Raw genomic sequence first — 125,043 nt, 5'->3', positions numbered from 1 at the left:
GCTAGCCAGCAAAAATGTTTAATAATTTAATTCACCCTCATCATGCTCAACATTACTCAATACTCCTGCCAGTGCCAGCCAGACTCGGAGCCATATATTTAGCTTGCTGATGTTAGCTAGCTTAACAGGCTAGCTAACTTAATTCCTACCTTGCTTGCCATGGCAATGGCTATTAGCTAACCAAGCAAACCAGACGACAGGTTTGATATGATGTAGTCAGCTAGCTAGCTAGCTTTCAATATAACCTGGCCAGCTAAAATTCCTGCTAGCTCACGTTTCAACTCTGATTTGCTAGCTAACGTTAGGTAGCTAGCATTTGAGGGATGACTGTTCTCATAAAAGTGTAGTGCAAAAATGATTGAAGGATCCAGCTATGGTGGTCATTTGTGTCATGTTTGACTACTGCAGTGCTTCTTGTCCATGTGCTAGCTAACAGCAACAAGCCCAGACGAGCTAGTTAAACATTGTGTCAGAATCAAGCAGTGACCAGTTTGGTGGTTGCATAGTAACGGCATCACCAGCCTGAATTCTAATGGAGCTGGCAGTGAAACTGGGCTGCGCTGGCCCATGTTTCCCTCAATCCAGCTCGAATTTGAGAATTCCATTCCAGCCAGCTCGAATTTTAAGTGCCAGTGGAAATGGGGCTTTAGTGGAAAAATATCAGAATCGGACTGCCTGTATACAAGCAGCCAACTGTGTATTAGCAGCGATCTAATGCGACCATTACATTTAGAACATGCTCGTTAACTCACTCGTACAGCAATAACATCAAACGTACATTTGTGAACTTGTACACATTGTAAATAGAATGGGATTTCAGAACGTGACCTACCGCTTGCATATCCATACCAGACTTGGGAAGAATTGACATTGCATCTGAAAGCATAGCCATTACACCTCATTGGCATCTTAATTGAACCAACCAATCGGAATACATAAACATTGAACACATATTTCTGCAGTGGAATGTGGAAACATAACCAACCCTGTCAGCACATCCTACATCTTTCTCTCTCCATTAATACAAAGTAATGGTGGGCCTTATATTATGATTGATGAGACACTGATACACGTGGTGGGGCTGATGGCTGAGGTTTGGAGTTTGCCTTTTCTTCCTACTTCTATATCAATAGCCCAACATGTATCCTATAAAATTACTATATTACATAGATTCTATACAGTATGTCATATTATTAGCACTCAAAAGGCATACATCTACTGTCTATGTATCATGTAAACCCTGAACTCAGTGTACCAACTGTCAAACACTGTATCGATGGGTCAGTAGAGTCACATAAACCTCATGAGGTAATTCATTAATAATTACACACCAGGCTGTGACTCATCAAGGATCATTGATTTGATCTCCAAAACCAGGCAGCATCCACACGATCCGCTGAGGTACTGTATAACATGTTTGAGAAATGAGTACCGTCACGATCAGCTTTGCTGTAAATAAGCCATACTAAGTGTGTTTATCCTAGCCTACGGGATCGGTGTGTGTGTGTGTGTGTGTGTGTGTGTGTGTGTGTGTGTCCCATGAGGACCCAGGACATAGACATATCTGATATGGGCAGAAAGCTGAAATTCTTGTTAATCTAACTGCACTATCCAAATTACATTGAAAGAATACCATGCTATTGTTTGAGGAGACTGCACAATTATGAACTTGAAAATGTATTAATAAACCAATTAGGCATATTTGGGCAGTCTTGATACAACATTTTGAACAGATATGCAATGGTTCATTGGATCAGTCTTAAACTTTGCACATACACTGCTGCCACATAGTGGCCAAAATCTAAATTGCGCTTGGGCTGGAATAATCATTATGGCCTTTCTCTTGCATTTCAAAGATGGTATAAAAAAAGCATGTTTTTTTATTTGTATTATCTTTAACCAGATCTAATGTGTTATATTCTCCTACATTGATTTCACATTTCCACAAACTTCAAAGTGTTTCCTTTCAAATGGTATCAAGAATATGCATATCCTTGCTTCAGGTCCTGAGCTACAGGCAGTTAGATTTGGGTATGTCATTCTAGGCGAAATTTAAAAAAAAGGGTTGGATCTTTAAGAGGTTTTATAACTGACATACTTTAAAAAGTGTGAGCTCTCTCCAGGAGCAGTCAGAATTTTCTCAAAGTTGTTCACAACCTCCTCTGAATATACAGTGTTGTGACCCGCCTCAGGCAATGAGATTGTTCAAAGGCAGCAGGCAAACTCTGAGCCCCCTAGTGCTATGGGGAGGGCTGTGACACAGCGTGTTGGAGTGCTAAACCGAAAGATAGACAAATCACAATATACAGGATCAAGGATTTTGTGTTTTCTTGAGAAAATAAAACTGCCTGTCTGTCTTCCTGTGTTTGTTTGTACCTATACCTGTGGAAATCTGTATATTTGTAAATGTGCATGTGAGTGGGTGTTTTTGTATGCATATGTGTTTGTGCAAGTGCAGTGATTATTTTCCTATCCAACTGTGAGTGATGTGAATAGCCATAGTTGATGGAAAGCCATATTAGCTGGCTCAAGGGAATATGTTTATCTGTTGTCAGTGTTGCAGCAAACATAGATCATTGTCATTTAAATGAACAGCAACAACAATCAAAGATGAAAAAAAAAAAACGGAATTACATTTTACCTTTGAGAGAGATAGACTTGATTTGGTTAGCCGGGGAACATCAGAGGGAATCAGAGCGCCTGCTCAGGACTCTATGATGAAGCTCTAGTCTAATGTGTGCTGACAGCTGAATGGCTTGTGAACAGAGGACAGGGCCCACGCTCTGTGGACTGATACATATCCAGGCCACTGAAAAATCAACAAAACATACCTAAACCAGGTCAACGTGGGCCACTTATTTTTCGCATAGATCAGCACTGTGATTAATATATCTCAACACAATTCCCAGTACTGGGTTGCAATGCCTACCAGTGAAAACCTCTCACTAGTACCATAGAAGGTACTGCTCTTGCACTGACAACATCTAACTGGTCGGCTCATTTGCTCAGGGCTACAGTGTATGAGCAGCCATGTATGGTGTAATCAGCAGAATAATGGTTCGCTGGGTTCCTGCGTAGGGTGTGTGTGTGTACGTATATGCATGCGTGTGTGTGCACGTGTGTTATCTAAACAGTGCCTGTTTGGGCTATAGGCTCCACACTAAAGCAATGTAAAGCAAGTTATGTTTGTAAATTCTCCACCACAGCAGCACTCATGTCACACTTAACTACTGTATCTCAGCGGTGCTATATGTCTTCCCCTAACTGGCTAACTGGCCACTAGGGTTAAATGCAGCAAACAGCCACCCACACGTCCCACCAATTGTTCACATGATGTTTCGGGCATTGGTCTCCTTATCTCGTAGAATGAGAACAGCCCTTGGTGCTGGCCAAACAGCGCTGTCACAGGGTTTGGATCCAGGTCTTTCCCTCACAGCCTTCAACTCACTGCAGTCCCCAGGCCATTTTCTTTTTGGCCTTTTACAACTCCCAGCATGGCCATTTCACTCTGGCCTCCAAATGCAAGGGCCTGGTTTTCCACACTGGGCTCCTTCTTTCTCCCATGAAGTGTTGTCCTATCTCCTTTAGGCATCTGAATGGATGGAAAAGTTTGCCTTAATCAGATGGAGTGAGTTGAATTCCTATGCAATGAGGGATATGAATAGTCATTGTGGGTGAAAACATGCAGACCATGCACGCCACGGTTGCGGAGAGGACTTCTCTATTGTGGAGGAGAAATCAGAAGTCTATCTGAGGTCTCGCTCTCTCTCCGGGGCTAATAGTGCACCACCTACATCTTAACCTAGCTGTACTTGGAGAGAGACGCCTTTAGGTGTAGTGATTGTGAGAAGAAAAACAATTCTGTGTCCTATCCATTTCATCATCGTGATTAACCTAATTCTATTTCTCTGGCTGCCATGTCCCAAAGGGCTAGTGATTATCACAAATCCATACATAAGGGAGACAACATCTGTGTATTCCTCTCTTTTACACTTTTCATACACTCTTATCACAGTAGTGAGTGTGTACATTTTCATACTTGTTTTTTTATACTGGTGCCACCGTGGGAATCAAACCCACAATCCCAGTATTGCAAGTGCCATGCGCTACCAACTGAGCTACACAGGACACCCTTCATTGGTCGTTGTGAGCTGGGGGTAGAGCTGCTTCCTCCTGTAGGTTGACTCGATTACTACACAAAAAAATGCCCCCAGAGTTATCACTCACGAGTAAATCAAATCAAATCAAATATATTTATATTAGCCCTTCTTACATCAGCTGATATCTCAGAAACCCAGCCTAAAACCCCAAACAGCAAGCAATGCAGGTGTCGAAGCACGATTACCAATCTCTCATACCACACACTCTTCCTCAGCTCCCTCCCTCCCCCCATCTGATGCTGTGATGTCTGGGATGCTGATAGCATCTCTGGCTCATGTTTAGACTGCCTGCTCCTGTTGTTTTTGTCTCCGATGGTGCTGAGTGTGTGTGTGTGGGCAATACAATGAAAAGCATGCTGCTGCCATATCAATTACAATGAACACCATCACATTAAATATCATGTCATTTTTACATGGTCAAATCTGTACTCTCTTAATGTGAAAATGTCAGAAGGTATACACAGTTCGGCCATTTTCCACATCAATCCTCTGTTTTAGTAGATACGTTTAATTTAGCTGGGAATGGTAATGGTGACACATGATGCAGAGGAGTACCATAAATTTGCCTGAGAGAAAATTGTACTGTTTGGCATTCCTCCCTAGCTTATCAAGTCATAAGCCTTTCTTATTTTGACATCCTTTACAAAAAACAAACACAAATTTGCAGTTTCACATGTGAAATTACATGTTCACAGGACTGCAGTAGAAAGAGACAGCCATTTTAAGTTCCACGGAGTCCACATCGCAGAGGACTTGTCATGGACCAAGAGCACCACCACTCATCAAGAGAGCACAACATCGTCTCTACTTCCTATGGTGGCTGAAGACGTTTGGCATGCCACCCAGGTCCTCTCCAAATACTACCACTACACAATCAAGAGTGTCCTGACCGGTTGCATCGCGGCCTGGTATGGGAATTGATTCATCCACAACCTCAAGGCCCTCCAGCAGGTGGTGAAGATGGATCTGTACATCATCGGGACTGTATTTCCGCACATCCAGGATATCTACTCGAAACGGTCCATGAGGAAGGCCCACAGCATCATCAAGGATCCCACACAACCCAGCCAAGAACTGTTCACTTCCTTACCGTTGGCCAGACGGTATCGGAGCATGAGGTCTGATAACAACAGTCTCAGAGACAGTTTCTATCCACAAGCCATCAGACTGCTGAACACTTAAACTGGACTGACCACCTGCTCTGATTCTCCATACCTTAGCACACATGCACTCACTCACGCACACACCCACACAGACACACACACACACACACACACACACACACACACACACACACACACACACACACACACACACACACACACACACACACACACACACACACACACACACACACACACACACACACACACACAGCTACCAAACTCTTATTCTAATTGATAAATACTGCATAATTTAAACACTTGCCCCCCCCAATACCCCGTTCCCCAAAACATGTATAAATATTGGACGATAAATTGTTTTTACTGTGTTATACTTCCTTGCCTTCAGAAAGCATTTATATCCCTTGATTTATTCCACATTTAGTTGAGTTACAGTTTGAATTCAAAATGGATTAAATCTTTTTTTCCCCCCCACCCATCTACACACAATACCACATAATGACAGTGAAAACATGTTTCGATTTTTTTGCAAATTTATTGAAAATTATAAGCAGAAATATGTCATTTAAACAAGTATTTGCTCCCCTCAGTCAATACTTTGTAGAAGCACCTTTGACGGCAATTACAGCTTTGAGTCCTCTTGGGTCTGCATCAGCTTTGCACATCTGGATTTGAGGATTTTCTTCCATTCTTCTTTGCAGATTATCTCAAGCTCTGTTAATTTAGATGTTTCCATAGATTTTCAATGTGATTCATGTCTGGGTTTTGGCTGGGCCTTTCAAGAACTTTCCCATTCTTGTTCTGAAGCCATTCCAGCTTTGTTTGGGGTTATTGTCTTGTTGGTACATAAATCTTTGCCCCAGTCTAAGGTGGTTTGCACTCTGAAGCAGGTTCTTATCAAGGATTTGCCTGTAATTGGCTGCAGTCATTGTTCCCTCTGTCCTTACCAGTCTCCAAGTCCCTGCCTCTGAAAAGCAACCCCATGGCATGATGCTGCCACCACCATGCTTCACGGTACGCATGGTGTTAGATGGCTGTGCCTGGTTTTCTCCAGATATAGTAGTTTGCATTCAGGCCAAACAGTTACATTTCTGTCTCATTAGAACACTGGATCTTTTGCCTTATGCTCTCAGCGTCTTTCACGTGCCTTTTTGCAAACTTCAGGCGTACTGTTGTGTACCTTTTTCTCAGGAGTGGCTTTTGTCTTGCCTCTCTGCCATAAATCCCAGATTGGTGAAGTGCTGTAGAGACTGTTAATCCTTCTGGCAGGATCTCCCATCTCAGCCAAGGAGCTCTGTAGTTCAGTCAGTGGTTAATGGGTTCTTGGTCACCTCCCTGACCAATGTACTTCATGCCTGGTTGCTTTGTTTGGTCGGACTGGCAGCTCTAGGCAGAGTCTGGGTAGTTCCATATTTTTTCCATTTCCCAATGATGGAGTCCACTGGGCTCTTGGAAACTTTCAACACTCTAGAAGTTGCATTACACCCTTACCCAGATACAGTACATTCAGAAAGTATTCAGACCCATTGACTTTTTCCACATTTTGTTACGTTACAGCCTTGTTCTAAAATTGATTAAATAAAAAGATTATCATCAATCTACGCACAATACCCAATAATGACAAAGTGAAAACAGGTTTTTAGAATTTTTTGCGAATGTATAAAAAAAAAAAAACAGAAATACCTTATTTACATAAGTATTCAGACCCTTTGCTATGAGGCTCGAAATGGAGCTCAGGTGCATCCTGTTTCCACTGATCATCCATGATGTTTCTACAACTGGATTGAAGTCCACCTGTCATAAATTCAATTGATTGGACATTTATTATTTTATTTAACTAGGCAACTCAATTAAGAACAAATTCTTATTTCCAATGACGGCCTATCCCGGCCAAACCCTAACAATGCTGGGCCAATTGTGCACCGCTCTATGGGACTCGTAATCATGGCCAGTTGTAATGCAGCCTGGAATCGAACCAGGGTCTGTAGTTATGCCTATAGCACTGAGATCGGGGGGGGGAAGGGACTTGATCAGGGAGGTGACCAAGAACCCAATGGTCACTGTGACAGAGCTCCAGAGTTCCTCTGTGGAGATGGGAGAATTTCCAGAAGGACAACCATCTCTGCAGCACTCCACCAAATCAGGTCTTTATGGTAGAGTGGCCAGACGGAAGCCACTCCTCAGTAAAAGGCACGACAGGCCGGTTTGAGTTTGGAACGTAAAGACTCTCAGACCATGAGAAACAAGATTCTGTGGTCTGATGAAACCAAGACTGAACTCTTTGCCCTGAATGTCAAGCATCTGAATGTCAAGCATCACGTCTGGAGGAAACCTGGCACCCTCTCTACGGTGAAGCATAGTGGTGGCAGCATCATGCTGTGGGGATGTTTTTCAGCGGTAGGTACTGGGAGACTAGTCTGGGACACTAGATGAATGGAGCAAGGTACAGAGAGATCCTTGATGAAAACCTGCTCCAGAGCGCTCAGGACCTCAGACTGGGGTGAAGGTTCACCTTCTAACAAGACAATGACTCTAAGCACACAGCCAAGACAACACAGGAGTGGTTTTGGGACAAGTCTCAATGTCCTTGAGGGGCCCAGCCAGAGCCGAGACTTGAACCCAATCAATCATCTTTGGAGAGACCTGAAAATAGCTATGCAGCGACGCTCCCCATCCAACCAGACAGAGCTTGAGAGGATCTGTAGAGAAGAATGGCAGAAACTCCCCAAATACAGGCATGCCAAGCTTGTAGTGACATCTCAGGGATGATCAAAATAAATTGGATGCACCTTAAAGGCGTGTGAACACTTACAGTACCAGTCAAAAGTTTGGACACACTTACTCATTCAGGGGTTTCCTTTACTTTTACAATTTATTTTCTACATTGTAGAATAAGTGTAGACATCTGAACTATGAAATAACACATATGGAATCACGTAACAACCAAAAAATTGTTACATCTAAAGATATTTTATATTTGAGACTCTTCAAAGTAGCCACCCTTTGTCTTGATAACAGCTTTGTACACTCTTGGCCTTCTCCCAACCAGCTTCACCTGGAATGCTTTAAAAACAGTCTTGAAGGAGTTCCCACATATCCTGAGCACTTGTTGGCTGCTTTTCCTTCACTCTGTGGTCCAACTCATCCCAAACCATCTCAATTGGGTTGAGGTCGGGTGATTGTGGAGGCCAGGTCATCTGATGCAGCACTCCATCACTCTCCATCTTGGTCAAATAGCCCTTGCACAGCCTTCAAGGTGTGTTTTGGGTCATTGTCCTTTTATTTATTTATTTATTTATTTATTTATATTTATTTACTAAATATGGTTCCCAATCAGAGACAACGATCATTGTCCTGTTGAAACACAAATGATAGTTCCAGTAAGTGCAAACCAGATGGGATGGCGTATTGCTGCAGAATGATGTGGTAGCCATGCTGGTTAAGTGTGCCTTGAATTCTAAATAAATCACAGACTGTGTCACCACATAATCGCACCTCCTCCTTCCTGCTCCACGGTGGGAACCACACGGAGATCATCTCACAAAGACACGGCAGTTGGAACCAAAAATCTCAAATTTGGACTCAGCAGACCAAAGGGCAGATTTCCACCAGACTAATGTCCATTGCTCGTGTTTTTTGGCTCAAGCAAGTCTCTTCTTCTTATTGGTGGGCTTTAGTATTGGTTTCTTCGCAGGAATTCAACCATGAAGGCCTGATTCACGCAGACACCTCTGAACAGTTGATGTTGAAATGTGTCTCTTACTTGAACTCTGTGAAGCATTTATTTGGGCTGCAATTTCTGAGGCTGGTAACTTATTGTCACGTTCGTCGTATTGATGAGACCACGTTGTAAGTGTACATAACTTATTTAATGAAACTGAACAAAACTATACAAAACAACAAAACGAACCGTGAAGCTGTATGACTAGTGGAAACAGGCAACTAAACATAGAATAACAGCCCACAAAATAACCAAGGAATATAGCGACCTAAATATGGTTCCCAATCAGAGACAACGATAAACAGATGCCTCTGATTAAAAACCAATCTAGGCAACCATAGACATATAAACCCCTAGACTAGAAAAACCCCTAGACAATCCAAAAACTTAACAAACCACCCCATGTCACACCCTGACCTAACCAAATAATAAAGAAAACAAAGATAACTAAGGTCAGAGCGTGACACTTATTCTCTGCAGCAGAGTTTCCTCATAGCGCTTGATAGTTTTGCGACTGCACTTGAAGAAACTTTCAAAGTTCTTGAAATTTTCCTGGTTGACTGACCTTCATGTCTTAAAGTAATGATGGACTGTCGTTTCTCTTTGCTTATTTGAGCTGCTATAATATAGACTTGGTCTTTTACCAAATTGGGCTATCTTCTGTATACCAACCCTACATTGACACAACACAACTGATTGGCTCAAACGCATTAAGAAGGAAAGAAATTCAAACAAATGAACTTTTAACAAGGCACACCTGTTAATTGAGAGAAGAGAAGCTGGTTGAGAGAATACCAAGAGTGTGTAAAGCTGTCATCAAGGCAAAGGGTGGCTACTTTGAAGAATCTCAAATTTAAAATATATTTTGATTTGTTTTCACACGTTGTTTACACTCCACTCTATGTAAATGTGATTTGTGATATTTCTGTATATTATTTTCAATACATTTGTACAAATTTCTAAAAACACGTTTTCACTTTGTTATTATGGGGTATTAGGTGTTTATTGCGTGAGACAAAACATATATTTGATCAATTTTTATTTCAAGCTTTAACACAACAAAATGTGCAATAAGTCAAGGGGTATGAATACTTTCTGAAGGCACTGTAAGCTAAAATGTTTATTCTATTCTACTGAGCCATTTACTTTATGTTCGTATTATTATCTTTTCTTACTGTTGTTGCATTGTCTAGAATGAACCTGCATTTAACATTTAAGCATGTTAATCCTTGCAAGGCTGCCAGCCCAGACGACATCCCTAGCCGCGTCCTCAGAGCATGTGCAGACTAGCTGGCTGGAGTGTTTACGGACATATTCAGGTAACTGAACTAAATGAACTAAATGACTATCGCCCCGTAGCACTCACTTCTGTCATCATGAAGTGCTTTGAGAGGCTAGTTAAGGATCACATCACCTCTACCTTACCTGACACCCTAGACCCACTTCAATTTGCTCACTGACCCAATAGATCCACAGATGATGCAATCACCGACACAACAGTAGTAGGCCTGAATGGCGAAACAGCCTACAGGGATGAGGTAAGGGCCCTGGAAGAGTGGTGCTGGGAAAATAATCTCTCACTCAACGTAAACAAAATGAGCTATTTGTGGACTTCAGGAAACAGCAAAGGGAGCACATCGATGGGACCGCAGTGGAGAAGGTGGTAAGCTTCAAGTTCCTCGGCCTACCCATCACTGACGATCTGAAATGGTCCACCCACACAGACAGTGTGGTGAAAAAGGCGCAACAGCGCCTCTTCAACCTCAGCATATTAAAGAAATTTGGCTTGTCCCTTAAAACCCACAAAAATTTACAGATGCACAATTGAGAGCATCCTGTATCACCACCTGGTACGGAAACTGCACCGCCCGCAACCAAAGGGCTCTACAGAGGGTGGTGCGGTCTGCCCAACACATTACCAGGGGCAAACTACCTGCCCTCCAGGACACCTACAGCACCCGATGTCACAAGAAGGTCAAAAAGATCATCAAGGACATCAACCACTTGAGCCACGACGTGTTCACCTAACTATCAACCAGAAGGTGAGGTCAGTACAGGTACATCAAAGCTGGGACTGAGAAACTTAAACTTTTTTTATTTTAAGGCCATCAGACTCTTAAAATAACCATCACTAGCCGACTTCCACCCGGTTACGCAAACCTGCACCTTAGAGGCTGCTGCCCTATATACAAAGACTTGGACTCACTGGGCACTTTAATAATGGAACACTAGTCACTTTAATCATGTTTAAATAATGTTTACATACACCTTTACTCATCTCATATGTATGTACTGTATTCAATTCTACTGTATTTTAGTCAATGCCACTCGAACATTGCTCAATCTAATATATATATATTTCTTAATTCCATTCTTTTAATTTTAGATTTGTGTGTATTGTTTTTAGATACTACTGCACTGTTAGATACTACAGCACTTTTGGAGGTAGGAACACAAGTATTTCGCTACACCCGCAATAACATCTGCTAAATATGTGTATGTGACCAATAACATTTGATTTGATTGGGAATCATGTGTCTGACTTGTGAAGTGTCTCATTTTATCAGGGAGTCATACTGAGACCAGTGTCTCTTTTACAGATGAGCCTTGAATTACAGAAATTACACACAACACATCAACATAAATACAAAATTCAAGCAGGGAAAAAAACACGGTCATAAACAACAAACACATTCATCAACCAGCTTTCTGAATTGCCCTGAAGGCACCAAAACATCAAATGTAAGAACATTTTGAAGATTGTTCCACAAATAAGATGCATGAAAACTTAAACCTGATTTACCTAACTCAGTAGAGACCAAAGGAATATCTAGAGTTAACAATCCCTGAGACTGGGTGTGGGTAACTCGTATGTCTAAAGTTTAGTTAAGATAGGCTCAGTGGGACTTTTTGTAAAAGGGCTTTATAAATGAAAACATAGCAATGTATCAGCCAACATGACATCAAAGAGGGCCAACCAACTATCTGGTAGAGAATGCAGTGATGAGTACTAAAAATGTTGACCGTAAAAAAGCGCAGTGCGCTATGATCAACTGCATCTAATGGCTTTATTGAAGTGGCGTTCATATAGGTGATGTCGCCATAGTCTAGGACCGATGGAAATGTCGACCTTTTTCTATAGAAGAAACTCATTTTTATTCTCAGCTTCGTGACTATCGCAATATACTTTTAAAAAGACGGCTTTTCATCTATCCAGAAGCCCAGATATTGCAATCAGGGATATGATCAATATGTACACCTTCCAAAGTACATATACTTAAATCATCAGAGTTATTTTTACGTTCTCCAGAGAACAACATATACTTAGTTTTACCTGCATTCAATACTAATTTCAGGTCAATAAAGTTTTCCTGTAATACAATGAAGGCAGCCTGTCGTTCAGATAGAGCCTTGTCAACCTTGGGGGCAATAGCATGCAGTATCATCGGCATACAAGTGCAGGTTGCAATTTTTGTTAATATAAACAGTAAAAAGTACAGGACCCAGAATCGACCCATATCCACGAAACCTGATTTAACACCATCAGTAGAGCAAATAAAATAAAAATGTATTTGTCACATACACATGGTTAGCAGATGTTAATGCGAGTGTAGCGAAATGCTTGTGCTTCTAGTTCCGACAATGCAGTAATAACCAACAAGTAATCTAACTAACAATTCCCCCCAAAAATACTGTCTTATACACAGTGTAAGGGGATAAAGAATATGTACATAAAGATATATGAATGAGCGATGGTACAGAGCAGCATAGGCAAGATACAGTAGATGGTATCGAGTACAGTATATACATATGAGATGAGTATGTAAACAAAGTGGCATAATTAAAGTGGCTAGTGATACATGTATTACATAAGGATGCAGTAGATGATATAGAGTACAGTATATACGTATACATATGAGATGAATAATGTAGGGTATGTAAACATTATATTAGGTAGCATTGTTTAAAGTGGCTAGTGATATATTTTACATCATTTCCCATCAATTCCCATTATAAAATAAAGTGGCTGGAGTTGAGTCAGTGTGTTGGCAGCAGCCACTCAATGTTAGTGGTGGCTGTTTAACAGTCTGATGGCCTTGAGATAGAAGCTGTTTTTCAGTCTCTCGGTCCCAGCTTTGATGCACCTGTAAAGACCTCGCCTTCTGGATGATAACAGGGTGAACAGGCAGTGGCTCGGGTGGTTGTTGCCCTTGATGATCTTTATGGCCTTCCTGTAACATCGGGTGGTGTAGGTGTCCTGGAGGGCAGGTAGTTTGCCCCCGGTGATGCGTTGTGCAGACCTCACTACCCTCTGGAGAGCCTTACGGTTGTTGGCGGAGCAGTTGCCGTACCAGGCGGTGATACAGCCCGCCAGGATGCTCTCGATTGTGCATCTGTAGAAGTTTGTGAGTGCTTTTGGTGACAAGCCGAATTTCTTCAGCCTCCTGAGGTTGAAGAGGTGCTGCTGCGCCTTCTTCACGATGCTGTCTGTGTGAGTGGACCAATTCAGTTTGTCTGTGATGTGTATGCCGAGGAACTTAAAACTTACTACCCTCTCCACTACTGTTCCATCGATGTGGATAGGGGGTGTTCCCTCTGCTGTTTCCTGAAGTCCACAATCATCTCCTTAGTTTTGTTGACGTTGAGTGTGAGGTTATTTTCCTGACACCACACTCAGAGGGCCCTCACCTCCTCCCTGTAGGCTGTCTCGTTGTTGTTGGTAATCAAGCCTACCACTGTTGTGTCGTCCGCAAACTTGATGATTGAGTTGGAGGCGTGCGTGGCCACGCAGTCGTGGGTGAACAGGGAGTACAGGAGAGGACTCAGAGCGCACCCTTGTGGGGCCCCAGTGTTGAGGATCAGCGGGGTGGAGATGTTGTTGCCTACCCTCACCACCTGGGGGCGGCCCATCAGGAAGTCCAGTACCCAGTTGCACAGGGCGGGGTCGAGACCCAGGGTCTCGAGCTTGATGACGAGCTTGGAGGGTACTATGGTGTTGAATGCCGAGCTGTAGTCGATGAACAGCATTCTCACATAGGTATTCCTCTTGTCCAGATGGGTTAGGGCAGTGTGCAGTGTGGTTGAGATCGCATCGTCTGTGGACCTATTTGGGCGGTAAGCAAATTGCAGTGGGTCTAGGGTGTAGATACACAATGAGTTCTGTCTGTCAAATCATTTGTAAACCAGCTACATGTAGCCTGGTCTAGGCCAATTGAGGAAAGCCTCTGAATTAGCTATGAGTAAGCAAGAGAATCAAAAGCCTTTGACAGGTCAATGAGGGGATAGTACCAGGTATAATCATCAGGTTAAAAATATGGGTTAATGATTCAGCAATCAGGGATTTAGAGAGCTGCACAAAAAAGGATCAAGCAGATCAACCCCAGTGGATTTTTTTAACATCAATTTTAAGCAAGGCATCTAGCACATTACAGAAAGTTACATGTTAAAATGTTAACAGATTCACTAGAAGTTGACTGGTTAACCTTCGAGTCAGCTAGAGGCTGGCAGAGGGAAGAGCAGTCAATTGACCGACCAGGGTCAATTAAACCACAGTTTCTCTCAAATAAAAAGCCTGCCGAGATAAAATGATGAGTAAAAGCATCACTTATCCCATTCTTCTCAGTTATGATGCCAGAGTAAGACCGAACTTGCTTAGGCAGGGAAGAAGAGGAATGTGTACCAAATACTGTATGTGTATATATATATATATTTTTTTTTCATTTGACCTTTATTTAACTAGGCAAGTCAGTTAAGAACAAATTCTTATTTTCAATGACGGCCTTGGAACAGTGTGTTAACTGTGTTGTTCAGGGGAAGAACGACATATTTTCACCTTGTCAGCTCAGGGACTCAATCTGGCAACCTTTCGGTTACTAGTCCTACGCTCTAACCACTAGGCTACCTGCCGGCCCGTATACAGACATATACAGTACCAGTTAAAAGTTTGGACACACCTACCCATTCAAGGGTTTTTCTTTATTTTACTATTTTCTACATTGTAGAATAATAGTGAAGACATCAAAAATATGAAATAACACACATGGAATCATGTAGTAGCAAAAAAAAGTGTTAAACAAATCAAAATATATTGTCTATTTGATATTCTTCAAAGTAGCCACCCTTTGCCTTGATGACAGCTTTGCACACTCTTGACATTCTCTCAACCAGCTTCATGAGGTAGTCACCTGGAATGCATTTCAATTAACAGCTGTGCATTGTTAAACGTTCATTTATGGAATTTCTTTCCTTCTTAATGAGTTTGAGCCAATCAGTTGTGCTGTGACAAGGTCGTGGTGGTATACAGAAGATAGCCCTATTTGCTAAAATAACAAGTCCATATTATGGCAAGAACAGCTCAAATAAGCAAAGAGAAATGACAGTCCATCATTACTTTAAGACATGAAGGTCAGTCAATATGGAACATTTCAAGAACTTTGAAGGTTTCTTCAAGTGCAAAAACCATCAAGCTATATGATGAAACTGGCTCTCATGAGGACCGCCACAGGAAAGGAAGACCCAGAGTTACCTCTGCTGCAGAGGATCAGTTCATTAGTGTTACCAGCCTCAGAAATTGCAGCTCAAATAAATGCTTCACAGAGTTCAAGAAACAGACATATCTCAACATCAACAGTTCAGAGGAGACTGTGTGAATCCGCTCTTCATGGTTGAATTGCTGCAAAGAAACCACTACTAAAGGACACCAATAAGAAAATACTTTCTTGGGCCAAGAAACACGAGCAATGGACATTAGACTGGTGGAAATCTGTCCTTTGGTCTGATGCGTCCAAATGTGAGATTTTTTGGTTCCAACTGCCTGTCTTTGTTAGACGCAGAGAAGGCAAACAGATGATCTCTGCATGTGTAGTTCCCACCGTGAAGCATGGAGGAGGTGGTGTGGGGGTGTTTTGCTGGTGACACTGTCAGTGATTTATTTAGAAATCAATGCACACTTAACCAGCATGGCTACTACAGCATTCTGCAGTGGTACGCCATCCCATCTGGATTGTGCTTAGTGGGACTATAATTTGTATTTCAACAGCACAATGATACAACACACATCCAGGCTGTGTAAGGGCTATTTGAGAAGATAGTGATGGAGTGCTGCATCAGAGGACCTGGCCTCCACAATCACCTGCCTGGTTTGGGATGAGTTGGACCACAGAGTGAAGGAAAAGCAGCCAACAAGTTCTCAGCATATGTGGGAACTCCTTCAAGACTGTTGGGAACGCATTCCAGGTGAAGCTGGTTGAGAGAATGCCAAGAGTGTGCAAAGCTGGCATCAAGGCAAAGTGTGGCTACTTTGAAGAATCTAACATATTTTGATTTGTTTCACACTTTTTAGGTTACTACATGATTACATATGTCTTCTTTCATAGTTGTGATGTCTTCACTATTATTCTACAATGTAGAAAATAGTAATAATAAAGAAAAACACTTGAAGGATTGGGATGTGTCCAAACGTTTGACTGGTACTGTATATATATATATATATATATACAGTGCCTTGCGAAAGTATTCGGCCCCCTTGAACTTTGCGACCTTTTGCCACATTTCAGGCTTCAAACATAAAGATATAAAACTGTATTTTTTTGTGAAGAATCAACAACAAGTGGGACACAATCATGAAGTGGAACGACATTTATTGGATATTTCAAACTTTTTTAACAAATCAAAAACTGAAAAATTGGGCGTGCAAAATTATTCAGCCCCTTCACTTTCAGTGCAGCAAACTCTCTCCAGAAGTTCAGTGAGGATCTCTGAATGATCCAATGTTGACCTAAATGACTAATGATGATAAATACAATCCACCTGTGTGTAATCAAGTCTCCGTATAAATGCACCTGCACTGTGATAGTCTCAGAGGTCCGTTAAAAGCGCAGAGAGCATCATGAAGAACAAGGAACACACCAGGCAGGTCCGAGATACTGTTGTGAAGAAGTTTAAAGCTGGATTTGGATACAAAAGATTTCCCAAGCTTTAAACATCCCAAGGAGCACTGTGCAAGCGATAATATTGAAATGGAAGGAGTATCAGACCACTGCAAATCTACCAAGACCTGGCCGTCCCTCTAAACTTTCAGCTCATACAAGGAGAAGACTGATCAGAGATGCATCCAAGAGGCCCATGATCACTCTGGATGAACTGCAGAGATCTACAGCTGAGGTGGGAGACTCTGTCCATAGGACAACAATCAGTCATATATTGCACAAATCTGGCCTTTATGGAAGAGTGGCAAGAAGAAAGCCATTTCTTAAAGATATCCATAAAAAGTGTTGTTTAAAGTTTGCCACAAGCCACCTGGGAGACACACCAAACATGTGGAAGAAGGTGCTCTGGTCAGATTAAACCAAAATTGAACTTTTTGGCAACAATGCAAAACGTTATGTTTGGCGTAAAAGCAACACAGCTCATCACCCTGAACACACCATCCCCACTGTCAAACATGGTGGTGGCAGCATCATGGTTTGGCCTTCAGCAGGGACAGGGAAGATGGTTAAAATTGATGGGAAGATGGATGGAGCCAAATACAGGACCATTCTGGAAGAAAACCTGATGGAGTCTGCAAAAGACCTGAGACTGGGACGGAGATTTGTCTTCCAACAAGACAATGATCCAAAACATAAAGCAAAATCTACAATGGAATGGTTCAAAAATAAACATATCCAGGTGTTAGAATGGCCAAGTCAAAGTCCAGACCTGAATCCAATCGAGAATCTGTGGAAAGAACTGAAAACTGCTGTTCACAAATGCTCTCCATCCAACCTCACTGAGCTCGAGCTGTTTTGCAAGGAGGAATGGGAAAAAATTTCAGTCTCTCGATGTGCAAAACTGATAGAGATATACCCCAAGCGACTTACAGCTGTAATCGCAGCAAAAGGTGGCGCTACAAAGTATTAACTTAAGGGGGCTGAATAATTTTGCACGCCCAATTTTTCAGTTTATGATTTGTTAAAAAAGTTTGAAATATCCAATAAATGTCGTTCCACTTCATGATTGTGTCCCACTTGTTGTTGATTCTTCACAAAAAATACAGTTTTATATCTTTATGTTTGAAGCCTGAAATGTGGCAAAAGGTCGCAAAGTTCAAGGGGGCCGAATACTTTCGCAAGGCACTGTATATACACAAAATGTTTTGTTCATATGTTTTCACACGTCTCTGAAAACCATGTGTTTTTTTCACGTTCTTTTGATGTGTTTTTTTGTTGTTGTAAGGGATAGACAACAAATCCTCACTTGCTATCTGGTGAGCCGTTTCAAAATCTCACCTCACCAATGATACCGCTGTGGATCTTTACACTTTCATCTCACTGAAAAGGTTCCCTATTTAACGAGGATACAAACACAAATTCAACACATTCAAAAACATTTAGTGTCAATTTCACATGCGGCGGAATGTATGAAACAGCTGTCTGTAGCCCTTTTATGTAAATTAGACATTTGACAATAGTAATCTCCATCATGATAGTCATCTGCATCATGCAGACGATACACAACTTTACATTTCTGTGTTACCAGAGGATTTTAGCTCCGCGCATCAATCATTAAACTGTATTAGTGATTTAAATAATTGGATGGCTCACATCTTCCTCCGGTGAGGCTATTTCTCTCTCAGACTGATACAGAGAGACTCAACTATGCTTTTACTACAAGCAGGTTTGACTACTGTAATGCTCTCCTGTCTGGAAAAGCCATTAGTCAACTGCAAAACATACAGAATGCTGCACCATGGGTATTGACCAAGATCAGATGCAGAACACATATTACACCGTTACATTTAAAAATAATAATTTTATGATTCATCTATTGGTTTTTAAATCAATTGTGCAAGTTATATACCCAGTAGGTTCCTCAGGACCTTTGGCACTGGCCTTATAACTATGCCAAAGCCTAGGACCAAGAGGCATGCAGTGGCAGCCTTTGATTATTATGCCCCCAGCCTCTGGAATAGCCAGAGAACCTGATGAGGGCCGATACTGTGGACATATTTAAAAGAGATTTTAAAACATACATTTTTAGCTTTGCTTTTCCTTAGGGTGCTTTTTAGTCATTCGGTATTATTATTTCGTTTTTTTTATCCTCTTATATTTGTTGTGTAGTAAATATTTCATAGTTTTTTGTGTGTGAAGCACATTGCGTTGCATTCCATGTCTTAAATGCGTTGTGTAAATAAAGCTTGATTTGATGCTTAATGTCCACAGAAGATACTGCAACCTTATAGTATTGTGACATCTCTTATGGAATGTCGCTCCATTTGGTTGTGCCACAACTGCCTGGAGTCGATGACGTAGGTCTTCATAATCATCATCGTCATTCCTATCAGTGTAGCGTCATCCACCTAGGATGGTCTGACTGATCTAGGATCAGATCCTAACCATCTCTCTGGACCAAACACAAAGGTTACAGATCAAACATGCCCGGTGTTGATTGGGGAATGTGTGATCACTTGTGCAAACAAGGGAGAGAGCAGTTTTACTCTGCAGCCTTCACAATATCTCACCATATCTTATCTACATGGCGCTGAGACTACGTACTGAGGAATAATGTGAAGTGAGTGCCTTTTTAACCGATCTCAGTCCAGGTATGTTGTAGAGACGAGTGAGAGATCTCCTGTTAGGACAATAGCCTACTGTGACTACTGGCAGCCATTCACAGCATCTCCCTACCACCTTCACCAAAACCATCTCTGGATCTGTGGCTGTGAGTCTTCTTTGGGACAAACGAGGTCCATCAACTGGAGGAAGCAGCTTGCGCATCACAAAAACAACTTCATTAAAAATAGAGTTTCCTTTCTCTTCTTGTGCTGGACCTTTTCAAAGAGGAGCCCACTGAGGAGCCAGCGGCTGACCGACACTGACCCTAAGTAAGCACAAAGCCTGTGAGAGCAAGGGGGTTCCGGGGGGTCACAGCTTCCATTATTGTCCCTTGTATAGCTATTGACAGTTGTATTACTGAAACACACACACACACACACACACACACACACACACACACACACACACACACACACACACACACACACACACACACACACACACACACACACACACACACACACACACGCACCTCTAAGTTTGATGGGAACCCTAAGGAATGCCAAGCTTAAAGCACATCCCTTGTTTATAAAGGGCTGCCGCTATTCCTTTTCCAGCACTATGACTACAGCCATTCCTGTAACTATTACTGTTAATACTAGCTATGAGTACTATTTTCAGCTGCCGATAGTGTTTTGTTTTTCCAGCTTCAAGTAGACACTATTTGCCTATTATCTTGTGGGGGGGATTGTAGTGTCATCATCATCATAGTGAAGTGTTTCCGATGTGTTGTGTGTGGGTTGATGTGAGTGTACCAACACTGGATCAATGTTTTCTCTGAAGCGTTTGCTTTTGTCTTCACTTATCGTTATTTTGGAGGGGGCTTAGTGTTGCTCACTCAAGCTGCTGCTTAAAATGTTCATCCTATTGGTATCTGAAATGAGAGTCGCAAGGAGAAAAGAAACCAAGAGGCAGACAGCTCATCTCATTGGTCCCTTCCAACGTGTTCCACCGTCATACAGTAGCCCACCACAACCCACACAATAAAAAAACGAAAAAGGAAGACTTCGAGAAAATGTTACACACTGCCTTGTTTCCTCAGATTTGGAAGCAGGGTGTTATGGAAATTTCTCAGTGGACTGGCATGATTTGTAACTGCGGACAGATTTGACCCTCCAGACCTCTTTCTAAGAATGAACATGTGGATTTGCACGGTAGCTGCCTCCAGCCTCCTGCCTAGTGCTCTCATGTTCTCCCGAGGAAATTACTGTGGCTTGTATTGACTCTCTGTCAGAGGAAGCAGGGTGATTTGGACTTCTGAAGGATACGAGGTAACCTGACCCCTTGTCAGAAGCAGGCATTACACAGGAGAGCGGTCACAAGGGCGAAAGAAATCACATGACTTCAAGGTGCTGCACACCACACACACACACACACTGACAGAACAGGTTGTGTGCTTCGGTGTCATGATCTGCTTCTCATATATCTGTGACACACTGTTGAGATAATCTATGGACATTCCTTCAATGTCACCGCTATACCCTTGCCTCATTAATGCTGGGGAGGGATTTAATGGGTATTGTGCTACATAAAACCAACATGAATCAGTGTCTGTCACTTCTCCAGGCTCCTGAGGTTGGTCTGGATCCAATAAAGCTGTCATGGTTATCGGCAAAGCACTGACTGGACTTGCACTACCGGTGAACCAGCCATCTCTAGTCAATAATTCTAGCTTTTTTTTGGCAAGTGCCAAAGCCTACCAGCTCTCTCCTCAAGACAAGGGTGCCCCTCACTACCTACACCCCCACGAAAGCTTTGTACTGCAGCTAGCCAAAATGCTGCAAAGGGGTTTCACTCCTGAGCACCGATTTGATTGAGTCTACTTTCTCTTTAGCCCCGGTTCATTTGAATATGAATCTCCATGGTAACCAACAGTAAAACAGAGGGAGACCCATCAACCACCACCCGCCCCTCTCGTCCCAGCATCTCTGCCCCATGCTCAAGGCTCGGCTTCCTAAAACAAGGCCTGCTTAATAAAGGCAATATCTTATTCTTTCCCCCTTGAATTACACAGAGAGGACTGGGGCCATTTGCAGGGCTGCCAAGGACAGAGGACAAAGACCTGAAGCACGGAGAGGGAGAGCACAGCCCCCCACTCCACTTCACAGTGCACAAGGGCCTGGGACTGAGGACACATCCAGGGGCCAGGGACAAAGCTTTCCTCATTTCTCAGATCATCACTCTATCACTTGCTCGGAGTCCTCAGGAATGACTTCTTTTCAGCAATGACTCCATTTCTGATTCATCTGGAACCTACTACTCATAGAGTCAAAACAAATTTTATATGGATTAAATTGCCCCTTCCCTCTTCAACCTCCATAACAATATTGTAGAAGCCCCTAGGGCAGTAAATTGATCCAGCATGGTGAAGTTGGAGTGCTTCAACCACAGGCATCCCACTCATTAATAATTATGTGCAGAAATGATTAGGATGTCTTGACAAACATTAATGAAGAACCCCGGGACTCCTTATTTCAATAATTAATAGCATAAAGCAATGATTGCTGTGAATACCTTAATGCTATTACACTTGCAAATGAGATTTTCTTGCATTGAATGGGAAGGAGAAGAACAACTTTGGCAAAATGTATTTTGAAAGTAAATTATGGTGGATTGTCTTAAATGGTTATTGCATAATTCATAAAATTATGGAAGGGCCCACTGGGAAAACAAAGATTATGTACGCGAGAGAGGGGATCTGGTGTTGTGCATACTAAACTGAACTATGTTTATGAAACTAGATCACACCACCAATATATAGTATAATACTCTGTGGATTTATCATAAAACTTCAGCAATATAATCAATGAAACATCACACTGGGCACAGAGTGGTTGAATCAACCAGTCTTTTCAACGTTTCTGTGCTCAGTGGGATTCTACAAATGTATAATTCTTTCAGGCCAAAACTTCCCCATGAACAAAGCCTTTTCCATGACTTCATCCCAGAGATCTGCAGGAGAAAATATAAACAGGCATTAATCACAGTATTTAGGATTTCCCCCACATTCTTCTCTCCCTTCATCTGCCTCTCTACCTCTCTCTGTGCCCTCTCACCTACCCTTTCTCCACACGTGTACTCTCCCTGACCCCTGAAGCACCATACTTAGTGCGCCACCTGCTGGTGACAGGGTTTCTGACCCCACATTTTGGTAGGGCAGTGGGATTGAGGGTGCTGAAGAGCACTATACTAAAAGTAACACATGTGAAAGCTACAATATTGAGTGTTATTGTACATTGCTGAATGAGAGGGAGAAACTAGTGTTATTGTTATGAAACTATGGGTAAAAGGTCCACGGCGCACTTGTTAGAGCTATTTTCTATAGAAAAAGAAAATGTGTTAAAGTTATTTCTGTTGATTTATTATTGCTAGAGAAATGTATTTAAACCGTTTATGTGTATGGAAATCCGTATTATTGTTGCTATTTTAAACTGGCATTTAATGGGTTAATTTACGATTGCACCTCAGTTGAACTGGGCGACAGGTAGCCTGGTGGTTAGACTGTTGGGCCAGTAACCAAAGGTTTGCTGGATTGAATCCCTGAGGTGACAAGATAAAGATCTGTCAATTCTGCCCATGAACAAGGCAGTTAACCCACTAGGTAGGTAGGCTCCCAGGTAGGTCGTCATTGTAAATAAGAATTTGTTCTTAACTGACTTGCCTAGTTAAATAAAAGTTGTTTGCAGTAACTTCTTTGTTATTGTAATATCCAGTGGCGTCATGCACCCCGAACATCTGAGGGGGCACAGAGTGCCCAATGGGAAGAAGCCATTTCAGGCTATCAATCAAGCTATAGTAGCTAGCTTGTCTATTTTACAGTAGCTGGCACGCCTGATTGCCTGAAGTTGGTAGACTTTAGAAAAGCAAGCAATAACTAAATGTACTATATAAGACTCACATTCCTTTCAATCTTTTACCCAGATTTTAGCAGAGAAGCATATTTAGTTTACATAGAATTAAGGATAATGATTATGGCTCTAGATAGCAGGAAAAAGCTGTTTCAGGTTTTTGAAAAATTCAAAATTCTCCAACTAGAAGTCCAACTAGAAATGAGAAACTAGAAGTTGGAGAATCTAACATTTTTCAAACACCTGTCAACTAACGTGAACTCAACATGAAATCAACAAACAATTTCAGCTTTTAATTGGATTTAGGTTAAGAGTTTGTTGGAAAAAAAGACAAAATTCCCTTATGTTGATTACTTTTTCCAATCCAGTCAGTTTTCCACATCATCACATAGAATTTGTTGTTGTTGAAATTATGTGGAAACAATGTTGATTCAACCAGTTTTTCCCAGTAGGTTGGTAGCTAGTTATGAGGTTGGAAGATTGAGAACCTATCTGGGCTATTTAAAGCCAGCTTCATCAAACTGCTAGGTGGCTAGTAGTATTAAAGAAAATATATATATATATATATAATATATAATAATAATAATAATATATGTATATATATAATATATAATAATAATAATATATATATATATATATATATATATATATATATATATATTATTTTAAACAACAAACCTGAGGTGGCACGTGCCCCTTACGGACATAGAACGCCTCTAGTAATATCCCAAACGGATAGTAGCAGTTTCAACATTCAGGATTCCAGCTTTAAGATACAGTTTTCACTATTTCATTGGTGGATTTATCACCTAATTTCACCCTTTATCATTCAACATCAAATGAATTGTGTGACATACCTGGACTTTATGTGAAAATAAAATACACGTTTTTTTTTGTTTAAATCAAGAAATTATATCTTAAGCCTTTTCTTGGAAACATTGGAATCACATAGAAACCCTCTCTTTATGGTGTCAGGAATTGGCCTATATCAGAATGCTGGGACATTGTTGGAAGCCACTACAGGATTATCCAAGAACACGTCACAATGAGTAAGCAGCAGTGAAAATATGGCTGGTGGTCACACCAATTCAGTGGCCTTGTGGTTAAAGTGACTAACCTGAGACTGAAAGGTTGGGAGTTTGAACCTTGTCTGAATCTTACCAAAGACTATAAAAATGTGTCTCTGCTTGGCACTCAAATTGGGGGTAAGGCCCTGTGATAGACTAGTGCCTCATGCTACAGGAGATAGGCTGCTGTTATGGGTTGTGCACGGCTACTTACTTCACCATCACACATTTCATGAGTTATTATATTTAATTGTTTCTTTAAAAAACAGCATTGACCAGCCTAAATTTCAAGCTGGTGCTGGTGACCTGCTGGTGCAGCATGTTCTTGCTCAGGGGTATTCAACTCTTACGCTGTGAGGTCTAGAGCTTGCTGGTTTTCTATTCTACTTGATAATGAAAAGCACCCACCTGGTGTGCCAGGTCTAAGGAGTTATTTGGTTAGAGGGGAACAATGAAAACAAGCAGTGGAACTTGCTTCAAGGTCCAGAGTTGAGTTTGAGGGGTCTAGCTGGCAAAACCACGGCCATCATTATCATATTTCCCAGCATGCTCTATTGCAGTTCGATTTGTTAGTTTTTGTTTTTGTTTCAATATCTGTGTTTTTGAATGTACACTGATAGATTATGTAATCTTATGCTACACAAAGATAAATAACAAACATTTTTCTTAACTAATCCAATCTGTTACTTGGACTCACATGATTGTTTCAGTTCAGGTGGTTTAGGGTAGTCTTATTTATTTATTTGTCTAACATGCAGTTATTCTGAATGCAGATTGTGTGTGAATAAAAATTCAAAGGGTTGGGTATTCCCACTGGCTGGATTCCAATAGGAATTAAACATCCCTTTGCAGCAAGGATTCCAATAGGAATTAAACATCCCTTTGCAGCAAGTATTCTGTGACTTGCATACCTGATGTGGCTACTTTATTCATTAAAAAAAAGAGTCTCTCAAAGTGAGGCCTTGTGATAAATGTAATGTATTATCTTAAATAATTAAAAAGCACTTTGGTGCTGGTTTTTCATTTGAGCAGCATAATGTTGGTACGCTGGTGAACTGGAGGTTTGAGTGACGTGTGGTATTATGCGTCTTTCTCAGAGACCTGGTTGCTTGTTGCGTCACAACAACAAAGGAGAATTAAGGGGAGAATTCACGTGGTGGTTAGGAGAACTAACGTCAAAGGTTAGGATGATGTACGTCAAAGGTTAGGAGAACTAAAAAGACAAAGGTTAGGAGAATTCTCATAAAAGGTTAGATGAATTGGGTTAACGTTATAATAAATGTTCGGGGAAGGGTTAGCGAAAATGCTCCAGTTGTCCCTGATGCGCATCAAACATGCAACCTTTAGATTGCAAGACGGTCACGATGTATGCTCGCCCATCCTCCCTGACCAGCCTCCCTCCCATCGTTTCTGTCTTAAGTAACCTTCTGTCATTAGTAACCATACCAAATGTAACATATCATACTTATTGGAGGTGCAACGATTCACATAAAGTACAAAATGTCTGTCCAGTGAGTCCATTCAAGGGATCAGCGTGGTGGATTTGTTGAAAATATGCCATAGTCTGCTGTAAAACTTTGCAAGACCCTCAAGAAACCCTCAAGAGAGACCTTTTTGCTATGCCAAGTAGACAATCAAATTCAATCAATCGTATGCATTTATAAAGCCCCTTTTAAACAGAGCGGCTCTCCAGTTGGGCTGACACCTTTCCTGGTCGGAGGAATAAGGCAACCTCATAGAGAGTCAGACATAATGTGGAACTTTATTTCCAGAGGACAAAATGAGATGGATGTGGTTCTGTACAAAGAGAGATGAGTGAATATACTGTACATAATAAACTTAGCATGACAATGAATGGGTCATCAGATATAATAGCACAAGAGCAGTAATAATATGGTCTGTATAAATTGATATATCAGTGGCATAAGCAAAGGACTGTATAGCACATAGCACAGCTACTATGAACAACTAACAATAGACAGATTGTAACTGCAAACAGTAGACACACAAGTTACAATAGTAACATCAACTCACTTCTGTCCACGCACTAAATCAGACATGTCCACTTGGAGTGGGGTGGCTGTGACCTGAGCAGGCAAGAGGACTGTCAGGTGTCCGCCCGCTAGCAACCACCTGACCCTAGCAACCTATCAGTGGCCTGGTCACAGAGGTTGCTGGGAATTTGGGGACCCAGTTTGGGGAAACCCCTAGTTTCTCTGGCACCGTCGGGGGATGGATGGAGTGAGCTGCGTGAAGTGATGAGACTCACAGGCAGGGGAATCGGTAACACATTTACATCAGCAGTTGTCACAAAGTGCTTTTAAAGTAAACCCATGTAATATCGTATTGAACATCGAATTATAGGATCTCTATTAAGTTAAGAGATCCTAAAATTCTATGTTCAATATGTTATTCTATGGGTTTACTTTAATAGTATTAACTCTGCCTTCCTTAACCCGAAAGAGCAAGCAAAAGCGAACCAGAGGCACATTGGCTATCACAAATCCCTAGAAGGACGAGACCTAGAGAGGAACTCGGCTCTCTTCTGGCTGTACCTGCTACATAGCCTATTCAGTGCTAGCGAATTTCATATTGTGTATCTTCCTGTCTCTATCTGATACAGTGCTGTCTCCATCTCAGAACCTAGCCAGTAAACATCTCACTGTAAGGGGTCTGTCTGTTCCCTATATCTTTCACAGGAGGGGCTGCATTATTTCCTCTCCTTCTTATTATTTCACCTTTCCCTGACATTCAGGGATTATTGATGATGTCTCCTGTCTCGCTGTGCGGCCGCCCTTTGACCGGTGGACACGTCTTGTTTCTCGGCAGATAAATGAAAACATCAGAAACCCATATTGATTTCATAGCCAGGGACCAAGACTAGACACGCTGTCAGGGGCATTTTGATTGTTTTCTCTCTTTTTTGAAACCACCTACTCTCCTCAACTGGCGAGAGTACTGGCTGCTGCACAGACAGAGAGAAAGAAAAACAAAATAAGTCATTAAATTATTAATTGGGCCAAGGAGGAGGGGTCAAATGAGTCGATGCCTGGTTTAATAGCACTCTGTGGCATTTTAGAAGCAAGGATGAATTTTGGAGACAGCTCAGGTTATCTTTACTATCAGAAGTTCACATCACATCCTGGAGCTGAATGGAATGCAGCTTTATTGAATTTGTATCGAGACAGAATAAAAAGGCCACAATAAACAGGATAGGGGTTATCATGCTGTCAGTGGGTGGAATGGGGTTCAGGACAAATGCCCACGAGGGGATGTTAAGTCCCCACCCAGTGTTGTTGTCTGGGAATAAAGACATGAGTTGCTTTACAGGTAATCTCGGATGAAGGAATGGTTAGGAACATGGCTAGGGAGGGACTGCAGTACTGGATCAGGGTTAGGGATTTAGGATGGAGATATTCAATTAATTCATTGAAAAGTTCTCATGAAAAGTATAAATTGGCTATTTTCAATTAATGGACGCAATTTTAACTTGAATTGAGCTCAGGGGCTCCTGAGGATCAAAAGCTGTGTTCACACAGCAGATTTGATTGGTCAAAATACCAATTAGTGAAAAAAAGATCAGAATTGGGCTGTTTGTACATTGGTCTGTTTATACACAGCCAAAGAGCCTGAGAGTAATGCATCTGAAAATGGTCACATGGCTACTTCAGTGGATATTTCAATTCATCAATGGCAAGTGGCTAATTGTAATTACTGCCTATGATCCTCTTTTTGTGTCATTTTATTTCAGGAGTAATGTCCTATTTGATGTGGTGCATCTGCCCAAAACTAAGGCTGCGCTTAGACAGGCAGCCCAATTACATTTATTTAACTAATTAAGTCTTTTGACCAATCAGATGAGCTCTGAAAAATATCTGATGTGATTGGTAAAAATGAATGGGAAAAAATATCAGAATTGGACTGCCTGTGTGAACGCGGCCTAAGTAGCTTTTAAGCGAGTGGTTAATGCATAATTACCTAACCTTTCCACAGATGACTAGAGAGACAACATATGAAGGACAATGACAAACTGCAGTCCTTTAATGCACCATATTCAATGGTCAGACATGACCGGATATAAAATAACAAACTTGACCGTTCCTCATTACCATCGGTTACATCTTCTCCAATATGTAATATCTGCATCAAGCCACATCTCCTGTCCTAGTCTCTTCATGTGGGCCCTGTGGACATAGTGGACTTGGGGAGAGTCACACACTGTTTAAGTCCGTTAAGATGTATTCATTCATGCCGTCATCCTCCCGGAGGCTCAGAGTACCTGGGGTCCATTAGGCATGATGCTTATCTCAGGGGGAAGAAGAGGGATGGAGGAAGAGGTTAAGGAGGGGACCACGGGGTGGTAATGGAGCTTTTGGAGTTAGCTTAATGCCTAGGATCAGAGAAATCAATGGAGAAATATCATTTGGACCCCCCTCCACCCCCCCCTCCTCGGTCTAAGTGGGTAGAGGTCAACGACAGTGAGGCGTCTGTCTGGTGAGACATGACTGAAGCCTCCGTTCCTCCACTGGTTGATCACACATGGGTCAGCAGTCCTGGATCTATGCATCTCTATCAGTCAGGGAGAATACCCCGGGGGCTGTTCCCGTGTGGTTTGCTAATGGTTGGCTGGTGACAGAGGGTGGATATAACCATCAATGCTAGATCTTTTGTACCTTTTTCCACTGGTCTTGAATCCTTCCTCTATCATTAGGCTGTCTTTTGAGTAATTTTGCCATTCTCTTCCACAGTATCTCTAGCTGAAGACAATGTTAAAGCCAATGTGAAAAAATTCATAGGCAAGATATTTGGCAGGCACATGCACTGATACACTGACATAGTTAATGTGATAAAAAAAAACTAGAACAAAAATGTTGATTGAATAAACTTGGCGTTTGGGCAGGAACAGTCCTTCATAGATAACTGGGGTTGGCTCTCCTGGATCGGAACCGGATCTCAGACAGCTTGGAGTTGATGCCGGTGCCAATTTGCCCCTTCCTGGCCAATGGGAAGCGGGCCAGCGTGGCATCTGCGGAGGGAGAGAGTGACAGCACAACAACAATTGGAGGAGGGAGGACAACGCAGGAGTGAGGAACAGCCATGTTTTACTTTAACTGTACCAGTTATGTATCTTTCTAATGATCGAGAAAGTGAGTGTGTTGTTTTCACTTATCAATGAATGATCAAGTGCACTTGGGAGAAAAATACAATGACAGGTGGTTGAAGGTTGTTGGTAAGGCTGTTGATCAGGGAATGTGTCAATAATACACGTACTATAGATGGCGTTTAGCTTGTGTGGGTCCAGGGCGGTGCGGTGGTTGGGGAACGTTGGTCTGCGGCTCCTCCCCCCTCGCAGGTTGCTGTTAAGCAGGGTGTCCATGTCGAACACGCCCAGCAACAGGGTGCGCGCCATCGCCGTGGGAGACTGCGTCTGATTGGCTGCATGCCAGGACCGCATTTCACAGAAGACACCGGAACCCGGGTATACCTCCACCTGGTTAACCTGCACAACCAATAGGGAGAGAGAGCAAATGTGGTCAGAATTAAAAACACATTTAGACCTTCATAACCTTTGGAGGAAGGTCTTTATCTGGAATGAACAGCATTTTTCCTTACATGGCCAGTCCCATTAACACAGTGTGTCTCTGAGCATGTCCTCATCACAGGTAGGTTGGATGCTGAGCCACACAGAGAGCTGTGGAGGTCGTCGTTCTCTGTGATGTCACTCAGCTCCAAGTCTCCGTCCACACTGTGCTCACTGATGGCCATCTCGGGTCCAAAGTTGGACATGCTTTCATTCATGTCCTGTGTCATAGCTGAGCGGTTGGACATGGGCTGATGATGGAGTGGAGAACTGAACCCTTGGCCAAAGTGTCCTGACACGGAGTGGTGGTGTGTGTACGTGTAGCTCTCGCCCCTCCCTGTTGCCGTAGAGACCGCATGTGGGGACACTGCAGGGTGGGGGGGCTGGTTGGCTTGGCCCAAGGTCTGCCACATGGTGGACAGCAGGCCAGGGATCTCTGGGGGATGACACCACAAAGAAAGAAGAAACTTTCATGAGGGAATGTGATCAGTCCAGAGCAGTTGAACTATACAATTACAGATGAAGTCGGAAGATTACATACACCTTAGCCAAATACATTTCAACTCAGTTTTTCACAATTCCTAACAATTAATCCAAATAAAAATTCCCTATCTTAGGTCAGTTAGGATCACCACTTTATTTTAAGAATGTGAAATGTCAAAATAATAGTAGAGAGAATGATTTATTTCAGCTTTTCTTTCTTTCATCGCATTCCCAGTGGGTCAGAAGTTTACATATACTCAATTAGTATTTGGTAGCATTGCCTTTAAATTGTTTAACTTGAGTCAAATGTTTCAGGTAGCCTTCCACAAGCTTCCCATTTTGGCCCATTCCTCCTGACAGAGCTGGTGTAACTGAGTCAGGTTTGTAGGCCTCCTTGCTCGCACACGCCTTTTCAGTTCTGCCCACATATTTTCTATAGGATTGAGGTCAGGGCTTTGTGATGGCCACTCCAGGACTTAGTTGTCCTTAAGCCATTTTGCCATAACTTTGGAAGTATGCTTGGGGTCATTTTCCATTTGGAAGACCCATTTGCGACCAAGCTTTTGTAACGGATGTGAAACGGCTAGCTTAGTTAGCGGTGCGCGCTAAATAGCGTTTCAATCGGTGACGTCACTTGCTCTGAGACCTTGAAGTAGTAGTTCCCCTTGCTCTGCAAGGGCCGCGGCTTTTGTGGAGCGATGGGTAACGATGCTTCGTGGGTGAATGTTGTTGATGTGTGCAGAGGGTCCCTGGTTCGCGCCCGGGTATGGGCGAGGGGACGGTCTAAAGTTATACACTTTAACTTCCTGACTGATGTCTTGAGATGTTGCTTCAATATATCCACATCATTTTCCGACCTCATGATGCCATCTATTTTGTGAAGTGCGCCAGTCTCTCCTGTAGCAAAGCACCCACACAACAAGATGCTGCCACCGTGCTTCACGGTTGGGATGGTGTTCTTCGGCTTGCAAGCCTCCCCCCTTTTCTTCCAAACATAACGACGGTTCTATTTTTGTTTCATCAGACCAGAGGACATTTCTCCAAAAAGTACGATCTTTGTCCCCATGTGCAGTTGCAAACCGTAGTCTAGCTGTTTTTATGGCGGTTTTGGAGCAGTGGCTTCTTCCTTGCTGAGCGGCCTTTCAGGTTATGTCGATATAGGACACATTTTACTGTGGATATAGATACTTTTGTACCAGTTTCCTCAAGCATCTTCACAAAGTCCTTTACTGTGGTTCTGGGATTGATTTGCACTTTTCGCACCAAAGTACGTTAATCTCTAGGAGACAGAACGCGTCTCCTTCCTGAGCAGTATGATGGCTGATTGGTCCCATGGTGTTTATACTTGCGTACTATTGTTTGTACAGATGAATGTGGTACCGTCAGGCGTTTGGAAATTGCTCCCAAGGATGAACCAGACTTGTAGAGGTCTACAATTTTTTTCTGAGGTCTTGGCTGATTTCTTTTGATTTTCCCATGATGTCAAGAGTTTGAAGGTAGGCCTGGAAATACATCTGCAGATACACCGCCAATTGACTCAAATGATGTCAATTAGCCTATCAGAAGCTTCTAAAGCCATGACATAATTTTCTTGAATTTTCCAAGCTGTTTAAAGGCCCAGTCAACTTAGTGTTGACTGTTGAATTGTGATACACTGGAATTGTGATACAGTGAATTATAAGTGAAATAATCTGTCTGTAAACAATTGTTGGAAAAATTACATGTACAAAGTAGATGTCCTAACTGACTTGCCAAAACTATAGTTTGTTAACAAGAAATTTGTGGAGTGGTTGAAAAACAAGTTTTAATGACTTCAACCTAAGTGTATGTTAACTTCTGACTTCAACTGTATATTGATTTTACTCATCCTCACCCTTCACTAGCATGTTATGTAGCCGTTGGTTTTCAGCTGCCATTTCGACCTTCTCTTTCTCCAGTTCCCGAACACGCGACCTGAGGAACTGGAGCTCTGTAGTGTGGGAAGGGTTAAATATGTCCATCTCCATCTTCATTGTCTGTGAAGGAAAGAGAAACGCAGATGGCTGATGAGTGAATGGTTTTGAAAGACACTTTCCATCTACTGTATTGTGTTGCCAAGATCTCTTATTTTTAAGTGATCTAGGTTGTGGCGTCAAACAGTCTTTAAATGGCTACAACAGAACAAAGAGGTTTATGTACTCAGTGCAACAAACACTTATAACACCTCCCATCTATGGATCTGTCACCTTCTTTTGTGACCACACAAATCTAGGGCTGTGAAGGTAATGGAATTTTGGATGACGGTTATTGGTCAGACAAATTACCACAGTTACCATTATAAGGGACAGTTAGAAAATGACTGGTAGTGTAATAAAAAAATCCCCCCCACCAACGTAACAAATATGATCACATTACCCTCCCTGTAGTGCTGTAAAATAAATTGCACACCTTCCGACCCTCATTGAATTAATTCATGATTATGACCACAAATAATAACTGTAGTGACCCTGTGTTTATAAACGTGGATATCGACTTTGTCACTTCAGTATGCTTTTGTGGCACAGTGATGTCACGCAGGGTTACGGGCCAGAAGGTTGAGGATTCACCGACCACCACAGAGGAGCTAACTCTCCCTGCCTGTTTCATTACACTACGATCCGAGCCGGCTGCAGACAATGATCAGCTAGGGGGAAATCAGGTGTTCAATATGTTGATGCTATATTTATAAAATATATGTAACACATTTTCCACCAACAGGTTTCTGTGCCAATGCACCATACAACCAATAAGCAAAACATAACTGCATACCGATTACCAACTTTGGGCTCTTCAACATCATGGTTTGCGTTTTCAACTAGACTAGGCCTATGTCAATCTGGACAAACAGAAAATACATCCCTCCCTACATGGTACCCAGTACCGAAGGCTTGGCTTGACAATCTTTAAATGTCATTAAACTTTTAGTGATTTGTAACAGATGTCTCTTTCCATTCATTGAATGGCCTGTGCACAGTTTGGATGCTGGAATTATATTGGACTGGACGAATGTGCGCAGGTAGCCTACAGAAGACTTTTGAAGAACCAAAATCCGATTAAAACATTGTGAGTGATTGTGTTTATGCCACACATAAAAAGGATAACACATTTTAAAAGTTAAATTACAAATATTTAGGCTATAATGAAGCGTTCGGTTCTATGTGCGTGAGGAATAGGCACTCGGATTGGAGAGGAGGCAGAGCGTGCCTTAAGCTTTCCTGAATAACTGGGCTCGGAGCATATGTGGCCACATTATTAAAGAAAGACTTGAGAATGATAATCTGCAACAGTCAGCGCATTTTAGTATCAGAAGTATGAATACAGCCAGACTGGCCTGCTACTGTGCCTTTCTAGACATTATAAACTGTCGAGAGTAGCCCCACAACTGATCCAAATGGAATGAAACATTCAAATCACAGCGTTTTTGAGCTGTTAATCAAATGACACGTTCACTGCAGTTTAAAGGCCTGGAGTACAATTTTGTGCTCACTTGAAAACAATAATGCAATTTTTCATTGCATTGTGGTGTTGTAGGCTAGTCTAGGTAGGATAATTGTATTGTCCCTAAACAAGATCAATAGGGGAGCATTTTGAGCTGTGTGTCTCATGTCTTCACGGTCCTTTCATGCGTAATGATGCACCTTCCTCTCCACTGCGCTGAGCTCCTCCCCTTTGTTCTTGTGGATTTATATAGAACATTGGTGAAGCTTCAATGATTTTATGTGTGCCAGTCTGACATTTAAAAAAGCAATAATTTCCTTAAAGGTTCTGTATATCATAAAGCTACCTCTACGTTTAAATGTGTCACCTTCGACAGACAATGGTGACAGACATTCACAGAAAGCTATGACAAACACGTACGAGGAAAGGACTATAAATAGCAGCATTTCAAAAACGCTGACATTAGCAATGTTCCAAAAAAAGCTAGGCAAAACAAATCATTTTATATAATTAATTATATAGAAAAACTTAGAATTCCCCTCACACAGAAACTAAAATGTCACTACGAAGGCTTTTATGAAGATTTGATTAAAATTAAGTTTCATTGTTCTTAAAGTTATCTATTTGTTTTTTTCTCTCACTATTTCAGGAAAATAAAATGCTGGAGATTATAGACGTTCCCCGAAGGGAAACCCCCCCCCCCAAATATTATAATCTGTCATCGCACTCATTAATATGCAAATTGAATCGTGTTTAGTCAATCATTTTACCGTGCAAGTTGGGTTGTTATATGCCACATCATATTTGAAGAGATGCAGAAAACATTACGTTGATGCATTTTCAATTTGAATATTAATGAAGTTTACATAATTTACCGGTTCCTGGGATTTAACAGGTCCTTGCATTTATTAGTGTACACAACAAACATTTTTACAATGCACTGCTTCAAAAAAGGCAATCCGTTTTTTCCCAATCTTACATTTTTGATACATTTTCTATAGGTGGAGAATACAGAGTAAAGCTGACACTACAATCATCTGTGGTGGACTAATATGGGAATGAGAGAGCAGCCTTCAACAAAAGGAAATTTATATAATTCATTATTATTCTGTTAAATTATTTTCTAACATAACTTGATGTATACATATATGTAAATATATGAGTTGATATCACCAGTCTGATTATCAGCAGATATCTCTAAAAGAGTGTCAAACCTAGGCCGCGTTCAGCAGGATACAATGGTTGGTGTGAAACATTTGATTCAACAGAAACGGTGCTGTTCTGAACAACCAATTGAAGAACGCTGTGATTATGGCCACCCAAAGGTGATTGTGTTATGATTATGATTCATAGCTATTAAATACCTTGCCCAAACAGTTGTCCCTTATAGGGAGATGGCTTTGTGAATAAGAGGCTTCTTCACCTGAGATTGGACTCTAAAGAAGTTTGTAGATGTTTTTAAAGATGTTTGTAGTGTAACAGAGGTAAGAAAGTGCCATAAGCTCACTCCACTTGAAATATCTCCAATGTTGCTTTTGAATAGCTTAACTGGTTCGTATATTGTCAGATGGGCGGTCACGTGTGCTGGCTAGGCAGAGGGCCCCAGGTCCAAGATGTGGTACAGACAGTTTACCCTGAGTTGTACTCAGAGAGGGAGGAAGCTAATACGGCTAAGTTAGATCATTGCTGCCGTGACACGGATCCGCAGTTGGGCACATCTCAACGGCTGGGGTTGCTATGGAGCGAGTTTAGAGGGGGTGAGTGTAACCGAGGTACAGTAGGAATGTACCGTAAGCTAACTCCACAGCTTCACTACATAGGCTAGTTTCACAACATTCACCCCCCTTTGACCTATTCCCCCACGAGAGACCACCCCATGTTGGGCGCCATTGTCACATGCAATGTAACATCCATTAAGTTTTTTTTTCTTCGAAAAAGGTTTTTGTAAAACATGCATCTTACATCAGATCATCTTGACACTTTCTCTGTCAAGCTTACTTTCATCACAGTCTATAAATCGGTTGCTCTCTTTTCATTGTCAGTATCCTTTATCTTTATGATGGATAATCATTTATTATACGTTATATATATAACATCTTCACATTTCCCAAAAAATGTAACGACAAGACACAAATTACAAAAATGTTCACCAATGTGGGCAATAACGCAATCCCACAAAATACACAACATGCGCAGCAGCAGAATAGCATAAAACAAAATGGAGCATTATCCAAGCAGGTTGCAGGCCGCATGGAAGCCTTTAGCGTAGCATATTTACTTCACACAAAATCGCCAAAAAATTCAAAGCACGCGCATAATTGTCACTGCCGGATTGAACATGCTCCCTGAACGCAGTTAATAAACCTAACAGGAAACCCCTACAGTAAAGTCTATAAAAGAACATGTGACTATTTGAGCTGTCATTGTGACTCTTCAGACAGTCACAAATTTGATAGCCAACTGACATTTACTCCTGAGGTGCTGACCTTTTGCACCCTCGACAACCACTGTGATTATTATTACTTGACCCTGCTGGTCATCTATGAACGTTTGAACATCTTGGCCATGTACTGTTATAATCTCCACCCGGCACAGCCAGAAGAGGACTGGCCACCCCTCAGAGCCTGGTTCCTCTCTAGGTTTCTTCCTAGGTTCTGGCCTTTCTAGGGAGTATTTCCGAGCCACCGTGCTTCTAAATCTGCATTGCTTGCAGTTTGGGATTTTAGGCTGGGTTTCTGTATAGCACTTTGTGACATCGGCTGATGAAAATGGGCTTTACAAATACATTTGATTGATGGGCCTATGCACAATCCACTACATAGACAACTCTGTCACAGATATAGTTTGTTTAACAAATCAGAAGCATTAGGGGAAATTATATCTTCTCCTATCCCAAAGCCTAGGCTATTTTCCTATCCAGTCCCAATCAGACTGAAAGCCAAAATCCTTACTCCTGTCTGGCCTCAGGGCCTGGACAGCTTGCTATCATCGACGGAAAAATGAATTCCCAAGTTTATCAAGACATTTTGCAGGAGAATGTTAGGCTATCTGTCTGCCAATTGAAGCTCAACAGAAGATTGGTGATGCAACAGAACAACGACCCAAAACACAGAAGTAAATCAACAACAGAATGGCTTCAATAGAAAAAATACACCTTCTGGAGTGGACCAGTCAGAGTCCTGATTGAGATGCTGAGGCATGACCTCAAGAGAGCAGTTCACACCAGACATCCCAAGAATATTGCTGAACTGAAACAGTATTGTAAAGAAGAATGGTCCAAAATTCCTCCTGACCGTAGTGCGGGTCTGATCCACAACTACAGAAAATGTTTGGTTGAGGTTATTGTTGCCAGAGGGTCAAGCAGTTATTAAATCCAAGGGTTCACATACCTTTCCCGCCCTGCACTGTGATTGTTTACACGGTGTGTTCAATAAAGATGAAAACGTATAATTATTTGTGTGTTATTAGTTTAAGCAGACTGAGTTTGTCTATTGTTGTGACCTAGATGAAGATAAGATCACATTTTAGGACCAATTTATGCAGACATCCAGGTATTTCCAAAGGGTTCATATACTTTTTCTTGCCACTGTATATAGTACCAGTCAAAAGTTTGGACACACCTACTCATTTCAGGGTTGTTCTTTATTTTGACTATATTCTACATTGTAGAATAATTGTGAAGACATCAAAAACGATGAGAACACATATGGAATCATGTAGTAACCAAAAAAGTGTTAAACAAATCAAAATATATGTTATATTTGAGATTCTTCAAAGTAGCCACCCTTTGCCTTGATGATAGCTTCACACACTCTTGGCATTCTCTCAACCAGTTTCATGAGGTAATCACCTGGATTGAATTTCAATTAACAGGTGTGCCTTGTTAAAAGTTCATTTGTGGAATTTCTTTCCTTCTTAATGCGTTTGAGCCAATCAGTTGTGTTGTGACAAGGTAGGGGTAGTATACAGAAGATAGCCCTATTTGGAAAAATACCAAGAACAGCTCAAATAAGCAATGAGAAGTAACAGTCCATCATTACTTTAAGACACTTTAAGACATGAAAGTAAGTCAATCCAGAACATTTCAAGAACTTTTGAAAGTTTCTTCAAGTGCAGTCATAAATACCATCAAGCGCTATGATGAAACTGGTTCTTATGAGGACCACCACAGGAAAGGAAGACCCAGAGTTACCTCTGCTGCAGAGGATACGATCATTAGAGTTAACTGTACCTCAGAAATTGCAACCAAAATAAATGGTTCACAGAGTTCAAGTAACAGACGCATCTCAACATCAACTGTTCAGAGGAGACTGCGTGAATCAGGCCTCGAATTGCTGCAAAGAAACCACTAAAGGACATCAATAAGATGAAGAGACTTGCTTGGTCCAAGAAACACGAGCAATGGACATTAGACTGGTGGAAATCTGTCCTTTGGTCTGATGAGTCCATATTTGATATTTTTGGTTCTAACCACTGTGTCTTTGTGAGGCGCAGCGTAGGTGAACGGATGATTGAATGAGTAGGTGTTCTAAAACTTTTGACCGGTAGTGAATGTAAATGTGATATTTCAGCTTTTGTAGTTTTATTTTGGCAAAATATATTAAAAATCTGTTTTTGCTTGGTCATTCTGGGGAATTGTATGTAGATTAGTGAGGAAATAAAACCATTTATTACGTTTTTAGAATAAGGTAACGTAGCAAAATGTGGAAAGAGTCAAGGGGCCTGCACACTCCGAATGCACTGTATACACTTCATGGCCAAAAGTATGTGGCACCTGCTTGTCGAACACATCATTCTAAAATCATGGGTATTAATATGGACTTGGTCCCCCCTTTGCTGTGACAACAGCCTCCACTCTTCTGGCTTTCCACTAGATGTTGGAACATTGCTGCGGGGAGTTGCTTCCAATCAGAAAGAAGAGCATTAGTGAGGTCAGGCACTGATGTAGGGCGATTAGGCCTGGCTCGCAGACGGCGTTCCAATTCATCCCAAAGGTGTTCAATGGGGTTGATGTCAGGGCTCTGTGCAGGCCAGGCAGGCAGCGTTCTCCTGGCATCCGCCAAATCCAGATTTGTCCGTCGGACTGCCAGATGGTGAAGCGTGATTCATCACACCAGAGAACGTGTTTCCACTGCTCCAGAGTCCAAAGACGGTGAGCTTTACACCGCTCCAGCCAACGCTGGGCATTGCGCATAGTGATTTTAGGCATTTGCACGCCCATGGAAACCCATTTCATGTAGCTCCCAAAGAAGCAGTTATTGTGCTGACATTGCTTCCAGAGGCAGTTTGGTAGTGAGTGTTGCAACCGAGGACAGACAATTTGTACGCGCTGTGTGCTTCAGCACTTGGCGGTCCCGTTCTGTGAGCTTGTGTGGCGTACCACTTTGCGGCTGAGTCATTGTTGCTCCTAGACGTTTCCACTTCACAAAAACAGCACTTACAGTTGACCGGGGTAGCTCTAGCAGGGCAGAAATTTGACAAACTGACTTGTTAGAAACGTGGCTTCCTATGATGGTGACACGTTTAAAGTCACTGAGCTCTTCAGTATGGCCATCCTACTCCCAATGTTTGTCTATGGAGATTGCATGGCTGTGTGCTCGACTGTATACACCTGTCACCAATGGGTGTGGCTGAAATAGCAGAATACACTAATATGAAGGGGTGTCCACATACTTTTCTATATAAAGTGTATACATATACAGTGCATTCAGAAAGTATTCAGACCCCTTGACTTTTTCAACATTTTGTTACATTACAGCCTTATTCTAAAATGGATGATATTGTTTTTTCCCCTCCTCAATCTACACACAATACCCCATAATGACAAAGCAAAAAAAAGTATATATTTTTTAACATTTTTGCAAATGTATTAAAAACAAAAAACAGAAATATCACATTTACATAAGTACAAATGGAAATTACAATATTTTCTAAATTATTGTTTTTGTGCTCAGCCAGGCCTTTCCTTCGAAATGGCTATCCGTGTTTTGACCTAAGGGACTTATTGAAATTTACAGAATGGTGACCTGGAGGAAAATGGCAAAGGGTCATGCTTTTTCAATTTCAGTCAAGGGGAGGGTTAAGTATTTTTTTAAATCTAGTCCAGGGGAGGGTTATGTAATTGATTAAATGTTTTAGAATTAGTTGCTTATTGTCTCTGATTCTCCATAGGCTATATAGGCTATCTAGTGTGGTCTCAAATCAAATGATCCATAGCCTATAGGCTACGAAGTGCATGCTCAGAGAAGCACAGGCAAAGTTATATTTCTAAGATTGGTGCTGGGATGGTTTAAATTAAACTAGGCTGCATTACACACTGCAATGGATATTCCAACCCTGAGCCCCAGCCTGCTCTGCTTTGTGTGAGCTGCTTAACCAATGGCTGTACTGTGTAGGGCTACGATGGCATTTCAGGAGGAGAGTGAAAGGTTTCTTCCAAAAGTATATTTGATTAGGTTCTGTTCAGTTTGAGAAAGAGAGTACGAAGATGAAAGGACCAGAGGTCAACTTTGATAGCTTGCTGCTACTATATTTGAATTTATTAAAAACAATATGTTTCTTTCCCATGATGTATTTTTCAGAGTTATTGACCTCACAATAAGCCAGACTCGAGTAACTTACATTGTGGTGCTGAAACTTGAAGCAGCAGCCGTGGCACAATCAATTGGAAATGGACAGCTCATGGTGCTGAAAGTAGTCAAATTCGAGTAGGCATAATTCATTTAAACTGTCTTTACTAACAAGAGGGCTTTGTGTTGGAGCCTATTTCTTCCCATTTAAGAAATAAGAGGTACACCTACCTGTTTGACAGATGAAATTAGGCTATAGGCTGCTATAGCCATAGATTTGTGGGTCAAATCCACCACCCACCATGCACTCTTTAAATAGTCCTTCACTGACACAAACGTAGGCTGTTAAGTTAAAACAATACTCAAATTGAGGGGGTATGAGAGGGTATGCCATAGGCCTAACTTTTATTGAAGAAAATGGCAACAAAAAAAACATGTTAGCTTAAGATTGAGAAGAAAATAAAAACGGATACAATTATATAAAAGTGATCTATAACGGTGATTTGGTCCCAATGCTTTATGCTAGAAACAAGCTTTAAAATACCTGGGAAAGACGTCACTCCAATGCATATGAGGATATCATTGTTTAGTTTCTTTGACATTCAGAGGCCGACTTTGCTTGTGAAGTAATCTAATTCTGTCACTATCAATTTATTAAGCTATTCACTTTCTGTACAATAGAAGATGTTTAAACCCAGACAGCTTTTAGGGAAACACGTGTGACCTGCTGTTGTTGGGATAAGAGTAGGTTAAGAGTAGAGTAGCCAGCAGTTAAAACTAAAACATTTCTAAGTAGTTAGGTCCACTATGTCTGGGGTGGAAAGGTAGGCCTAACTTCTGAAAGTACAGTAGTACCATGCTCAGATTCCTAATGACGTTTCAGATTTAATTATTTGCAAACAGGGACAGTTTTGTTGCAAACAAGATACACAAATTTGGCATTAGAGAAATATGATAAGATGAACTCTCTGTCCATTCTTAGCCTGTAATTCCCGTAATTAGTGTTGTGTTAATAAGACATCCAGCTAATATATACAATTATGAGAATTGCATATCATCTATATAAAAGGCAATTTTTTTCTGGGACCTGCAAATACGATGATAGATTCATGCAAAGCTTTTACTATAAAGGAGATCTTTCCAACCCTAGTCCTGTCCACGGTTGTTTACGAACCCACAACCTTCTAGCCCGCAGCCCTGTGAGCTATCAAAATTCCCACGTTACCATTTAATGCTTACAGGATGAAGAACAGCTCAAACTGAATATCTAAGGCTCTGTTCTGTCCAATAAGTGAGAGTAAACGGTAGACATGTTATACATCTGCTATACACTTTGCTTTAATTATTATTTTGGGTATAGGGGAGGGTCATTTTTTATTTTTTCAAGCGTTCAGGGAGGGTAAGGTCAAATCCATTTTGCTTAAGGGAGGGCTGATTTTCTCCATGTAACCCTTATTATAAGTAACGTTCACTCCCTAAGACTTACAAACTCACAGGCTTTTGTTAATATGTTCAGTCTCCCCAAAAAGCATGTCCATTTTACCTAAAAATCCACAATTATTTTCTTTATATCTCCAACATGACAATATGTATAAGTCCTATCTTTGGGGTATACACCTCCCCCCAAGGAGTGCTATAGACACACACATCAAAAGTTGAATTTCTATTTTGTGAGCCATTACAGTTTTTCTCAATCGTATACAAGCATTTTTTGGAACGATGTTGATTTTCAAAACAGAGACCACAAGACACAGATCTGTGTGGCCTTTTGCAAGACAGTAAATGCATTTAAAAAATGTAGATTAGTTGCCTTCTCAAAACATAAATACATTCATCAAAAGAACCTGACAGCCTGCAAAAAGATGAACGCAACCTTGAGTCCAAGCAGACAAAACAGAAAGTTAGTCTGTATTTTAAAAACCCCAGTAGATCAATACATTTTCTTTGCAGTCACTAAAATGTGATGATCAAAATTGGAAATACAAGTATCCAAAGGTGCAGAATTATGGGCAATTACTATCATTTTAACTATATTCCACCAAATACTGTTATTACACATCAAATGTTATTCCTGGATTATTATTATTTTTTTTAAAAGTATATTGTGTGCAGGATCCATTACATGTAATCTGTATCATCACAATACAATTCCATGTATTTAATACACACGCTGGTTTGCTCATAGTTGTGTACACTTTCCATTGGCACAAAGAAACCCAATCCACAACAGAAATAAGACCAGAGTGGAAGAGGCCACGTTAAGCACATCATTAATTATTAAACCCTTTACACTTGTGGAAATTGGCCTAAAAGGATAGGGCTAAATTGAAATGCTTCTTACAGAAGAAATATAGAAAGCATATGCATAACCATAGTAGCAATTAAAAGGGAAAATGATTAGACTAAAGGTGATGACAGAACAGTTCACCTGACAAGACTGAATCCAAACAGTACACTATTAACTTTATGTGCATTTTACATTTTACTGTACGCCGCATTTGTTAATAACAAAATACTCTGGAAACATTCAGTAACATGATAAGAATATTCTCTGAAAATTTGGCGTAGGTGCAACATAAGACCATAAAATGACAAGGGTTTGAGTGAGAGGACTAACTGGTGTTTCAAAATGGCCACACACCTCTCCAAAGTGTGCACAGTTCCTAAGTAACTTCAGTGCACTTATGACTCAAAGAACAGTCTTAAAATATACGTTTTTGTTGTTGTTGCTCTCCTAGCTGTGCCATTGAGGAACTAGAGCAAGCACACTTGTAGTTGTTTTGAACACAGACCTGCATCCCTGCCTTTACACAATTACTGTTGTTTAAACATGACTAGCTAAATTATACAATTATAAAAAAACAATTCATATCTGAGTTGTCCCTGTCGAAATCCGAGACGTCTATGCATATTCATGAGGCTAGCATTGCATCTCATTCTCCATTGAAAACAAGTGGTTGAAGTCAACACCCTCATCGAATATTCAAAAAAGTATCCAAATAACAAGATGCATCCACCCACTCCAAAAAGAGGAATAGGCGAGAGCTTGAGAGCCTGTCATTTCGCTAAGTGGACTACAAATCCCATTGTTAGGGCGGAGATATAGGCATCTCGTCATTATATCCAGTATCTCTGGGATTGTTTGTCATTGCAGCCGACAGTGCAGGCGACTACCGACTGACTGATCTACAAATCACCTTACACTATAAATAACTACTCATTATTATTTGTAGATCAGTCAGTCAGAATTGACCAATGATACATTACGGTTTGATCCTCTCGAACATAACCACTGACACAACTGATATGAATTCAAACTTGAGTTGTGTGGTTTGATGAATTCTATTCATTTTGCCATTGGGCAGAGCGAGAGAATGACTAACAAAATCAATGAGGGCCTCCTTGAGGTCAAATCAAATCAATTTGTATTTGTCACATGCACCGAATACAACCGGTGTAGACATTACAGTGAAATGCGTACTTACAAGCCCTTAACCAACAATGCAGTTTTAAGAAAATACCCCCAAAAAAGTAAGAGAGAAGAATAACAAATTATTAAAGAGCAGCAGTAAATAACAATAGCGAGGCTACATACAGGGGGTGCCGGGAAAGAGTCAATGTACGGGGGCACCGGCATCGAGGTAATATGTTGATGTAGGTAGAGTTATTAAAGTGACAGGGCCCCTAGGCAAGTGTCCTGCGGGCTCGCTCGTTATTCGGCCATGATTACTACACATTTAGATAGCTGGTTAGATTCATTTACCAACCTAAAAATTGTTCGCTGACATGACTAATCGAATTCCTAAAAAATGTGTTTTTGTTGTTTTATTGTCAGCGGCCCACTAGAGGCTGCGGGCATAAGCGACGTTGGCTAGCCGAATAGAATAGATTACATTGAAGACAGCATCACTAGGCACCCCATTTAGTATTACTCTTTATACAGTACCTAGACAGCTGACCGCTAAAGTGTGAATGGTCCATCATAACAAAAGCGAGGTGGTGGATTAACAAATATGAAGCTGGTCACCTGCAGTAGACACTGAATGAACACTATTAGCATAGGAATTATAATAATTTAGGATCTCTATGATGAACACGTCATATGTAGTAAGCTCTTTCCAAATGTGACCAAACACACCAACGTGCAACCTAGATTGTGAAATTACTTGAAGTACTGAGGGAAAACAGTCTTACTCTATTATTGCAAATGCTAGCCGTCTCTATTCTTTGTTGTAGGATCATGCATTCGTGATTCCGCTCCACCTCACATTTAGACGGCTGTGATTCCGGCATTTCTTGCATATTATCACGCGAATATCTAATGTGACTTGAAGTTATATTCCTTAAATGGTAATGTATCCGTTTCCAAATGCAATAGTCGCGTATTTGCTGTCAACAACGGACGTTATCAAAACATTGAAAGTGAAAGCAAGCACGCTGTAAAAAAAAATATATATATATGTCCGGTGTTTAAAGCGATAGTTTCCGGTATGACGTCACGTGCAATACTCTATCAAAGCGTTTCTCAAATGTACTGTCTTTGACTGTATTCCTTTTCCCTCTCCACAGATGCTGTTTGTAGTATACATTCGTAGTATGATTATGTCTGGTACAATGTATGTATATATTTTGCAATATGAAACTGCTCAATGGCTATTTTGGACACTGCCAGGTACTAATTGATAACAATAATATGGAAACAAGTAGGACTCCATTCCTCAGTCCTCGAGACTTTCCAAATGTAAATAATGGAGATCCCCAGCAGTTGTATGCCATGAAATTCTTCCCCTTAAAACCAGAAGACATACTGAACATCCCCAGTATGATTGGTATATGATACAGTTGTAATAAGTCGTTTCACCCATTAATTTGACGTTGTCAATTCTAGGTTATGTTGTGGAGGACAGAACAGCATCTTGTGCACTAACCTGTGATGATGCTGTGTGCATAAGCTAGCTACTAGCTAAGGTTATCTAACATGGACTATTTTTGTGCCTGGCTGGTTAATGGTCAGTTGACAAAATGTGCTGCTGTTTTATATAAAGCCCTTGTGTGTACACAAGTTGTATTAATCTTAACAAGATGTACTATCACCTGCTGGGTTATAATTTATAACCAACAGCTTCACTACAACAGCCCTACAGCATGCTCACGTGAACATGCAGTTCACACTGTAAACCCCAGGCGCAAGCCAGTGACAGATACAGTACATTGAAGCCAGATGGTCTGGCCTAGCTCTCAAGAACAGAGTACCACAGTAGTATAATACCCATAAAACCTAGCGGTCAAACAGGGAAATGGTTCCAATTGTTTTTCCACCATTCATTTTGCCCATAAGGGATTTTAGAAACACTTCAAATAAGGGCTGTGTTTTGAGTAGGCTTACCGTAGCGTGGCGTTTTGATAACACTGTAAATCTCTCTAGGACAAGGTGACTTTTAGCAATATATTCACCTATATTTACCCCCCCCAAAAAAAGGATGGCTAATTAGCTGCTAATGTGGCTATCATAAGGAACTACAAATGCCATGATGATCTGGACGAGACTGCCGAATCGAGGCAAAGGTACAGTGGTTGCTCAACTAAAAGTTTTGCGATTTTGTGGCGGGACTTAGAGATAATTTGTGGTGCAGTACAGTACCCTGCTTCACCACTTCATTGCTCCAGACCATTGCAATGGGGAGTTAGAGTACTGATTATGCTTTTGGGTCCCAAGGCGCTACTGTGTCTCTAACTGACAATGAATGGGCGACATAAACCAAATAGAAACTGATAATTGTGCACTTACTTACTAAAACTGTTGTTACACTAAGATTTTTATTCTAAGAGAAACTTAGAGGTGTGGAACTTAACTTATTAACTTATTAAGGTGTGGAAATGTTAGGATTATTTTGCCTACTCCCGACCAGTCACGCTGTACTGTGCCCGAGTGGCGCAGCTGCGTTGCTACAGATGCTGGTTCAGTACCCATGCCGGCGCGACCGGGAGACCCATGAAGTGATGGTAGGCTTTTGGTTTCTCTCCCTCTAAAAACATAAATCATTCTAAATAACAAACTTGCTTTATTTACAAATTTCGTAACAATGTCTCACCCCATGTTCAAGAATGGCCTTTTTCTCGCTCACTTGAGGTTGTTTGAAAACAAAATCATCTCCAAATGATCTTTATTTTTTAAACAAGCCATAGAAAGTTGGTTGCAATTTCAGTTTAATCCACCAGAAAAGACAGAACAAATAATACAACAATATTGTGGTTAAACTCAAATATACTAATTGATAAAATGCCCCTTAGATATTCATGTAGAATCCTCCAATCCTCTAAATGTAATTATTGACGAAGAGTCACGTCATTGAAAAATATATTTTTAAATATACTGTAGGCCTGCCGTAGGCGACATGAGTCTCACTAGCGTTGAGTAATGTGCAGCTAAAAGTGGTGTAGGTCTTATTTATTTTTAATGTGTATGCAGCATTTGTGTGTTGGAGTCACTTTGAATTCTTCACTGATCTACCGTTTCTATCATAGGCCACTGTAATCGATGGGGGCTCAGGGCGGTACCATTCTGCTCATCTGATGAAGGTACACATGGATCAGATTCCAATTTTGAAGAGCGAGATCGAGTCATTGAAGGCAGACCAGCAGAAAGAGAAACATTCTCTGAGGGCAGAGATACAGGCGACAGCTGATGCATTGGTCCAGAGCCAGGCGGCATTGGCGGAGAGTCAGGCGGAGAATGACACGTTGAAGAGGGCGAAGAACGAGATGGAGTCACAATCCATGCCAGGCACACCTGTGAGCTCTGGAACTCCACCTCCGACAGGCAGAGTCAACAATCTTGGTGGGTTCGTCAGGTCGTCGGTTTACCCTGACATTTCCATTCCTCTTCTGACGTTATGCTGTTCTGCTATTCCAGGGATGTGTAACCGAAGAGAGATACCACGAGTGGACACAGAATACCAACTGGGATGGATCCCGAGTAAAATGTGGTTTACCAGTGAACCTCTGGGTGTTCATCATTGATACCGCGTCTCAGAAGTTTCTGTCCATGACTGATCCAACCTGAAAAAGCATTAAAGACAGAGTTAATGAGTACTTGAGGTCACTGAGAAAGTCTGGACATGGCCTGCTCTCCCTTATGTAAGGAATTAAGCACTTTAACATGTTTACTACAGTATGTACTGTAGGCTATGTTTACTTGTCAGACTGCAATGTAGCCTAATAAACAAATGCAGGCGGCTTCTATCTTCAAAATGCTTTATTATCCAAATGTTTAAAGTGCGTATGGGCGACCTCATGCTACCGCAAAGTGGTGGATAAAGAATATACTGTACAGTACTGTATTTCTTCATCAGCATCTTTATGCTTTCGATAATAAATATCACTGAATGACAGAAATAATGGAACAAAGTAGGCTAATGAAGGTAAACAAATTGTTGCTTACTGGAAAATACTCTTTCAAAATTAATGGAAGAGAGAGCATTCAGAGGTCAAGACAGAGCTGCTCTGTGACAAGCATGGGGGACTGGTCTTGATAAATCAACAAGATTTTTATTTTCACTGAATCTCCGTTTGGATATTGGTTAGACTACAATTAGAGTGTGGAAATGTAATGCTCTTCCATCCCAATGGAGACCCTTGAGGGTTTTATTTTTTGTTTTTCTTGGAATAGAAACACCATAATATTCATCTAATTAATTAAGCTACATTTCTTAAAATCAAACTCATATACTATGTTCTTATAAAAAAAGGTTTTACATTCTCTAGTACAACCAATATTGAAAGCTCAATATTCAAACTCTTCTCAAAGATGCCCTCTGGTGGTCAAACTAGCACTAACTAGCATTAATGGTAACAATGGCTGACAATTAAATAACGTGCCATAGAATTCTGGAATTCTTTTAAAGGAAGAACCACTGTAAGAATCTCTGGATTTTTACCTAAATGTAGTAATAAATGAATTGGCTACATGTCTTTAAATGGACAATTCTTTGAACTGTCTTGTGCAAGTTTTACATTTACACAATACCTGCTAACAAAAGTATCAGCGTGTCACGTTCTGACCTTTATTTCCTTTGTTTTGTCATTATTTAGTATGGTCAGGGCTTGAGTTGGGGTGGGCAGTCTATGTTTGTTTTTCTATGATTTTGGTATTTCTATGTTTCGGCCTAGTATGGTATGGTGTTTGTTTCCGTGTCTGTGTTTTACACCACGCTGTACTGTTTTTGGTTTTCATTATTCACGGTACGTTTATTGTTTTGTATAGAATGTTCAGTTTATGTGTTTAATAAACAACCATGGACACTTACCACGCTGCATATTGGTCCTCCGATCCTTCTCGCCTCTCCTCTTCAGACGAAGAAGAGGAAAACATTTACACAGCTAGAGATGAAGTGCAGGAGCTTGCAGGGGTTTTTAGTTTTGCATGATGTCTACTTTGATGCTAATTAGCATTTTCGAATCTGAGAGTAAATAGAGACGAATATATTGATAAAAGTCACCTTGTCTGAGCGAGATTTACATGGTTATCAAAACATCAAACCAGGGAAAGCCTTAATTGAAGTGTTTCTATAATCCCCTATGGGAAAAATGAATGGTGGAAAAACGATCAGAACCATTTCCCTGTTTGCTCACTAGGTTTTTTTTGGTTATTATAACACCTCCACTGTGGGGCTCTATACCCAGTTTACTGCCGGCCCCCCTTAGGTTCTCAACTGATGGTACTGTTCACAGCTGGCTACCTCATGAACTACAATTCCGACACTGTTTAATCCCAACGCACTGTCTAAACGCAAATATGCTTATTCTCCGTTTACATCGTGACGTATTTCATTTCACCATCTTTGCGGAGTGTTGCACACAATATGGAGGAGAGCCTGTCTCTCGTCAGAGATTGCATTCATTTTGTGAGAAAGGGCGCCGGAGGAGATGGCCGCCGTTTTACGGTCTCCTAACCAATTGTGCTATTATGTGTTTTTTTGTTGTTGCGATAATTGTAAATGATTTTGTACATAATGTTTCTGCAACCGTATCTTACAGAAGAAAAGAGCTTCTAGATATCAGGACAGCGATCACTCACCTCGGATTAGACAAAGAGCTTCTGGATGTCAGGACAGCGATCACTCACCTCGGATTAGACAAAGAGCTTCTGGATGTCAGGACAGCGATCACTCACCTCGGATTAGACAAAGAGCTTCTGGATATCAGGACAGCGATCACTCACCTCGGATTAGACAAAGAGCTTCTGGATATCAGGACAGCGATCACTCACCTCGGATTAGACAAAGAGCTTCTGGATATCAGGACAGATCACTCACCTCGGATTAGACAAAGAGCTTCTGGATGTCAGGACAGCGATCACTCACCTCGGATTAGACAAAGAGCTTCTGGATGTCAGGACAGCGATCACTCACCTCGGATTAGACAAAGAGCTTCTGGATATCAGGACAGCGATCACTCACCTCGGATTAGACAAAGAGCTTCTGGATGTCAGGACAGCGATCACTCACCTCGGATTAGACAAAGAGCTTCTGGATATCAGGACAGCAATCACTCACCTCGGATTAGACAAAGAGCTTCTGGATGTCAGGACAGCGATCACTCACCTCGGATTAGACAAAGAGCTTCTGGATGTCAGGACAGCGATCACTCACCTCGGATTAGACAAAGAGCTTCTGGATATCAGGACAGCGATCACTCACCTCGGATTAGACAAAGAGCTTCTGGATGTCAGGACAGCGATCACTCACCTCGGATTAGACAAAGATTTCTTCAACAACAACAACAACAAGCAGGACTCAAACGATATTCTCCAAACACCCCAAAGGGCAGACATCCCAATTATTCGCAAAAGGAAATGACGCAGAGGACGAAGAGCCGGATGCCTCGTCCGGACCCGCAGAAGACAACTAGGAAAGCTGCCGTTAACATCAATATTACTCGCTAACGTGCAATCATTGGACATTAAACTAGACGAGGTAAGATCACGAATATCCTACCAACAGGACATCAAAAACTGTAATATCCTATGCTTCACGGAGTCGTGTCACACCGGCAGGATAGAACAGCACACTCCGGTAAGATGAGGGGGGGCGGTCTGTGCATATTTTTAAACAACAGCTGGTGCACGAAATCTAAGGAAGTCTCTAGATTTTGCTCGCCTGAAGTAGAGTATATTGTGATAAACTGCAGGCCACACTACTTGCCTAGAGAGTTCTCAGTTAAACAGCCACGAAAAGTATATTTACTACCACAGACAGATGCTGGCACTTAGACCACACTAGGTCAGCTGTATAAGAAAATAAGCAAACAGGAAACCACTCACCCAGAGGCAACGCTCCTAGTGGCCGGAGACTAATGCAGGAAAACTTAAATCAGTTCTACCAAATCTCTATAAACATGTTAAATGTGCAACCAGAGGAAAAAATGATTGATCACTTGTACTCCACACACAGAGACGCGTACAAAGCTTTCCCTCGTAGTCCATTTGGTAAATCCGACCACAACTCTATCCTCCTGAATCCTGCTTACAAGCATAAATTAGAGCAGAAAGCACCAGTGACTCGGTCTATGAAAAAATGGTCAGATGAAGCAGATGCTAAACTACAGGACTGCTTTGCTATCACAAACTGGAACATGTTCCGGGATTCTTCCAATGACATTGAGGAATACACCACATCAGTCACTGGCTTTATCAATAAGTGCACTGAGGACGTCGCTCTCCGTAGCCGACGTGAGTAAGACCTTTAAACAGGTCAACATACACAAGGCTGCGGGGCCAGACGGATTACCAGGACGTGTGCTCCAGGCATGTGCTGACCAACTGGCAGGTGTCTTCACTGACATTTTCAACATGTCCCTGATTGAGTCTGTAATACCAACATGCTTCAAGCAGACCACCATAGTACCTGTGCCCAAGAACACAAAGGCAACCTGCCTAAATGACTACAGACACGTAGCACTCACGTCCGTAGCTATGAAGTGCTTTGAAAGGCGGGTAATGGCTCACATCGACACCATTATCCCAGAAACCCTAGACCCACTCCAATTTGCATACCACCCAAACAGATCCACAGATGATGCAATCTCTATTGCACTCCACACTGCCCTTTCCCACCTGGACAAAAGGAACACCTATGTGAGAATGCTGTTCATTGACTACTGCTCAGCGTTCAACACCATAGTACCCTCAAAGCTCATCACCAAGCTAAGGATCCTGGGACTAAACACCTCCCTCTGCAACTGGATCATGGACTTCCTGACAGGCCGCCCCCAGGTGGTGATGGTAGGTAGCAACACATCTGCCACGCTGATCCTCAGCACTGGAGCTTCCCAGGGGTGCGTGCTCAGTCCCCTCCTGTACGCCATGTTCACCCACGACTGCATGGCGAGGCACGATTCCAACACCATCATTAAGTTTGCTGACGACACAACAGTGGTAGGCCTGATCACCTACAACGACGAGACAGCCTATATGGAGAAGGTCAGAGACCTGGCCGGGTGGTGCCAGAATAACAATCTATCCCTCAACGTAACCAAGACTAAGGAGATGATTGTGGACTACAGGAAAATGAGCACCGAGCACTTCCCCATACTCATCGATGGGGCTGTAGTGGAGCAGGTTGAGAGCTTCAAATTCCTTTGTGTCCACATCAACAACAAACTAGATTGGTCCAAACACACCAAGACAGCCATGAAGAAGGCGCGACAAAGCCTATTCCCCCTCAGGAAACTAAAAAGATTTGGCATGGGTCCTGAGATCCTCAAAAGGTTCTACAGCTGCAACATCGAGAGCATCCTGACCGGTTGCATCACTGCCTGGTACGGCAATTGCTCGGCCTCCGACCGCAAGGCACTTCAGAGGGTAGTGTGTATGGCCCAGTACATCACTGGCGCAAAGCTGCCTGCCATCCAGGACCTCTACACCAGGCGGTGTCAGAGGAAGGCCCTAAAAATTGTCAAAGACCCCAGCCACCCCAGTCATAGACTGTTCTCTCTACTACAGCATGGCAAGCGGTACCGGAGTGCCAAGTCTAGGACAAAAAGGCTTCTCAACAGTTTTTACCCCCAAGCCATAAGACTCCTGAACAGGTAACCAAATGGTTACCCGGACTATTTGCATTGTGTGCCCCCCCCACCCCTCTTTTATGCTGCTGCTACTCTGTTTATCTTATATGCATTGTCACTAACTATACATTCATGTACATACTACCTAAATTGGCCCGACCAACCAGTGCTCCCGCACATTGGCTAACCGGGCTATCTGCATTGTGTCCCACCACCCGCCAACCCCTCTTTTTACGCTTCTGCTACTCTCTGTTCATCATATATGCATAGTCACTTTAACGATACCTACATGTACATACTACCTCAATAAGCCTGACTAACAGGTGTCTGTATGTATGTAGCCTTGCTACTCTTTTTTCAAATGTATTTTTACTGTTGTTTTATTTCTTTACTTACCCACACACACACACACACACACACCTTTTTCCCCCCCGCACCATTGGTTTAAGCCTGTAAGTAAGCATTTCACTGTTGTATTCGGCACGTGACAAATAAACTTTGATTTGATTTGATTGCAAAATATGACCTTTTCACTCAAGACAGGATAAAATATTGCTTCAAGGTGATAATAAAAACATGTTTTGTGTTTTTACTTTTTCCTCATTTTGTTTCACTAACTTTATAGCAAGTCAAGCTAGCTAGCTAGCTAAAAACGGCTAGGTCGGAGTTTCAAGATCAACTTTCACTTTTTTATGTCACATGCACAAGTACAGTGAATTGCAAACTCAAAACCCAACAATGCAAAAGTCAATAACAATGTAATACTAGAAAACAATACATGAGAAATAAGAAGAAATATTAAGAACACAATCAGTAAGTAAGTAAACATACTATACTGAGTCAGTTCCAATACCATATTTACAATGTGCAGGTATACTGGAGTGATGGAGGTAGATAGGGGTAAGTTGACTAGGCAACAGCATATAAGATGAACAGAGTAGCAGCAGCTTGCATGTAAGTGGGTGTGCGTGTGTAGTGTCAGTATAAATGTATGTGCATATTATATGTGTGTGAGTAGATGATGGAGTGAGTGTTTACGGCCTGTGAGTGTGCAGAGAGTCAAAAAAGATACATGGTTAACTCAGATAGTCCGTGTAGCTATTTTGTTAGCTATTTATCAGTCTTATTGCTTGGGGATAGAAGCTGTTCAATAGCCTGTTGGTGTCAGACTTGTTGTACCGGTTGTTGTGCAGAAGCAGAGAGAATAGTCTTGGGTGGTTAGAGTCTTTAACATTTTTCCGCGGCTTCCTTCCTCGCCGCCTGATATAGATGTCCTGGATGGCAGGGAGCTCGGCCCCAGTGATGTACTATGCTGTCCGCACCACTCTCTGTAGCGGCATGCGATGGAGGGCAGTGCTATTGCCATACCAGGCTGTGATGCAGCCAATCAAGATGATCTCAATGGTACAGCTGTAGAACTTTTTGAGGATTTGAGGGCCCATGCCAAACTTTTTCAACTTCCTGAGGGAGAAGAGGCACTGTCGTGCCTTCTTCACAACTGTGTGCATGTATTAGGACCATTTTAAGTCTTTAGTAATTTGGACACCGAGGAACTGGAAGCTCTCGACTTGCTCCACTGCAGACCCGTCGATGTTGATGTGCTTGCACTCCATTTCCTGTAGTCCAAGATAAGCTCCTTGGTCTTACTGACATTGAGGGAGAGGTTGTTACTCTGGCACCACTCTGCCAGGTCACTGACCTCCTCCCTGTAGGCTGACTCATCTTCGCCTGTGATCAGGCCTACCACCACCGTGTCTTCAGAAAACTTAATGATGGTGTTGGAGTCGTGCGTGGCCACACAGTCGTGGGTGAACAGGGAGTACAGGAGGGGACTAAGCACACACCCCTGTGAGGCCCCTGTTTTGAGGGTCAGCGTGGCAGAGGTGATGTTGCCTACCCTCACCACCTGGGGGCGGCCCTTCAGGAAGTCCAGGATCCAGTTGCAGAGGGAGGTGTTCGGACCCAGTGTCCTGAGCTTGGTGACGAGCTTTGAGAGAACTATGGTGTTGAACGCTGAGCTGTAGTCAATAAACAGCATTTTCACATAGGTATTACTCTTATCTAGGTGGGTGAGGGCAGTGTGGAGAGCAATTGAGATTGCATCATCTATGGATTTGTTTGGGCGGTATGCAAATTGGAGTGGATCTAGGGTGTCTTGGACGGTGGAGTTAATGTGTGCCATAACCAGCCTCTCAAAGCACTCCATGATTACAGAAGTGAGTGCTACAGGGCAGTACTCATTGTGGCATGAACAGTGGTGACCCGTCATTCAGGGCAGGTGGGGCAAACAATATGTAAAAATACATTTTTGTGCTTTCTTGAGTAAGGCAGCTCCAAAATGCAAGTGTTTCAGCCTAGCTCAATGGTTTCTGTGGTGGGGCAGCCAGCAGACAGTACGGAGCATAGGATTTGGTAATATTCTCTATTGCGCTGTGATTGTCTCAGTGTTCTGTCACTTATGGCAACACTGTCACCGCAAAATCTACGGGGAGAGCTCGAAAATTCAACCCCCTTCGGTGCTGCCATAGATTTACAATAGAAGTGCCCATCCAAGAAGGCTCAAGGTCATTGGCCAGAGATAAAATGTCAAATCTACCGTAGCTTTGATTGGACTGATCATGTCAACATGATACTTTCAAAATCTTAGCTAGCAAGCTAGACAAGTAGTCATCATGAATCAAGTCGACAATCTACTGGCAAATCCTTTTCAATCCTTGCCTTGTGAAGAGAAATTATAGATAAAGGAATCAGAGGCCAACAGCAAGCTTTGCCAAGCAATCATTAGTCTGCTATTCAGTGGAATGGGTGTGTGGTCCAAGTCTGGATCTGGGTCTCTTTTCCAAGCTTAAAGGGATACATTCACATGCAACACAATGGGCCAGAAAAGGTAGACTGTCAATCCAGCAGGACTTCTGCCATGTTCAAAACAACTGTAAACTCGGAAATCTCAGTCTTCAGTGAGTTGAAGTCAACAGGGAACTCCGACAGGGAAAATACATTTTGAACGGTCATCCAAGTCTGGAACTCGGGCCTCTTTCTAGACCTCCTACATGAAGATCATTGACGTCGTGATTCAACATGTTTTTTTCCCCGAGTTCCTAGTTGTCTTGAAAATACCATGAATCCAGAGAATGCCAGACTTTGATGACAAAGTTTGCTGACAAAATTTGCCCACTAGAAGGACCGCAGCGCCATCTTCATTTTAAAGTGAGCACAGCACAACAAGGTGAGTCCAAAAATGTCTTGTATGCTACTGCATAAATGATGAAATATGCCAAGGGGATATGTAAACTGTAGCTAAGAAAGCAATACTAAGTGTATGTCGTGTAGTAAGCTGTTAGTTGATGGTGCAAATGTAGCATATATCCTGGTTTAGAGAAATGTCATCATCGAATATTGCAAGAAGTTTCATTGTCTGCTTATATGCCCCTTTTATTTATCCTACAGTTCTGACTTGGTGTACAGGGAAAATACTGTAAGAAAGGCCCATGTTCTGTCGCTGTACATTTCAAAAGTGCTGAACAAATAGTTACATTGATTACATCTGTCCTAGCTCGCTAATTGTCTTAATAGAAATTACATCATAGTTTGTACATCTCAATTGTTATTAGAAACCACATTTTTTAAGCAAGCCAAATCAGCTATGTTTTTTTAAAGGCAGTAAATGAGGCTGAATGAACTGTTTCGCTGCCAGACAAGGCTCTGCTGAGTGTGTAACCAGGTGTAACAGTGGTAAGGATTCACTCCATGGTGCTGAAAAGAAAGCTCTGCTGTTGGGACAGCTTTATGTAGGCCCTAACAGTTTGTGGGCACCGTTTGTCACCGTTATAGTGAAATTAATGTATTGTTTAGTGTTGTGTTGTGTATTGGCTTTGCCTGCATGCAAAACAATTTAAAAAAAATTGTTTTCCCCACCAAGATTTACATGCTAAAATCTCCACTGGGAATGAAGCATTAGATTTATTGGTAACAGGAATGATAGTGGTCATTTTAAAACATGTGGGGATTACAGATTGGGACAAAGGAGTTTGAAAATTACCACGAACGTGCCCGGCAGCTGTTTGCGTATGCTCTGATAATGCACCCTGGAATACCTTCGAGCCGCATGGCCTTGAGGGCGTTGACCTGGTTGACCTGGTGTTGAAAATACCATTGTAGCTAACGACCTCCACCTAAGAATTATCATTAAAAAAACAACGTCATTACCATCACAATAAACTTACATGGGAGCAGGTGTCCACCTATGTTTGGTTACTTGAACGTCAATGCCGTTCTCTCTGTCATGTTGGAAAAATGTTCTATAGCTCTGTAAGCTTTTAATTTTATTTTTCATAGGCTACCTAGCTAAAATGCTTGCTAGCCTAACCATCTCGCATGGGCAACAATTAACCATCTAAGTTAGCTACTAGGCTACATTTAGGCTACATATTGAACTTCAATCATCTCAGGCCAGTGGCACAATATATGAATTTATGGTTAGATCAGAATCGCTGTCATAATCATTGGCCTGTACAGAGAATTAAGTCAAAACCACAAGTTCAAATCCCAATCTCAATTCATATCTTAGCATAGGGCTGATTTAGCAAGCTAACTATTGCAGGGCATCAACACAAGCAGACCAGAAACAGACTCGTTTTTCTGACAATTATGACATTTTGCTCAGGATGTGATTTGATTGGTGTGAAGCCAAATAAAAATTGTCCTCCATTGGGGGCCTTTTGCTGAGCCAGGACAACCCACAGTTGAGCTCAGCTCAACACTGATTGGCAAATTATGTAATACTTTTTTATCAAGGGAGGCCAAATGCTTGCTGGCATCAATCAATCAAATGCTACAGCATCATACTCTTTTGTTCCAGACAGCATCAGAAACATAGGCTACACACACTGAGACAGAGCGGAGTTGTGCATGGCGTTGTGCAGCTTGTTAAACTTGAAATCAATGGTTTTTGTTTGGTATGGCTCAATGTAATGCAATAGAATTCTAGTCCTGAATAAGGGTTAGGTCTTGCCCAAGTTTTTGATGGTTATTGAGTGAGGCAATACCATGAATAAACCATTATATATCTGGCAACATTGGTTATACTTTAATCTTTTTATTCTTCCTGTCAAGACAAGGTAAAGGGTAAAGACCATATATTTTCAGTTCAGATTCGTTCAAAGGTCTTAGTCTATACGCACCTCTTGCTACAGTAAGTTGTTCAAATGTTATCAGTAAGTTGCCTATTATATCAACACTGTTTGGAAGAAGGTTTTTCTTTGACCGATTCTAAGGTTTAGTTTGACTGATACTTCTAGTCCTGGAATGTGAAGGCAGACTGTTGTCATCTTGGAGAAAAAACATACATGCTCTTAAGAAATGTCCTGGATAAACCTTTCAAAACTCAATATTTGTCTCTAAATCTGAAGGCATTCATCTGAGGTATATCTCCAGAGAATGAAATAGCCTTTCCACCCACTTCAATTGTCAGACTTTGAGAAACTCAGCAGTGAAGGCATATTGATTGTGTCTTTTGAGACTCTCTGGCCCATCAACTCTGAGTCAGTCTCAGGCTCACACATCCCCAGGAGACAGGGTTTGGTTTGAGCTGGCTGAATGACACTTATCTAGCAATACGTTTCACTAGGCCTATTGAGCAGTGGAGGCCCGTCAGAGGAGGAAGGGGAGGACCATCCTCCTCAGTGAATGTCATAAAAATAATAATGGTAAAACATTGAAACAGTTAACCTTTTTAGACAAAACTATATTAAATAAACTCATGTCACCAAATAATAGATTAAAACACACTGTTTTGCAATGAAGTCAAACGGTAGCCTCAACAGCACTCTGTAGGGTAGCACCATGGTGTAGCCAGTGGACAGCTAGCTTCCATCCTCCTCTTGGTACATTGACTTCAATACAAAACCTAGGAGGCTCTTGGTTCTCACCCCCTTCCATAGACTTGCACAGTAATTATGACAACTTCCGGAGGACGTCCTCCAACCTATCAGAGCTCTTGCAGCATGAACTGACATGCTGTCCACCCAACCAAAGTATCAGAGAATGAATCTAGTACTGAAAGCCTAAGCTACAGTTAGCTAGCACTGCAATGCATAAAATGTGATGAGTATTTTTTTTTCACCTTTATTTAACCAGGTAGGCTAGTTGAGAACAAGTTCTCATTTGCAACTGCGACCTGGCCAAAATAAAGCATAGCAGTGTGAACAGACAACACAGAGTTACACATGGAGTAAACAATTAACAAGTCAATAACACAGTAGAAAAAAAGAGAGTCTATATACATTGTGTGCAAAAGGCATGAGGAGGTAGGCGAATAATTACAATTTTGCAGATTAACACTGGAGTGATAAATGATCAGATGGTCATGTACAGGTAGAGATATTGGTGTGCAAAAGAGCAGAAAAGTAAATAAATAAAAACAGTATGGGGATGAGGTAGGTAAAATTGGGTGGGCTATTTACCGATAGACTATGTACAGCTGCAGAGATCGGTTAGCTGCTCAGATAGCAGATGTTTGAAATTGGTGAGGGAGATAAAAGTCTTCAACTTCAGCAATTTTTGCAATTCGTTCCAGTCACAGGCAGCAGAGAACTGGAACGAAAGGCGACCAAATGAGGTGTTGGCTTTAGGGATGATCAGTGAGATACACCTGCTGGAGCGCGTGCTACGGGTGGGTGTTGCCATCGTGACCAGTGAACTGAGATAAGGCGGAGCTTTACCTAGCATGGACTTGTAGATGACCTGGAGCCAGTGGGTCTGGCGACGAATATGTAGCGAGGGCCAGCCGACTAGATCATACAGGTCGCAGTGGTGGGTGGTATAAGGTGCTTTAGTAACAAAACGGATGGCACTGTGATAAACTGCATCCAGTTTGCTGAGTAGAGTGTTGGAAGCTATTTTGTAGATGACATCGCCGAAGTCGAGGATTGGTAGGATAGTCAGTTTTACTAGGGTAAGTTTGGCGACGTGAGTGAAGGAGGCTTTGTTGCGGAATAGAAAGCCAACTCTAGATTTGATTTTAGATTGGAGATGTTTGATATGAGTCTGGAAGGAGAGTTTACAGTCTAGCTAGACACCCAGGTACTTATAGATGTCCACATATTCTAGGTCGGAACCATCCAGGGTGGTGATGCTAGTCGGGCATGCGGGTGCAGACAGCGAACGGTTGAAAAGAATGCATTTGGTTTTACTAGCGTTTAAGAGCAGTTGGAGGCCACGGAAGGAGTGTTGTATCGCATTGAAGCTCGTTTGGAGGTTAGATAGCACAGTGTCCAAGGACGGGCTGGAAGTATACAGAATGGTGTCGTCTGCATAGAGGTGGATCAGGGAATCGCCCGCAGCAAGAGCAACATCATTGATATATACAGAGAAAAGAGTCGGCCCGAGAATTTAACCCTGTGGCACCCCCATAGAGACTGCCAGAGGACCGGACAGCATGCCCTCCGATTTGACACACTGAACTCTGTCTGCAAAGTAGTTGGTGAACCAGGCAAGGCAGTCATCAGAAAAACCAAGGCTACTGAGTCTGCCGATAAGAATATGGTGATTGACAGAGTCGAAAGCCTTGGCAAGGTCGATGAAGACGGCTGCACAGTACTGTCTTTTATCGATGGCGGTTATGATATCGTTTAGTACCTTGAGCGTGGCTGAGGTGCACCCGTGACCGGCTCGGAAACCAGATTGCACAGCGGAGAAGGTACGGTGGGATTCGAGATGGACAGTGACCTGTTTGTTGACTTGGCTTTCGAAGACCTTAGATAGGCAGGGCAGGATGAATATAGGTCTGTAACAGTTTGGGTCCAGGGTGTCTCCCCCTTTGAAGAGGGGGATGACTGCGGCAGCTTTCCAATCATTGGGGATCTCAGACGATATGAAAGAGAGGTTGAACAGGCTGGTAATAGGGGTTGCGACAATGGCGGCGGATAGTTTCAGAAATAGAGGGTCCAGATTGTCAAGCCCAGCTGATTTGTACGGGTCCAGGTTTTGCAGCTCTTTCAGAACATCTGCTATCTGGATTTGGGTAAATGAGAACCTGGAGAGGCTTGGGCGAGCAGCTGCGCGGGGGGGGAGCTGTTGGCTGAGGTTGGAGTAGCCAGGAGGAAGGCATGGCCAGCCGTTGAGAAATGCTTGTTGAAGTTTTCGATAATCATGGATTTATCGGTGGTGACCGTGTTACCTAGCCTCAGTGCAGTGGGCAGCTGGGAGGAGATGCTCTTGTTCTCCATGGACTTCACAGTGTCCCAGAACTTTTTGGAGTTAGAGCTACATGATGCAAATTTCTGCCTGAAGAAGGTGGCCTTTGCTTTCCTGACTGACTGCGTGTATTGGTTCCTGACTTCCCGGAACAGTTGCATATTGCGGGGACTATTCGATGCTATTGCAGTCCGCCACAGGATGTTTTTGTACTGGTCGAGGGCAGTCAGGTCTGGAGTGAATCTGTTCTTAGTTCTGCATTTTTTGAACGGAGCATGCTTATCTAAAATGGTGAGGAAGTTACTTTTAAAGAATGACCAGACATCCTCAACTGACGGGATGAGGTCAATATCCTTCCAGGATACCCAGGCCAGGTTGATTAGAAAGGTCTGCTCACAGAAGTGTTTAGGGAGCGTTTGACAGTGATGAGGGGTGGTCGTTTGACTGCGGATCCGTAGCGGATACAGGCAATGAGGCAGTGATCTCTGAGATCCTGGTTGAAGACAGCGGAGGTGTATTTGGAGGGCTAGTTGGTCAGGATGATGTCTATGAGGGTGCCCTTGTTTACAGATTTAGGGTTGTACCTGGTGGGTTCCTTGATGATTTGTGTGAGATTGAGGGCATCTAGCTTAGAATTTAGGACTGCCGGGGTGTTAAGCATATCCCAGTTTAGGTCACCTAACAGAACAAACTCTGAAGCTAGATGGGGGCGATCAATTCACAAATGGTGTCCAGGGCACAGCTGGGAGCTGAGGGGGGTCGGTAGCAGGCGGCAACAGTGAGAGTCTTATTTCTGGAGAGAGTAATTTTTAAAATTAGTAGTTCGAACTGTTTGGGTATGGACCTGGAAAGTATGACATTACTTTGCAGGCTATCTCTGCAGTAGACTGCAACTCCTCCCCCTTTGGCAGTTCTATCTTGACGGAAAATGTTATAGTTGGGTATGGAAATCTCAGAATTTTTTGTGGCCTTCCTGAGCCAGGATTTATACATGGCAAGGACATCAGGGTTAGCAGAGTGTGCTAAAGCAGTGAGTAAGACAAACTTAGGGAGGAGGCTTCTGATGTTGACATGCATGAAACCAAGGCTTTTTCGATCACAGATGTCAACAAATGAGGGTGCCTGGGGACATGCAGGGCCTGGGTTTACCTCCAAATCACCCGCGGAACAGAGGAGGAGTAGTATGAGGGTGCGGCTAAAGGCTATCAAACTGGTCGCCTAGAGCGTTGGGGACAGAGAATAAAAGGAGCAGATCTCTGGGCATGGTAGAATATATTCAGGGCATAATGCGCAGACAGGGGTATGGTGGGGTGCGGGTACAGCGGAGGTAAGCCCAGGCACTGGGTGATGATAAGAGAGGTTGTATCTCTGGACATGCTGGTTGTAATGGGTGAGGTCACCGCATGTGTGGGAGGTGGGACAAAGGAGGTATCAGGGGTATGAAGAGTGGAACTAGGGGCTCCATTGTAAACTAAAACAATGATAACTAACCTGAACAACAGTATACAAGGCATATTGACATTTGCGAGAGACATACAGCGAGGCATACAGCAATCACAGGTGTTGATTGGGAGAGCTATCTAAAACAGTAGGTGAGACAACAACAGCTAATCAGCTAGCACAACAACAGCAGGTAAAATGGCGTTGACTAGGCAGAGAGGGTCGGATTAACTACACACAGAGCCTGAGTGTGGCTGGGGCCGACAGATAAAACATAAACAAACAGAATGGAGTACCGTGATTAATGGACAGTCCAGCAGGCATCAGCTATGTAGCCAAGTGATCACAGTGTCCAAGGGACAGCGGTGGATGGGACAGGGAAGCTAGACTGGCGAGTATTATCCAGGCTAAAAAAAAACTGTCTGGCTGTGCAGAAGGTAAAAGCTGCTAGCAGTGGCTAACAATGAATAAATAGCTTGTAGCTGGTTAGCTTCTGGAGGTTCTTGAATGTGTTCTAAAAATTAAAAATAATAGCGATTCCGTATCACATTGGGTGAGGCAGGTTACCGGAAGGTATAATCGAATTAAAAATCGAAAAGAGATTGAAAGTAAATATGGGTCCAGTGAGTGGTTGGGCTGGCTGGGGACGCGGCGATTCAGACAGTTAGCAGGCCTGTGTTAACAAGCTAACAGTTAGTAGGCCGGGGCTAAACAAGCTAGCAGTTAGCAGACCGGGGCTAAACAAGCTAGCAGTTAGCAGGCCGAATTAGCAAGCAAGCAGATAGCAAGGGCTAGAAAGGTAGCCTTTGGGGATGTCGCGATGGGGTTAAGTCTGTTTATGCCTCTTCATGCGGTGACATCGTTGACTCAAAGAGAGGCAACAAATGAATTTCTTCAAAAGTGAAGGAGAAGCGAGAGAGAGATTCTCATTTTTTTTCAAGTTCAGTTTTACTTACTTAGCTAGCAAATTCAGCTGGCCAGTTTAGGTACTCAAACACCCGGCTCGAACAGAGGGATACTATGTTAGCTAGCTGGCTATGACTATCCAACACCATCCATGTCAAAGTAAGCTGGTTTTATTAATTTATTGCCATCGGGGCCCGACGGTGTAACTGCTTACTGACTATATACTGTAACGTTACTGCATGATTGTGGCTGGTTTGTTAACGCATTAGTTCTATTAGCTATGTTGACTAGGACATTACTTTAGCTAATATGGGGACAATGATGTAGGCTGTGTGTAGCGGTTATGACATGGTTTGGCTTGGAAAGTTTTTTTTGCCTGGTCACATACAGCTGATGTGTTGTTCATTGAAGTCCACAAACGAAGGGAAAAGGTGAGAGGAGGAGTGCATAGAGGCGAGAAGGAATACAATGTGGCTGCTGTTTATGCGTGATCAGGGGTCAATTCTGTTGAAAAACTTTTCTTAAATGAAAGCAGGGATAAAAACACCTGAATTTGTCAAATAGAAACTCTTGTTTGCAAATGTTGTACTAATGATTACACCATAGATCATCTAGATGTAGGCAAGTGTGTGCAAGGCGGTACTGAATGTGCCACTGTCTGTCATCTCAATTTTTTCTCTCGACCTGTGTGCACCTACGTTGTAAACTTTCATTCGTAGGCTAAGTTGTAGCAACCTCATGATGGGTACAGGGAACATTTGAGTATCATGTAGTAGCCTAAACCTATCAATGTTACATTGAACTAGGTGAATGGAATGTGAATGACAGTCATCCAACATGCTTTAATAGAAATAAGGTCATGCTCATGACATTTTTTTTGCTACAGCCCCAGCACTAGGTCTATCACAAGAAAACAGTGTAGACATACTGTATTTTTTGATCAGTTTCAAGTTTTATTGTCACATGCACAATTACAGTGAAACTCCTTTCCTGCAAGCTCTTTCTCAACAATGCAGTAATCAATATCAGTTGTGCTATAAAAAAAAAGTTAAGTAGAACAAAAACACACGAGAATTAGATTTAAGAAGAACATGAGAAAGTAAGCTATATACAGGGTCAGTTCCAGGGTCAGTGCCAATACCATATTTACAATGTGCAGGGATACTGGAGTGGTAGGGGTAAATATGTATAGAATATACAGTACCAGTCAAAAAATTTGACACACCTACTCATTAAAGGGTTTTCTTTATTTTTTAACTATTTTCTACGTTATAGAATAATAGCGAAGACATCAAAACTAGGAAATCACATATATAGAATCATGTAGTACCCAAAAAGTGTTAAACAAATCAAAAATATATCTTATATTTTAGATTCTTCAAAGTAGCCACCCTTTGCCTTTGACATCTTTGCACACACTTGGCATTCTCTCAACCAGCTTCATGAGGTAGTCACCTGGAATGCTTTTCCAACAGTCTTGAAGGAGTTCCGACATATGCTAAGCACTTGCTGGCTGCTTTTCCTTCACTCTGCGGTCCAACTCATCCCAAACCATCTCAATTGGGTTGAGGTCAGGTGATTGTGGAGGTCAGGTCATCTGATGCAGCACTCCATCACTCTCCTTGGTCAAATAGCCCTTACACAGCCTGGAGGTGTGTTTTGGATCATTGTCCTGTTGAAAAAGAAATGATAGTCCCACTAAGAGCAAACCAGATGGGATGGCGTATCGCTGCAGAATGCTGTGGTAGCCATGCTGGTTAAGTGTGTCTTGAATTCTTAATAAATCACAGACTGTGTCACCAGCAAAGCATCCCCACACCATCACACCTCCTCCTCCATGATTCATGGTAGGAACCACACATACAGAGATCACCTGTTCATCTACAGTACTCTGCGTCTCACAAAGACACGGTGGTTGGAACCAAAAATATCACATTTTGGACTCATCAGACTAAAGTACAGATTTCCACCAGTCTAATGTCCATTGCTCGTGTTTCTTGACCCAAGCAAGTCTCTTCTTTTTATTGGTGTCCTTTAGTAGGGGTTTCTTTGCAGCACATCGACCATGAAGGCCTGATTCACGCACTCCTCTGAACAGTAGATGTTGAGATGTGTCAGTTACTTGAACTCTGTGAAGCATTTATTTGGGATGCAATCTGAGGTGCAGTTAATTCTAATGAACTTATTCTCTACAGCAGAGGTAACTCTGGGTCTTCCCTTCCTGTGGCGGTCCTCATGAGAGTCAGTTTCATCATAGTACTTGATGATTTTTGCGAATGCACTTGAAGTAATTTAACTGACCTTCATGTCTTAAGGAAAGGATGGACTGTTGTTTCTCTTTACTTATTTGAGCTGTTCTTGCCATAATATGGACTTGGTCTTTTACCAAATATGGCTATCTTCTGTATACCTTGTCACAACACAACTGATTGGCTCAAACGCATTAAGAAGGAAATAAATTCCACAAATTCATTTTTAACAGGGCACACCTGTTAATTGAAATGCATTCCAGGTGACTACCTCATGAAACTGGTTGAGAGAATGCCAAGAGTGTACAAAGCTGTCAAGGCAAAAGGTGGCTACAATGTAGAAAATTGTAAAAATAAAGAAAAGCCATGGAATGAGAAGGTGTCCAAACTTTTGACTGGTGCTGTATATTTTGGGCAATGTCATGATAACCATATTCATGAGACTTTAAATGACCTTCATAATACAGCAAGTTGTAATATTAGATGAGTCTGTATTAGGAAGATAAATGTGTGAGTGACTGAGCCATGACATTATAATCTTGCTCATATGATTTAAAAATAAATATTACTGAATTTAATAATAGCCTTTTTAGTCTGGGCAAAACATCACAGGAGAGGGGAATAATAGAAAAATAAGACTACTTGCCATGTGAATAGTCACATCCTTACCAATTGCCAAAGGCTATGTCTTTTACCGGAGCAGGAGTGTGTCCCAGTAGCAGTAGGTATTTGAGGTATTGAGTCTGAGCGACGCTACTCCGAGGGGTCAGAGAGTTCTGCAACAGGCTGAGGAGAGAGAGAGAGTCGCCAGTGCACTCCTGGGACAGGCGAGAGGGGGACAGGATTATTTACTTGCTCTGTTTGGAGTCCAAGGAGAGAATAAATTGCTATTGATTTTTGTCTCATTGCAGCTAAGTGTCTTTCCTGCCTTTACAGTGACTCCGGGCCAAGAATAATGTTTAATATGTATCCACATTCGTCTTCTGCGTTTTTCTTCATGTCTTCTGCATTTTCCTCCATTGCAGTTGTGTGTTATAATTTCCTTCACGTTGAGTTCAGAACTCTTATGAGGGAACTAAGGCCTTAGGCAAAGGGTGTAGGCTACACTAAAGAGTGCCAGGTTTGGATTTACAGTGGAGAATGAGTGAATGTGTGGGTTGTATTTGGTGTGGTTCTTGGAGTTTGGGTAGACGGACACATTACTGACTGGAGGCTAGTTACCTCAGCCTTGACAAGCTAGACTCCCACAGATTTTCGATTAAAAAGTTATTTAGGCGAGACAGCATCCAACCAGAACAGACTGAAGGTGGAAGATCATAGGCTGTGTTCTAGCTCTGAACTTGATTGATCTATGGGCCCATGGAATGATTGGGTACTAGTGCTGAGTGGTTTGCGCTTTTTGAGGTCAGTTTCGGTTTGGTAAAAAGAAATTGAAATATTATTTTTTTAAACAACATTAAATTATGACCTTGAAATTATTTTTAGAGCTTTTTAATTTAAATTCCAAAGCCAAATATGAGAACATTCAATTGGCAAAACATTGAAAACATTCCATTGTTTTATGATTTTAGTTTTTTTATTTCTATTATTTAATTCCTCAGTCATCATCTCATCTCTGCTCAGGCAGGAGCATCCAGGAAGCCAGTCAGACAACAATCTAAGGTTATCTCTTTGCTCCCCAACGATTCCTCCTATTTAGCTAGGCTTGTAGCTAATGTACCTCACGAACGGGTAGAGCAACCTCACTGTCTCTATCCCTCTTGTTGTGTACATTCCTCCCTCATGCGGTCTGTGTGTATCTGTCCGGCCCGGGAAGAACAAACCGGCCTGGTAATTTGTCTCTATACTCCAGCATTTGGGATTTGAGATGAAATGTTTTATGAGGGTATGTTCATACGTATCTGTTTTATTGTTTAGAAATTAATGCACTTCATGTATCTGGTCCCCCCATTTGAAGGTGTCATAAGTATTTGGACACTCACTTATAGTGTATTAAATTGAGTCAAAAGTGTAGTATTTGGTCCCATGTCGCTAGCACGCAAGGACTAGCTTACATCAAGCTTGTGATTCGACAAACTTGCTGGATGCATTTGCAGTTTGTTTTGGTTGTGTTTTGGATTATTTTGTGCCCTTAGAAATGAATTGTAAATAATGAAATGTCATTTTGGAGTGACTTTTATTGTAAATAATAATAGAATATGTTTCTGAACACTTCTAATGTGGATGCTATCATGATTATGGATAATCATGAATGAATCTTGAAGAAGGATGAGTGAGAAAGTTACAGAAGCACAAAGATCAGGCCCCAAAAACATCTAATTTGCATATTTTTCACTTTAAAAGTATGCCAATCAAAAACCATTGATTGCAATTTCCACAGAAAATGTGTAGCTCCGGTAAAAAACATGTTTAGTTTTGAATGGTTTGAGTTACAGACTAGGGGGTTTCTGCATTATAAAAGTGCAACCACGGACACAAAGCCATGCTCCGTTCGTTTCTATGGCAGAGGCTGTGGTACAGCTAAGACTCAGACTTGCCTGTGCTAATGGTTCTCACAGGCGAAGTAAAATGATATAAAGGACTTTGCTTGTGATGCATGCTCCTCAAATGATACAAATGTAATAACAGTCTGAGCACACTGGACTTGAAACTAAGATACAGATGCATTTTCCTTGATGGCCAAAAAGCTCAATTTTAGTCTCATCTGACCAGAGTACCTTCTTCCATATGTTTGGGGAGTCTCCCACATGCCTTTTGGCGAACACCAAATATGTTTGCTTATTTTTTTCAGGCCACTCTTCCGTAAAGCCCAGCTCTGTGGAGTGTACGGCTTAAAGTGGTCCTATGGACAGATACTCCAATCCCTGCTGTGGAGCTTTGCAGCTCCTTCAGGGTTATCTTTGGTCTCTTTGTTGCCTCTGTGATTAATGCCCTCCTTGCCTGGTCTGTGAGTTTTGGTGGGCGGCCCTCTCTTGGCAGGTTTGTTGTGGTGCCATATTCTTTCAATTTTTTCATAATGGATTTAATGGTGCTCCGTGGGATGTTCAAAGTTTCTGATATTTTCTTATAACCCAACCTTGATCTGTACTTCTCCACAACTTTGTCCCTGACCTGTTTGGAGAGCTCATTGGTCTTCATAGTACCGTTTGCTTGGTGGTGCCCCTTGCTTAGTGGTGTGGCAGACTCTGGGGACTTTCAGAACAGGTGTATATATACTGGGATCATGTGACAGATCATGTGACACTTGATTGCTTGATTGCACACAGGTGGACTTTATATAACTAATTATGTGACATCTGAAGGTAATTGGTAGCACCAGATCTTATTTAGGGGCTTCATACATGCACCACTTTTCCATTTTTAATTTTTTTGAATTTTTTGAAACAAGTACTTTTTTTCATTTCACTTCAACAATTTTGGACAATTTTGTGTATGTCCATTACATGAAATCCAAATAAACATCTATTTCAATTCCAGGTTGTAATGCAAAAAAAAATAGGAAAAAACGTCAAAGGCGGTGAATACTTTTGCAAGGCACTGTAAGAGTAAAGAGTAAAGTATACTACACTACACTACAGCACAGAACAGCAGAGTAGAGTTCAGTACAGTACACTACAGTAGAGTATAGTTTAGCACAGTAGAGTAGAGCACAGTGAAGTAAGGAACAGTAATCAAGTAAATTATACTGTACCTTACATCTAGTGTGCCTGACTGTTCTAAACTATACTGTACAGCACTGTACTGTATTGTACTGACCTGTACTCTACTTTTCTGTTCTGTACTGAAATGTCTTTACTTCAACATTACTGTATTACTGTATTACTAAATACCTTTTAAGACTTTTCTACTAGATGTTTTCTAAGACCCCTTTGCCATTTGTTTGACCAGAAATCAAAACCTTTGCATATTCCACATTTTTGGCATTGTCACACCCTGACCATAGAGAGCTTTTTATTCTCTATGTTGGTTAGGTCGGGGTGTGACTAGGGTGGGTTATCTAGGTGATTTTTACATCTATGTTGGCCTGGTATGGTTCCCAATCAGAGGCAGCTGTTTATCATTGTCTCTGATTGGGGATCATATTTAGGCAGCCATTTACCCTTTGTACTTTGTGGGATCTTGACTATGTTTAGTTGCATGTGAGCATTATTGTAGCTTCACGGTTCGTTTTGTTCATCTATTGTTTTGTTTGGTTTTACTTTGCGGTTCACATAGCAATAAAGATGTGGAACCCAGATCACGCTGTGCTTTGGTCCAGTTATTATGACGAACGTGACAGGGATGGATGTTTTTGTTTGTATTCCTTAATTTTGAAAAAATATATAGACATTTGACACCAAATTTGATGCAGTGTTTGCTCCCTCAATTACGCATTTTATTCCTCTTTTTTTATAACGCCTAATTGTGTATTCAATTCCATGACCCCATTGTTGGTTGGAAGTAAAACGAATAGGCCAAGTGACTCAAAGGCAGAGGCTTTTAATGTTTGGAGAAAAAATAAGGGATTTTAAATGGCATCAGTTTTAATCGTACATTTACATTCAATCTGTCTTTTAGCGATTTGTCTGAATTCTAATGTCTTTTTATTCATATTTCCATGTATTTGGTTTCACTGGAGGCACAGAAGAAGAGGACCTTGACAAATCTGGGCTTTGGCGCGTGATGGCAGAAAGGTAATTGGTGTGTCAATCACAAGTTTTCATTTCTCCAAGCTGGCTGTCATGAAAAAGGAGGCAGAAAGAGAGAGCAGTAGGGAGAGAGAAATGAGCAGAAGTGACTGAAATGGACAGATACTCAGATAGAGCTGACGTAGTGTCGTTGCCTAATTGCCTCTGGAAAATATAGGAGCCTCTCGGAAACCCAAGAGGATAATGACTGTATTACTGTCAATCAATAGCTGTTGAATGCGAGGTAAATACGTATTACCCGGCTGACGGGAAGAGGGATTACTGAACCACTACACACAGAAACCCAAATCCTCAATGGATTTCAATGGATTCCTATCACCCCCAGTCTTTTCCAGGTCCTGGTATTGCCCCACTGAGATTATGTCAAGGTCACCTTGGTAGGGTGTGGAGCAGTGGTGTGAATTCCAGTCACATGACTTGGACTTGAGTCACAAATTTGATAACTTGAGACACAGATTGATGAAAAAAATACTTGATAGCAGTGGTGGGAAAAGTACCCAATTGTCATAAAAGTAAAGACTCACGTAAAAGTGAAAGTCACCCAGTAAAATCCTACATGGGAAAAAGTCTACAAGGTTTTAAATATAGTTAGGTATCAAAAGTATGTGTGAAAGTATAAATTATTTAAAATTCCTTATATTAAGCAAACCATTTTCATGTTTAAAAAAAAAAAATTGCAAAATAGCCAGGAGCACGCTCCAACACTAATTTACAAACAAATGATGTGTTTAGTGAGTCTGCCAGATCAGAGGCAGTAGAGATGACCAGGCATGTTCTCTTCATAAGTGTGAATTGGATCATTTTCCTGTCTTTCTACGGATTCAAAATGTAAGGAGTAATTTTGGGTGTCAAGGAAAAAATGAATGGAGTAAAATGTGCATCATAGGTCTTCACGAATGTAATCAAGTAAAAGTAGTCAAAAATATACATTTTAAAGTAAAGTACAGATACCCTAAAAAACTACTTATGTACTACTTTCAAGTATTTTTTACTTAAGTACGTTACACCACTGCTTGATATACAATAAAATACATTCAGACTTGACTTGGAGCTTCAAGACTCGGGACTCAACCTTGACATAGTCCTATCGTTTAATTAATGTAAACAAAGATGTGCTTTTTGGTCTTAATTTAAGGTTAGGGTTAGGCATAACGTTAGCAGTGTGGTTAATGTTAGGGTTAGGTTTAAAATGTGATTTTATTAACATCAATTGTAAAAATAGGAGTGGTTTATAACTGTGTCTTTGTTAATAGTGACGACCTTGGGTGAGAAGGTTTTGGGGAACCGCCAGTGTGAAACTGAATGGGAAAAATATGTGTGTTCATACATATTTGAAAAGGCTACATATAGCCTATCATTTGTATTATATATGTATACCTTTGCTTATTCGATCTGGTCACTAACATAGGCCTACACAATTGCACCAGATTCTTGTTTCAAAAACATCTAATCTGTGCTTCAGAACCAAAATATTGCGCGTCTTGACTGATGACCAATGACCAGTCAGCAGCATTGGCGCTCAAAGGCGGGCGCCAATATATCCAGATTATATATCCAGATTAGTGATGAGATACTTGGCAAAAACAGAGTAGCTATTGTAATTTCATAATATCCCGTGGCTCTCTCTCCTGCTGTGGCAACCCATCTTTCAGGGCTGGTGGGGCAGAGTCCCACTTGTTTGAGACCCACATTTTTAACTTGCCTGTTTTGCATGAAATTTTGGCATTAATACGTGTCACATATCGCTTTTCAAACAATTTAATATATATATATATATATATATATATATATATATATATCAATGAGTTAATAAAGCTGCAGACAAACATGGTCTCTTTCTTGTTTTCTTGAGTAAGGCAGCTCCAAAATGCAGGTGTTTCAGCCTAGCTCAGTGCTTCCTGTGGTGGTGGGGCAAGCCAGCAGAAAATACGGACCGTTGTTCCGTGATCAGTGTTCTGTCATGGGGACACTACGTCACCTCCGAGTCTAAGGGTAGAGCTCGGAAATTCTACCACAGAGTTACATTAGAAGTGCTCATCCAAGAAGGCTCAAGGTCATTGGCCACAGATAGAATTACGTCAAATCACGTTATATGTACAGTAGCTTTGATTGGACTGATCATGTCAACATCATACTTTCAAAATCGTAGCTAACAGTCATCATGAATCAAGTCGACAATCTACTGGCAAATCCTTTTTAATCCTTGTCATATGAAAATAATTAACGAAGAGAAATTATAGATAAAACTTATTGGTGCTCATCAGCCATTGGACATAAACATTACACAACAAGTTGGAAATGAGTGGTTTGGACGGAATCAGTGACAGTGGCTAACGGCAATCACTAGCCTGCTATTCAATGGAGTGTCTGTGTGGTCCCAAATCTGGGATTAAGAGGCTCTTCTCCAAGATTAAAATGATAAACAGTCAACATTGGCCATGCTGTCAATGAAGCATGATTTGTGCCGCGCTCAAAACAACTGTTAACTCGGAACTGCAAAAATTTGACTTCAGTGAGTTCAAGACAACTGGGAAGTAGGGAATAAATGAGCTCCGACTGGGAAAATACCTTTTGAACGGTCATCCAACTCTTTTTAGAGCTACGACCTGAAGATCAATTGACGTCATCATGATTCAACCTTGTTTTTTCCCGAATTACCAGTTGTTTTGAAAGTACCATAAATCCAGAGAGTGCACAAGAAGGTGAGTCCAAAAATGTATTGTATGCTGCTGCATAAATTATGTAATATGCCATGGAGATGTATTCTGTAGCTAAGAAAATCATACTAAGTGTATGTTGTGTAGTACGATATTAGTAGCCCATGTGCCTCACCATAATAATTTGGTCTGTTTACCCCTCTTAATTTCACCTACTGTTCTGATTTGGTGGTACACATGTAGACTAAATCCTGTTTTAGAGAAATGTAATCATCGAATATTGTAAGAGCTTTCATTATCTGCTTATATGCCCCGTTTATTTATCCTACAGTTATGACTTGGGGTACAGGGAGAACACTGTAAGAACGGCCCATGTTCTGAATTCTGTCGTTGTACATTTCAAAAGTGCTAAACAAATTGTTATATTGACTACATTATATTGACTACATCCTAGCTCACTCATTCATGACTTAATCGAAATTACGCATGGCCTCTTATACGCTTGTCGTCTCCTTATGCCACAGTTTGTACATTTCAATTGTTATTAGAAACCACATTTGTTTAAGCAAGTCAGACACATCAGCTATGTTTTTTTAAAAGGCAGTAAATGAGTCTGAAGGAACTGTTTCGCTGCCAGACAAGACTCCGCTGGTAGCCTAGTTGCAAGTTTGGGTGGGTTATAATTATATAGTCTACAGTCTATCAGTCTATCAGTGGTATCAGTCTATCAGTGGTGGCAGATAGGCCGACTGGCTATGTGTCAAAAGATACATTATATATAGAAAGTATGTGGACACCCCTTCAAATTAGTGGATTCGGCCATTTCAGCCACACCTGTTGTTGGCAGGTGTATAAAATATAGCACACCGCCATGCAATCTCCATAGACAAACATTGGCAATAGAATGGCCTTACTGAAGAGCTCAGTGACTTTCAACGTGGCACCGCATAGGATGCCACCTTTCCAACATTTCTGCCCTGCTAGAGCTGCCCCGGTCAACTGTAAGTGCTGTTGTTGTGAAGTGGAAGGCTGGAGTGGGGTAAAGCGCGCTGCCCGGTTCCTGCAACCTCCACTTCATACAGGTAGGCCTTATGATCCTGCTTGCTCTGGACTCCAGAGAAGTGACATGACATCCCTAGTTGATATTGACTTTCTGCTCAAAATGCTGATCTAAGACACGTTTTCCCTTTCTCTTGCTTTTTGAGAATGCATCACCGTTTATTTACTGACAGGCTACATTTGTGCAGCTCCAGAAATAGTTTGGTGATCAATATGAACTAATATTAACTGTTCACGTTGCAAGCTCACCAGCAATGGGGGCATCAAGCAACAATTACTGGCTTAGGTCTACTGGTCTTTTGGTATGTAAAAATGGATTGAAATGGATCATTTACTTGTGAAGCTTGCATTTGGAATTTGTTGTTCAAATGAATTATTATACAATCAAAATGTGTGGTAGACAAAATAATGAAAATGGCTGTTTGGTAGCCTCAATAAATAGACACAGATGTGTAGTTGAACAAGTCATCACATGTATAGATTATTTTGTTTAACTTTATTGATATTTGACTTTTAAAAACTTGACTTGACATGGTCTTAGAATGCATGACTTGGACTTGACTTGAGACCTGACCCGTTCTACTTTGGACTTGACTTGAGACCTGACCCGTTCTACTTTGGACTTGACTCGAGACCTGACCCGTTCTACTTTGGACTTGACTTGAGACCTGACCCGTTCTACGTTCTACTAGCCTCAGGTACAAGGACATACAGCACATCCCCAGAGGAGATGTGTGTGACAGTTCCTGATCTTGTGTCCTTTTACTCTTGGGGACCCCAGTCCTTTTCCTCTAAGCACACCTCACTTTGAGTCATTTTCCCAGAATTAATGCTTTATTGTTTAGTCAATGATTAGACCCGAATAATTTCACGCCTCAGTGCCGCTGGCGGGTGAACGGCCACCTGAAAGGCAACCGGTGCCTTTCACCGAACTCCGTGGTTTCTAATTAAAAGCTGTGGATGGGGTCCGGAAAACAAATTCCGTCTGAAATTGGAATTGGTTACAGTGGCTCTCATGCAAATATGTGCTGCCAGCAGCCACAGTGCTAATAACAGGGGAAGTGGCGAGGGCGCAGGTGAGATGGCTGCCGCAGAGAAATGAAATGGGGATTGAAGGAGGAGGAGGGGAGGGAGGGAGGGCGGAGGCAATGTGGATCTGAAAGATCAGGGGAATGAATAGGAACGCCTGGCTTTTCACTGATACCCCTGGGCTTGTATCCATCTAATACAGTCTCTTTTTAGCATGCGCTCTGCCTCTGAGTTGTTCAGGGGTTTCAGTTGAGTGTACACAGACCAGGGAAGTGCATTTATCTGTAGTAGGCCTGCATATTCCAGAATATTTGCACTCTTGATCTAAACATACAGAGTTTTCACTGAATGTTTTGCTGGCGTCCCACTTCTCTAAATGGCTTGTGTCAATGTTACCTAGACAATGCTCTTTGATTGTCATCGACAGAATATCTGGATTACCAGTATGGAGAACATGACTTTGCGCCACCTCCCTCTCTCAGAGCCCAGCCATGCGTACAGGTGTTGTCGCTCTGGCCCCTCCTGAGGTACTTCAGGTGGCAGACGCAGGCTAATGGTTAATTACCATTGTTAATGGCCTCCCTCTGTCTCGATCCCCCCCTCAGATCTAGTTGTGACGGGCGCCAGGCAGCACTGTCCAAGCAGCCACAGCAACACGCGGCCCCATCTGTCTGTCCCAGGGCCCCAGCGGTCACTCTCGGCACGCAGCAGCGGACACATACCCATACACATACCCATACACATACCCATACACATACCCATAAGATCTCGTATTTACATTGTTATTACATAGGGCTAAAACATGACTTTGGCACACTTGCTCTCGGTCTTGTCTACATTAGCTCTTTCAAATGAAGTTTCCTGGCTTTCCAGCACCTGGCTTTCCAGTGACTGATGAACGGCCGCTGCGTTCCAAAATCAATCCCACCATTGATCTGAGAGATCATCTTCCTGTGGTCAGTCAGCGGGCCTGAGGAACCTATAGCCACCACCACCGCTGCTAACTGCCACGATAGATAGCCTGGCCTGGACCGGGCAGTGCTAGGCTCACCATACAGCACAGCATCACACAGTACGCTCCACAGCACCCAGAGGCCTGTCACACATGACCTAAAGCTGGATGAAGGAGCAAGAAGGGAGAGAAGAGGGAGGTGAAGGGAGAAAAGCTCTTAGTCCTGGTGTAGGATGGGAATTTGTTCTCTTAATTGCTCAAAGTGAGTTCTGGAATTGCGGAATACATCTTCTTATAGTTCTGTGCGGAGGAAATTAGGGGCTATGGGGTTGGTACTATTTTACGGCAGGTTTTGCTGTGGCCGTTGGGGCGCTTTATCGCTAATCAATGGGGAGCAGAAAGGAGTGACGTGGGCAGTGCACTCATATGGAGACATGTGGCTCCTCCAAGCCCTCTGATAGCATTGCGTTCGCCTCTGGAGAGCCTGACAACAAAACCTCTATGGGACTACACTGCCTCCCTCCCTCTGTCTGGCTCCTACACTAAAGAGTCCCCAGACCCGTTCCCCTCCGATGCAGCAGTTGAGAGTTAAACCAATCTGTCTTCATATTACTGCCTGTGTGCGGGCCGCATTGATCTGTCCGCCTGCCACTCCACCCAGACACAAATCATTGGCTGCCCATGATACCCTACCTGCCCCCTCCTGCCCCCCTGGTCTGAGTGACAGAGTAGCTAAATCGCATTTCTGCCTCTCTCTCTTCTTCCCCTTTCTGAATTACTGTCATGGGACTATAGCAGTAAATACACACTTTTCATTATGCATAGAGTGGTTTCGATCTGGCAGTTGGATATTTTTTCAGACTAGTGTCCTAGTTTTACTGTGTGATTTTGGTAGAGTAGCTCATTCCACCTGGGGAAATTAAAAGGGACTAGTGAGCTATTTTGATGCTTCAACCCTGCACCTCTATTTCTTCTCGTTCCCAAATCAGAGGAACACAGACAACCTCTCTCTCTCTATTTTGTCCCTCTCTTTCTGTAACATTATTTTGAGAAAATGAAAACTACTGTTTTGGGTCTGGAAGTATTGCTATTCTCCCTGCAAGTTTGTGGAGTTATGTTGTGAGTTGTTAGCCTTTCAGTGAGCTCTTTGCTTGGTAATCCTGCCTGGTGCAGTTGTGGCTTCATGATTGCATTCTGTCACTCTTCCTCCCCAGACTGAGAACTCAGGTAATCCAGACACGATGCATCCCAATCACCAAACTGACGGCTTCTGTGATGAAACATGACAATGGGGGAATTTACTCATTTGTTATCCTCTTGGATGGGATGCAAATCAATGAAGGACATTATGGAAATCTCGGTGACGGGACAAATCAGAATCAGCCCCTCTCCTCATTCACTTTGTGTCACAGCTCTGGCTGGATTTGTTTTAGAGCTGCCTGAGATCAGTCAACCGAGAGACGGTTTTGTCATGGTGGTCATTGTTAGTGTTGCTCTAACTTCAGGTAGTCTCTTCTGTGTAGATAAATCAGGTATCTGATGTAATATAGCAGGGGTTCAAACTGATAGCTTAATAGTGTCTGTCCACTTTCTTGTTACAATCTCAGAGAAGGTTTTGTAGCTTTCTTCTTACTCAAGTGACAGAACAAATGACAGAGCAATATCTAAAGGCAATGTCGCATATCGGCAACAAGCAATCACTCAACTCCTTAAAAGTGCCAACTGTAAGAACACTCTACTTTTGTTGTTTTAGCAATCAGGACCTTTTTTATTCCTCCTCAGTCATTAAATGTAAATCTGACACTATCTCATTTCCTGTAATTATCACGACTCAAGATATGGCCCAGATGCAGACACAGGAGGTGGATAGTACAGCACGGGGGCAAAGGGCAGGTCGTTATCAGGTCGGAGTCAGGCAGTTACAGGACGGCATTCAGGCTCGGGGTCAGGCAGAATGGTCAGAACTGGGAAAACTAGGAAACAAACACTTGAGAAACAGGAAAACTCAAAAGCACGCTGGTAAGACCTGACAAGTCAAGACGAACTGGCAAAAGACAAACAGAGAAGACAGGTATAAATGCTCAGGGGATAATGGCGAAGATGGGCGACACCTGGAGGGGGGTGGATACAAGCACAAAGACATGTGAAACCGATCAGGGTGTGACAGTAATAGGCCTAACTATGATTAATGCTGAGTTCCCATGACTATTCTGTACAATGTTTGTGTTAGTGTGTGCACAAAATCTTTTTATGTATGCTTAGTTCTCGTGTGTGTGTGTGTGTGTGTGTGTGTGTATGTTGAGGCTATGTGTGTGTGTGGGTGTGTGTGTGCGCGCTCACTTGCCTATCCCCCTTGCAGGATTTACATATTTATATTTGACTGCAATGTGCCATTTTGTATTCCTTCAATCAAAACCAGTGTGTGTCCAAACATGCCTAGATAGTCTATACACATCTCCATTGACTCATCCAATTTGATTGCAGACTTTTCCCCGATCAGCCATTTTACAGTCCTGAATTTATCTCCTTGCCTCTAGGGTTGACTCATTTCAATTAAAATAATAAGTAGAAACGATAACAAGAAAATATACTTTTGCTCCAAATCTCACTCATCTTAATGAATGGGTTTGGGGATTTTCATAGTGGCTTAGCCGGCTGAATTTTAAAATCCTGTTTCTTTGTTTTCTCCTGTCTATCATCTGTTCTCCCCCACAGCCCCATCTCCCTGCCTCACGTAATGTCTCCTCAGGTCCTCTCTCGTTCTCCCTCCTCTGTCCCCACTTTCTCTCTATTCTTCTCATGCATCTGTGTCTTTTCCACTTCCACTGTCTGTCCTTCACCTCTCCTCTGTTTTACTTCTGTGTTGTGGTCCCCTATGTCTAGCCTATTGCCTTTTCATTCACTACACCCTTCTACCGCTCTTTTGTGTCATTCTCTTTTTGTCTCTTTTGACACACACACACACACACACATCTCTCTTTCTCTTTCTCCCTGCTTCTTTCTCTGTTATTGTTCACTATTGTCTCTAGCTTATCTCACCTGTCTTTCCTCTCTCTGTCTCTCCAGTGTAAGTGGTGTTTAACTCCAGCCATGGTTTCCCAGTGGAGCTGGAGAAGGAGGCCAGCATTGCAATGCCGAGGAAGATGGTGTGGAGGTTGCAGGGTGTACAGCCGGAGCAATTGAGGGTAAATCTTTGCTGCAGCGACTGCACCCTCCACTTCAATCGACCCTGTCTGTTTGTCTGTTCTGTTTGTGTGTGTGTCTGTGTGGCTGTGTCTGTATAGCAATTGCCCTCTCAGCACTCTCCTCACCCTCCATACAGTGTCTCCGGTGGAGGCTGGAAACCTGGCGTTCTATCCCCATCCTCAGTGTAAACAGAGCATGGGGATCCCATGAACTTTAGTCCACAGTGCTTCATTAAGTCTGACCTTCTTAATTATGCATCTAAACAGCCAGGCTCACAAGGAGGGGCCGGGGAGCCAGGCACACACACTCCCCACTCTGTCTCCTCTCCAGTCAGTTCTGCTCTCTCTGCACATTTATACCTGAGCGTCGAGCTCAATTTCCCCCTGACAGGTTGCTTCTGAGGCTGGGGTAAGTGCGGGTCCAAGCTGTTGACGGTTCTGCTAGCACAGCAGGAGCGTGGCGTGTTGTGATTCGACACTGCCCCCTAGAGTATAAGCAGCCTGTGTTTGTCAGCCTGTGTTTGTCAGCCTGTGTTTGTCAGCCTGTGTTTGTCAGCCTATGTTCAACGTGGCTTTGTCTGTTCCAGGGGTCTGGGGTGAATAAAGTGCATCAAAGCATGGGGGCATAAAGTTATTTAGAATGACATGGAGACACACACCACTCTCTAATTTGTTGTGTCGTGACCGATGATTAATGTTATCCAGTTGACATGAAGATGACCTGTGTGTGTTTACTGTACGTCATTCAGCAGACATGAAGATGACCTTTGTGTGTGTTTCCAATTTTGTGTCTAGGCGTATGCTGTGGTTAGTCATTGTTATTGTGTGAATTTTATGCAATATTTTGTGAAGCAAGAATACCATTCATAGGAATGAACTAAGAGCAAGGAATGGATTGTGTGTGTGTGTGTGTGTGTGTGTGTGTGAATCACCCTCTAAGCGTAACTCCTTCCTTAATTTTCGCTGTGCATCAGATCCTTAAAAAAAAAGCAAATTCTTAAACCCTTACCATGTACCTATGTTTCTCCTCTGTTGCGTGCCTTTGTTTGCTGAAATCCATACTTTTTAATAAAACGTTAGTCAAATGCTACCACTGACTGTTTCAGTTGGCACATGTATTTCCTGCTGAGTTTTCCATCTTAGAGCAACAGCAATGAGGAAACCGTCAGTCGTTGTATTTGATTCACGTTTTTGTTGTGCTTGTTAACTTACTCGACTTCTTCCTGGGTAATGATGCTAGTTTATCTTACTGGTGCTTATTGAGATGTTCTTTTAAATGCTAATGATGATAAGTATACATAATATATTCATACACAGACACACACACACACACACACACATGCATTCACCCACCTCTTCAACACGGCACCAGACATGAAACCATTACAACACTACATCCTTTCTTCTTGCTCTGCCTGGCCTGGTTAGTTAGCAGACCCTGGCGCTGGGTCACTCAGCCAAGTAAAGCGGTGGTGCCGATGCTGTTGCTATGCGTGTCACGTTGTCATTAGTCCAACAGAGTCAGAGAGTCACGGTGCCTCTAGGCTCAGACAGTCGCTAGTCGCTGGTGTTTATCTGCCACCGCCTGGGGAGTGAGCTGCTGACATTTGTAGTGACGAGACGAGCGTTCACTGTAATGGGCTCTATTAGCTTTCTCATCCCCAAGGGAGAGCTATCTCTCTCACACTTCCTTCTACTCACTCTCGCTCTTTCGCTCTTATTTCTCCATCTCTTCATTCTCCCCCCTTCCAGTAGCCTACAAGAGTTCCTCTCCATATCCCTTTTATAACCCAGAAGGAATCCCGCCAACTTTACCATGTCGTCTTATTTTTACCGGCATTTCTTTGTTCATATCTGAAAGGTGAAGCCGGGAACAATCCTGGTACATTTAATTCCTCCGAGAAATGCTAGTGATGATTTCGGTGTTTTCTTTAAAGATCTTGCCATATGTCTTTGTGTAAACCGGGCTTTGGGAGGAATCACAAAGCTTCACATAAATGCTTTTAATGCATTTCTTTTTCGCTATTTAAACGTATATAGTTCTGTCTGTTTTTTGCCTATTGTCACAGAAATGCTTTGGCATTTAGCCTGGCACACAGGCATTTGCCATTTCATCTTCTTTATATGATGGGCTAATATGCATTCATTTCTAACTTAACCTACTAGGGATGTGTAGTTTATCTGTCTTCAGCCAAAATAACTGATTGCCTAAAAACAAATTGCCGTCTGAGTGCTTGAATGGGTGTACATCAACTGGATTGAAATCAGAAGAGTAATCAGGTGTTTCCAGCTGGCCTGGGAGGCAGTTGGAGAGGTGGCCTGCGAGGCAGCTGGACAGGTGGCCTGGATTGCAGTGGGCACAGTGGGCACAAATCAGCTGCCATCAAGAGACACTCTGACAACTTTTGCTCCTGCTCATCAATGAAGACCCTGTTTCCACTACGGTAGCCTCCAAGCTCTCTCGACCCTATCTCCAGTAGCTCTTTCTCTCTTTGCAGAATCTGCACAGCATCACGTGACATATGCCGTACAACTTTGCAAAAAAAACTAAAAATAATGAAAAATATAACAACCAAATAAGATCTAGAAATGATGTGGTGTTAATCTTTTACTGTTGGTGTTGAGGCATACAGCTGGCTCTACACAGTCAATGGCATGGGGTGTGTATTTATCTTGTGAAAAGCATGAGCTGGCGCACACCAAGCGTACTGTAGATCCCCTGAACGCAGCTCACCTTCCAGCCCACTTTCCAGCGCACACTCTCAAACACCTAGATCCCCTGAACGCAGCTCACTGTCCAGATCCCAATCACCTGAATTCTAATCACCTGTTCACACACCTGTATGTCATTATCACACACTATTTAGTTCAGTTCTTTGCACCCCGTCACTGCAAGGTATTGTTTGTTTTGTGACACATCTTTCTGAGCTCTTGGTTTTCCCTGTGATTTACTCTGCCTGTGTATGATAGTTTTTGCCTGCCTCACTAACGGTGTCTTTTGCCTATTCCCTGCCTGTACTTTAGCCTATCGGATTTCCTGTTATCAACCTTTTTCCTGATCTCCCGGACTATGTTATTAGCCTTTTCCCTCCCTGTACTGTTGCCCTTTTTGACCCTCTGTGTATGACCTTCTGCCCCTGGACCCAGCTACCTGCCTCCTCCTGTGGTCCTTTGCAATTAACACCCTGCGCTTGAAACCAGATCTCTGTCTCCCCTCGTGTTAATTACAATTTAGCTCTACTTTTAAGGCATAAGACTACTTTTGAAGCATAAAAACATTTGACAAACTTTTTAAAAAATGGTGTAATGCCCCTTTAGATGTTGTGTAATAATGTAGTCGTCTAATAAACAGAAACATCTGATGAATCTAAACTTCTTGTTATTGAGATTGGCAGATAAGGAAAGAAAGAGTGCTGCATCAAAAGCTAGGGTGGAGAAGCATAGAGAGAATAAGCATAGAGAGAAGCATAGAGAGCAACTGTACAGAAATCCAGAGCTGTTTGATTAATGTATTGTTCTTAATGGTTAATGGTTAATATGGTTCAAAATTATATGCTTTGCACTTGATGAAGTACTGTTTGCTCATTTGTTCATTCTTGTAATGCGGTCTCATCTACCGTAACATGGATCTCATTCCTGAAATGCATCATAAATGATAAAATGTTCATAAAATGTGTGTGTTGATCTTTATATACAGTACCAGTCAAACGTTTGGACACACCTACTCATTCCAGGGTTTTTCTTTATCTTTACTATGTTCTACCAGCCCTATGGCAAACTCCAAGCGGGCTATCGTGTGCTTTTTACTGCGGAGTGGCATCCTTTTGGCCACTCTACCATAAAGGCCTAATTGGTGGAGTGCTGCAGAGATGGTTGTCCTTCTGGAAGGTTCTCCCATCTCCACAGAGGTACTCTGGAGCTCTGTCAGAGTGACCATCGCCTTCTTGGTCACCTTCCTGACCAAGGCCCTTCTCCACCAATTGCTCAGTTTGCCAGGCGGAAGAGTCTTGGTGGTTCCAAACTTATTCCATTTAAGAATGATGGAGGCCACTGTGTTCTTGGGGACCTTCAATGCTGCAGAAATGTTTTGGTACCATTTCTCAGATCTGTGCCTTGACACAATCCTGTCTTGGAGCTCTACAAACAATTCCTTCAACCTCAAGGGTTGGTTTTTGCTCTGATATGCACTGTCAACTGTGGGACCTTATATAGAAAGGTGTGTGCCATTCCAAGTCATGTCCAATCAATTGAATTTACCACAGGTGGAATCCAATCAAGTTGTAGAAACATCTCAAGGATGATCAATAGAAACAGGGTCTCTGGGTCTCGACCCCGCCCTGTGCAACTGGGTACTGGACTTCCTGACGGGCCGCCCCCAGGTGGTGAGGGTAGGCAACAACATCTCCACCCCGCTGATCCTCAACACTGGGGCCCCACAAGGGTGCGTTCTGAGCCCTCTCCTGTACTCCCTGTTCACCCACGACTGCGTGGCCACGCACGCCTCCAACTCAATCATCAAGTTTGCGGACGACACAACAGTGGTAGGCTTGATTACCAACAATGACGAGACGGCCTACAGGGAGGAGGTGAGGGCCCTCGGAGTGTGGTGTCAGGAAAATAACCTCACACTCAACGTCAACAAAACTAAGGAGATGATTGTGGACTTCAGGAAACAGCAGAGGGAACACCCCCTATCCACATCGATGGAACAGTAGTGGAGAGGGTAGCAAGTTTTAAGTTCCTCGGCATACACATCACAGACAAACTGAATTGGTCCACTCACACAGACAGCATCGTGAAGAAGGCGCAGCAGCGCCTCTTCAACCTCAGGAGGCTGAAGAAATTCGGCTTGTCACCAAAAGCACTCACAAACTTCTACAGATGCACAATCGAGAGCATCCTGGCGGGCTGCATCACCGCCTGGTATGGCAACTGCTCCGCCCACAACCGTAAGGCTCTCCAGAGGGTAGTGAGGTCTGCACAACGCATCACCGGGGGCAAACTACCTGCCCTCCAGGACACCTACACCACCCGATGTTACAGGAAGGCCATAAAGATCATCAAGGACAACAACCACCCGAGCCACTGCCTGTTCACCCCGCTATCATCCAGAAGGCGAGGTCAGTACAGGTGCATCAAAGCTGGGACCGGGAGACTGAAAAACAGCTTCTATCTCAAGGCTATCAGACTGTTAAACAGCCACCACTAACATTGAGTGGCTGCTGCCAACACACTGACACTGACTCAACTCCAGCCACTTTAATAATGGGAATTGATGGGAAACGATATAAAATATATCACTAGCCACTTTAAACAATGCTACCTAATATAATGTTACATACCCTACATTATTCATCTCATATGTATACGTATATACTGTACTCTATATCATCTACTGCATCCTTATGTAATACATGTATCACTAGCCACTTTAACTATGCCACTTTGTTTACTTACTCATCTCATATGTATATACTGTACTCGATACCATCTACTGTATCTTGCCTATGCTGCTCTGTACCATCACTCATTCATATATCTTTATGTACATATTCTTTATCCCCTTACACTGTGTATAAGACAGTAGTTTTGAAATTGTTAGTTAGATTACTTGTTGGTTATTACTGCATTGTCGGAACTAGAAGCACAAGCATTTCGCTACACTCGCATTAACATCTGCTAACCATGTGTATGTGACAAATAAGATTTTATTTTATTTTATTTTATTTTGATTTGAGTCTTATACCAAAGGGTCTGAATACTTGTACTACCGTTCAGATGATTGGGGTCGCTTAGAAATGTCCTTGTTTTTGAAAGAAAAGCAAAACATTTGGTCAATTAAAATAACATCAAATTGATCAGAAATACAGTGTAGGCATTGTAAATGTTGTAAATGACTATTGTAGCTGGAAACGGCAGATTTTTTGATGTAGTATCTACATAGGTGTACAGAGGCCCATTATCAGTAAACATCACTCACTCCTCTGTTTCAATGGCATGTTGTGTTAGCTAATCCAAGTGTATAATTTTAAAAGGCTAATTGATCATTAGAAAACCCTTTTGTGATTATGTTAGCACAGCTGAAAACTGATGTTCTGATTATAGAAGCAATACAACTGGCCTTCGTTAGACTAGTTGAGTATCTGAAGCATCAACATTTGTGGGTTCGATGACAGGCTCAAAATGTCCAGAAACAAATAACTTTCTTCTGAAATTCGTCAGTCTATTCTTGTTCTGAGAAATGAAGGCTATTTCATGCGAGAAATTGCCAAGAAACTGAAGATCTCTTACAACACTGTGTACTACTCCCTTCACAGAACAGAGCAAACTGGCCCTAACCAGATTAGAAAGAGCAGTGGGAGGCCCCGGTACACAACTGAGCAAGAGGACAAGTACATTAGAGTGTCTAGTTTGAGAAACAGACGCCTCACAAGACGCCTCACAAGTCCTGAAAGCTTCATTAAATAATCCGCAAAACACCAGTTTTGTCTGGTGGATTCAACTAAAATTGAAACCAACTTTTATTGGCTAAAAATAGTTATATTTTCGAGATGATTTCAGTGTAAAATAACCGAAAGTGAGAGGTTATAATCTGAATAAAGAGAAAAATGCCATTCTTGAACATGGGGTGAGACATTCTTACTAATCTGCTAGAGAACCCGTTTGGATTTAAGTATAACCCTTGTATGACTGAAGCCTTTAGTGAGAGGTCTAATGCTTTAATATTCAATCCTTTCTGCCCTCCAAATTCATATTCATCATTTAAATAGGCCTGTTTAATTTTGTCTGTCTTGCCGTTCCAAATAAAATGTCATCTTTTTTTCCTCATTTAATTAAAAAAACAAGTCGCTAGGTGTAGGCAAGGCCATACGCAAATAGGCAAACTGGGATTTGAGTTTTCCACAGTAGCAACATCTTATCTATTTATTTCTCATTTCTATTAAAATGTATTGTAGTGAGAATTTTTTTCTTTCGGGATATGAATGTCGAGTATGTCCACTTCACCGTCAGACCATTTTATTAGTAAACTACACAGGAATGTAAAACTTGTTTTTTTTTGTGATCCATTACGTAATATAGTACACCTATCATAATTTGGTTGTAAACCAGAGAGGTTAGAACAATGATCTAGATCCTCTATAAGGCTGTGGAGGGATCCAAGTTGTGGATTTAAAAGAAAACATGACTCCTCAGCATACATACAATGACACCTTTGTTTTTAAGCTCTGGATTTCTAGCCACTTGATATTATTGTTGGATCTGATTTTAATAGCTAACATTTCGATGGCCATAATAAATAGATATGCCAGGGACAACCTTATTTTACTCCTCGTCTGAAATGTTTCCCTAAATGACTTAATCTATAATGCAGTTATAGATGATGTGTTGTAGAAACCTCCCTCATTAGTCACGGGGCAACTTACAGGTCCTTTGCAGACTGGCCATTAATATGGTGGTTGTGTTGATACCTGGAGTGGTCCAACCAAGCATTTGCCCTGAGATAATTCTGGTAAATGTCGCTCCCAATCACAGTTTTTCAGCCATTACAGTCCAAACATGCATTTAAACTCCAAAGGTATGAGAGTTATTGATTGTTTCCCTCACATGAAGTTGAAATTCTGTCTCAGACAGTCTCTTTTTAAAGATCCAGAGTCATTACTAATGCAAGTCGCCACTGTCCTGAGAATACAAACGTGTTGATCTGGCCCTCCAAAGAGCAGATGATAAGTGGGGAAAGGTCACATGCATGCAACATGAATACACTAATTCTCCCTGGGCCTATGATGCCTCCAATTAGTGTCTGGCCGAGGAATCAGCCAATAGGAGACCTTCTCTAAACACCTGTGGGGAGCACAGATGTACTTATACTGCCGATGCTCAGTTTGTTATGTGTTGCGGTTATTGGAAAGGAGATTTTTAGTTTTTAATGTGAGTCAATTGTGTCTTATTTAGCTGTGTATTTGTACCTGGCTCATTTGAATTAATCTCACAATGTAGATTTAGTTCTGACATGTGTGTTTGCAAGGAGGTGTGTCTGTGTAACCTGAAGTCATTTGATAGCAGGTCTGTGAACTACTGTTTGCTAAATGTTGAGAATGCCAGAAATTTGACTGTGAAGGAACATGAAAGTAGCTTTGATGTCATTATCTTCACTCACCTCCCAGGTTAGAAACAGGATTTACAAACAGCAGTAAAGTAATTCCAATGTCAGTCACAAACAAAGCCAATGTGGCAGAGGTGTGAGAGGCTATCAACCAATCAATTAAATATATTTACATAGCAATTTTTACCTCAGAAGTTGTCAAAAAAGTGCTTTGCAGTAACCTATGTTACATAAACTCTTCTATGCAGTTTCATTCAGATTTAAATAGAGAACAATGAGAAAATCAATGCTAAATAAATGGATGTCTTTTCAACTGATTATAGTTATTTTCCCACAGTCTAAAGACGTTAGCTCCAGCTCTATCATGCAGTCTGAGCTGTGCTAGCTGTCTCGCGGTGGAACTTCCACCTTTGAGCCCCAGCCATCAGGTTCTTCATTACCACCATATCATTACAAAACAAATCCACACTGTTGAGCCAAAGAAAATGAACCAGATCAAATTAATTTCTGTTTATGTATGTGCGAGTCATTTGGTCTGCCAGGCTTTTCGGAGTGAAATTATCCCCTGTCTATGGATTAGTGCACAAACGAGGACCTCGCTCTCTCTCGCTATCGCACAGCTCTCTCTTTAATAAGCTCTCTGCTGTAGCGAGAACCTGTTTGCCACAGCTTATTTGCATCACAAATTCCACCCGGTGCTCTGAAAAACGAACTCCCTGAAACAAATGCTCATGTATTAATTTCCTGCTTATATAAAAGAGATCCTTGGATTTTACCTTTCCAATCTTTGCAGATCTAGAGTGTTATGTGAAAAGACTAGACTGGGGCTGATCTGGAATGGAATGGCAGCTACCATTACTATAAGAAAAGTGACACTTTAAGATAAAGCTTTGACAGCTGTTGGCATAAGCACACCTTTCAGAACTGTTTCTATTTCATATTTTCCATTTCACCCAATCATCTGAGATGTGTGTGAGATTTGATATATTAGTTGTTGTCTTCCTGGCTCTCCTCCAGTGAAATGCTGGTGTTTTGAAACAAACATTTCCTGCTGTTGTTTACGCGACTATGTTTTTTGACAGGAAAGAGTTTCTGTGGTTTTTATTTTCTCCCTTAAACTTGAAAGAAAAGCCAGATTGAGAGCCCCAAACAAACTTCAGGGAGAGCAACTTCAAAAATCTAACTTTAAAAGGGTAAATCCGTAGTTGCTACATTCATTTTTTGGACTTCTAAATTGATTATATATACCCATTGATGCTTGAAGAATATAACTTAGAAATGCCTCATGAGCTTAGTTCAATGGTCGTAACCCATCAGAACCCTGAATATAAGCTTGTTTCACTACTCCAAAGAGTAAACAACATAAATGTAAAAAAAATACTGTGTAGCCTCCAAATGTGGATAAAACTCTATTGTTTATATCATGGCTGGCCAGTCCATAGCTCTGTTGTGAATTTGAAAGTGGTGATATTTCTCCAGGGGGGGGGGGTTACAGATTCAACATGTGGATTGGCCCTTTAAGGTTTTCCAGGAGAGAAAACAATCACTGAAGACCCAGTTTGTTTAGCCTACTTTTGTCCCAATGGAGAGGTTTAGTGTAAGATCTGAAATAGGTGATGGAATTGCATATCATTTCAGTGACAACATGAACAAGAACTTTAATTGTGCATTTTAGGTGCGATGAAAAATGTATTTCCTGAAACTTGCAAACCAGCTGTATTGCAAATGATCAGATAAAGATGTACCTAAAGACAGATCAAGTGATCATTGATTTAACTATGGAAATTATTTGTAGGCATTTTCATATATTTTTATCTAATCTACTGCAGTGGTGTGTTACTAATCTTATGGCTGGTTTACAGTCAATCTGACAAAAGGTTTGTATAGTGCAATGTGACATGACATTATACCTGCTCTAAACCAAGCTTTAAACAACAGTGTGGTAACATAAATCTCTCTCTCTCTTTCTCATGCCTTCGCTCTCTCGCTCTCTCTCTGCAGGGTTGTGACCTCCTGGAGCAGAATACGATGCACTCTGACCTGGCCCTGCAGAACTGTCTGGGTCGGGGTGGTGGAAAGCATTACCCGCCTGGACCTCACCACCTCCAGCCTGCCTACTAGCTCCACTGGCCTGGGCGTCATACTAGAGACTGATACCAAGCAGAGAGCCAGGGTAGAGCCTGAAAACACAGGTAGGGGAGAGTGTGTTCCATTTACGTTTGGGTGTTTCTTCCAATGGTTAAGACTGCAGTTGCATCTTAACCCACCGGCCGGTGTCCACTGTGTTCTGTTCCTGAATGTCGTGTCTTGGGAGTTCCAAACGCTACTGTCCGTGGTGCTGAATCTAAACTATGCTATTAGCTCTACTTTGCTGATTTTTTGTTCTTGATATTATTCGTGACAAAGTCACCCTCAGAGACTGAATGTGTGTGTTCGCATGTCAGGGCTGCTTTGTCTTCCATAAACTCTAAAAGCAAAGAAATGTACACAGTAATAAGTAGGGCAGGGATGATACTAGTATCGCGATATATGTTAGTATCAAAGAAAAGCAAAGAAACAAAACACAAAGCGGAATTAACTTCTTTAGGAAAACAAATCAAATGTAAGTTTATTGTTCACGTACATAGTTTTGCAAATGTTATCACAGGGGAAGTGAAATGGTTATGTTTCTAGCTCCAACAGTGCAGCACTATGTACTGTTAGTTTTATACTCTGTTTATTTAGAACCTAACGGACGACTAGGAAAAGCTCAAACCAAGTTCATTCACCCACTGGGTCAAACAGCTGCAAAGACAAAGACATGTTTCCACAAGTACATACAGTACCAGACAAAAGTTTGGACACACCTACTCATTCAAGGGTTTTTCTTTATTTTGACTATTTTCCATATTGTAGAATAATAGTTAACACATCAAAACTATGAAATAACACATATTGAATCATGTGGTAACCAAAAAAGTGTTAATCAAATCAAAATATATTTTAGATTTTAGATTCTTCATAGTAACCACCCTTTGCCTTGATGACAGCTTTGCACACTCTTGGCATTCTCTCAACAAGCAACACCTGGAATGCTTTTTCAACAGTCTTGAAGGAGTTCCCACATATGCTGAGCACTTGTTGGCTGCTTTTCCTTCACTCTGTGGTCTAACTCATCCCAAACCATCTCAATTGAGTTATAGTTGGGTGACTGTGGAGGCCAGGTCGTCTGATGCAGCACTCCATCACTCTCCTGCTTGGTCGAATAGCCCTTACACAGTCTGGAGGTGTGTTGGGTCATTGTCCTGTTAAGCAGAGGTAACTCTATTCCTTTCCAGTTGCGGTCCTCATGAGAGCTAGTTTCATCATTGCGCTGATGATTTTTGTGACAGCACTTGAAGAAACTTTCAAAGTTCTTTACATTTTCCGTATTGACTGACCTTCATATCTTAAAGTAATGATGGACTGTCATTTCTCTTTGCTTATTTGAGCTGTTCTTGCCATAATATGGACTTGGTCTTTACCAAATAGGGCTATGTTTTGTATACCACCCCTACCATGTCACAACACAACTAAGTGAATCAAACGCATTAAGAAGGAAATAAATTCCACATATTAACTCTCATTAATTGAAATGCATTCCAGGTGACTACCTCATGAAGTTGATTAAGAGAATGCCAAGAGTGTGCAAAGCTGTCATCAAGGCAAAGGGTGGCTACTTTGAAGACTCTCAAATCTAAAATATATATTGATTGTTTAACACTTTGATGTCTTCACTATTATTTTACAATGTAGAAAATATTACAAATAACGAAAAAGCCTGGAATGAGTAGGTGTGTCCAAACTTTTGACCTGTTCTGTTAATTTATACCCTCCACTGGGCAGAGTCTCCTCCTTTTCTCTAAACACTACAGCTTTGTTGCTAGGCAGGAAGTTAATAAACCTTTCTGGCGCAGGCATTCCGCTAGCGGAACCCCTCGACAACATTCCGCTGAAAAGGCAGCGCACGAAATTCCAAAATATTTTTTGGAAATATGTAACTTTCACACATTAACAAGTCCAATACAGCAAATGAAAGATAAACATCTTGTTAATCTACCCATTGTGTCCGATTTCAAAAATGCTTTACAGCGAAAGCACAACATATGATTATGTTAGGTCACTGCCAAGTCAAAAAACACACAGCCATTTTTCCACCAAAGATAGGAGTCACAAAAAGCAGAAATATAGATCAAATGAATCACTAACCTTTGATCTAATCTTCATCAGATGACACTCATAGGACATCATGTTACACAATACATGTATGTTTTGTTCGATAATGTGCATATTTATATCCCAAAATCTCAGTTTAAATTGGCGCATTACGTGCAGTAATGTTTTGATTCCAAAACATCCGGTGACTTTACAGAAATACTCATAATAAACATTGATAAAAGATACAACTGTTATTCACAGAATTAAAGATAGACTTCTCCTTAATGCAACCGCTGTGTCAGATGTTTTAAAAACTTTACGGAAAAAGCATAATCTGAGAACGGCGCTCAGAGCCCAATCCAGCCAGAGAAATATCCGCCATTTTGGAGTCAACAGAAGTTATAAAATAACACTATACATATTCACGTACCTTTGATGATCGTCATCAGAAGGCACTCCCATGAATCCCAGTTCGACAATAAATTACTGATTTGTTCCATAAAGTCCATTATTTATGTCCAAATAGCCACAAGTTGTTAGCGTGTTCAGCCCAGTAATCCATCTTCATGAGGCGCAAGCAATTCGTCCAGACAAAAACTCAACAGTTCCGTTACAGGTCGTAGAATCAAGTCAAACGATGTATGGAATCAATCTTTAGGATGTTTTTAACATAGAACATCAATAAGCTTCCAACCGGAGAATTCCTATGTCTGAAGAAAAGCACTGGAACAAGAGCTAACTCTGTCGGGAGCGCCCTTCACGAGCCTGAGACACTCTGCCAGACCACTGACTCAAACACGTCTCATAAGCTCCTCCTTTCTAGTATAATCCTCATTCAAGAATCTAAAGACGGTTGACATCTAGTGAAAGCCGTAGGAAGTGCAACTTGACTCCATAGCCATTGTGTATTCGGTAGGCCAAGCTTTGAAAAACTACAAACCTCAGCTATCCCACTTCCTGGTTGGATTTTTCTCAGGTTTTCGCCTGCCGTATGAGTTCTGTTATACTCACAGACATCATTCAAACAGTTTTTAGAAACTTCAGAGTGTTTTCTATCCAATACTAATACTACTATGCATATATTAGCATCTGGGACAGAGTAGGAGGCAGTTCACTCTGGGCACGCTATTCATCCAAAAGTGAAAATGCTGCCCCCTATCCCAAAATCTGTGATCTGTGTAATAAAACTGCTCCTTCTCCCTTCATGTGACCTGACCTGACCTCGGCCCACAGTCCTCACTAATCCACAGCTATCCACCCTTATCAGTGACCACAACCATGTGATTTTCTTTTCCCTTACTTAGTAACTTTCCAGGCCCTTGTCTCTTATCCAACCTCCATTGACCCCACCATATACATTCCTCATACATATAACCACTCACTTCTGGTATAGCAAGTATTTAAAACTAGAACCCAAGAGCCCCCTCTCTTTGAATAGTAATCCCATACTGTTAAATATCACAAGCTTTTAAATGACTTAGAAATGAACAAAACATGATCAAAATATAAAACATAATTAACATTCACAGTTGATTTGTATATTTACACCTCTGAGACTTATGGCCTCTGGTCTATAATTACACTATGCACACTCTTTTTTCCGTCTCTCTGTCACACCCTGATCTGTTTCACCTGTCTTGTGCTTGTCTCCACCCCCCCACCATGTGTCTCCCATTTCCCCCCATTATTCCCTGTCTACTTATACCTGCTTTTTCTGTTGTTCTATTGCCTGTTCGTCTTATCTTGTGAAGTCGTATCAGCGAGTTTTCCCATTTCCAGTTTCTCTAGTTTCTGTTTTCTAGCCCTCACGGTTTTGACCATTCTGCCTGCCCTGAATCTGAGCCTTCCTGCCGTTCTGTCCCTGATTAGCCTGCCCTTGCTCTCCCGTGGACCTGCCGTTTGCCTGCCCCCTGTTTTGTAACTCCTCCTATGGAGCCACCATTGAAAGACTCAAGGAGTTACTTCAACATTTTTTGGAAGTATCCCAGGCCCTGGCTGAATGCCTTGACTGCACTTTCAATACATTGCTGGAGCAATTCTGTGGATTGTCTATGAGGCAGCCAGACACAACAGTAACCTCCCAGCCTTTCAGTAACCCCTCTGTCAGCAGCTCATCTCTCTAGCCCACTGCGGCTTCCTGAGAATCCTGCTTACCTCCTCCGAAGCACTACGCTGGCGATTCAGGAACCTGTCGGTTGTCCGGGAGGGCTCTCGCCTGGGCTACGATGGTGTGGGAGCAACAATCCACCGTGTGCTTCAGTCTGGAGGAGTTCATGGCAGAGGTAAAAAAGGTGTTTGATTCTCCATTGTTTGGGAGAGAGGCTGCTCGGAAGCTACTCCTACTAGGTCAAGACTCCCGTAGTGTGGTAAACTATGCAATGGAAATGGAAAGGTACATTGAGGACTCCATGGCTGCAGGGTGTATCTGTCTTTCTGCCTCCCCCGCCGGCACAGGGTTATTATTTGTGCAGAAGAAGGACAAAAGCCTGTGCCTGTGAATTTACTACCGTTGGATTAATGATATCACAGATAAAAAAATGTTACCCGCTACCACTCATCGCCTCGGCTTCCGAGCCTCGCAAGGGGGCTACAATCTTCCAGAAGTTGGACCTTCGGAATGCCTACCATCTGGTGGGGATACGGGAAGGAGATGAGTGGAAGACAGCCTTTACACGGCTAGTGTGCACTACAAATACCTGGTGATGCCATTCGGACTGACCAAAGATCCTGCAATGTTCCAGGCCCTGGTTAACGATGTTCTCCATGACATGTTCGGTTACCTCGATGACATCCTTGTATTTTCCCTCCAGCGTCTCCTAGAGAACCAGCTTTTTGTTGAAGCTGAGAAATGAGAATCGCTCTACCATCTCCTTCCTAGGATACATCATTGCTGCAAGAAATATGCAGATGGATCCTGGCAAGGTGAGAGCGGTGGTGGATTGGCCTCAACCCACATCCGGAGTGTAGCTGCAATGCTTCCTGGGGTTTGCGCTTCCCGTCAGTTCATGGTGGAGGTCGACGCCTCGGACGTCAGAGTGGGGTCTGTCCTGTCCCAGCGTTCTACCCAGGACCAAAAGCTGCATCCCTGCGCTTTCCTTTTCCATCGTCTTAACACCACTGAGAGGAAAAATGACGTGGGAAATCGAGAACTATTAGTGGTGCAGATGGCGTTGGAGGAGTGAAGGCACTGGTTAGAGGGGGCGGAACATCCCTTCATAGTGTGGACTGATCACAAGAACCTGGAATATATCCGCATCGCCAAGCGCCTCAACTTTAGGCAAGCTCGATGGGCCCTGCTATTCCCTCGGTTCAACTTTATCATCTCCTACCACCCAGGGTCCAAGAATGTGAAGCCTGATGCTCTCTCACGCCTCTATAGCCCCGCTGCTACATCGTCGGACCCCGAGACCATCCTCCCTACCTCCTTGTGTAGCGGCTGCACTCATCTGCAGTAAAAAGAACCAGGTCCATGAGGCGCAGCGTTCCCAGCCGGACCCCGGTTTGTCCCGGACTCTGCCTGTTCCCCGGTCCTGGAATGGGCTCATTCCTCCAGGCTTGCCTGCCATCCTGGCTCCCGTCAGACCCTGGCCTTTGTACGACAATGTTTTTGTTGGCCCACCATGGTTCCTGACGTCTCCTCGTTCATTACAGACTGCACTGTGTGCTCAGAATAAGACTCTGTGGCAAGCTCCGGCTGGCCTCCTTAAACCATTCCCTGTTCCTCACCGCCCCTGGTCCCATAACTCCGAGTGTTCCATGGGTTATCAGCCCCCACTCTTCCCTGAGCAAGAGGAAAATGTCAGTATACCCTCGGCCCAGATGTTCCTCCACCGCTATTGTCGTACCTGGAAGAGAGCTTGGTCCATTTTCTCAAGACCACCTCCAGGTATCGACAACAGGTGGACCGCCACTGGACCACCGCTATTGTCTCGGGCCGAGGGTTTGGCTGTCCTCTCGGGGTCTGCCCTTCCGGGTGGAGTCCTGTAAACTTTAGCCCCTTTTTATCAGCCCTTTCCCCATCTCTAAGAGCTAAAGAAACACACAAGACATAACAAGTATTGATAATGTGCTAAGCTATGCATAATCTTATATGCAAAGAAAAAACGAAGTTTGATAACATGACGATTCCCAGTCTCTTGTCGCCTGACTCTATGCCTTCGGCATAATATTCGACTGGGTTCCACAAAAATGAAGGCCCTAAAAAACCTCTTCATGCTTTCTCCCAGTCTTCCCGTCAGGCCACAGGTTCCAAGAGGTGTTCCCAGGCCATGTCATTTTCACTTCGCTCCCCATCTCCTCCTTCCTCCTTGGCCACCTGATATACACGTGCGGTGGCCCTAATCAACTTAATCTTATCCTGAGGCAAATCAGCCCTGTATATACACATTTCAACATCAATGCCCTCAGAATGTGATATCCCCGCAATGCTGACAAGGTAACTCCTGCTACACTGCCCATGATGCATACTTCAAGATACTCCTCATTTGCTCTATATTTCAGTTCCATTTTGTTCACCACTACTACTGTTCCTTCAATTACTATCCCTACAGCGACTGCTGTGAGAATAGCTATTGCATGAAATATGTCTCCTGCTCCTGATCTCCTATTACCTTCATGGTTCACTAATAGATCTAGGACTGAATCTTTCAGATACTCCATACCTGTCTCCCAACTCATACCCGGTTTCCTAGCCACCATTGGTTTCGCCAATCACCTCCTATGTTCTGCTATAGTCAGTACCTGTGGATAATACTTTCCTGTGCTCAGGTTAGGGACACATCTCTCATCCCAAGGCCGATCTACACCCCACCCCTTTGTGAACACCCTCGTTACAGTGTAAACTTTAGGTCCGAACGGTTGATAAGCAGCAACCTTCTAACACTTTCCATTTACCGTCACTCTGTCCCTCTCTTCTGGGAGATATGTCAAGTGCAGTGGTGTAAAGTACTTAAGTAAAAGTACTTTAAAGTACAATTTAAGTCGTTTTTTGGGGTATTGAATAAATGAATTAAATGTTATTTTTGTGTTAAATTGCCAATTGTCAACCATCCTTTATGGGATTAATTGACACATAAAAAAATAATACAATAATTCAGTATGGTAATTAAATTATAATTCTTCTTCCGGTGTTCTCTGCATTGCGCATTGCATAAAGAGTGAAATTTAAAATAAATAAATAACAATTGGTAAAACATCTATACATAACAATAAATTACATCCCTAGAGCAGTAAAATAATATACATACATACAGTACATACATACACACTATATATATATAAAAAAAATATATACATCCCTGTACATACATATATATAAAAAATAAAATATATCTATATATATAAAAAATCATAATAAATATATATAATAACACACAAAATTAAATAAAAAATAAAGACAAATACAAAAAACTAATAAATTAAAATGAAAAATAATTCAAATTTAAACATTTGAAAAAAGGGGGGAAAAAGAAACTTAAGTCAAAGAGAAGATTCGTATGGGAGACAAGCCAATACACAATTTATATACACACACCATTAACCACATAGAAGCTAAATATTTATTTTATTCCAGGCTTAACGGAAATGTTATTCCGCAAACGGAAATACACAATGGACAAAAAAAAAATTCAATTTCCCCTCATCACTCAGCAACATAATGCCAGGGTATTTTTAGTGGGCTTTCTGGAATAAGAGCCAACGTATATCGTGGTAGGGCTATAGAGGATAAATAGAGGATAAAATGAGTTTCATTCTCTGTTTCTTCTATGTCACAATAGTTACATAGTCTTTCCTCTTCCACTTCGCCACAATACCGACCTGTTTCAATACGCAGAGGCAATATCCCTGATCTTACCTGTGCACATAGCAATCTCTTGCTTTTAGATAGGTTATACATAATATATCTCTCACACACGAGTTCACCCTTAATCTCACAAATATTCTCTTTTTGGATGTTTGGTTAGTCTCCTCCACCCATTTTGTTTTATATTACATCAACAGTTGTTTTAAAAAAATCATATCTATGTCTCCCTTAATTTGGTTTTCATACAGATGTTCACAGTCAGACTCCTGGTTGGACATTTCAGTTGCCCAGACTCCCCTATGCATAGATCCCATAGAAAAACTTTACTAGCTATTCCGCCAGTTTGCATTTCCAATAGTCTATTCCAAACATGCCTTCCATCTCACCTGACAGGGTTCCCAGCCCATATCTCCAGTTATTGCAAGTATAGGTGCAAACTTGTGGACACCTAAAAAGAAACATACTGCTCTGTTATGGACATGTTGGTTTTTAAAACACCTCTTAGCACCCCGCACTCCTGCTGAATAGTCCAGAATAGGACACACGCATGTCTAATACAGATTGGAATATGTAGCAAAACCAATATCTTCGAGTGTTTTTGTTTTTCCTATAACTCCGCCAAGAGCTCTGCTTGCTGATTCGACCAGGGCAGATGTTCCGTATAGAAAGGTCATATATTAATCAATAAAAATACCCAAATATTTATAATTGCTAGTAAATTCAAGAATGTCTTCACCAAAACACAACAAAAAAAACCCTTCTCTTAGTTTTATAAAATGCATTATCTGTGTTTTTGTCTGGTTGATCATGAGTCGCCATCTTTTACACCAATGGACAGCACATAATAACATGTTCTGCAAATCTTTGTTCAGTTTCTGCCATCAAAATAATATCATCAGCATATATAAGGATACTTAGCATTTCATCATCATATCTTACTCCAATCTTTAACTGTTGAATTTCTTTTGCCAAATCATTTAGAAACAAAGCAAACAAAGTCGGTCTCCTTGTTTTATACCCGAGGGTGCCGGAAACCAAAAAAAGAGACTGGATTGCGTAATAACATTTCCCATCAACCCCTGTCTTTTACAAACCATAGGCTAAAATATCCCTATTTACAAAATCAAAAGCTTTCTGGAAATCAATGAAACATGCAAAAGTAGGCTTCTTTCCATGTAATATATTTCTGATTATTATACAGACCGAGAAGATATGATCTAAACAGATTCTGGATTGACAAATACCCTTTTGTTCTTCCACCAGAATGTTTTGATCCTCCGAAAATGTAATTAGCCTATTGTTGAGGATGGATGAATATAATTTATAAACAGTACTTAATACACTTATGCCTCTATAGTTCAGTGGCACATTTTTTTAAAGATTTGGGAATGGGATTCACTATAGACTTATACCAAGTGGATGGCAGTATACTGTACTCAAACAAGGAAATAGGAAATCATATAGGACGCCAATTAATTTAGGGTATTTTAAAGGGCAGTTCATCAATGCCAAACGCTTTCCCATTTTTTGCAGCATCAATCACCTTCTTAACTTCTGCCACAGACAGCTCCTCATTTAAGTATGGATTACATATATAAGAGGGTTCTAACATTGTATTTTCCATTTTAGTTTTCAGGTCAACCCCTTCTCCCACTCCGTAAGTACCTGTGTAATATCAGAGTTCAGCCCCCCCTGCTCTTCCCTGACTTCCATTGGAATGTTCTTATGTCGTTTTGGTCCTAACTTGTTTATTTGGCTCCAAAACTGTTATAGGATATCTTGTCTGTGTCTCCTCAAGGTGTAATAACTGCCCTCTCTGATATCTATCTTCAATTATTTCTAATGTTACTTTTGATACTTTTGATACTTAAGTACATTTAAAACCAAATACTTTTAGACTTTTACTCAAGTAATATTTTACTAGGTGACTTTCACTTTTACTTGAGTCATTTTCTTTTAAGGTATCTTTACCTATACTCAAGTATGAAAATTGGGTACTTTTTCCACAACTGGTCAAGTGTTTGCTGGCTGTTAGAAATAGGGTAGATATTAGTGGTGTTGGAAGACATGCTACTTAATCACACTCTGCAGGAGATGTGATGCAAATTATTACATTGAACTTCCCTTCCTGTGAGGTGGCCTCCCGTATACAGGACTTTGAGGTTATTCTTTCAAGTGGTGTACCTTCTTTGACGAACCACTCATTGAAAGTTGACAATAGTGTCTGAAATAGTGTCTGAAATGACAACACTATCTCTGCTACTCCCACCATGATCTGGGTATGTGTGACATTCAATTTAACTTCACAGTAGTCTCTATATTGTACATAGTTAGCTGTCCATCCTCTCCTATAAGCTATCCCCTGATATCACTAATACACAGAGGAGTGGTAATCATTCCCCAGAGACTCTAATACCCACTTCCTTAATTTATGAGCCACACAGGTCTCTGCCCCAATCACATTCCATTCTGCTTTCCCAAAATTCCCCTTAACATTAATGGCTTGTTTTTTAAAACTCCATAGAATGCACTGATATTGGTCCTGCCAGAATCTGCAACTAACATTCTTATGCAAACATTCTGTCTCAAAACACGCATGTACCTTGGCTCCATCCACAAATACATTCGCACATAAATCATTCCATCTCACACATTAGTCACTACTGCTAGTCCACTAATATAGTTATAAACATGCTCAAGTCAATTAGTCCATTTCCAACAATCCCTCCTCTGGAACAATGATCACGCTCATGTTCCCCGATACCTAGAAAACAGATTGACTTGAGAACAGGGAAAATAAATGTTTCATCATTTCACACCACCCTTGATGCGAACGAAACTGAGGAAAGAACCGTCCATCCGTTTGGTTCTATGCCAATGGGATGCCAGTCTCCTTTATCCTCATCCTCGGCTGACAAAGCAAGACACAGACTATGAGCCTTGTATCTACTTAATTGTACTGTATCATCCAGCAAGCCTTATTTATTGACGCGCTTTAACATTAGGATTCTGATTACATGGTAAAACGAAACCCCCACTATCAATGTCCCCATCATGGTTAGCCCAAGCTATCATGTAGTGATTTGTCTAATAACTTCCCACGAAAAGATAAGGTTTCCTGGTAGGTAACCCTCCCTAGACTCAATAGATTTGAGCAGTGCACCCTCCCCTCACTTTGTGCTCTCCTCACAGCTTAGGGGCAGCACTCTCTCTTTCTCTTTTTCTCCTTTCCAAATCATAATTGAAACACTTCATAAATTATCCAACCCAAATTGAGAATGACAGTCCTTAGTGCTTCCCGTTGAGTCTTTCACTCGAATTCGAGACCTTCAACTTAGCGCACACACCGACACTGGTAGTTTGTTCATTTACAGACAGGGAACATTTTATAGACAGTATGCCCTACTTATATTACCAGGATTAACTTGTCTCATCACGGCCCTCGTTTGTCCCTGTTTTACTGTTGCGAGTGGCATGTTAATGACAGATCGGTATCTCAATGCATCTTTAATCTACATTACAATACATTTCTCAGTGTGCAGACCTCCACAATCAACCTGATACCCCAAATAAACAGTTTAGGGCATCCATAAATCAATTTACGGGCACAGTTGACCACCCCACTCCTTCCCGGCACTCATCTTCTTGTGTATATTCATTTTCTTCTTCAGCTGGTGTTACAGGTCGTCTTCCCAAAGGCACATATGTAACTTATGCCTGTCACAGTTGATGGCCCTTGATACAGTAAGATGGCGCCGACAGAGATGGTCGCCTCACTTCGAGTCCTTAGGAAACTATGCAGTATTTTTTAAAATGTATTATTTCTTACATTGTTAGCCCAGAAAGTCTTAAGTGTTATTACATACAGCCGGGAAGAACTATTGGATATAAGAGCGGCGTCATTACGACCAGGAATACAACTTTCCCGAAGCGGATCCTTTGTTTGGACTACCACCCAGGAAATTGGATCTAATCCCAGAGGCTGACCCAAAACAACGTCGCCGCAGGAGAGATAGAGGGAGCAGCCTCCTGGTCAGACTTCAAAGGCGTGCACACCACCCACCGTTTCCGAGTATATTACTCACCAATGTCCAGTCTCTAGACAACAAGGTGGATGAAATTAGGGCAAGGGTTGCCTTCCAAAGAGACATCAGGGATTGTAACAGTCTGTTTCACGGAAATATGGCTCTCTCGGGATATGTTGTCGGAGTCATATAGCCACCGGGTTTCTTTATGCATTGCGCAGACAGAAACAAACATCTCTCTGGTAAGAAGAAGGGTGTGGATGTATGCTTCATGATTAACGACTCATGGTTTAATCATAACACCATACAGGAACTCAAGTCCTTCTGTTCAACTGACCTAGAATTTCTTACAATCAAATGCCAACCACATTATCTCCCAAGGGAATTCTCTTCGATTATAGTCACGGCTCTGTATATGCTCCCAAGCAGATACCTCAACGGTCATCAAGGAACTTCACTGGACTCTGTGTAAACTGGAAACCATATATCCTGAGGTTACTTTTATTGTAGCTGGGGATTTTAACAAATATAATTTTTGAACAAGGCTACCTAAATTATATCGGGCCAGGAATACATTGGACCACTTCTACTCTAACTTCCGCGATGCATACAAGGCCCTCCCCCGCCCTCCCTTCGGCAAATCCGACCACGACTCCATCTTGCTCCTACCGTCCTATAGGCAGAAACTCAAACAGGATGTGCCCGTGACTAGAACCATTCAACGCTGGTCTGACTAATTGGAATCCATGCGTCAAGATTATTTTGATCACGTGGACTGGGAAATGTTCTTGGAAGCCTCAGATAATTACATTGATTTTTACGCTGACTCGTGAGTGAGTATATAAGGAAGTGCACTGGAGATGTTGTACCCACTGTATCTTTTAAAACCAACCCTAACCAGAAACCGGCGATAGATGGTGGCATTCGAGCAAAACTGAAAAGAAACCCAGCCACTTCACGTACACCTACGTCTTGCTTCCAGACAAACTAAACACCTTCTTTGCCCGCTTTGAGGATAATACAGTGCCACCGACGCAGCCTGTTACCAAGGACTGAGGCCCCCCGTCTCCTTCTCTGTGGCCAATGTGAGTAAGACATTTAAACGTGTTAAGCCTCACAAGGCTGCTGGTCCAGACGGTATCCCTAGCTGCGTCCTCAGAGCATGCGCAGACCAGCTGGCTGGTGTGTTTACGGACATATTCAGTCACTCCCAGTCTGCTGTCCCCACATGATTCAACATGATTCAAGATGGCCACCATTGTTCCTGTACCGAAGAAGACAAAGATAACTGAACTAAATGACTACTGCCCCATAGCACTCACTTCTGTCATCGTGAAGTGCTTTGAGAGACTAGTCAAGGATCCTAAGACAAATGTCAAAGAGCATACCAACACAGTTTTGAAACTATTTTCCAAATTGGCTTATACTCCCTTATCATACTGGTGACCTCACCGCAGAGTTATAGGATCAGGGAGTTAGAGGGCTAACCCTCAGGGAGAAATTCCGACCAGACAGCAGACCCAATCTGGTGAATTTTGTATTGAAACAAAGACAAAAACAAAACAACGAAACAACAATATACTTCCTCATATTATACATAAATCTCACCTAATGTCTCTAGCCTTTCTAGTGAGTTCGATCAGGCCTCATCAGAAAGTCAGAACAAAGGTAATTCGGCACCATTCATTATTTTCTTTCCCTGTACTTCAGAAACCATTTAAAAACATTTCAAACCTTTTCATCATTCTGCGTACCCAGTTTACAACTAAATTAAAAAGACCCCACACAATAAATCAAACACGGTATTACCACCACTAACAAATATTATGTGTGCGTGTGCTGATGTGTGTGGTAAAACGTAGGGCAAAACACACTAATGGCCAGGCCATTTGGGAGCTCCCTTCACGGCCGGATCGGGTACCCTTTATAATTTATAAAATTGCCCTCCAAGACAATAGCCTCAGGAAACATTTTAAAGCGAGAGATAAGGACACCTTTCCTCTTCTGGAAGAGAAAGTGTACATTTTGTTAATATTCACTATGCTAATCTTAAATCAGCAACACAAAAGTTTTAATTACAGACAAAACAAAACATAACAACTTCTGTTCATCGGGAGTTCCCCGTCCTTACCCACTCACTAATCGTTTGTGTTTTAAATCCATCCCAATATTTATGTACCCTTTATGTAGCCTATACTACACTTAGACACAGCGTCTTTTCTCTCTTTTCTCGATTTACTCCCGTATATGACTGGTCTCTCTTTCCCCCCAGGTGTTTATGTAACCACTGCACTACCATGCCCTTCATGTTCATGAACAAAACATTTTAAAAGGTTATTTTAGGTTTAGTAACTCCAATGGATTAGGGTTTGGCCTGGGTAGGCTGTCATTGTAAATAAGAATTTGTTCTTAACTGACTTGCTTAGTTAAATAGGGGTCAAATAAATTAAATGCTGTCACTCGACAGAATTGCTTTTTCAAAAATCTACTAACAATTACAATATTATGTAATTGTTTTCTTGAGGTGAAGGAGAGGCAGACCAAAGCGCAGCGTGGTTATTTTGATTCATGTTTAATAAAGCACTTCACATGAACAAACTAACAAAAACAAGAAACGTGAAAACCCAAAACAGTCCTATCTGGTGCAAACACAGAGACAGGAACAATCACCCACAAACACACAGTGAAACCCAGGCTACCTAAGTATGATTCTCAATCAGAGACAACTAATGACACTTGCCTCTGATTGAGAACCATACTAGGCCGAAACATAGAAATACCCAAATCATAGAAAAACAAACATAGACTGCCCACCCCAACTCACGCCCTGACCATACTAAATAATGACAAAACAAAGGAAATAAAGGTCAGAACGTGACATATTAACTCCACTCTAATTTCTCGTGACCCGTCCTCCCTTTTGTCAATTCTATAAATCTATTTCAGAATAAGACTAACTAAAATGTAAATGTTTTTCAGAATAAGACTAAATAAAATTTAAATCTATTTCAGAATAAGACAAAATAAAACATCTCACGAGGTATTCTGAGCTTGTAAGGAGTGCTTTGCCGTGCCAATTCTAAGTATTTGTGCCTATTAATTTGGTCATGGCACCTGATACCTTGTATTAGAACCAATACTGAAGTGTCTGCCAATTTACTACTGGAGAATACGGAAGTCCTAATGTCTTATACCAGAGTTACGCCTGAAATATCACAGCTGTTGACAACACACATTACCAAAATTATTCACAGTTGTCCTCCTATTTCCACATAATCTGTCACGGTTCCCCGCCCCAATAGGGCATAAACCAACCTCTCTCTTTATTGCTACTGCTAATACACACATCATGTTCAAACAGCGTTTCGCATATCTTCTTGCTTTTCTAACCATGAATGTGTCTCTCCTCCAGAACTTACAGTGGGGAGAACAAGTATTTGATACACTGCCGATTTTCCAGGCTTTCCTACTTACAAAGCATGTAGAGGTCTGTAATTTTTTATCATAGGTACACTTCAACTTCAACGGAATCTAAAACAAAAATCCAGAAAATAACATATATGATGACATATATATATATAATAACATATATAATAACATGTATGATTTTTAAGTAATTAATTAGCATTTTATTGCATGACATAAGTATTTGATACATCAGAAAAGCAGAACTTAATATTTGGTACAGAAACCTTTGTTTGCAATTACAGAGATCATACGTTTCCTGTAGTTCTTGACCAGGTTTGCACACACTGCAGCAGGGATTTATGTATCAAATACTTGTTCTCCCCACTGTATATGCAACCCTTTATCACTATTCACATTCCCTTCTTTTGGTACGCTGTAGTGTCACTTATGGATCTCACAGAGAACTAACTCCACTCGGGACCTATCCTTATGGAGCCTACCCTAAACCATGTATTTCTAGGGATCTCGCAGAGGAACACCTCCACTCGGGACCTATCCTTAAAGGAACCTACCCTACACCATACATTTATGACCGGGCATTACTCAATGGGCCTACTGAATATCCTACAATTGCTCAGCCTACAATTCTCATCTCACCAAGATGTCAGAATGTGTGGTAACAGGTGTAAGAACTGTGCCTACCTTGTGTGTTTTTTTTGTGCCGGCTCCTGCTCCACTGATTCAGACTCTTCAGTTTGACTGTAAATCGTGGTGAACCGTGCTCACAGCACCAACTGTTAGGTTCGAAATAAACAAAGTAAAAAACTAACAGCTCAAACCAAGTTCATTCACCCACTGGGTCAAACAGCTGCAAAGACAATGACATGTTTCCACAAGTACATATATTTGTACCCTGCACTGGGCGGAATCTCCTCCTTTTCTCTAAACACTACAGCTTTGTTGCTAAGCAGGAAGTTAAGTTGTGTGTAATAAAACTGTTCCTTGTCCCTTCATGTGACCTGACCTGACCTGACACACGGGAAACTGCTGAGCATGAAAAATCCAGCAGTGTTGCAGTTCTTGACACACTCAAACCGGTGAACCTGGCACATACTACCATACCCAGTTCAAAGGCACTAAAATCCTTTGTCTTTCCCGTTCACCCTCTGAACGGCACATATACACAATCCATGTCTCAATTGTCTCAACATGCTAACAACAAGTTGCTATTTGGACATAAATGATGGACTTTATGGAACAAATCAGTAATTTATTGTCGACCTGGGATTCCTGGGAGTGCCTTCTGATGAAGATCATCGAAGCTAAGTGAATATTTATAGTGTTATTTCTAACTTCTGTTGACTCCAACATGGTGGATATTTCTATGGCTGGATTGGGCTCTGAGCGCCGTTCTCAGATTATGTTTTTTCCGTAAAGTTAAAAAAAAAATTGACACAGCGGTTGCATTAAGGAGGAGTCTATCTTTAATTCTGTGAATAACACTTGTATCTTTTATCATTGTTTATTATGAGTATTTCTGCAAAATCACCAGATGTTTTGGAATCAAAACATTACTGCACGTAACGCGCCAATGTAAACTGAGATTTTTGGGAATAAATATGCACATTATCAAACAAAACATACATGTAATGTGTAACATGATGTCCTATGAGTGGCATCTGATGAAGATCATCGAAGGTTAGTGATTCATTTTATCTATATTTCTGCTTTTTGTGACTCCAATCTTTGGCTGGAAAAATGGCTGTGTGTGTTTTTGACTTGGCTATGACCTAACATAATCCTATGTTATGCTTTCGCTGTAAAGTATTTTTGAAATCGGACACGATGGGTAGATTAACAAGATGTTTATCCTTCATTTGCTCTATTGGACTTGTTAATGTGTGAAAGTTACATATTTCAAAAAAAATAATTGCATTTTGCGCACTGCCTTTTCAGCGGAATGTTGTCGAGGGGTTCCGCTAGTGGAACGCCTGCTCTAGAAAGGTTTCAAGTCCTTCTTTATCCTGTCTCCTCCCCTTCATCTACACTGATTTGAGTGGATTTAACATGTGACATCAATAAGGGATCCTAGCTTTCATCTGGATTCACATGGTCAGTCTATGTCAGGGAAAGAGCAGGCGTTCATAACGTTTTTTTTTTTTTAAAGTACACTCAGTGTTTGTATGTGAATGGTGTGTACAGACCAGGACTCTCCAACCCTGTTCCTGAAGAGCTACCGTCCTGTAGGTTTTCACTCCAACCCTAATCTAGCGCATCTGATTCTAATAATTAGCCGGTTGATAAGCTGAATCAGGTTAGTTACAACTGGGTTTGGATTGAAAACGTACAGGACGGTAGCTCTCTAGGAACAGGGTTGGAGAGCCCTTGTATATACAGTATGGACAGTATACGAATAAAAAAGGTACTGGTATCTTCACAGATATTAGTATCTTCACAGATATTAGTATCTTCACAGATATTGGTATCGTCACAGCCCTAGTAATAAGTTCTTTTGCTGCCAGTTTTCTAGACAAGCATTTTGGCTCAGCCTGAGCACATAGGAAGCTTTTTGTGGCCTTGACATGTGTGCCCTATTGAACAGTGTAACTGTTTCCTGAATGCAGCCTGGCTAAACAGTCCAATGGGATTCAGCAGTTGATCTCCAGACATCTGTGGGAAATGAGCATGCATTCAGGTGTTGTATGCGGCCGTTGTAATCCGCCACCAAGGCAAACGTTTTAAAATCCGCCCTCTGCCTGCCCTCTTCCCTCGCCTCCCTCAGTCTCTCATCCCTCGTTCCTCTCTTCCACCCAGCCCGTCATAAATTCTCCTTTATCTGCCCTCTCAGTTCAGCAGGCTCTCCATCCATCCTCCTGTAAAAGCATTACCATAATGGAGGCCTCTCTCCCAGGAAACATAAATTAGCCATGGGAAGGCTTATAAAGCCACCGCCCAATTTATTGGGAATCGTGTCAAGGTAGCGTGGCCCACTCCGGGCCCCATGCTTTTAACTCTAATGAGCAGGCTGTTCCTTCAAGAGAGTGTGCATGTGTGCTGTATGAATGTGTGCTGTATGAATGTGTGCTGTATGAATGTGTGCTTGTATGGTCTGGTGACTATAGTAGGCAGGACGCGTCCTCTTTTCTTTACTAAATCATTTGCCATGAAGACTCCGGTTGCTTTTCTCTGCTAATTGGATCAGTGTGTCTGTGTTCTGGGCTGCTGCCAGACAGACAGACAGTACAGACTGGAGATGTTCCTCGTGCTTGTCTCATCAGACAGGGGGGATGGGGCTCCTTCAAGGCTTGTTCAAGGACAAGTGCTGACAAATAGGACATGCTTACCTACAGATTCCGCGAGGGCACCATTCAATCACAATTGTTTACAGGGCTGAGACGATGCTATTAAACATAGATAGGGTTAATGGTCCTACATAGGACCTCCACTGGGGCGTTGGAAAAACACATGTTTTTTTTACCTGCTACAGTGGACAAGGGAACATTTCCCGACGCGAGGAAAGCGTGACCCAATCTATCCTACTTTTCTCGGGCGTAAGCTATGCATCGCTAATCTTGAAAATAGAAGTTTACGCTGAGCATGATCTAGTCCAATAAAATACGTGCTTATATTGCACAATATCTATGACGTAAATAGTACACGTCAACTTCTACTATCAGTGACAAATCTCTTTTCTGAGAGCTCAGTCACACCTGGTACTGATGTTAAGTGGTCCATTGGTTTCGTTTCAGAGTCGCCGCATAGGAACTCTCACTGAGAGGCACTGATGTTAAACCACACTGTCTCTGTGAGTACAACCAAGTCACTTAGACAGGTAGGTCCACAGCGTACAATCATCCCACACAGAGCAACATACCCTCCCCCTAGCCCCTCCTTTGTTCCTGTAATACCAATAAATATGTTGATTATTTATTATTATTCTCAAATGGAATTCAGCCACATGTCTCCACAGTGACTCAACAGTAGTCTCTCCCTCTGCCTGTCTGTCCAGCCTGCAGCCATCTTTACCTCAGGTCCATATGTGACTTCTCTGTGTGTGTGAGGGTGTGTGAGTGGGCAGGAGTCCCACAGCTCAGGATCCTGCCATTGTTTAGACTGAGACTGAGTGACAACTCTCTAAGCCCGCCTGCCTGCTCTGCCGCCTCCAGCCACCTACACCCCTCTGGAACTGTTTGTCCACTGTCGCCATGCCAACATTGTCCACTCTCCGTGTCAGTTTCTTGCCAGGGCTGGTGATTAGCTACCCGAAGCCTGGAGAGGACCCAGTCAGTACCATCAAATCTCCTTTCCTTCCCCCATGTCCTGAGTGACATTCTTTACCCTCTGACCACTGTCCTTCCCATCATGGCCCTGTCTCATACCTGACCACTATCCACACCATCATGGCCCTGTCTCATTCCTGACCACTGTCCTCACCATCATGGCCCTGTCTCATACCTGACCACTATCCTCACCATCATGGCCCTGTCTCATTCCTGACCACTGTCCTCCCCATCATGGCCCTGTCTCATACCAGACCACTGTCCTCCCCATCATGGCCCTGTCTCATTCCTGACCACTGTCCTCACCATCATGGCCCTGTCTCATTCCTGACCACTGTCCTCACCATCATGGCCCTGTCTCATACCTGACCACTATCCTCACCATCATGGCCCTGTCTCATACCTGACCACTGTCCTCCCCATCATGGCCCTGTCTCATACCTGACCACTGTCCTCCCCATCATGGCCCTGTCTCATACCTGACCACTGTCCTCCCCATCATGGCCCTGTCTCATACCTGACCACTGTCCTCACCATCATGGCCCTGTCTTCATACCTGACCACTGTCCTCCACATCATGGCCCTGTCTCATGCCTGACCACTGTCCTCCCCATCATGGCCCTGTCTCCATGCCTGACCACTGACCAGCTGAAGCTGCCATTCACGCTGCTATCTCCCCCAACCACAGTCTCACAGACTCCCCTGCATCCACCCCACCCTGACCCATCCATCTAGAGAGATGTCCCTCTTGAGACAGACCTGTCAGTTACAGAGCGATGAGGTGTGTGTGTGTGTCTGTTTGTTTGTGTGTCTGTGTGCAGGTGTGTGTGTATAGCAGGGGGCCTCAGTCACCTAGGTAAGAGTGTAGGGGACAGGAAATGAGGCTCAGTGAGCTCCTGTCCCTGAGGCTTGTATTAGAGTAGGTGGTAATGAGCATACTGCTCTCAGTGTGTGTCCCCTGCTTTTAGAAGATTGCTGTGTGTGTGATTGTGTGTGTCAGTTTGTGTGCGTTTGTTTTTTTTGTGCTTGTTCAGTGTGCTGTATTGACACAGAGGGACTGTAATAGACTGAGGTGATCACAAGGCATGTCCTCGAACTAACCAATCAGCTTAGAGTGGGGTCCCTCTTCTGTCCACCAATCACAGAGCTTGGTCAATGCTGTGAGATTAGCACAGCTGACGCAGAGACAAGCCCCTATTTGTTAAAAAATAATCGAATTAAAGCTTTGCGGGATGGAGACGTTCAATCTGCTCCTAAAAAAAAGAGGGTGAGGAAGAGCGAAGGAGAGTCACGGGGGAACAAAAAGCGATGCGTTTCTGAATAATTCATAACTGCTTTTCTCATTAATCATTTATATTTAGAGGGAGGTGTGAGTGTGAGTGTGTGTGTGTGTGTGGTGCACAGACACGCCAGGGGTCTGTGTGACCTTTCCTGGCTGTCTCTGAGCAGGTGTGTGTGTAATCTCCATGTCCCACCACCAAGGCACGCAGGATACCCTCCCTCTCTCCCCCCCTGCCTCCCCCCACCCAACAGGGGAGTAATGATTTTCTTAACCTTTTCAGAGGCTTATTAAGGCCGCTGTCAGAATGTTTAAATGCTTATGCTAATGAGTGGCATGCAGGAAGAACAGAGTAGGATGGGGTAGGGGGAGAGAGATCATCCCAAAACAATTAGGATGCAGCAAGCGACCAACGTCTAAATCGGACAGTAGCATTGTTTCCGATGCTGTGGTGATGATGGTGTGTATGGTGGAAAACAGAGGACAGTAAATTATCTCCCTCTCTCTTTCTCTATCCCTCCCTCCCAGAGCGTAGCCATGGCGTCTGTCAATCAGAGGGTTGCCTTGACAGAGTAGCAGTAAGACTAGTGAACTATCCACAACCACCTCAAACCCCCCCCATCCTCTCCAACCACAACTAAATTACCTTGTCATAACAGGACCACACCGCCATCAAACATCATGGATCACCCTCTATCTCGTATCTGCCTTCCATAGGAGCTTTACCTGAAGTGTGCTGCCCATGACACGTCTGTGGCCTTGGACCTCTTCATGCCCATCGTGCGGGATGTCCCATGCATTGCCTGCACAAATATCATGTAATATTCTACAATATTGCCAGTGCAGTCTGTATATCCGTCTAATATAAGCCACATGTTTAACATGAAAGCAATAGAGTACCACAGTATGAGTCATAATACCCATAAAACCTAGAGGTCAAACACGGAAATGGTTCCAGTCGGTTTTCCACCATTCATTTTTTTCCATAGGGGATTTTGGAAACATTTACAATAAGGGCTGTGTTTTGTGTAGGCTTACCCTGGCGTGACGCTTTCATAACCGTGAAAAACTCTCTAGGACAAGGCGACTTTTATCAATATATTCGTCTGTATTTACACCCCAAAATAAAATGCTAATTAGCTGCTAATGTGGCTATCATAAAGAACTACCAATGCCATGGTGATCTGAGCGAGACTGCCGAATCGAGGCAAAGGTAAGAATCTCTGGATTAACTACAGTATCTAGTGTTAGCTAAATGTAGTAATGAATACATTTGCTACATTTATATTCTGTGAACTGTCTTGTGCAAGTCATAAATGGACCCAATACCTGTTAGAAAAGGTATCAGCTAGAGATGACATGAAGGAGCTTGCAGGGATTTGTAGTTTTACACGATGTCTATGTTGATGCTAATTAGCATTTTCGAATTTGAGATTAAATAGAGCCGAAAATATTGAAAAGTCCCTAGGTCCGAGAGAGATTTACATGGTTATCAAAATGTCACGCCAGGGTAAGCCTACATGAAACACAGCCCTTATTTTAAGTGTTTCTAAAAATCCCGTATGGGAAAAATGATTGAAACCATTTCCCTGTTTGACCACTAGGTTGTATAACTATTTTGACACCTCCATTGTAGGGCTTTATAGGCAGACTTAGGTACACACACTCTCAGACAGGTAGGCAGACGCATGCCCCTGGCCCTGTCTCTCCCTCCTGCAGTCTCTCCCTCCTGCAGTCCCCTCCCTCCTGCAATCAGTGGCTCCAGACAGACAGAGCTGTGATTCTGTCAGTGTGGCATATAATAGATGAAGGTCAGACTCAGCAGCCCTGCTGTCACTGCCTCACCCACAGGGGATAAGAATGGAGGGCCAGTCCGTCGCCTGCTTCCTGCCACCGAGACAATGGAGCCCAATCACAAACGTCCTCCTCTCAATTCAAGGTCTCGCCGCTAGGAGCGTGATTGAAGTGGGACCGTACAAATACCCTCCTGAGTGGAGATTTGTTTTCCTCTGTGCTCCTCTCACCTTGCTGCTGCCACTTAGTGCAAACAGCTCCTAGCTTCTTGGTTTGTTTAAAAGGGCAAACGGAGGAGGACACACAGATACTGTAAGAATGCTTCTGGTTTAAGAAGCTTGTTGGCGGTCAGAAGTAAAGGATGCTCTCTGGCTGAGTGAGTGGGTGGTTGCTAGGCCTCTTGTGTGTAATGAGTGGGTGGTTGCTAGGCCTCTTGTGTGTAATGAGTGTGTGGTTGCTAGGCCTCTTGTGTGTAATGAGTGGGTGGTTGCTAGGCCTCTTGTGTGTAATGAGTGGGTGGTTGCTAGGCCTCTTGTGTGTAATGAGTGGGTGGTTGCTAGGCCTCTTGTGTGTAATGAGTGGGTGGTTGCTAGGCCTCTTGTGTGTAATGAGTGTGTGGTTGCTAGGCTTCTTGTGTGTAATGACTGGGTGGTTACTAGACCTCGTGTGTAATGAGTGGGTGGTTGCTAGGCCTCTTGTGTTTAATGACTGGGTGGTTGCTAGGCCTCTTGTGTGTAATGACTGGGTGGTTCGTAGGCCTTGTGTGTGTAATGAGTGGGTGTTTGCTAGGCCTCTTGTGTTTAATGACTGGGTGGTTGCTAGGCCTCTTGTGTTTAATGACTCGGTGGTTGCTAGGCCTCTTGTATGTAATGACTGGGTGGTAGCTAGGCCTCGTGTGTGTAATGGCTGAGTGGTTGCTAGGCCTCTTGTGTGTAATGACTGGGTGGTTGCTAGGCCTCTTGTGTTTAATGACTGGGTGGTTGCTAGGCCTCGTGTGTGTAATGACTGGGAGAGGGTCTGAAGGGGTTTTCTGGCTGGGGTTGGACTGGCTTTGTTTAGTTCCTTTACTTACTCAACCAGGTCAGTTGTTAATTGAGAGTCATTTAACTCATTTGCAATTAATGGTTTGAGGCGATACGTGAAGTCATGTGGAGATGTCGTAGAGAGACATCATCTGTTAGACGAGGGTAAGAATGAGAGATGTGTGATAGAGAGAGACAAGGCAGCAGGTGAGGAAGAGAAGATGGATATAGAGAGAAGCCACACATACCTGCGTCCTCACTAAAGTCGATGTTGCTCAACAACGTTACCAGTAGTGAACAGTTTCGCCCCCCTCTCTCTCTCGGTATCCCCGGCCCTCTTTGTCTTTGTGGCGGGCATGATATTATCAGAACAAGATCAGGCTGCCGGCAGAGGGCTCCTCTGAGACCTCCAGTCCCTCACTGCTGCTTTTCCTGGAGGGAACGATCTGTCTTCCCCTGCCTCCCGCACTAAATGAGTCACCCCTATGGGGCTATGATAGAACAACACACACGCGCACACACAAACATACACCCCCCCTCTCTCACAGATTCTCTCTATGTCTGTTTCAAGTCCATGATACTTGATTGGTATAACATGTCTCTGTCTGTCCTCCTGTCCGCTATGTAGGAGTTCAGCAGCCTAGACCTCTTCCACATATACTGTGTGACCCGCCTCAATGACAGGCAGTTCATCCACCAATCAGACGGTGGATACTCACATCCCTGTGCAGGTAAACTTCTGTGGATGTAAGTCAGTTGCACTAACGAATTCTGATTTGTGGTAAGACTGTGAGTTGTGGCAAGACTGTGTGAGTTGTAGGACCATGTGTGTGTTTGTCTGTTGTGTGTGCATGCGTGCACATCTGTGGGTGTGTGTGCTAGTTGTGGTAAGACTGTGTGTGAGGGGCCTGTCAGTGATGGATTGTGGCTGCTCCCTGGCTGCAGCGAGAGGGATGTGGTATCAGAGCTCTGTCCTCAGACACACAGACTGCCCTTCTCCCTGCACCCCTCTGTTTCCTCCTGCCCCAGGACATCCGTTAGTGCCACTGTGTAATGGGGCTCTGGGTAAGACCACTGACCCTCCACCACTGACAGCATCCTCTCTCTCTCTTGTCTTGTTTTCTCTCACTCGCTCTCATTCTCTCTCTCTCTCTCATCTTGTTCTTTCTCTCTCTCTCGTCTCATTTTCCCTTGTTCTCTCTCGTTCTCTTTCTCTCTTGTTCTCTCTCGCACTCTCTCTCTCTCTCTTTCTCTCTCTCTCTCTTTCACTCTGGCTCTCTCTGTCCTTCACTTTACTATTGCCCCTTCTCACTTTCTCACTACCAAATGTTTCTCTCCCAATCTTTCCCTGTTCTCTTTCTTCTCCGGCATTACTTATTCACTTATTTTTCTTCCCCTCTCTCTCTCTCTCCTCTCTTTTCATCTGACTCACACAAGAGAAGGACACTTCTGTTGGAGTTTGTTCACTTTGATGTCCACACTCTTTCTTCTCAATGCCAGATGCGGCTTTGCAAAGTGGATATGTCTCCCTCTACATTTAGCAGGTGTTTGAGAGTGGGTGCGTTTAAGCCTCGGCTATGGAGTTGTGTGGATGAGTGTGTGTGTGTGTGTGTGTACGTGCATGCATGCACTCGTGTGCGTCTGTGTGCCAAGCAGCGTTTCTAGTCTGTGTGTTCAGGCGATTCATCACTGTTTGTGCGTCTGCAGACAGGAGATTGTGTAGAAAGGTCAGACTTCCTCCTCAAATGCCATTTCCACTTTTAAATAACTTTTAAGAGCCCAGCCAAAGCACACTTGTCCAAAAGGCATGGATGAAAAGAGAAAACAAGTTGCAAGCCGGCGACCACTGAATTTGAAATAAAGATTGGGCCAAAGCGATAAAGAGTTTGTGCTAGGAAGGCTGAAGCAGCTTTTCTCAGAGAAGACTAAGCCGGAGCCAGATTAAGCACTAACCTTCTTTTGAGATGAGGTTTTACACACATCCATATTACAGGACAGAATATCCCCGTTTAACATTCACACAGAGCACTAGCTCTTTAAAGGTAACTGTAGCTATCTGCATAATATCCCTACACCCTCTCATTGTCTTTATATACCTCTTGCTCCTTCTCTTCTTCATTTCTCTTCTGTCACCCTCCTTCTCGCTCGACAAGTGTTGAGCTGTCAGGAGTGGCAACTTCTTTGAGTGACAGGTAGTGTGAGACGAAGATTCGTTGTTAATCATTTCCCCTCTTTCCTTTCGCTCATGACCACCGCCTACAGTATTATTTCAGACTTAACTAGAGTTGGTTTCCAACAGCAACAGTGAAACCTTAGAGGCTGTCTCTCTGATATGCTCCCTCTCCAAGGGGGTCAGAGGTTAAGACTCCATCTTGTCCTCCCTCCAAGGAGGCACTGTCGGGGTCACCATGTCAAGCAAACACTATCTCACCCTCAGGAACTGTAGAGTCTGCAGTACTAACAAACCAATGAGCTTCTTCATATGTGCACTGTTGTACTGTCAGAGATTGGGCGATAAATGATGGGGTTGTCAGAAGGTGCCAGGATTCATTTCCTGCCTTGTTTTTTTGGGGTGTCCAGGTGAGGATGGCGACCCGGGTTGCATGTTAAACATGCTAAGCCAGCCCGTCGGCTGGGGGAGAGGTAAGGAAAGTTGGAATTTCTGTTGTACCTGTTGGATTCGTGTAATACTACAGAGACACAAAGAAACAACATAAAAACCTATATCTACCTCCGATTCATATTCCTGTGAGGACAGGGAAGTTCTGGCGACATTTTCTCCTGTAGGGTCCCATATCTATTTTCATGGACATAAGCATTTTCTTTAGCAGTGTAATCTTGTAAAAAACCCTATCTGCTCTTGATTAATATTCCTTTTGGGCCCTGTATCTGCAGTAGATTTATATTCCTCTGAGGATTTATATATGCACCATATAAATATTCCTGCATCAGCTGTAGATAGATACTCCTGTGAAGACCTTTATCTGCTTTGTATTAATATTCCTGTGAAGAACCAAGATCTACTGTTGATTCATATTTCTTGAAAGAACTGTTACCACACACATGCTAGCTACTTCAGTGGATGTTGAACACATTTCTACTGGCAAATGAAAAGATTTGCCTCTAGAAATGTGTTCATTTGCCAGTAGAAATGTGTTCAACATCCACTGAAGTAGCTAGCAAGTTTACTCGACAGTAGCTGCTGTGGTAACCAAACAAACAGACTTGCTAGTTTAGCTAACCAAACCATCAGTTCTACTTTGCCATTCTGAAAATCGAATTCAACAATGCCAATAATGTTTTCCAATTCGACTTTTGCTTTCAAAAGAAGCTCAAACACAGAACATGTAAGAATGAACTGTAACCATTGAATTCTATGGTGCAAATATATTGTGCTTTATAGGGAAATAATGCACGCTCTAGAATGCCTTAACAAGTATTCAACAATGCTACAAATATTATTATGAACTGGGTGGTTCGAGTCCTGAATGCTGATTGGCAGATAGCCGTGGCCAATCAGACCGTATACTACAGGTAAGACAAAACATTTATTTTAACTGCTCTAATTACGTTGGTAACCAGTTTATAATAGCAATAAGTCACCTCGGGGGTTGTGGTATATGGCCACTGTACCATGGCTAAAGCCTGTATCCAGGCACTCCGTGTTGCGTCGCGCATTTTGCACATTTTTCACCAGTGTCACGTGTGCTCCCTCTCCGGCCTCTAGGTCACCAGGCTGCTTGTTTTGGCGCACACCTGTCACCATCGTTACGCGCATCAGCGCATTATGACACTCACCTGGACTCCATCACCTCCTTGATTACCTGCCCTATATATATGTCACTCCCTTTGGTTCCTTCCCCAGGCATCATTGTTCCCGTTTCAGTTTCCTGTCTGTGCATTGTTCGTCTTTCTTGTTTATTAAATTATGCAATCCCTGAACTTGCTTCCTGACTCCCAGCGCACTCGTTACAACCAGAAGTGGTATGTGTGTGTGTGTGTGAGCATTGAATCATTCAATCAATCAAATGTATTTATTAAGACCTTTTTACATCAGCCGATGTCACAAAGTGCTGTACAGAAACCCAGCCTAAAACCCCAAACAAACAGATGTAGAAGTACGGTGGCTAGGAAAATCTCCCTAGAAAGGCCAGAGCCTAGGAAGAAACCTAGAGAGGACCAGGCTCTGAGGGGTGGCCAGTCCTCTTCTGGCTGTGCCGGGTGGAGATAACAGAACATGGCCAAGATATTCAAACGTTCATAGATCACCAGCAGGGTCAGATAATAATAATCACAGTGGTTGTAGAGGGTGCAACAGGTCAGCACCTCAGGAGTAAATGTCAGTTGGCTTTTCATAGCCGATCATTCAGAGTTAGAGACAGCAGGTGCGGTAGAGAAAGAGTCCAAAACAGCAGGTCCGGGTCAAGGTAGCACGTCCACTGAACAGGTCAGGGTTCCATAGCCGCAGGCAGAACAGTTGAAACTGGAGCAGCAGCATGACTAGGTGGACTGGGGGCAGCAAGGAGTCATCAGGCCAGGTAGTCCTGAGGCATGGTTCCAGAGCGAGAGAGAGATGGGGGGAGATGGAGAAAGAGAGAGAGAATACTTAAATTCACACAGGACACCGGATGAGACAGGAGAAATACTCCAGATATAACAGACTGACCCTAGCACTCCGAAACATAAATATTGCAGCATAAATACTGGAGGCTGAGACAGGAGAAGAAATGAGATGGTAAAAGAGTGAATATTGACTCCATACCCTCTAGAGATTACTGTTATATTCCAGTGAGGGCTCTCTACCCCCCTTCCACCCCAACCCCTCAGTCCATCCAGGCCCCTGTGCTGCCTCCCTGCCTTTAAACTCCAGCACCTCAAAGTCCAGGTCTCTGCTGCACTGGGGCTGTGGCACAATTACTGTATAACTGTGCAAAGCTGTCATCAAGGCAAAGGGTGGCTACTTTGAAGAATCTCAAATCTCAAATATATTTAGATTTGTTTAACACTTTTTTTGGTTTCTACATGATTCCATGTGTGTTATTTCATAGTTTTGATGTCTTCACTATTATTCTGCAATGTAGAAAATAGTTTAAAAATTAACAAAGAAAAATCCTTGAATGAGTAGGCGTGTCCAAACTTTCGAATGGCACTGTATATATTTGGTGGAATAAATAGCTGACTGAAGACGGGACCGCCAGACATTTGTGCGGTAACATGGACACTTTATGATGAAACTTGTTTTGCTCCAAGCAGAAAGAAGCAAGGTGTTGAAGCAAAGGAGTCTTCGGATGCCTAGGCAACACTCACTCCCTGCAGCAGTTGCACACGTAGAAATAGAATTAATAGAATGGACTTGGAACCTCTAATCCTGGAAATGTGACTGGTAAACTCAGAGTCGTTCATATACAGTGTCTTCAGAAACTATTTGTACACCTTGTCTTAATCCCCTATTTTGTTGTGTTACAGCCTGAAATCAAAATGGATTAAAAGAAATTACCTTTGGCAGCCATTACAGCTGTGAGTCTTGCTAGGTAAGTCTCTAAGAGCTTTGCACACCTGGGTTGTACCATATTTGCACATCAGTATTGAAATAATTCTTCATGCTCTTTCAAGTCGGTAGTTGATCATTGCTAGACAGCCATTTTCAAGTCTTGCCGTAGATTCTCAAGCCTATTTAAGACAAAACTGACACTAGGCCAGTCAGGAACATTCAATGTCATTTTGGTAAGCAACTTCAGGGTATATTTGGCTTTGTGTTTGAGGTTATTGTCCTGCTGAAAGGTGAATTTGTCTCCCAGTGTCTTTTGGAGAGTAAACTGAACCTAGGATTTTGCCTGCGCTTAGCTCTATTCCGTTTCTTTTAACCCCCCCCAAAAAAAAAACTCCCTAGTCCTTGCCTATGACAAGCATACCAATAAGATGACGCACCACCATCATGCTTGAAAATATGACGAGTGGTACTCAGTGATGTGCTGTGTTGGATTTAAAGAAAAGTCCCATGCAACTTATTATTTGCCTTGTTAAGCACATTTTTACTCCTAAACTTACTTAAGCTTGCCATAACAAAGGGGTAGAATACTTATTGACTCAAGACCTTTCAGCTTTACAAGTTTAATTCATTTGTAAACATTTCTAAAAACACAATTCCACTTTGACATTGTGGGGTCCACTTCATACGGTGTCGATGAAGGGGGAGGAGACAGGTTAAACAAGGATTATTAAGCCTTGAGACAATTGAGACATGGATTGTGTGTGTGTGTGTGTGTGTGCCATTCAGAGGGTGAACAGGCAAGTCAAAAGATTTGAAGTAGCTTTGAACTGGGTATGGTAGTAGGTGCCAGGTGCACCGGTTTGAGTGTGTCAAGAACTGCAATGCTGCTGGGTTTTTCATGCTCCACAGTTTCCCGTGTGTATCAAGAATGGTCCACCACCCAAAGGACACCCAGTCAACTTGACACAACTGTGGGAGGTATTGGAGTCAACATGGGCCAGCATCCCTGTGGAACGCTTTCGACACCTTGTAAAATCCATGCCCAACGAATTGAGGCTGTTCTGAGGGCAGAAGGGGGTGTAACTCAATAATATTAGGATGTTGTTCTTAATGTTTGTACACTCATTGTGTATAGAGCTGGGCCAATGCGGGTTCGGTCTGTACGTTCTTAGTGCGCCACTTTCTCCACCACATCCGTTGCTAAGTGATCATTGAGGCTTCCGTGTTATGTACTTTATTTCCAATAGTTTTCAAAACCTATGAAAATGTCCAATATTTGGTGTTTTGGTGTTTGTCGGCGTGTTTGTGTCTCTCACCTGAGTCGACTGACCTTTGTTGACTGACCTGTTGGCTCATCTCAAATGACAGATAGGCTGTCGTGTGTGTGTGTGTGTGTGTGTGTGAGTGTGCGTGTGTGCGTGCGAGCGTGTGTGTGGTATCACTGTCTTCAGAGAGGTGGATGGTTAGGGCAGACTCCATTACTCCTCATCACAGTGGCTGTCAGGACTGCGAGGGAGCAGTGCGCCACACACTCCTTAATCAAAGACATAATTAGCGGATAATTAGTAGGTTGGAAATATGGATGAGAAAAAAAAGAAAAAAACAGTTTTACTTCCACTGTCTGAGAGGCCAAATTGATGTGCAATCTGCCCATGTGTTTAGCCCAGGCTGACAGGAACAGGCAGGGATAGATGGTTGGAGGGAGGGATGGCGTGTGTGTGTGTGTGAAGTGCAGAGAGTAAGATGCACAGTGTGTGTTCAGGCAGACTATTCCTGTGGGGTTCTAGTGGAAGTGTTCAGTGTGGAGAAGCTGAGGGGAGCGACCAAGGGTTAAGGTGTGTGTGTGTGTGTGTCTGTGGTGACCCTCTATTATGTCTCTGCCTCCGCCTCAGCGAGACGGACATTGAAAAAAAGAGAAATGTTGATTGAGACGATGGATTCTCAAGGTGAGCTGGTTGAGGGAGAGGGAAGCAAACGGTCGCTTGTGTCGCTTATTGGTCAGGCTGGCTCTGTGAGATATGTATGAATATTGTTCCTTGTAACCAGCTTTTGTGAAATCTAGTCTTTTGTTTTGTGTATTATTTGTTTTTCTTAAAAATATATCTGGGGTGGGATTAGACCCGACGCCAGGATAAAGTGACTAAGGGGAGTGTAGAAATCCCTCAGGGACATTTTACCAGCCCACGGACATTTACCCTGCCCCCCCCTCCCAATGGACATGTATCCTTGTTACAGTTGTAAATATGTATATATTATTATTATTGTTTCATTCACTTCTCTTTTTGACCTGCACTGTTGGCTTAAGAATACCACTGTACCCTGCAATTACACCTGCGACCATGTGCACGTTACCAATGAACTCATTTAATTGATCTAATCTAATATGGCACAATACACTTCTGTAGATACAATTGGACCAAAGTAATGTATTAAGCAATGCCAGCCTACCATAAACTAATTTCCAATATGTACGGTTCCATTTATAACCACGAAAACCAATAGGGTGTTTAGAAAACCATAATAAAATGCAATCTTTTCTATGATGAAACATAACGACATGTAGCAATACCCAGGGGGGTCATTTAGGTTCTTGCATTGGAATTCAATTGAATTCTGGTTATATCACGCTATACCACAAGAAACATAATAGTGTCAGGTTGGCACGGAATCTCCGCTACACTCTATCAGAACTATGGGCAGCACCCTACACACTAAAGCAAGATTTTGATTTTAAAAAACAACAAGCTAGATTGTGTCTTACCTTTTCAGAAATGTTGAAGCCTCCTTGATGCTCTGTGGAACTTCCTGAGTAATCAACATTTCCTATCTCCCTGAAAAGATTCCCCTCAAATGCCAGTTGGATTGATTGAGCTTTCCTCGGATGTAGCTTGCTTCTTCTGTGCTGACTGAACACGTTTGTCAAGGTGAAAATTAGTTATTGTATGTATTGTAGTTGTGGACACCCCAAAAGTCAATCCATGTTTCAATGCAGTAAGCATGGTTGGCAGAGCAGAGAGAGGCCCAGAGAATCATTGCAGGATATCAAATGGGGTCCATTTGGAGACGGGCGATTTCAGTCTGCAAAAACTGGCGAGCTTCCACCAAATCTGTTTTGCTTAAGTCGAGCAGTGGTTTCACATCATGGCTCTGGGTCAAAGGCACACAGGGTCTCCACAAGTAGTTGGCTGTTGCATTCACGGAATCGTTCGGACATTTCACCAATGGCAGCATCCAACGTGCTGAAGAACAGTCTTTTACATTCAGTCTCTTCTCCTCTGTCCTGCTGGCCTAATGTACTGTCCATCACGTATTGCTGGAAATGTGTACTTACGGTGCCTTCGGAAACTATTCAGACCCATTGACTTTTTCCACATTTTGTTACGTTGCAGTCTTGTTCTAAAATTGATTAAATTGTTTTTTCCCCTCATCAATCTACACACAGTACCCCATAATAACAAAGCAAAAACAGTTAAAAAAATACTTTTACATAAGTATTCAGACCCTTTACTCAGTACTTTGTTGAAGCACCTTTAGCAGCGATTACAGCATCAAATCTTCTTGGGTATGACGCTACAAGCTTGGCACACTTGAAGTATGGGAGTTTCTCCCATTCTTGGATGGGAAGCGTTGCTGCAAAGTTATTTTCAGGTCTCCCCAGAGACGTTCGATCGGGTTCAAGTCCGAGCTCTGGCTCCCATTCTGTGCACCATGGTGACTGTAAACTTAAAGCCGGGGCTCGTCACCACCTTCAGCAGCCCTGTAGCCTCAAGTTTTCTGTATGGTAAGAACATGTGCATTCGATGTCAGAGAGGAACTTCACAATGCTGTCACAAACTTTTAACGAAAGGCGATACAGTAGCCAGATATCCGGTCCACCTTTGATCCAGTAACCTTCTTCTCTGTTGGTCATTTGTCACAGACATTAAGAAAGCCCTCCAGTGGATTCTCAGATGACATTGCGTGAACAGCCACCAAGTGAAGCTGGTGGTTGAAACAATGGATGTAGGGTACTTCTCTGTTTACTTTTGTCCTGTCATATGTTCTGCATGCCCCATTTTTACCTGACACGACACCAGCACCGTCATACCATTGACTAAGTATGTGCCAAGGCCAACCTTTGTTAGCTCGTTAGGAACAAGGTAAAGCATCACAGTATTTAGTAGTTATCATTAACAAGTGTTGACACCACTGTCTGTGGTAGGCTAAGTGAATAACGTGATACGCCTCCTCCTGTAATATTTGATTTTGATTTACAAGAGCAGGGTCAAGTTTACCGTTGAAGCTGCTTAAATCGAATCTCCCTCACACCCCACCACTACAGGGTTTAGTTAGCGTTTTATCTAGCTGTAAACGTGTTAGTGTTATTCGCCTTAGCCTATTTTAGCTAGCTCGAACCAGCTAATCTGCCACTGCCACGATAGATATCAGAAATGGACTTCGCCAAAGTACCCACACAAAGCCAAAGGAGAAGGAGAGCGATGAACTGCAGCATCAAACCACTACCAAGGCCATCGCCATGCTCAGCAGCAATGATGCTGCTGAGCTCCAGCTAGCTCCGCGTGCAGAGCCTTCCCACTCTTTCACAATCGCCGCCAGGATAATGGCTCCACAGCCCCCTCCACCTCCTACTGTTCCTGACGATCGTGGAAGAGGAGCCAGCCCAGGATAGCCTAGAATCCTACCCTAGCCGCAGATTTTCTGTCCAAAAAATGTTAATTTAATAGCAACTGGTTCATAGGAAAAGAGTGGCTAGAATACTCTGTATGCAGCATTTTGTTTCCCATGTCGAAAGTTCTGTGTTGCGTCCAATGCTAATGCAGACAAGTCCTTTATCCAAGCTTGGTATTCTAACTGGAATGCTATTGAAATTACCAAAGGATTTACTAGGCATGTATCAACCAAAGAGCATTTGAAATTGGAGAAGGAAAACATGTTCAAAGTGCTCTGGATATGAGAAGCGTTTTTCCCCCCTGCTTTTTATGGAAACCTCTACTCATACCTAACTGCTCCAGTAGATCTCCAATTCCATAGCCCCTTACACACCACAGCGTGCTCTGTCTATTGTGCTGACGCAACGCAGTGGAGATACAGATTTTACACCAACCTGTCACTCAATAATTGTAACTTTTTTGCTATTGTTATATAGGGACGTAAAACTAAACCTGTGCGGGCACAAGTTTTAAATGAGGGGGCTAAGTTCGCTTTTACTCCCTCGTGGAGCCGGGTATGGGTGGGATGCAAGGTAACCGCTCCTCACTGACATGGGAACTTGTATTCATAGGGTTACAGAAAGATACAATGGAAATAGACTTACACTGGCCTTAAAAAATAAGGAAAAAAGTTAGTTTCATAGGCATTATTTAACAGCAAAAAAGCTGAGACCTACGCATCACAATAAATGGTCACGTGTAAACCTTGAATTGTGTGTAACCTTGAATTGCGTGTAACCTTGAATTGATTTCTGGGTTCTGATTTTCAGAGAATGAGCACAATAGAGTTCGACCACAACCATGGGAATTCCACGCACCCTATCCCTGTGTGAGGTAGGCTATTATTTACATGTGTATTTCACACTATGTAGCAATCAGAATATAATGCTTGTATGGATGTCATCCCCAATAGATGTTCTTGTCATCGTGGGTTTAGGGTTAGAGTTAGGCTGTGTAAGGATGTAACGGATGTCTTCGGGAGAAAGAGAGGAGGACCAAAGCGCAGCGTGGTAAGTGTTCATGATGATTTTAATTAAGGAAAGCACTGAACACTGAATCAAAACAATAAACGATGACGTGAATTTACAAAACAGAAACAGTACCATGTGGCCCAAACACTCACATTGAAACAAACACCCACAAACCAAAAGTGAAACCCAGGCTACCTAAGTATGATTCTCAATCAGAGACAACTAACGACACCTGCCTCTGATTGAGAACCATACTAGGCCGAACACAAAAAAAAAGAAACATAGACTGCCCACCCCAACTCACGCCCTGACCATACTAAAACAAAGAATAAAATAACAGAACTATGGTCAGAACGTGACAGTAAGGGAGGTGAAGTCAGGTGCAGGAGAGCAGAGTAGAGTAAACAGGCACACTTTTATTCCAAAAATAGGCACAAAATGACATCTAAGTGCAGAAAAGCATGGAACAATAAACAAAAGTATAGCACGTGTACATACACCATTAACAATAAACAATTACACACAAAGACACGGAGGGAAATGGAAGACTAAATACATGTAGTGTGATTATGGAATGAAAACCAGGTGTGTATGAAACAAGACAAATCAACTGGATATATGAGAAATGGAGCGGCGATGGCTAGAAAGCCGGTGATGCTGAACGCCGCTCGAACAAGGAGAGGAGCCTACTTCGGCGGAAGTCATGACAGTGCCCCCGACACTGGCCTCGGGGACGACCCGGAGGGTGAGGCGCAGGGCAATCCGGCCTGTGACGGTGAAACTCCCGCAGCATTTCGGGGTCCAGAACATCCGTGACCGGAACCCAGCACCTCTCCTCCGGACCGTAACCCTCACACTCCACAAGGTACTGAAGGCCCCTCCCCGACGCCTCGAATCCAGGATGGAATGAACAGAGTACGCCGGGACCCCCTAGGTATCCAGAGGGGGCGGAGGGACCT

At 42.4% G+C, this 125,043-nt stretch overlaps 1 protein-coding gene and 1 long non-coding RNA gene across 2 annotated transcripts; one reads left to right on the top strand and one right to left on the bottom strand.

Annotated features, from left to right (window-relative positions):
* Positions 1-28,535: 28,535 nt before the first annotated feature.
* Positions 28,536-45,058, bottom strand: LOC112253305. Its single transcript, XM_024425311.2, has 5 exons — positions 44,796-45,058; positions 32,450-32,591; positions 30,126-30,529; positions 29,784-30,012; positions 28,536-29,538 (listed from the first exon to the last, which is right to left on the bottom strand). Exons 1-5 carry the CDS (start codon positions 44,901-44,903, stop codon positions 29,423-29,425), a joined length of 999 nt encoding a protein of 332 aa, XP_024281079.1. The 5' UTR covers positions 44,904-45,058; the 3' UTR covers positions 28,536-29,422.
* A 33,849-nt stretch (positions 45,059-78,907) lies between these two features.
* On the top strand, positions 78,908-124,174 carry LOC112253296. The gene is made up of 4 exons (XR_002953968.2): positions 78,908-79,022; positions 89,128-89,318; positions 123,884-123,947; positions 124,051-124,174. It is a non-coding gene; the product is annotated as an uncharacterized LOC112253296 (long non-coding RNA).
* The last annotated feature ends 869 nt before the right edge of the window (positions 124,175-125,043 follow it).

This window comes from Oncorhynchus tshawytscha, linkage group LG01 (genome assembly GCF_018296145.1).
Source record: "Oncorhynchus tshawytscha isolate Ot180627B linkage group LG01, Otsh_v2.0, whole genome shotgun sequence".
In the NCBI taxonomy this organism is placed as follows: domain Eukaryota; kingdom Metazoa; phylum Chordata; class Actinopteri; order Salmoniformes; family Salmonidae; genus Oncorhynchus; species Oncorhynchus tshawytscha.
The sequence above is the reverse complement of the archived record's forward strand: the minus strand, read 5'-3'. Positions and strand labels throughout refer to the sequence as shown.

What these genes read in the sequence shown, in the direction of transcription:
- LOC112253305 (XM_024425311.2), bottom strand. Translation starts at nt 44,903, where the DNA reads ATGCAAGAAATGCCGGAATCACAGCCGTCTAAATGTGAGGTGGAGCGG. An exon ending in ACATAACATGCTAGTGAAGG is followed by an intron (nt 30,530 to 32,449) that starts GTGAGGATGAGT and finishes GTCATCCCCCAG; the next exon opens with AGATCCCTGGCCTGCTGTCC. An exon ending in GTGTTAATGGGACTGGCCAT is followed by an intron (nt 30,013 to 30,125) that starts GTAAGGAAAAAT and finishes TTGGTTGTGCAG; the next exon opens with GTTAACCAGGTGGAGGTATA.